This window comes from Aricia agestis, chromosome 17, assembly GCF_905147365.1.
Source record: "Aricia agestis chromosome 17, ilAriAges1.1, whole genome shotgun sequence".
Classification (NCBI taxonomy): Eukaryota; Metazoa; Arthropoda; class Insecta; order Lepidoptera; family Lycaenidae; genus Aricia; species Aricia agestis.
The window spans coordinates 11389534-11531400 of NC_056422.1; the positions used below are offsets into that span (position 1 = coordinate 11389534).

General features: G+C 36.6%; 6 protein-coding genes across 6 annotated transcripts; 2 read left to right on the plus strand and 4 right to left on the minus strand.

Moving 5' to 3' along the window:
* Nucleotides 1-13612: 13612 nt before the first annotated feature.
* On the minus strand, nt 13613-16218 carry LOC121735595 (zinc finger protein 277). Its single transcript, XM_042126454.1, has 2 exons — nt 15900-16218; nt 13613-14677 (listed from the first exon to the last, which is right to left on the minus strand). Exons 1-2 carry the CDS (start codon nt 16147-16149, stop codon nt 13647-13649), a joined length of 1281 nt encoding a protein of 426 aa, XP_041982388.1. The 5' UTR covers nt 16150-16218; the 3' UTR covers nt 13613-13646.
* A 7810-nt stretch (nt 16219-24028) lies between these two features.
* Nucleotides 24029-71190, minus strand: LOC121735333. Its single transcript, XM_042126123.1, has 13 exons — nt 71000-71190; nt 51601-51768; nt 50817-50929; nt 50235-50323; nt 49345-49463; nt 31128-31342; nt 28906-28997; nt 28034-28192; nt 27705-27810; nt 26835-27004; nt 25843-25991; nt 24807-24914; nt 24029-24223 (listed from the first exon to the last, which is right to left on the minus strand). Exons 1-13 carry the CDS (start codon nt 71002-71004, stop codon nt 24091-24093), a joined length of 1626 nt encoding a protein of 541 aa, XP_041982057.1. The 5' UTR covers nt 71005-71190; the 3' UTR covers nt 24029-24090.
* A 28358-nt stretch (nt 71191-99548) lies between these two features.
* On the plus strand, nt 99549-110149 carry LOC121735302 (trypsin-1-like). Its single transcript, XM_042126082.1, has 6 exons — nt 99549-99743; nt 101467-101644; nt 104508-104624; nt 107911-108077; nt 108407-108558; nt 109923-110149. Exons 1-6 carry the CDS (start codon nt 99674-99676, stop codon nt 110124-110126), a joined length of 888 nt encoding a protein of 295 aa, XP_041982016.1. The 5' UTR covers nt 99549-99673; the 3' UTR covers nt 110127-110149.
* Nucleotides 110150-110318: 169 nt separating this feature from the next.
* On the minus strand, nt 110319-118528 carry LOC121735594 (SET domain-containing protein SmydA-8). The gene is made up of 6 exons (XM_042126453.1): nt 118370-118528; nt 117825-117858; nt 117100-117284; nt 116409-116534; nt 112442-112564; nt 110319-111474 (listed from the first exon to the last, which is right to left on the minus strand). Exons 2-6 carry the CDS (start codon nt 117852-117854, stop codon nt 110373-110375), a joined length of 1566 nt encoding a protein of 521 aa, XP_041982387.1. The 5' UTR covers nt 117855-117858; nt 118370-118528; the 3' UTR covers nt 110319-110372.
* A 3095-nt stretch (nt 118529-121623) lies between these two features.
* Nucleotides 121624-124087, plus strand: LOC121735557 (SET domain-containing protein SmydA-8). The gene is made up of 3 exons (XM_042126407.1): nt 121624-123075; nt 123325-123509; nt 123856-124087. The coding sequence occupies exons 1-3, from the start codon at nt 121755-121757 to the stop codon at nt 124000-124002; spliced, it is 1653 nt and encodes a 550-aa protein (XP_041982341.1). The 5' UTR covers nt 121624-121754; the 3' UTR covers nt 124003-124087.
* A 1906-nt stretch (nt 124088-125993) lies between these two features.
* On the minus strand, nt 125994-129433 carry LOC121735400 (neuropeptide receptor 22). Its single transcript, XM_042126224.1, has 7 exons — nt 129262-129433; nt 128453-128756; nt 128035-128213; nt 127680-127802; nt 127073-127267; nt 126582-126755; nt 125994-126265 (listed from the first exon to the last, which is right to left on the minus strand). The coding sequence occupies exons 1-7, from the start codon at nt 129334-129336 to the stop codon at nt 126062-126064; spliced, it is 1254 nt and encodes a 417-aa protein (XP_041982158.1). The 5' UTR covers nt 129337-129433; the 3' UTR covers nt 125994-126061.
* Between the last annotated feature and the right edge of the window lie 12434 nt (nt 129434-141867).

The following is a 141867-nucleotide window of genomic DNA, read 5'->3' on the forward strand; positions in this document are numbered from 1 at the left end:
CATCGAAGGGATGTATACGATTCTTCAGAACACAAAATGAAATTTTATTTCAACGATTTCTCAATTGCTTTTCATGATCACAGAGATCCTAAAAACGGTCAAAGATAAGTTAAAAGGAAAACTTCGCGAGATATTTTTGCACTACAGTTAAACTTGCAAATGCCGGAATATGATGTTTTGCATATTTTGTTTACCTAAATTTTCTCGTAATTTACGTCATGTGTCAATACACGTGTTTTTATTTCTCAATCGCCTTTTCTTTAGATCAATACTGAACTGATGACGTCTTTTTCTACCGTTTAACGAGGAAGGCATAGAATATTCACTTGATGCCTCCACTGCCGAAGAAGTATCAATGGTGTTGTCTTTAGAAGATTCACAGTTTGAGAGGGATAATATACTCGATGGCTCGATATATGAGTTAATAAACTCAAGCAGGTCATAGATTATATGAGATCAAACTATCTGTTTATTAAAAAAGACATAATATTTTGATCTAATACTGATAATGGACGCGGCGGACTTGAAGTGATGAATTGTATTCTGAGGGCGTTGGCGTATTTAATAATTTGCTTAGATCGACATCCAAATTTTCAAAATCATTTTATATTTTAGACTGAGAGTGAACTGGTGTGACTGGCCCAGAGTATTCAGATCATGGGGACTTATCTTACGAAGTTAACTTATATTCATTTGTATTCATCGCTGATACATCAAGGTTTTCTATAGAAGTTCAATAATTCTTCATCGGGCAACACAGTATTTTGCTCGATAAATCTATCGTTTATGTTCTGGAAACTTTCAACTTCTTTAAAAAGTTGTTTTGGACTTTCTGAACATGAAACAACAGTAAAAAATAACAGAAAGAAATTAGAAGTCAATTAATATAATAACAATAAGAATTAACATAGAAAGGTACTCATAAACATAACAAACAATACTAATTTACAAAAGTAAATTGAGACATCTAAATCACAATCGCAACGTAGAAAAAGCTATATGGCAGATAGCCGCTTATGCCGCATAACATTAACCCCGCGCGTCCCGCGTATAGACGACCAGCGGTAGTTATCCGCATCTACGTCGTGCAATTTCACAAAACAGGAGTAGATGTCTTCTTTTACGTGACAAAAGTACCAGAAATAAGGTGATATTTGAATTTTTGTTTTTGTTATGTTGTAGAACATGATATTTTAAGCTAGTTTCTACAAAAAAACGAAAAACTCAAAATTGCAGATGACTTTTTTTACTTTGCACCCGTCGATCTGTAAAGCAAATTAACTCTATTATTTGAACTCCAAAAATATAACATCGCTATAATTTGATTAAACATTTGAAGTGAAATTATTTTTTTCTGCAGCCACAGCCCTAATTAAGCGCCATAACAATTTGATAAGTAATCTCGGAAGCAATTTATAACGGCTTGGAGTTGGCGGACAGTAGGAAGCATTATATGCTCGGATGGGGAACAAATGACTCGTGATACGACCAACAACTAGGGCTGCCACAAATACTACATAATGCTAAAAAAATATATAACCAAACTAGATGACCCGGTGAACTTCGTATCACTTTTTTTTTATGAAATAAGGGGGCAAACGAGCAAACGGGTCACCTGATGGAAAGCAACTTCCGCAGCCCAAAGACACTCGCAGCATCAGAAGAGCTGCAGGTGCGTTGCCGGCCTTTAAAAAGGGAATAGGGTAATAGGGGAGGGTAGGGATGGAAAGGGAAGGGAGTAGGGGAGGATAGGGAAGGGTATTGGGCCTCCGGTAAACTCACTCACTCGGCGAAACACAGCGCAAGCGCTGTTTCACGCCGGTTTTCTGTGAGAACGTGGTATTTCTCCGGTCGAGCCGGCCCATTCGTGCCGAAGCATGGCTCTCCCACGTAGAAAACTTTTCTTCTAATATAAATTTTCTTTGGACTTCCAGGAATATTTCAAGACTAAAATTTGCCAAATCGGTAGAGCTGTTCTCGAGTTTGTTTGATTGAAAATAAATTCCTATTTATATATGGATTGTAGCATTTCACACGCTAATCGTTACTTGGTGTCCATGCTTAAAGCATGCAGCAGGCATGAGGCATATAAAAGGTGTTCTGCGAAGTGCGAACAAAGTGCTTTTCTTCTTTCGCATTTCTTTCGTGGCCACCACAGACATAGATCAGAACCGCATGTCGCTCCATATTTTGTATCAAAACGAGCGTGCTACTTTTTTCCTACCTAATGTGACGTACCGATGATAAAAAACGTGTCCATTATCAAGGCCAACGTTTATATTTGAACGAGCTTTTGCCCGCGGCTTCGCTCGCGTTAAGAAGTATTATTATATACAAAATTTCATACCCTATTTGAACCCCTTGGGGTTGGAATTTTTCAAAATCCTTTCTTAGCGGATGCCTACGTCATAACATCTACCTGCATGCCAAATTTCATCCCGATCCGTCCAGTGGTTTGGGCTGTGCGTTGATAGATCACTATGTCAATCAGTCAGTCACCTTTGAGTTGTATATATATAGATTTCTACAGCTCAATATAGCACTTTTAGGCATTTAAGCATTTTTGAAATTCCGGTTGACGTCCTATTCTGATAGTAGACTACAAAACTGAAAGCAGACTTTCGAAAGACGAGCATTGCTCGTCGTTTGGCAACGCGATATGGCACGTTAAGTGCATACACACGCGGTATGTCTGTGATGGCCACCTATTATGTTAAAACGCAATAAAAACCCTATAAAGTACAATACTGTTTAAATCCTGTATAAAAGTAAGTTCTAATTAAGTTGTTATTGGCAGCCCTATTTGCCGATTTGAATATACTGCGGTGACCTGTCGTAAAAAGGTCAGTACATGGCCTGAGTGGAGCAAAATGTACTGAAATGGTGAATAACTTACAAATTGTACCAACCAAGCAGTGCTGCTACAACAGATATGCATTTTTTTAACTCTTTAACTGGCATCGTAAATTCAATATAAGCAAATGGTACTTATGTTAGGGCTCTATGGGCGTAAGTCAAATCGTAAGTAAGAGTCGTAGATCTACGATTCTATACGGGTTGGAACCATTATCTCCGCAGTCCGGCTGAAAGACTAATATTAATAAGCATAATCAGAGAAAAAATATAAAGAATCGTTCGTTTTGAACCAAAGTGTCATCAAACAAAACATAATATATTAGTGTTTTTGCATTCAATAACATGTCTTACGGTAGCACTCAGAGACATCTTTTAATGTTGATTAAAGAGTTGTGGTTCTTATGTAAAAATCTTCATTAAATTACAGTTATGTTATTAATATTAGTCTTTCAGCCGGACTGCGGAGATCCCATACAGAATTTCACAAAAAATAGTTTAGTTAAGCATGGAAAGAAAACTGACAGACAGACACAATATTAAGTACTGTATACTTTAAAAACCTATAAATACAAATCGTAGGTAATGCTAATGGTTCCTTAATAATTAAAAGAACCTCTGAGGTAGAAGCTTCGAAAAAACGACACGGAATCAGAATATTCATTTCCTTTCATTTCCTCTTCGTTTTCTTTGTTATTTTACTTTTTCTTTTTTTAGGCAATTTTAAGGACCTTTTGAACTTTTCGTATATTTTGTAAGTTTGCAACGGCGCGGGGGCTAAAATGGTCGCATTTAGCTATTCCTCTCAATCAATTCTACAAATGAATTGTCAAAACTGTCAAACTGACAAACATTTAATGTCAAATTAGTACGAATTACTACAGTGCGACAAGGCTAGGTATAAATGAACGTGGGCGGTGGCGCTGCTCGTAAAGGAGAACTGTCAAAAAATGACGTTTTTGTATGATGGCAGCGTTAGTTCCTTTTTTCGCCACGTTCATTTAAAGCTTTGTCGAGATGTGGATATGAATTGCAAGCAGACTTGCATTTTGCGATTTAAAAAAATTAATCATATTAGGATTCATAATGTCATTCTCCAAAACGACCATTTTAGCCCCGCGAGACAGCGACGCAACATTGCAATTTTTAATATGCGTTCATCTTAAGCCACTATCCACATTCCACTTACAAAATACAAAAAAAATACAAAATCTTAAGCGCCTGTTTCACCACATCCTGATAAAGTGCCGGATAGATTATCCACAACTTATTTGACAGATTCTCCATACTCTGTCAAGTTAATTTGTGGATAGCCTATCCGGCACATTATCAGGAAGTGGTGAAACAGACCCTTAGACCCAATTTCACCAACGACTGTTAAAGTTAACGCTCGAATTAGTATCACGTTACCTCTTTCATTTTTCTTATGAATGAAAGAGAAGACATGACATTTTAACAAGCTGTTAACACTAACATACGTTGGTGAAATTGGGGCTTAGTGTCATAACGTCATAAGTCATAAATAATGAGGGATGTTTGGCGCTATGTAGCCGTAGCGTCTATCGTGTCAATTGTCGTGTCAAAAAGCTGTCATATTACGTCAAGAAATAGCTTCCACAGTCATGTCACGATATAGCTGTCATATTATGTCTGTCTGACACGATATTTGACACGAAAGACCCTACGGCTGCATAGCGCGAAACATCCCTCATATAAGCTTCTCATAAGTCATAAGATAATACAATTTTTTTTTAAATGTAAATCCCTCAAACTACACTGTGCAGCCTGTGCTATGGTCACGTACAATTTAGACCCACATATTATTACGACACACGAGATTTTTAATACTTTTAAGTTAAAAGTATTAACCACCTACCAAAACCGCCAAGACCCCAAAACGGCATTTTTTTCGGCGAATTTTTTTAATAATAGTGGTTCAATTTGAACATTTACTTACAACAAACTCATGAAAAATATTTTCCAGTATAAACTCATACTATCAGCTGTAAATTAATTAAGCCGATCATAAAACACTTGTTTTCTCATGAACACGCCATAACATTTAAGTGGTTTAATTCTGTCTGCATAATATTTTCTTAATTTTTCAACGCAGACCTTGTGAAACTAGAAACGACCTGATATTATGAAAGAATAGATGACCCGGAGAACTTCGTATCACTATCCTAATTTGAACCTTCCCTGGAATTCCACGAATATTTCCAGACTAAAATCAGCCAAATCGATACAGCCATTCTCGAGTACTGAGTTTCGTTCTAGAGTAGGTAGGCCTTATACAGCATGACTGATGAGACATGATCAATAGTCAATACTTAAGAATACTCGATTCTCATTATAATTATGTAATAAAATTAGATACTTAATTTTTGACCAAATTTGCCTTTAAATGAATGAATCATGGACACTTAGTAAATTACTATGCGCCCGCGCCGCGCGCTACCCCTCCCGCGCGCGGTGTCCAAAATGTCGCGCGTTGGGTAAATAATGATTTAACTATACTTATTTAGTCACTTCAATAAATTAATATTATGGGCGAAATACTTGATTTATAATAAGGCAAAGCAACGTTTGCCGGGACAGCTAGTATTTAAATAAAATAAAAAATTAAGGGGGGCTTCCATACAAAAAACATGGGAATGTGTGGTGGGCCTTTCGCCCGTTTAAAAAAAAAGACGCAAGAGATTTTCAATTGTTATGCGACGGCCGCTCGGGGATTGATGGGGTTGTCATGGTAACATATTACCATGACAACGTCCATCGCTATCCCGTCACACAAACAATGGTCGCCGTCAGACTCGTGTTGTAATAATTTACTATTATTTATTCAACAAAATATGCACTTATCAATATAATAAGTACCCAGTAGCCGATTCTCAGACCCACTGAATATGCATATAAAATTTGGTTAAAATCAGTAAAGCCGTTTCGGAGGAATACGCGGCCTAACATTGTGACACGAGAATTTTATAATAATATGTAGGATTATTATTAAATATTAAAATACACATAATATAACTAAGGATTTTGTGAAAAATTCAAGTACCTACCTGTTGCTACTATTGATATACTTAGAGAAAAAAAGGCCAAAAAAATCACGTTTGTTGTATGGGAGCCCCCAATAATAATTTTATTTTGATTTTTGTATTTTTTGTTATAGCGGCAACAGATATACACAATCTGTGAAAATTTCAAATCTCTAGCTATATTACCGTTCTTGAGTTACAGCCTGGAGACAGACAGACAGACAGACAGACAGACAGACAGACAGACGGACGGACAGACGGACAGACAACGAAGTCTTAGTAATAGGGTCCCGTTTTTAATCCCGGGTACCAAAAAACTAAAAATTCTAGTCTTTCGAATTAAAAGTAACAAAAACTGTATCCACGTGGCAGGACGAATCACAGTCTCAGTAAGAAGAGTGGCTCTTAACTGTTTCGTTATTTACCATTAGCCGCTAAGTTTTCAGGTCACGTAGTCTACGTGAGTCGTGACGTCCTTGCATATTTACTGTGAGTTTTGTGAAGAAAGCTTTTACATGAATCGACTTTCAATATATTATGTGAATGTGTGAATGTACTTAATGAACATAAATGAACAAAATCATTTGATTTTTGAAGTGATGAAAACGATTTACGTAAAAGTTTTTGAAGTAAAACTTTAACAGCGCGGCGTTTACAGTTTTTCGGGATACGTAAATTTTTTTAACTCGGATCAAGACGTACATAGACAGCTAGACCGCTGGGCAGCCTAGGGCGGCTATGAGAGCTAATTAGTATCCCCTTTTCATTCTAAAATGCGGCGAAAATACCCGCCTTGCAGCTTCTTCGTTTTTGATCTTGTTACTTCTGTACCTACTTACCTATACACTACCGAAAAAACGCCTCCGTGGTCTAGTGGTATAGAGCGCGGCTCTTGACTCGGAGGTCGTGGGTTCGATTCCCGCGTTGGCAAACATGTTATTTCCAAGTTTGGTTAGGACAATGCAGGCTGATCACCTGATTGTCTGACAAGTAAGATGATCCATGCGTCGGATGGGCATGTAAAAAGTCGGTCCTGCGCCTGATCTCTCGCCAGTCGTGTCGGTCTTCCGTCCCACTGGGTTATGAGAGTAAAGGAATAGAGAGTGCTCTTGTGTACTGCGCACACACTTGGGCACTATCAAATTACTCCTGCGTAGCTGGCCTGGTTTCAATGAAACCGGCCACCGTCACCGAAACCGGTGTGGGAGCTCTTATTATTATAAGGAAGTGTACTTCCGAAGTGCAAATATTTTTTAGTTGTTCCTAAAACGTTTTTATTTGTAAATTCTTTAATTTTGAATTTTTTATTTTAAAGTACTTATCTACAATAATTTTAGTAAAATTTAACTTTCGCGCAAAGTGAAATCAAATTGCCCAAATATTAGGTTGGGGAAAAAGTTTCTTCACATTTTATATAAAAATTCAAAAGTTTAGACTTAAGTAAATAGGTGCTATTTTGTTCGATAACTTTTTGTCATCTTGTTGGTAGGGACATGATCCCATTGCTATAAAAATTTGGCAGTCCTCTTGTGATATCAACCTGACACTGTTTAGGAATTCTGCAGCGTCCGAAACAGGTGGAAATCGGAAGGTGCAAGGTCAGGACTATACGGCGGATGCATTAACACCTCCCAGTCAAACTCCCGTAATTTTTGCTGAGTCGCTAAAAATGTGTGAGGTCTAGCGTTATCATGGTGACAAACCACACCCCTTCTGTTAAATAATTCCGGCCGCTTTCTCTCAACTTCTTGCTTTAATCTCATCAGTTGTTCGTAGTATAGTTCAGAATCGATGGTCCTGCCTGCCAGTAACAGCTCATAATGAATAATGCCCTTCCAATCCCACCACACACACAGCATCACCTTGTTGCGTGTTAACCCGGGTTTTGCGACAGCCTGTGAAGCCTGACCGGCCTTTGACCACGATCTTTTTCGCACGCTCTTGTTGTAGGTACGTGATCCACTTTTCATCACCAGTTATCAGTTTCTTTAAAAATGGTTTCATTACGTCGTAATAAAGAATCACAAATGAGTACCTACACGGTTATTAGGTTTCTTTCAGTGAGCTCATGAGGCACCCAAATATCGAGCTTTTTTGTGTACCCACTACCCAGCTTTTTTCAAATGCGCCGAAATCGTTTTGTGGTCAATCCCCAGTTCTTCAGCTACATCGTAACTACTAATATCTTGCTCCACTTTTTAAAAAATGGCATCAGTTTTGTCAAATCCGGAAATACCAAAATTTCCGGATTGAAAACCCTTAAACCAAATTTGCGCTACTCTCACAGATATTGCATTAGGTCCATAAACATCACAAAATTTATTCGCGGCTTGTGTTGCATTTTTACCTTTTTCGTAATAACATTTTTACAATAAGAAAAAACAAATGAAAATCTCACTTTTACCTAATTTGAATTTGGAACTGTCTTCTGTAAAATTAACACTTTTTATTTTTTAATGATACCAAAATAGGCCAGATACAATTATTGTAGATAGCCCAAGAGATTTTATGACAAGTTCATACATACATTACAATCAAAGACTTCTATTTAAACTGATGATTACAACACGTTAAGAAAATGCATGAGATAGAAAGGTAAAAGTTAATATAAAATATATTTTATTTTATTTTTCAGTAACACTAGCCAATATGCCACATCTAGAAAGTTTATTTCGAGGGAATTTACAACTGGCCGTAAAATAAACTAACCATAAACTATAATTTATATTAACCTACCACATATTTCAATTACGCGCATGCCTTGGGAAAAGCTTGGGAAAACTGGAAAATAATTTAATTAGGGAAAATCAAGAAAATGTGTAACGTAACAACGTAGTAAAAATACGCACAGTAAAAATACTGTATAATTATGCACATTTTTACCCGATCCGCCGAAGCAATAAAGAAGGGTGATTTAGCCCGGCCGCTCATTGTCCGAAATTTCTGATCAGAAACAGTTGAACGTCCGCGCTGTCTCTTACATTTTGTACTGAGCCGAGTGAGCTCGAACTCGCCGGAAGGATATTTCGGATAGTGTGCGGGGTGGCGGTCCGGCGAAATTCAACTGCTTCTGATCAGAATTCGGACAATGTGCGGCCGGGCAACAGGCGGACCGCGGTCCGTATGCGGAGCACAAAAGGTCGAATCTCGGACCGCAAAATATTGAAAATAATGTATTTTATACCAAGTACCAATTAATACAAAGATAAGGTGTATTACCTTTATTATTTAAAATAATATTTTTAAGCCACATAGGACAAGCGTGTTTTTTGGACCTCGTAAAAAAACCCCACAGGATCCGGACGCCACGTAAATTACTAGCCGACCCCTGGTTTGGACAATACTTACGCCTGCAACTCCATTTGCGCAGGTTCATCGCGTGAGTCATTCATACCAAAAAGAAAAATCCATCTGCGATTTGGGCGTGAGGGGGTAACAGACAGACAGACGGAAAGACAGGCAGGCACACTTTAGCATTTTAAATAATATCAGTATGGATAATAATATTATGATAGTCCAATTTCAAAATATAACATTACGATTTGCGAGTAGTATAATACAAGGTGTAACAAAACTAAGTATAATTATACAGTTTGCTGTGAAAGTAGCAACGCTGAAAGAGCAACTTTTTTTTTCACCTTCGGAAAAATTCATGGGTTCGATCGCTTGCCCATACCTACAAATTACAAAAAAAGTTTGCTCTTTCACCGCTGCTACTTTCACAGTGAACTCTATACATACATAATATAAGGGGCACATACACAGCCTAAAGTCTTATCACTTAGTTTTGTAGCATCCTGTATATAAATATTTATATTATATTTTATAACAATTGATTAATGAACTACCCGACATATTTGACCAGCTGCATTGATTGAAAACTTTATAATCGCTTGATTTCGTATTCATTGGAAAGTTACAAAAGTTATAAAGTCTATCACCGAGTGTGGCGATTTTGAATTTGTCACCGACAAACCATTCATTAAGTACATTTTTAAAGTTAAAAGATTTAGATTTTGAAACAAAATAAGATTACTTAGATATTTTCTAGCTCGTTGTTTTTTGGAGTGGTTAATATACCTACATATTGGGTGATATATTATGTAGAAACTTAGATGACGCCCGCACGTCCGTAATTGCAACAAGTAACAACATTCGTTTAACGCGAAAGAATCGTAGATTTTTCAATTTTCGGCAACAAAACCTATCCATGTCCTTTCCCGGACACTAAGTATCTGCGTACCAAAGGGGTATGAAGATTTTTCTATGGAGCCTGACCGACCTACTGTCCGCAATTGTGTTTTTTCGCGTTCACGAATATTTTTTTCAAAAATGGATAGATAACATCAATACTTACAAACAAAAAATTATCTTGGACAAAACCGCGTAAAGTGTCACATTTCGAAGATTTGAGCTGCCAAAGTTGCAATAAGTATCTTAAATTGGTAAAACTAGCTAGGTCGGCCAAAATCTTCATACCCCTTTTAGCAAAATCGGTTTAGCTGTTTTAGCGTGAAGAGGTGACAGACAGACACACATTCGCATATTTAATATTATAACTTAGTATTAAAACCTTATCACTTACGGATTTTCTTTCTGGTCGTCAAGTAAAAATAAATAAAAAATAAAATATACTTATGTTTATTATTGCACTATAATATGCTTTACCTATACCTGCCTATACTTAGTAAAAAATACAAGGAATACAAAACTACCAATGTTTTCTAGTAGATTTTTCTATTTTGTTACGAAGAAAACTTGGGAGTGAAAAGAATATCATGGCTAACTTTATTTTTAAAACTTTCCTTGTCAGAATGTTTCTATTTTGTTCAGTTTGGTTGCAACACAATACAAATAACATACAGTAGAGCAACTCGCCGTGTCCTGGTCCTTGGAAGTTAATAGTAATTTTTAACGCTTATGTGCCACTCAAATCTATTATAGTTTGTGCGTTTTATGATGATATGCGTGACACATTATAATTGACAATAGTAGGGAAGTTACCGAACAAAAATTAATCGATAGTTTTAAAATATCGAATCACTTCGTAAAAGAATTGCAATCGAAATTATCGATTTCGTACTGACATTTCAGTGGTGCCGGCGATTTTACCGGAGGCCCAATCCCCTACCCTATTCTCTTCCCTACCCTCCCCTATTCCCTTCCCTACCCTCCCCTATTCCCTTCCCTTCCCTTCCCATCTCTACCCTCCCCTATTACCCTATTCCCTCTTAAAAGGCCGGCAACGCACCTGCAGCTCTTCTGATGCTGCGAGTGTCCATGGGCGACGGAAGTTGCTTTCCATCAGGTGACCCGTTTGCTCGCTGCCCCCTTATTTCATTTTAAAAAAAAATTAAGATGGCCGCCCTTTTTTTATCGATTTGATTTCGATTCAACAGAGTCAATCTCTATTGACATAAGTTCCGTTTCATGCATATGACATTTTTCAAATGTTTTCGTAACAATAATTTTATACTCCTATTTCACAGTTAATATTTATAATTTTTATTAATAAGTTAGCATTTAGCATCTTTTCATTTTTATTCATTTACAATTATTATGGGAAACATATTTTGTTTTTGTAGATGGAATAAGTATAATTTACTTATTACATTTTGATTTTTTTTGTTTTCTTGTAAAAAAAACCCATATCATCTTAGAACGCACAAACTATAAGTAAGTATAATACTTAACTAATAAGTAGGAAGGTACCTATATATTAAGTTCTAAAGGCCTTAAGAACTTAAAAGATACGTCTTAAATGTTGGTGAAATCTTAAAACGAATGTTTCTCCGGGTTTCTGACTGAAGTTTATCTTTTCACTAACACTTCTGATTGGTTAACGTCAAAATATTAACCAATCAACTTGTCAAAAAAGCTGGGCATTACAAACATGAAACATTACTGGCCTCTAGCAGTTTTAAAGTTCTAAGGGTACTGTCGGTCAAAGTGATCATGAATCTAAATTATGGGATAGGAATAATAAATTACAAATAACCTCATAATATGTATAATTTATTTAAGTTTTATATTACTTAATACATTTTCACTGTATAATATTATTGCTCCAATTCTTACCAAAGGTAAACTTTTTGTTTTATGAACAAAATAAAATAATATTTTTTTATTTACAAAATCATCAAGGCACCATAAAAGTATTTTATTGTTGCATACAGAAATAACCTTTAGATTCATTAGTTATTGCTAGCTGAATCTTAATTAGTTGCTTTAGAAAGCCTAAGCTTAACCCATATAATTATACAGTGTGTAACAAAAATAAGTGATAATACTTTAGGGTGTGTACGTGTTCCTTGTGGAGAGTTCACTGTGAAAGTAGCAGCGCTGAAAGACCAATTTTTTTTTACTTTTGTATGGGGAAACTCTTGACGCTCGGGCCCTCGCCTATTACAAAAGTGAAAAAAATATGTCTTTCAGCGCTGCAACTTTCACAGTGAACTCTCTATAAGGAAGACATACACACCCTAAAGTATTATCACTTACTTTTGTTACACACTGTATAAGAGCACTAGATACCTAATGATCGCAACTCCGTTGCGCCAAAATTCATTTATCGCGTAGGAACCGTACATTTTTCCGGGATAAAAAGTATCCTATGTCCTTTCTCGGGACTCAAAGTATCTCCATGCCAAATTTCAGCAAAATCAGTTTCAGTGATGCGTGAATAGGGGCCGCGCCACACCGGAATGGCAGCGGCGCGGCGAACACTTTCAGCGTCATATGATTTTTAACTTTATCTTCATTATTGTAATGTAATACAATATACTATCGCTTGAGAAATCGCCGCCGCCGGCGGCCGCCAGCGGCTACGAGCGGCCACGAGCGACCACGGGCGGCCGTAGACTTCTCAAGCGATACTATGTATTACAATAATGAAGATAAAGTTTAAAATGACGCTGAAAGTGCTCGCCTCGCCGCTGCCATTCCGGTGTAGCGCGGCCCTAGGTAACAGACAGACATACCTGTCTTATTCTATTCTTAAACAAACTATGTTCTGTGTGTATTACATCATACATGACATGTAACAAACGTCGGAGTAATCGTTGAACATACAAAAAAATATATATATCCACAGCCGAACATATTATAACCTCCTCCTTTTTGTAAGTCGCTTAAAAATGGAAGACATAATACTTAATATTATTATTTTAAACATAGTTTGTTTAAGAACAAATGCCCTATATGAATGCTTCTAGTGTGTCAATTATTATATTTTTAATATTAATCCATCAAGCCCCATACGCTCACTGGTGAACGAGACACAATAAAATATCTATTGTGACTCATTTTCCCACGATCAACAGGTTAATATTGCATTTTAACTATCATTTAAATTATAGTTAAAATGTAATTTGTGATTATAGTGCAATCATACTAGTAATACACTCTTCAGATTTTTTTAAATTTAATACTTCGATTGTGGAAAAACCAGACACAACAGTTTTTCTTTTGTTATCGCATTAAAGATTGGCTATAAAGCTTACAATTAAAAATATTCCAAAGTGGCAGTACCCACAATTCGCCTAACAATCCTGCATCGCGCTATCGAAGTTTTGGGGTAGGGCAAGATATACATTGTATATATAATTCAAATGTATATTGTATATATTATATACAATGCCTGAAATGACGTCAGTGGGCTTCGGCCTGACTGAGCACGCTATCTCGCTCAGTCGCAAGATCTTCCTTTTCATCCGCCACAAACATCGTTAAACCAATATTGTATCTATACATTCACTCACTTAATACAGATAACGCCATTTCTTTAGAAATATTATCTGACATACTATTCCGTCTGTCCACTTCTTGCTCATCGCTGGACCACCAGCTCTCATCATCGTCTTGGATAAAACACAGGAACAGATCATCTTCATACGTTGGAAAATAATACTCGGGTTGGTCCCATTTTTCCTTGGTCAATACCCAATGCTTCATTTCCTTGATGTGTTTCTCTAAATTTGTTGTTTCATCAAACTTAGTTTCACACGACAGACACTGTTTTAAATGTATTTGTCGTCTTATATAGTTTACCACCTTGACTTTTTGGTAAAAATCTAGGCCTTTTGTAGCTTTTGAAAATGAGAACTCGTGTTTTACCTTCATGTGGTTTAACATAACCTCATACTCTGATTCCGTATGATCACATAACAAGCATGTTATCATTCCACCATTCTCCTCCTTCCATTCCGACCATTCTGGGTCGCTATCTGGATTAGAGTCGTTCTCATCCCTATAACACAGTCTCGAATGCTTCTGATTATCTTTATGTGTTTGTTTTTCTCCAATATAATTCACTAGATAATACTTGTCGTATTCTTTGTTTGCAGGATTTATTCTTTTATGCCCCTTCTTCCTCATGTGTTCTTTTAATATATTTCTGTCTTTGAACAGTCCCTCGCAGTATATACACTGGAGTTTTTCAAGCTTTGACGCTAACAGGTCTATCAGTTCATCGACGAACACTAGATTGTCTGGTTTAGCAATATGAAAATTATGTTTCTCATACAAATGATTCAAATAACTCGCTCTAGTTGAATGAGATACAAATCTACAGAAAAGGCACTCCCTTGAGTAATTTTTATCTTCTCGCTCGAATGCATGCCTTTCTAGAAGCTTCTCTAGTTTTTCCTGTATGAGGTTCTGTCTGAGTTCTTTATCTTCTGGTAGAATGTCACTCAGTAAAAAGTATTCCTCATTTTTGGATTTTGTGCCATCCGGTTTGGAGTCTAATAGCATTGTGGTGCAGAAAAAGGGCAGGTTTTGATCTAGAACGAAAAATTACGCATTATTTCTGAAAAATTATCATGAATTTTCATTTAGCTTATCCTAGGGATGTAGTTATTTTATGCTAGTCATTGAGTAAACATTGTTAATTCGTAATGGTATCTAAATTGTACCTACAGTTTGTTGCCTGTTGCCTACTTTATTCTCAACTAGCGACCCGCCCTGGCTTCGCACGGGTATAAAATATATTGTAGCCTATGTCACTAAAAAATGATTAAAATCGATTCAGCAGTTTTGATTTTAAATAATTTTTCATTACTACCTGTGGCCCGCATTGGTCGGTACCTGCTGCCGCAAAAGCGTTCCGCAATTTTTACATCTCTTATAATATCTTCGAAAATATTCATTTAAGTATTTAAATCATAATATGCTGTAAAGAACCATAATCAATAATAATGTATTTAAAGTATTTAATTAAATAAGGACTATTGCCGTATTGGTTTATACGTGGGAGAGCCATGCTTCGTCACAAATGGGCCGGCTCGAGCGGAGAAATACCACGTTCTCACAGAAAACCGGCGTGAAACAGCGCTTGCGCTGTGTTTAGCTGAGTGAGTGAGTTTACCGAAGGCCCAATCCCCTACCCTAATCCCTTCCCTCCCCTCCCCTATTCCCTTCCCTTCCCATCCCTGCCCTCCCCTATTAACCTATTCCCTCTTAAAAGGCCGGCAACGCACCTGCAGCTCTTCTGATACTGCGAGTGTCCATGGGCGACGGAAGTTACTTTCCATCAGGTGACCCGTTTGCTCGTTTGCCCCCATAATTCATAAAAAAAAAATCAAGATTTTTAAATAAAAAAATTGTTGTTGCGCCTCACTTGACATAGATAGGTATAGTGTGTCGCGGACATTTTTGTAGATATTTATAAGATCTACATTTACATTTTACTTAGAACATTGTATAGTTCTATCTTTTATAGTTTAGGCAGCGTACGCAAAATAAGTAAATTTTCTGGTTGTTTCCGAAAAACTGAAATATCTTACGGAACCCTATATTTTCCGAAATAAAAAGTAGCCTATGTTACTCGTAAATAATGTAGCTTTCGAATGGTGAAAGAATTTTTAAAATCGGTCCAGTAGTTTTTGAGCCTATTCATTACAATTAAACAAACAAACAAACAAAGTTTACCTCTTTATAATATTAGTATAGATAATTTTTCAGTCACTTTAGACCTGTTTCTAATATAAAATATTGAAAAAGTACCTTTGAATCTAAGTCTCCAATATCTCATGTAAGCTTTTAGATCCGGTATTTGGTTTACATCTGCGATGACCAGACGATGTTTCATGAACAAATGTGTCAGCATTGGCTTCTCAGCAGCAGGTAAAGTGAAAATTTCTTCACAAAGGACACATGGACAATCAGAGGGTTCATCAGTCTTAAAAATTATTGCTTTTTCACATTTCTGATGCAAAGTTAAGGGTCCAAAAAACTGTTTATCGCTCTCTGCCATTATGTTATTAATATATAAAACAAAAACTTGATACAATTAGGAATGTATTATAGTTTTTTATTTAATTAAGATTTTTATCAAGATTTTCACACAGAGCCGGAGATCGGGCATGTTTTGAATTTTGACATTTATAGTTTGGCACTTGACAGTAGACACCTTTTTTTTTCTTATTATGGCACTTCGGCTATTTAACCTCGGCCAGTGTCGAGTATATTATTGCGGGAAAACAATGTTCTATAATTTTCAGCATCGTTTTTTCTATATTGTCAGGTCTAAAATCTAGTTAAAGTCTAAGTAAAAGTCAATACATTCAAGAAGTCAAGTCGGTCGATTCAGTGAAGTTGATGATATGAATTATGAACACACGTAGCACATAGCACGTTTTTTTTATATTATAGCCCGTCAAAAAAGTCACGACATTAATAGAGTCGCCACCTGTTTCCGGTGTGGCCTCTTATGGCCACACTGTACCAGTCACTATAAAAGATTTTGATACTTTATATTAAATACAGTTTAAAAACACGTTGTAAATATTATGATTTATATATATTATGTAGTTAAGAAAATTTTGAATAATTATGATGTAGTTATATTGTGTGTTTAATTTACGACATTACAAGAAACAATCTAATCTACGTAAAGTACCTATTACTTATAATCTTTGTATATGTCATAGTCTGTCTCTGTCAAGAAAGTGAAGAAATTAAAAAGTGGCAACATCGTAGTGTCATCCCTTTCAAATCAATCTAAGAAATAATCGGTCAAGTGCGAGTCGGACTTGCGCACGAAGGGTTCCGTACCGTTATAGAGCAAAAATCAGCCAAAATTGTGTTTTTGTATGGGAGTCCCCCTTAAATTTTTATTTTATTTAAATATTATTAATAATTATTAAATAACACATATAATTATGGCCTTTGTGAGAATTTCAAGTGCCTTCTTGTTGTCATCATTGTTACCGAGCAAAAAATGTTTGAAAAATTATGTTTGTTGTATCGGAGCCCGCCTTAAACATTTTATTTATTTTGTTTTTAATATTTGTTGGTATAGTGGCAACAGAAATACATAGTCTGTGAAAATTTCAACTCTCTAGCTATTACCGTTCTTGAGTTACAGCCTGGAGACAGACGGACAGACGGACAGAAATCGAAGTCTCAGTAATAGGGTTCCGTTTTTACCCTTTGGGTACGGAATTCTAAAAAGAAATGACACTACGATGTTGCCACTTTTTAATTTCTTCACTTTCTTGACGGACTATATAAAAAAATGCAATAACTCGATTAAACGGTTGAACTGATGTGGCTAATTTTAGTCTTTAAATATTCCTGGAAGTTCAGGGAAGGTTTATAAGTGACACGAAGTTCACCGGGACATCTAGTCACTAGTGCTACATATTATTATGAATTTATAACACCTGTTATTTAACTTTTAAGTACCCTCTCCCTGAGAGCTGCAGAGCTACTTTGATGACCAGTGAGAGCTGAGAGAAGCTCACTCCTTTTTTGTGTGTTTCAAAATGATAGCATAAATTCTCCCAGTCATTTCGGTTACTTTTTCTGCTACCTGTAAACATAAAACGTAATAATTATAATATTATATTACGCTGCATCAAAGTGTTAAAGGAGTTAAGCACATACACTGTGACACGAGAATTTTGTATACCTACGTATAAGATACATAATTACGCGAAGCACCTAAGTCAAAGTATCAATCATTGTTAGGCGCGTTATATGATAGATTTCTTTGACAGTTCATTGTTTACGTAAACATAAGGTTTAAGTAAAATTGTTGTTTTATTATACCACATAATACTTACTCAGGCTACTTAGAATTGCATTATACAATAAAATAAACAAATAAAATTGATAAAACAAACGCATAATTACCTGCTACTATGACGATTGTGCGATCAGAATCGGAAATGTGGATGCGAGAATTTCAGTGATATTTTCGCGTATTACTATTTTTTTTTCAATGAAAATCTTCAAATTTTCAGCAAGTGAAAGACGTGTCATACACGTCTTTCACTTTAATTATTAATATTAATCACAGTAACATGTAGTTTTCACATTGTAAAACTAAATTTAAGCAAATTGAAAATCTTTGTTTTGTAAATTTTATGTCATAGATTATTGATACAACAAAGGGACAAATGTCAAAAGAGTATTGCTATTGCTTAAAAAAAAAAGCAACTTCTGTCGCCCATGGACACTCGCAGCATCAGAAGAGTTGCAGGTGTCTTGTCGTGGGAGAGCCATGCTTCAGCACGAATGGACCGGCTCGACCGGAGAAATACCACGGGCTCACAGAAAACCGGCGTGAAACAGCGCTTGCGTTTTACCGGAGCAGTTTACCGGAGGTCCAGGCTTTTCTCTTCCCTACCCTCCCCTATTACCCTATTCCCTCTTAAAAGGCCGGCAACGCACCTGCAGCTCTTCTGATTCTGCGAGTGATCATGGGCGACGGAAGTTGCTTTCTATCAGGCGACCCGTTTGCTCGTTCGCCCCCTTTATTTCATAAAAAAAAGGTGCGTTGCCGGCCTTTTAAGAGGGAATAGGGTAATAGGGGAGGGTAGGGAAGGGAATGGAATAGGGTAGGGCAGGGAAGGGAATAGGGGAGGGTAGGGAAGGGAATAGGGGAGGGTAGGGAAGGGTTGGTAGGGAATAATTGGGCCCCCGGTAAACTCACTCACTCGGCAAAACACAGCGCAAGCGCTGTTTCACGCCGGTTTTCTGTTAGAACGTGGTATTTCTCCAGTCGAGCCGGCCCATTCGTGCCGAAGTATGGCTCTCCCACGTCTAAATATAGGTAAAATACGTTTCTTGATATTGCATCACTTTCCTACACGTCTTGTGCACGATAACGAATATCTAATGGTTAATATCCTACCAATATTATGCACATTAAGACGTACTAGAGATCGCCCAATGGTCGAAATTCGACCTTAGCATAACGACATTAGGACTAATACCTATATTTTGTAAAAAATATTTACTTTATCGTATTTTTTTCAACTCTTGTCTCTGGATGCTGAGCAGCTGATCTCAGGCTGGCCGTGTAAGCATTGTCTAATAGTATCTAAGATTCAATAAAAAAACTATAACCCATTTTCAATTTGTCACCTTGTTGTCAACAGACTTCAACCGTACCTAAATAAAAGAGTATAATTCGTATGTATAGGCTTGCCACTCAAAAATCTGTCATTTTTCCTAGTGTGTGTGTTATAGTGTGTGTAATGTTTAATTTGTTAAAAAAAATGTGTGATAAAAGCATAATTTCAAAATAATATTAGCTCGATGCACTCCTTCACCATATAATAAACTATAAATGTGCAAAATTTCATTCACCTACGTTTCCCAATTTTTCGTCAAAAGGGATACAAAGTTTTTGGCTCACATATTAATATATAGATAACCCAGATAACACAATAATTTTGAATAAAAATATGAAATAATAGATACCTACTTACTCGTAGTTGTTTAATTTCATAAAGTACCTAACAAAAGATAAAAGGTATGTAAATAAAAATTCCACGAAATGTAATAAAATATTTATAAAATACACTCTGTAAAAATAGTAGGAACATAATAGTTATTATTGTTATCTAAATGCCACAGATTAACTTAATTACTTAAGGTCAATGTGTCGAAGTCCGTCTGGGAGGTAAGTCCGTCTAGCGGCAATAACTTCCATATTTGAACGACTAGTTTCATATGGCTCAGTGGGTAAAACAATATTGCAAAGTTAGTTTGATCTAAGAAACAGACATGTCGCTACTAACTACCTGTTACGAAAAAAACGATCTCAATTTTTTTTCCGTTTTGTACTCGCATTGGGAGTGTAAGTCTCTGCCAAAAAAATTAAAAAAGTGGGAATACGAAGGAGTTTTTGGAGTTTCTTGAATTACATAAGTAATTTAGGGATCCTTTTACTTATTACTGGTGTTCGATTCGTTAATATCGCTTTAATTTCGTTATTATCACCTGCAACATGTGTCTAACCTAAAATTGCAATAATTGGGAAGTCCGTCTAGTTTTCATAAGGAAAGGCCGTCATATGCCGGTCTTGCCTCGAATCAGATATTGTCAACCTTTTCAAATATACATGTCTTTATTGTTAATTTGCATTTAAACTATGGACTACTAAATCATAGCATTGCCCAAATTTTACTGCACGAAAAAAGAAAACATACAAGAGGGGCTGATAAAAATTGCAAAAGTTATAAACTACTAAGTAAAAAAGTAAACACCGAACCAGCGAACCTTATTACCGAAACCTTAAACACATATTTGAATGGCCGTTTTGCGGCTTTGCTAGAAACTGTTGCCATGCATTTTACTTCACAAGTTATGGCTATACTGCTGCTAGACGGACTTACCTCAAACTGTAAGGGAAGTCCGTCTACACGCCGAGTTCTTAAAAAATACCACGTAAGTAAAAAAATACGGCAACTAAGATTATTTTTAGATCATTATAAGTCTAATTAATATATAGCCTTTAATTTCCAATGACACAAGTTACTTTAAAAAGCCAATCTCAAGTCAATTCATTATGTTAAACTTTAATTTTAGAAAAGTATGCCGGACTTCGACACATTGACCTTACTTATTATTTTAAATTTTTGTAACTGATGTTTGATGAGTTTTATCCTAAATTAGGACATATTAATATTAATTTTACTTATTATTTAAAACAAAACATAACTAAGTACTTATTTTTAAAGATATTGAGGACTTTCATACCTAATAAATAAATGTCTAGTACAGAAAACACTAGACTGTTAAAAAGTAACCCTACTGTTTTTAAAATACTCAGCCCCACACTAATAAAAAGATCAGCAGCTTAAAATATATTTTTAGTCTGTCAAACCACTTTTTAAGGAGTGAGCACACTGAGACGAGCCGTGCCGGGGCTCATCGCAAAAATCCGCCTCCATACAATTTGTATGGAAGCGGATGCGCGTATCGCACACTGTGTCGGGGCGCAGCAGATTTCCGCTTGTTTTTTAAATTGTATGGAGGCGGATTTTTGCCTAACGACTGTGTTTATAATTTCGGGTATGCCGTATGCAGTATGCAGGCAGCAGGATACAAAATATTATTGGCTATTATATTAACTTTCAAATACTTAATAATTATAAAAAACACACGTCTTGCGTCGTCGTCGTCGTCAATATTAGGTAATTATTAGTTATTCATTACAATTTAATAATAATATTATCTATGTACAAAAATTAAAGGCCGGCAACACACCTGCAGCTTTTCTAATGATGCGAGTGTCCATGGGCGACTATAAGAATATTATTATGCACTAGGCACTTCGCTTCGTTCTAAGGAAACACTATGAAAGCTGATGCCAAGCTAATTTTAAAAGATGATTTGATTCATTGACATGATTATCAATAGGTCCAGACATTTTTTTTATTTCGACCTGGGCCAGTTTTACCATTTACTGATAAGTGCCTGATTGGCTATCCACAACTTATCTGGCAGATAGTATATGGTCCATCTGTCAGATAAATTATGGATAGGCTCTCCGGCACTTATCAGTAGGTGGTGAGTGGTGACTGGTGAAACAGGCCCTGTCGCCCACGACTTTGTCCGCGTCAACACACAAGATTTTCCCCGTTTTGGTGGTTCGATAACGCCTAAAGCCTTTTTCGATAAATGGACTATCCAAGACAAAACTATTTAGTATTTTTACTACTTGAATTTATAGCTGTTTATGATTAGCACGCGCGCACGTACAAACAAACAAACTCTTCAGTTTTATAATAATATACAATGCGTCCCGACACTGGTGTCCGATCCTTTAATTCATGATCTATGGCATTTTTTATCGACAAATTGACTTTCAAATTTTTTCTCTCTCTCTCACGGTAGGTTGTAAGATGGCAGCCATTTTAATTTTTGTCAGGCTTTCACACAAATCTGACCAGTACTTCTCATGTTTATATCATATGAAGATAAAAAAGGTCTTATTTGATAGCTAAACCTGTGGACTACGCTTACACAGGCAATATGTTATAAATTTCGTAAAACCAAAGTTTAAGGACAAAATATTGTGTAAGAAGGTGTATCTTAAGAAATGGCTTTTTGTAAAAAATCTAGCTTATTAAACTGGTCCTTTTTAATTTTATTTAAAAAGATAGAAAAGGTTTTCATATTAAATACATTTCTTTGCTTTTATGCTCTAAGTCAGATAGTTTAGAAGTAATAACGATTTTCTTATGAAGTATTGGTCAGATTAGTATGAAGCCAGAGAAATTATATATTTTTTTCAAACGTTGGAGAAAGAAAATTTTGTAAAGCCAATCTGTCACTAAAATATGCCATACATCATGACATTAAAGGATCGGACAGCGGTGTCGGGAAACATTATATAATAATTATAGTATAGTTAGTATCGCGTCTATCTCTGATCCTCTGTGCTCCCCCCCCACCCCCCACCCCACACCCCCTCCCATTAAATTCCATTCCATAGTTATTATTATCAATTTGTAGCCGTTATTGGTTATCCGTAATTCAGCAAATTTTCAATAAAGGGTAGCGACTAGCGGAGTTACGATCCGCAATCAAATTAGCCACTGGCTTAACCACTTCAATCAAATGCGGCTAGCCGCACTGTTTACATGGGTGTGTTACAAGCTGTAGTGGTGTTGGTAGTTATTTCGTCGAAACTAGAATCTTATCCTCTTACTAAAAATATCTGTAGAGATGTAAGTACGTCTAATCTGTAGTGAGTGTAAACCTTAAATGTGTATTTTAGATTTACACTAAGGGACCTATCAGATAGAGAGCGGTCACGCGTTCAAGCGTTCTGCGTTCGAGCGGTCAGTTAAACAATAGGAATTCTGACGCGGTCAGAACGCCCCTGTGTGGGTATCTCTATATAGCATAATACAACACAAAGGACGCAAAACTGACCACTTGAACGCTTGACCGCGTGACCGCGTGACCGCTCTCTGTCTGGTGGGTCCCTAACTCCCTACTCCCTACTGCAGTAGGTAAATACTGAGTACCAGGGTCCGATCTAACTAGCCGCTCCGGGCAAAGATCATTTTCGTCGCCCATTAAATATTTCCACTATCCGGCCTGAAGAAGGTTGGAAGGTAAAATTTTCTGGTGGATGGTTGGTGGCTCGCTCTGAACTAAGTTGTGGGCAACATTCAGTACATACACCCAACTTACATAATGTCCCTTGGCATCAAAATATTTTAGAAATTAGACTTATTTATTGTGTTAAACTTAATTACGAATACTCATACGAAATTCTACACTTTCTAAGGTAAGTTTAAATTCATAATAACTAAAGTGTACTTTACAAACTTATTGATAATATTATTATGCTTTATTTACAACAAAATATTATATGGGTCTTATTCGAAATCGCCCTATCAAGGCTTAGACTGGGACTACACACACCATGATTACGGAATTCTGGGAAAATTTGCGATAAATAACCGAACACGATAGATAGATCTTAAAATTCATTCATAAAAAAAAAATCGTGTAGCGAATTATTTCCGAAATTGACATTCGACTCGGCAGTCAATTTCCAACTTTATTAGCGCAGAACTATAAGTAATTTTATTACTGAAAATTGTTCCGGATTTCCGGAATCCCAGTCTTTTATCGAAATTTTGTCTTTTAAAAAAACTTCTAGGAAATCTTTTGCAAAACACCGTTGTAAAACATATTCATGCATTTCTTTTATACCTATATAAATCTACTCTATCTCATCATATAAGCATTTAAAATTATAACATCGCTTTACAATCTGTAGGAATCACACTGCAATCCTTTAACTCCATTAAAGCCTTAGATCTGTTCTACTGTATACATTTATAATGTGGTATGTATTAAGGGTTTCGTACAGACCGAAAACTTGTAAAAATTCACACTGACAAAAGTTTAATACTGATTTTTCGCTTCACACTTCATTTCAGCAAGTAGTGTTTGTGTCCACGTATAGAATATTGTACGGAACCAAGCTCCCTTTGTTAGAAGCTGTGACTTGTACGGCATATTTCCTTCCAGCCTTCAGTCCCGCCACTTTCTGGATAATGACTCTGGTTCTGAAATAAAAAAAAGACTTATTAGGTAATCTACAGATTGTTATGAGATCTGAACGGCCTATCCCAGCTTTGTCTAATTAATTATTTAACTCAATGTATCCATATAAATAAGAAAGAAATTAAAATGATGTTATTCCCGCTAAAACTCAAGAAGGGCTGAACCAATTTAGGTAATTTTAGTCTTTAACATGGGGTTATCTAATTACATATTATTATATATTTCGAAGTTTGATACACTTTACGTGGATGCCAAGATATTTGGTATGTTCAGACTTACGACGAAGCAGCTAGGCGCGGTCGCAGAGTGAAATTTGGAGGGGGGGGGGGGTTCACTCACTAATCACTACACCAATATATTATTTTTATCTGCGCCCTCGGACGGTTCTGGGTTGACAGCTGTCTAAGGTCGGACGCAGTGGTGGTTAGGGGATAGGTAGAAATTTTCTTTTGTTATTTGGCAAGAATTTGAGATTTTCCAACTTAGATTTGGGGGGGGGGGGTTATGCCCCCTGTGACTCCCCCACTCCCCCCCTTCCGAAGCAGCTAGTCGACGCACAAATTCTAGTCTCTATAAAACACTCACGGAGGTCTCTGCATGTGGCTGATGCATTGTGCCTTAGTTGAAGACCTCTTGGATAGTGCACAGATGATGCCATCGTTGTCACTCATCTCTCGCGCCAAGATGCAATATCTGAGAGAAAAGAAGACGTTTAGATTAGGAAATATTACGCAAAGGATGAAGCAGAGTGCACTACTACGTTATCTTTTTTTTTATGAAACAAGGGGGCAAACGAGCAAACGGGTCACCTGATGGAAAACAACTTCCGTCGCCCATGGACACTCGCAGCATAAGAAGAGCTGCAGGTGCGTTACCAGCTTTTAAGTGGGAATAGGGTAATAGGGGAGGGTAGGGATGGGTAGGGAAGGGAATAGGGGAGGGTAGGGAAGGGAATTATAGGGTAGGGGATTGGGCCTCCGGTAAACCCACTCACTCGGCGAAACACAGCGCAAGCGCTGTTTCACGTTAGTTTTCTGTGAGAACGTGGTTCTCCGTTCCCAGCCGGCCCATTCGTACCGAATCATGGCTCTCCTACGTCTATCTAACGTCAGTAGGTATCTAATCGTCTATCTAACGTTTTCACTCCAGACACATTGTAATGCTGTCTAGAGTGAAAACGTTGTAGCATCCATTACTAATAGGATACATTACCCTATGTATTAGTCGTATTGTATGATTTTTATTGAATCACGATATCGCCATTTATCTCTTCAGTAACTTACCGTATAAACGCCTCCGTGGCCTAGTGGTATAGAGCGCGGCTCTTGACTCGGTGGTCGTGGGTTCGATTCCCGCGTTGGAAACATGTTATTTCCAAGTTGGGCTAGGACAATGCAGGCTGATCACCTGATTGTCTGACAAGTAAGATGATCCATGCGTCGGATGGGCATGTAAAAAGTCGGTCCTGCGCCTGATCTCTCGCCGGTCGTGTCGGTCAATTCTGTCCCACTGGGTTATGAGAGTAAAGGAATAGAGACTGCGCACACACTTAGGCACTATAAAATTACTCCTGCGGCCTGGTTTCAATGAAACCGGTGTGGGAGCTATTATTATAACTTACCGTATAACATCAGTAGCATTATGTGTGGCTGGTAAGAAGGCGACATCAACCGATTTGCAGGACCGCCGCGGTCGTAGCTCCCTCACAGTGGCTCCATCTTCCATCAGCTCTGGAGTGCTCATGCCCCATCGTGAGGTCGAGGCTGTTAGCTAAAAATTAACATTAAAATTATTTATTATGATTACGCAACAGCTTGATTTATGCATTATATAATAATACGAGCTTTTGCCCGCGGCTACGCTCGCGTTAAGAAGTATTATTATATACAAACTTTCATTCCCTATTTGAACCCTTTGGAGTTGGAATTTATCAAAATCCTTTCTTAGCGGATGCCTACGTCATAACATCTACCTGCATGCCAAATTTCAGCCCGATCCGTCCAGTGTTTTGGGCTGTGCGTTGATAGATCACTATGTCAATCAGTCAGTCACCTTTTAGTTATTTATATATATATATATATATATATATATATATATATATATATATATATATATATATATATATATATATATATATATATATATATAGATAGAATATAAATATATTTATAGATTTGTAACTAATAGGTCCAACCGGAGTTGAGAAGACGTAGGTATAACCGATCTTTAGAATAAGGACCTGTTTCACCACTTCCTGATAAGGCTATCCACCAATTAACTTGACAGATCAAGTATGGAGAATCTGTCAAAAAAGTTGTGAATAGCCTATTACTTATTAGGCACTTTATCAGAAAGTGGTGAACAGTCCCTTAGGATAATAAAAATATAAGTAGGTGTCAGTGTAAATTACGCTTTGAACTGACTTTTGGCGACCACTCATATGCGATAAAAATTACCTATAAATATTCCTACTCATAGTTTTTATCTTATGTATCTAATTAAATTAAAATCTGTTCAATAGTTTTGGGGCACCATATCATACAGATTAAATCTTCTCTTTTTACAGCTTATGTTAATATTATACTACTTGATATTAATAAGTATGATATTTACCTCGACCGTCACAGTTCCGTCTATATAGTATTTATTAGGTATAACTCGTATGACGTATCTTATCTTGGACTCTTCCGAGCTGGAGTCGAACTGGACTGAGCTTTCGTCGCTCGTCTCCTGCATAGAGGTCGTTGGTATAGGTGCTGGTACAAAGAACTTTGAATGGGGTTCTGAAAAAAATATTTTCGATTGATAAAAATCTTCTTAAGTTATCCAAGAAAAACAAAAGAGAAATTCAGAATACGAACTTTTCAAATTTATTAACATAGAACACAATAAGCTATGTAAAACATCAACAACATAACATTTACTTTAGCTATTTCAAGGGTCAAGCTGGAGGCCTTCATATAGGTCGTTCTTAAGGGGGCGACTAACCACCCTAAAGTGTCGATTTTATATTTCATTTTTATACTTATTTGAAAATAAGCCCTGAATTGTTTCATTTTCTAAAATTAGATACTACATTATATTTCCGAGAATTCGATCTGAGCAAAAACACGATATCTTAAAATTTTCTCGATAGAAAAAAATCACAAAGATGCATCTAATTTTCACGAATTTTTCATTTATTGCCGTAACCGTGCATTGAACTAAGTTAATATTTTAACACATTGCATAAAATTCTATCATTGAGAGATCGACCTAGCGGATTTTTAAAATGTTGTATGTTTATCGAGGTATTGAGAAAAAACTAATTTGGCGATGAATCCGCGTCGTTCTTTTTTAACTGGCATATGAAAGACAGGCGTGAGTGTGAAGAGAGAAGGACGATGTTTGATTTTTGGGGTTAGTCGCCCTCTTAAGGCTAAGTACCGTATATAATTCTAGGTATAATTATAAATTTCAAGATAATCTCAAATAGCACATTACCAATGTCTTTGATGATGTATAGCCTTTTACCCTTAGCGGAGACTTCCACATCGACTGAACCGCCACAAGTAGATACTGCCAGCCATATTCCATTGCTGAATAGTGACTGGAATTTTGAGAAGAGTTTTAAAAAAGAGTAAAAAATTCTAAAAGTCAATTACGGCAGTGCCTATTTAGTGCATTTTTTACTTTTTTAATTTAAATTCCGAAATAAATTGCTAATTGCAACATGCAAACGCACTTTGGATAAATAGATAATATTAAGCTGCCAAATCTTGTAAATCGCAATATTTATATCTAAGTCTGTATGAGTAATTTATAAAACCTACCTTGAAATAAAATACATTTTTCCCCTTAATGTCCGCCTTGAAGGCAGTGTTTTCTCTCAGTCTCCTGGCGGTGGACGTACGCGGGCGTACGGTTCCCGAGGTCAGGAAGTTCCCAGCACGACGGTCGCGAGCTATGCCGAACACGCTGATGAAGTATGTCTGTAAAGAATATGTAAATAATGAAAACCTAAGGAAAATTAGACTGTTGGAGCTAGGTCCAGGTAATATTATATAGGAACTATTTTTAAAGAAACTATCGTTAAAACTTCATGTCTAAGTCCGGGTCAGAATGCGCCGGAATTCTGGAATTGTTAGGCAATTTACAGTACCAAAATCGAGGTCCTGTGTAAATTTAATAGACTTGTGAATCGAACTTCGAGTCAAATTTTAGAACTTGGTTTCCTGTAGTACAACGTTCTAATTTCATCATTTCAGTAATTTTCCCGTAAGTTCGAAATTCTGGCGCGTGTAGTCTCGGCCTAATATGTAGGGTGATATTACGTTCGTTTACTTTGTCCACACTGTGCCTTTTTCTGTTCGTCAAGGGCATGCGTTATAGCGCAGTCAACAGCGAACTGCATGAGGCATGCCCGCGACGCATGCCCTCTGATAGTATCCAAAACTTCAAAAATGACAATATATTGCGGTCAAGGAACGGAAAGGCTAAGGAAGAAAGCAAAGGAAAAATTCAATTATTATACACCTACCAACCATACCAATTAGTATACACCATACACTTTGCATGTCGCTGTATTATGAATTTTCGCTGTCTATATATTTAAGCGTTCATTACACGCAAAAAAATATCTTTGTAGCTCTATAATTTCTTTCAACACAAAATATTAGGTAATGTACCTAAGCTATTTACTTACTCGACTAGTGTCCAGGTTTTCAATCAGATGGTGTGTCCTGTCTCCAACGCAGGCTACGACTGGATCCGCATCTGATACTCTCGTACTCCGACCTGGTGATACATATAATAATTATAAGAATTCACATCAAAAGAAATACCATACTGCGCTCATAAACGGGCATCAAGATTCAAAGACGTAGGTGTCAAGGCAGCCAAGCTGAAATGGGAGTGGGTGGGTCACGCCGCATGTATTCCGACCGCCCGGGCAAGGGCCTCAACAGAGTGGGCACCCGAAGACGGACGCCGCCGCCGTGGCCGGCCTAGAAAAAGGTAGCGTGATGAGCTGGAGGCATAACAGGCTGGCTATCGGTGGCGCAGTACCAAGAACAGTGGAAGATCCTGGGGGTGGCCATTGCCCAGCAGTGGGACACTATAGGCTTATAAAAAAGCTAAAGAAAGCCCCGTACGCTTTGGTAGAAAGAAGCCCGCGTCCTTGTCTAGTACTATAATACTTTTCTGTGCCTTTATTAAAATGGATCCTTAGATTAGAGTACTTTACAGTTTACATTATTATCATGATATTTTTAATAAGCTCTTAGCTTCTAAGCTATCTCAAGCCAGCAGCTCTTTACTTTCGTATTTTCTGTAAAATTTTTGGAATTAAATATCTTGTAAGTCGCAAAAGCCTGAATCAAAGAGAAAGCGTTTTCTTTACATCAAATGAAAAGTTATATTTTAAAACTTTTCATATTTTGATGAAATAAAAATTTTTTTTAAAGAAAAGATTCGTCTAAGAATTTTGCCGGTAAACATTTAACCTTCGCAGTCATTATACTATTATTGTTGCAACAATTAAATTATGCCCGCAACTCCATTGCGCCAAAATTCTTTTATCGTGCTGAAAGCTAAAACCGTACATTTTTACGGGATTAAAAGTATCCTACGTCCTTTTCCAAGAGTCGGGACTCAAATTATCTCCATAGTCCATACCAGCAAAATCAGTTCAGGGGTATGAGCGTGCAGAAAGACACACTTTCGCATTTATATTATAAAGTAAGCATGGATTTGGAGCAAGAAATGAAATCACAGTATCCAATTAATCCCAGTTGTATTATCATTAATATACCTTATCTTCAACCCCAAACTTGACAGCGGGCGTAAAGGCTGCGACGGAAACCATCAGTAAGCATAAACCACTCGCAATAATTAATAGTAGCAAGGAATAGGTATATTTTGGATGTTAGGTTTTGGTTTTGCTTAGAAATATATTACTCTAGATCGATAGCTTGACCGCAGTAATCCGGGAGTTGACAACTTTTTAAAATAGTTTTAAGCGCTTCAGTTGTTTACAATAATACAGTCTGTAAATTAATATTTTATTCATTATTATGCCCTAGAATGAGTAAAAAATGATTTTAAATACTGAATTCAAAATATGTTACAAAAACGCGGCATTATGGTCACGTCATCGTTCATGAAACAAAACAAGCGTAGACAGAGCAAAAGTGAGTTAAAATGTTTAGAACCTAACAACTGTCAATTTTGTTTGACACTGAACGATGACGTCACTGCTTCAGATTAGCGTTTCCAATCACGTGACTCACAGTTAATAAATCTTTTTTTTTTCAATGTAAAATAAAATAAATCAATAATTATTTTTTCGTTATTTGTATTGTTTTAGAGTTTTTATCAATAAATCTATAAAATTTAATAATTATTTTAAAATTTTAAACATACTGTCAACTCCCGGATTGAAAATCGAAATAATTTATTTATTAGAATTTGATCTTTAGAAGTCGTATTTTGGCTATAGGCTACTGTAATGCTAAGTACTCACATACGGTTTTGCTCGATAGTTTCACTCGAAATCGAGCAAAAACCGTGTGGACCGCTAAACTCACAGCTCGATGGCTCGCATCGAGCCAGTTTGAAGGCTCGAATCGAGCCGGCTTGACAAATTTTTGACACAGTTACTCTTCATTAGTTTTTATTAGTCATAGCTAATTTCCTTCGAAATGGAGTAAAACTATCGAGCAATACTGAATGTGTGAAGAAAGCCCGAGCCGTGATTTTTACTACGTGATTGCTCGATCGAGCAAAACCGTATGCAAGTACTTACACTAAAAGTAGTTTTTACTTTGTTCTGTAATAATATTTCTATGACGCCTCATAGAACCTCAACCACAGCCAAACTATTCCGATTATCATAACATATTTTTCAATAATTTACACTGAACTTACCAAACTTTTTCCGCCTGTAATTATTCTTCCTCCCGTCGAATATATCGTAGCTATCAATTTGGTTGTCGACATCCTCGTTGGATCTCTCGTTGGATCGGACCGATTTGTTATCGGACCGACTGATCTTTGCATCGTACTGGGCGGCGCAGAGCGACGTGTAGTTTTTACGATGCGATGCCACCACACAGTACGTCGTCTCTTGAGGGTCTATGGGGCTGGAAAAGAAGATCTTATGTTAGATACAGTTTAGTACTTAGGTCTTAGGGTATGGACTATGGAGCAGAAGCGTAGAGTACCTTGGCACCCCGTATAAACATTTGTTAGAGGGCCTTTAGGGAGGGTTCTCACAAAAGGAAAAAATGCATCATACGTTGTTCAGGGCGGTCTGAGGGGCTTTCAGCCTTGTATAATTATTATTGATACGGTAGATAAACTACGTCCCTATTATGAAGGCTTCCACAAATAATCCGACGAATTTAATTAATCTTAAAAACAAGTAAATCTTTCTGTTATTTTCCCAATGAACTCTTTGTTGTGACAAATGAGTTGACAATTTCATTAACTACAATATATTCACCGTTTGAATTTTTTTAGGTCAATTTTGAACTAAAAAATAGGATTTTGGTGCGATCTCTCATCTCGGCAACGCGGCAAATGTATGGTCAAGGTCGTTTGCTCAGCGTATGGCCTTAGCTCTTAAGTTATTATCATTTAAACTAGATAACCCGGTGAACTTCGTATCATTTTCGTCCTAATATAAACCTCTGAACTTCCACGAACATTTCCAGACTAACCAGCTGAAAGTACAGCCGGTATCAAGTTGTAGTGACACTAACAAAATTAAAATTATTTTTTATTTTTATATTTTTTACTATTTCCACAATAATAGAATTTCCACTTAAAGATATTTACTTCACAAGAAGCTAAAAAGTAATAGCAGTCATTAAAAGTCAACATCAATCGCGGCTTGGATTTCGAAAAATTCTATTCAATTACATGAAAGGTAAGATGGGTTTTACGTTTATAGAAGGAGTAAAAAGTGGTCCAGGGTAGGCACAGGTAGAAAGCAATCATAGAAAATAATTGACAGGTGTAAGAAACTGACGAGTTGTTGCGTTGGAAAGTATTAAAAATGGTACATAATTGGAGTCTGGGACCAGATACGAACAATATCAAGTATTAACTGGTACCAGGAACTAAAACGAAAGAAACGGCGAGAAATAATCAATATAAATATATCTGGTACCAACTACCAGGCACTGAAACTTAAGACACGGCGAGAAATAAAGGTAATCCCACCAAAAAAATTACTGTTACATTATAAAGGGGGCCAAGTTCCTATTGGCTAATTGTTAGCCAAAAAAAAGAGTTGAAATCCAATTCAATGCCAAGTTGCCAAGCCATCAACAGCCTGGTATAAGTACTTCTAATTTGAACTTGGTAGGGTAATAATTTAATTACAAGTTACATAGTATTATAATTATTATAATATCGAATTATGTAATTAATGAAGTTTTACGTAACTATAACACGAAAATTTGCCTGTTTAGTTAGATAGAATTAGATACTACATAATATTTCCAAGAATTCGATCTGAGCAAAAACACGATATCTTAAAATTTTCTCGATAGAAAAAAATCACAAAGATGCATCTAATCTATCTAAGCCGTGCATTGAACTAAGTTAATATTATAACACATTGTATAAAATTCTGTCATTAAGAAATCGATCTAGCGGATTTTTAAAATGTTCACTATTTATCGAGTTACTGAAAAAAATCTAATTTGGCGATGAATCCGCGTCGTCCTTTTTCACCTGTAGCGGTAGCACGGCGACCAGCGGAAATGCGAAAGTATGGACAAACTGTGGAAATAAACCTAAGGTGCCGTTCCGATCTTTTTTCGTTCCGAAAAATTCAATTAAAATGCCACTTTATGACAGACTATAGTATATGTCATAATGTAGGATATTATTTGAATTTTTAGAACTATAGTCTGTCATAAAGTGGCTTTTTAATTGAATTATTCGGAACTAAAAAAGATCGGAACGGCACCTTAAGTTTATCTTCACAGTTTGTGACTATAGTCTGTCATAAAGTGCATTTTAATTGAATTTTTCGGAACGAAAAAAGATCGGAACGGCACCTTAGGTTTATTTCCACAGTTTGTCCATACTTTCGCATTTCCGCTGGTCGCCGTGCTAGCACTACTGGCATATGAAAGATGGATTTTTTGGATTAGTCGCCCTCTTAATAATAATCTGAATAAAAGCATGAAGTAAGCTCCAAAACTTTGAGTAGGTACCGCTCAAAACTTCGAACGGTAAGCCTCAATCACAGCATGATTTTAAATTAAAGCAGTTAGTTTTATTCATTTCAATTTGGAACTTTACAAAATGGCGTCATTCTAATTACGACGCTAACCCTGTTGGATTGTTATATAATCTAGTGTCTTTGATAAATTATCACATGCGCCGGCGCATGCCCACAAGAAGTAAAGACACCGCTATTAGAGCAATTAAAGACGTGAGTGGAAGAAGCAGGTAAGTAACATTTAAAAAATTGTCGTTTTTTAGAATAAATGTAGGTTTTCGGGTCAGGAAAATGATTTGAAATCAAAAATGTGGTTTTTATGTGTAGGCAGATATATTAGCCAGATGATGAAGAAGATAAGTTAAAAGGTTTGTTTAAATTATAAGGTAAAAAATGAATAGAAAAGAATAGAATAAACGTTTATTTGCAGCTAAATAATTATAAGGTAAGTACATAATAATATTTGAAAAAAAACTTAAAATAGGAATATTACAAAATAGTGAATTAACATAATATAGCCGCAAATTGGACCAAGCTCGACAGTGTTGGCACACCCACACCCAGCTGCAGGCAACCAACGCCGGTCTTCCGCTTGACCCATTCCGTGACAGGTATAAAATGAGTACTTAATTGTCCTTATTTTATCTATACAGGGTGTAACAAAAACAAGTGATAATACTTTAGGGTGTGTACGTGTTCCTTGTAGAGAGTTCACTGTGAAAGTGGCAGCGCTGAAAGACCAAAATTTTTTTTCACTTTTGTATGGGGAAACTCGTGACGCACGGGCCCTTGCCCATACAAAAGTGAAAAAAAATGTTCGTCTTTCAGAGCTGCTACTTTCACAGTGAACTCTCTACAAGGAACATGTACACACCCTAAAGTATTATCACTAGTTTTTGTTACACACTGTATATTATATAAAACTTAAGGGTGACTGACTGATTGACATAGTGATCTATCAACGCATAGCTCAAACCACTAAACGGATCGGGCTGAAATTTGGCATGCAGGTAGATGTTATGACGTAGGCATCCGCTAAGAAAGGATTTTGATAAATTCGAACCCCAAGGGGCCAAATAGGGGATGAAAGTTTGTATATAATAATACTTCTTAACGCGAGCGAAGCCGCGGGCAAAAGCTCGTAAGTATATATAGTGGAAGAACCACATAAATATTAGTTAAGTATGTAGTTCTTCCACTAACGTCTTCAATTATCAGATGGAACTCATTACGACACATGGCGCGCCGCTAGCGCAGATTAGCGAGAAGATCCAAACGATGATTAAAAATCATTAATCGATGTTTGATTTCACCGAAGACTTAAATCGAAGTAGATAACAATAAAGCCCGTCACAGACTTAGCTATAATATACATATATTAATATTTTTATAGCTAGGCATATTACTATATATTTTCTATACTAATTTTTGCGTGACCGCACATTCAGCTATAATATATATTTCTGGTAGCTACTGTAATACATACTATAGTACGGTTTATTAATATATATTATAGCTAAGTCTGTGATGGGCTTTAATAGGATATTACTGCAATGTTTTAACGCTAGAGGCAGCACCAGCACAGACAGCAAACAAAAGGTTTCGTTCGACATTTGAGCAACGTTTCTATCAATATTCTGTTAAGGTGACGCCGTGACGAATATTCTGTAAAGCTAAGAAATTAAAGTTCATTGTCAGTATTCATCATGTCTTTGTCTTTGAATTACCTATAGCATAACACGATTGGTCAACTTTTATAACACAGAAGAATCAATCAAAAAGACCTCTGTAAAAAAAGGGATTCTAATTTTGCCAACAGAGGAGAGTGATATAAACTTCCAAAATTTGTACATAAATTGGTTCAAGCATACACTTTAATTTGTCCATAGCTTATTCGAAATATATATATATATATATATATATATATATATATATATATATATATATATATATATATATATATATATATATATATATATAAGGCGTAAGCAAGAAAATGTTTTTTGTCGCGTAATTTAAAAACCATTTTTTACTTTAACGCGGCGTCACCTTAAGACGCTCCCCCTACGGAGATGCCGTAATTTGCTATGCCTTGTTAGAGCCTTATCAACTCATAATTTGAAAGCTACAAAATTATAATAAAAATACAGCAATAATCTTCAGTATATGAATGTTCCTTTCTCCGATATTAATTTCCTATTTTATTTATTATACTCATGATATCAGCTTCCAAAGTAATACCAATTTATTTAAATTCAAGCATACATTTAGTATCTCCCTAGTACTTATTTACAAATTACGTTTATTTGAAACACACGCCAATTGATGGACAATTACTTAATTCATTACTAGATAATATTATAATATTTTGCCGTTTGAATTTTTTTTTTCATCAATTTCAACTAAGATGAGTAAAAAATAGGATTTTTGTGCGATCTCGGCAACGCGTCGAATGTAATTGTTCTTATAGAGAGAAAATAATATATTATTGTTAAAAAATTAATCACAAATCGACACAATTAAATTAAATTGAAATTGATACAGGTAGGTACTATATAATTATTGCGTCTTATTAGGTATCGAGAATGAAATGGTCAATATTTTCCACACGGAAAATAATACATAGCTTTGTAAGCAATATTGCTTTTAACCATTATCCCAATAAGAGCGCGAGGGAAAGGACCTTGTTTCAATTTTATTTCAATCGTTTATTTTTAGAATTGCGAAATAAGCAAAGTTGCGCAATTTAATAATCCAGATTTGAGTTCTTACATTAGTTGATTTGTATCCCAAAGCATTTTAAGCCTAGAAGTCAAGACATTAAAATATCTTATCCCATAACACTTCTCGCGCTAGAGTTCAAGGGTACTCGAGCAAATGAATTTAAGCTTTATGACGCCGTCGTAGGATATAAATTACAATTTAATAATGTTACATACAAAAAGTTGAAGGAATGAAGCTCGGCTCTTCTATTTATCGAGTGTTGATACCAGTAGCTCTGCAAATAGTCATGTTACGGTAGATTGGCTTATTAAATAATTATCATTATTACACCTAATGATTATAACGGATACTAGTATTGGTCAGTTTTTCTGACCAATACTAGTATCCGTCATAACTACTTGACAAGAAGAATAAGGCGATAATAACGGTCTTCCAATTATGAAGATGTTATAGGCGGTATAGAAAAGTCAAGTTTTTCAAGACGCGTTATAAAAAGAATAAAAATCCTTATCTATAAGAGGAGTCCACACCGCCCTTTTTTCCATACAAACGTTGTCCCCTGTTTCCTCCCTGGATAATGCTAGTAGAGTTATAATTTTTTTCCTGAATATCTACGACCACTAATACAATGTCCCTATGTTTTCTTTTTTTTCATAATTTAATTATTAAATAAGATATGAACGTTCAAAAACCCAAAAAAATGGCCAGATTTTCCGCTGTGTTCAAACGTCCAGAAAACAGATTTGGCTAGATTATACAAAAAAAGCAAAACATAGGAACACAGCTCAAGCCTTTTTAGGGTTCCGTACCTCAAAAGGAAAAAACGGAACCCTTATAGGATCACTTTGTTGTCCGTCTGTCCGTCTGTCAAGACCCTTTTTCTCAGGAACGCGTGGAGGTATGAAGCTGAAATTTATATCAATTACTCAGGTCTACTGTCCCTTGAAGCTGTGAAAAAATCAAACTTCTAAGCCAACGCAATCAAAAGATACAGCCGTTTATGCCGCAAATTTTCGACACTTGCAAGGGAATCAAAACCTACAGGGTGCTTCCCGTGAACTCAGAATCTTGAAATTTGGTACGAAGCAACGTCTTATAGCATAGATAAAGGAAAAATTACGAAAACCATAAATTTTTAGTTACATCACATAATATATTTTTTTTTAATAATTTTAAACTTACTACCCATTTCCTCATAAACGCGTAGAGGTATTAAATTGAAATTCATACCAAATACTCAGGTCTATAATACCTTTAAGCTGTCGGAACCCTCGGTGCGCGAGTCCGACTCGCACTTGGCCGGTTTTTTAATCTTTAATGAAAAAAGTACTTAGATCGGTTAAGTTTTGGAGAAGGAATCAGGGGACAACGAATCGTTGATTTTCTGGATTTTCTGCAGTTGTCTCTATCGCGTTCTGCGGTAGAGGCTCGAGGTAAGGGAGACAGCTATAGATATTACACGTACTTTTTTTTCATTTCTCTAGTCCCTGGTGTATCCTCTTAACTCTTAGAGCTGACTTTTAAATCGTGTATAAAAATTGCAATTTATAACTCTGAGGGCTGATTTTTGAATCGGCACATCTGGGGGCACAGCTGTGCCCCAGCAAAGCTTTTTAGCAAAGGCACGGCCGTACCATACTTTTCTCGAAGCGGTTCGCGGCTTTTTCACACCCCCTTTATCTTCGATGTTAACAAACCTAGCTATTATAAAATAAAGAAAACTATTGATAAATTCACTGAATGTTGATTTAAATTACAAAATAAGTTGAAGGCTTGGCTTGAATGTGATCTGAATTTTTTTACGATAGATATATTATTGCATAGCTATGCAATATTTTTCTTGGCTCCTTTTTACATTTAATGTTTTGGTAGAATAGATTTTACCTGAGAATTAAAGACTGAAAAAAAAGTTAAAAGGGTTAAATCAGCTCTAACTTAAAATTTGGTGAAAACTCTACCAGTAAAATATACGAAGGTTAACTCTGAAGTCTGAACATAATATTTTAAAGTAGGTTTCAACTTTTATTATTTGCGCCAGGAATTTTATGAACGAACTACAATGGAACTAAAATACACTAAGTACATAATTTAATTTCTTAATTATTTTGAAAATATTTACGAATATTTATAACATAATAATAATATAGTATTGCCACTTGAGATGTTGATTTAATATTAATTTAATTTTAGAGCAATGTCAAAATGTCTTAAGAGGAGTCCACACCGCCCATTTTTCCATACAAACGTTGTCCCCTGTTTCCTCCTTGGATAATGCTAGTAGAGTTATAATTTTTTTCCTGAATATCTACGGCCACTAATACAATGTCTTTATGTTTTCTTTTTTTTCATTATTTAATTATTAAATAAGATATGAACGTTCAAAAACCCAAAAAAATGGCCAGATTTTCCGCTGTGTTCAAACATCCAGAAAACAGATTTGGCTAGATTATACAAAAAAACTAAAACATAGGAACACAGCTCAGGCCTTTCCTTAATCTTTAATGAAAAAAGTACTTAAATCGGTTAAGTTTTGGAGAAGGATTAAGGGGACAACGGATCGTTGATTTTCTGCAATTGTCTGTATCGCATTCTGCGGTATAGGCTTGAGGTACGGGAGACAGCTATTACACGTACTTTTTTGTCATTTCTCTGGCCCCTGGTGTATCCTTAAGCCAATCAATAACGCTTTTGAAAAGAAAAACTTCTGTCAGAAAAGCTGGGCATGGTTGAACCTAATGCAAATTCCAACTGGCCAATTCGACAAGACCTGACTATCATCAGGAATGTAGAGGAGCAGGCAGTATTGATCCACGATCTTCCACAATTGAAACAGGAATCATACAATATGGATGTTTGTATTACGATAAATTACTGTCAAGGTCGAACAGGCCTTCAAGGATCTTTTGACGTTTGAACGACTAATACCGAGTTTCTTTATAATTTGACAAGAGTTTATCTCTGCAATAGCGTTGTTGATTGGTTAGTATTTTGACGTTAGCCAATCGAGAGCCCTAGTGAATAGATAAACTTCACTAAAAAAACCTCGAATTACCAACTACCAAAATGTGGATGATCGCTGGTAGAGTTGCAGTAAGTTCTATCGTACCTGCAAAAACTCGAGGGTCTTTCGAAAGTAAGGATGAGCCAAACCACATAAAACAACATAAAGGATTGAAAAGTCCTACTTATGAGTAAACGACATGACTAAGTGATTAGTCCAATCACTTAGAAGTTCAGACTCCCCATTTTGCCCATTTTGTATGTAGATGTTCATTGTTCAAATTAATAAATTATGTATTATTGAATCGATTGTGTACCGTATTAAGAGGGAACCGGGTGCAGAAGAATTTAAATGAAGAAACTATTGCCATCATGCTACACCCTGCGCCGGCACGTGTATTGTGATAGAGACAGATACAGTAAATCGAGGTAACATAGTCCTCTGATTCCTCCTTCAAAATAGAGCCTATCTAAGTTTTTTTAAATATCTTCAGGAAGAGTCAGTCTATGCCTCTACGTTTTTATTTTATCTTAAAGTTCATTCAAATTTGTTTTATGGTCTGTGGATTGGCGGTACGGGGCATTAATTTTTTGCGATTTTTGAAGGGTCACATTTTTTTATTTATTAGCAAATTTAGAAAAAATCGAACGTAGAGTACGTAGAGTAGTTTTAACAGATCCCAATATTGTGTAAAAAATCATTTGTCTAGACGCATTCTCTAGGGAGAAAGAGGAGCTCAAGGAGTGGAGCACCATAGGGTTCTAGTGGGTAGACTACTCAGGGAGCCAGGGAGCTACATACACTAGCCGATATCCGGAATTCGCCGGGGATGCGTACAACATTTCCCCATGTAAAAAGAAAAGCTGACGCCCGTAACTCCGTTGCACCAAGGTTGGTTTATCGCGTGGGAACCGTAATTTTTTTCGGGATAAAAAGTATGCTATGTCCTTCCTTGGAACTCAAAGTATCTCCATACTAAATTTCAACAAAATTGGTTCAGCGGTTTGGGCGTGAAGAAGTTACAGACAGACACACTTTCATATGTATAATATTAAAAGTATGGATCTGTGGCATTACCTATAACGCGCGGAGATACTTTGAGTTTCAAGGAAGGACATAGGATACTTTTTATCCTGGAAAAATGCACGGTTCCTACGCGATAAACTAATTTTGGCGCAACGGAGTTGCGGGCGTCATCTAGTAAATAAATAAAATAAAATTATGTAGATACATAATCCTTGCTCCTTTTTAACTCGGCGACTAACTCCTTTTATACCGTTCCGTTGCTTACAACAGCTTTACTAATTATTTGAACATCGAAAGCCTATATCATGTTAGCTGACCTGCTAGGCTGCTACTAACATTTGCTAGCAGACAAGACCGTGTACTAGCAATTATACCATACAGGGCCTATACAAGGGAGAAGTAAACGCATCGCGTGTTAGATAGGGGTATTTCATAATGCATAAAAAATACAGTTTTTTTGGGAATACACAAAAATCGAGGAATGATTGCACAATTTTTATGTGACGAATACAATATTACGAGTTAGTAATGTCAATATTCCTGCAAGCTTGTACATATAATTTTGTTTTACTCATATTGAGTGTCAGGCAAAAAATAATTGCAATTATAATTGTAATAATATTGTTTTACTCATATTGAGTGTCAGGCAAAAAATAATTGCAATTATAATTGTAATAATATTGTTTTACTCATATTGAGTGTCAGGCAAAAAATAATTGCAATTCCTTTTAATTTTCATTTTAATTTATATGCTTTTGTTTTTTAATTAATTTATATGTTTAATGTTTTTGATGAATTAACGGTAATAGATTGTTCGATCAAAATTGGATTAGGAAGTTACGTCGTGTAAGGCGCGAAATTCTTCTCAAGCCATTTCTATTTGCAGCTGTTGATGATAGATTGGTGACTCAATACTTTTTGTTTGTATTCCTGAAGCTAAATAACGGTCAAACAATTCCTTGAGCTCGTTTTACTCCTGAAAGACCTTAGCGAGTTATACCAATAACTTAATATTCATCATCATCATCAGCCTATTGCCGTCCTGATGAACGTAGGCCTCCCCCAAACATATAATATTTTTATCCATATAATATATTTTTAAATGGATAAAAATATTAAAATCGGCCAAGTGCGAGTCGGACTCACGCACAAAGAGTTCCGTACCGTTATAGAGCGAAAGTAGGCAAAAATGTTTTTTTTTATGGGAGCCCCCTAAAATATATATTTTATTTTAATATTATTATAAATTAGTAAAGTACAAATATAATTAACGATGCTGTGAATTTTCAAGTGATTAGCAGTTGCTATTATTGATTACGAGCAAAAAAAGGCCAAAAAATTGCGTTTGTTGTATGGGAGCCCGCCTTAAATATTTATTTTATTTTTAGTATTTGCTGTTATAGCGGCAATAGAAATACATAATCTATGAAAATTTTAGAAGTCTGGCTATAGCGGTTTTTGAGATAAAGCCTGGAGACATACAGACAGACAGACGGACAGACATCGAAGTCTCAGTAATAGGGTCCTGTTTTTACCCTTTGGGTACGAAACCCTAATAAGCTCATTCATGAGTCATATCTTAAGGTCTACCTTTCGTTTTTACTTATTAGTTTACCTTGAAGTAAAAAATGATTAAGTCCAAAGTGAAAAAATTGGACTTGTCATGCCTTACAGAATCAGAAATAGGTTATACGTCAATGCATAAAATCATAATTATCAACAAGACGTGTTGACACTATTTTGAACAAAATTCGAAATTGTAACAAGAATTTTTAAAATATATTATACACTTTCAAAATGATATTAATTTCTTATTATTAATGAAAATAAGATTAACATGCCGTATTAAAAAAAACATATTTAGGCAAATATTTAATAAAATAAAAAATACAAAATGCATAAAAAATAAAACAAAATATGTGCCCTGTGAACGCGTCCTTACGGAATCATATCTACAAACCATAAAGGGCGCATTATAAATTCATCTATACGGGTTCTTGTGACGAACGGACAATATTTATGGCTTGGGAGAATTATGGATAACGGGACTGCTTTTTATATTAAGACATTTTGTCAGACATTGACATACCGTGTGGAAGTCGCATTCTTATTATACAATGTATGCTACTTACACTTTTAGATGGGCCGGAGGCGAAAGTTTTTATACAGTGTGTTTGTTATTCGCGAAGAAGCTACATGGCGCTTCACATTTAGCACGGCCCAAGTGGGCCTTATGGGGATTAAAAGGATACACCAGCGTAGCTAGCACGGGGTTTCCCAGTCGATTCTTCGGAAGAAAGTAATGGCAGTTTCTTTCCCATGTCTACATATCTTATACTCGAGCATGGCACCACCCATCGACTTGAGTTTCAGTGGACAAATACAAGAAACTCTTTCCATAGCAACCATTAAAGCAACGGCAATTATTTTTTTTTGACATTTAGTTTCTTGGTTCTTTTTTTTTAATTATGGCACCTCGGCTATAAAACCATGGCCAGTGTCGAGTAAATGGCGGCAAATTCAAAAAATCGACGTGTAGCAACCTTGTCTATAGCCAGAATTATAGTTTTGATCTACGAAATACGAATAATAAAAACTAAGGAACTTTATTATTCGTAGTTTGTAGATCAAAACTATAATTCCGGCTATAGACAGGGTTGCTATACATCGATTTTTTGAATTTGCCGCCATTTACTCGACACTGGCCATGGTTTTATAGCCAAATGCCATAATAAAAATAAAAACAGAATCAAGAAACTAAATGTCAAAAGCGGATCGTCATGCTTGACTTATAGATTTTCAAAAGCGAAAGATATCGAGATACGAAAGAAACTTTTACTCCAATGTTTTTCCGGTAAAACTGTCAAAATTTAGTTTCTTTCGTTTGTCTACGTGCTTATGCTAACTATGCTGGGGTGAGAGAAATTGAAAATAGGTATTTGAAAATGTATTGCTGTCTCACCAATCTCAAGTCTTCCACCGCAGAGCGCAATAGAGACAACACGACAAAAGTTCTAATAAAAGAACAGAAAATCTTCGATTCGTTGTCCGCTGTTTCCTTCTCCAAAACTTAACCGATTTAAGTAATTTTTTCATTAAGAATTAAAGCAAGGCTTGATCTGTGTTCCTATGTTTTACTTTTTTTGTATATTTTAGCCAGTTTTATTTTCTGGGTGTTTGAACACGGAGGAAAATCTGGCCATTTTTTTAGGTTTTTCGACGTCCTTATCTTTTTTAATAATAAAATTATGAAAAAAAGAAAACATAGGGACATGCTACTAGTGGCCATAAATATTCAGGAAAAAAATCATAACTCTACCGGCATTATCCAGGGAGGAAACAGGGGACAACGTTTGTATGGAAAAACGGCGGTGTGGACTCCTCTTAAGGAGTTAACGGATTTTGATTTTTGGCATATTTTAGATTTTGGATTAACACAGTGAAACAAAGTTTCTTAGAAGTTGGATATAATTAAAAATGTGAAACTAAGACACAAGAGTGAAGTGTTTATTTAAGTTATAACTTATAACATAAATAATAAATTAATTACGTTAAGGAGTGACTAACTCTAAAGTGTCGATTTTATAATTCATTTTTATATTTGAAAATAAGCCCCGAATTATTTCATTTTCTAACATTAGATACTACATTATATTTCCGAGAATTCGATCTGAGTAAAAACACGATATCTTAAAATTTTCTCGATAGAAAAAAATCACGAAGATGCATCTAATTTTCACAAATTTTTCATTTATTGCTATAACCGTGCATTGAACTAAGTTAATATTTTAACACATTGTATAAAATTCTATCATTGAGAGATCGACCTAGTGGATTTTTAAAATGTTGTATATTTATCGAGTTATTGAGAAAAAACTAATTTGGCGATTAATCCGCGTCGTCATTTTTCATATGAAAGAAGGGCGTGAGTGTGAAGAGAGAAGGACGATGTTTGATTTTTGGGGTTAGTCGCCCTCTTAATAACAACACCTAGTATTAGATTTTAAATAAATAATTTAAAAGATTTTGCTAGCAATATCTCTAGGATTTATTTCAATGTTTGAGCCACACAGTAATAAAATTGACGTTTTTATGCTTCGATTATGCTATGACTCCTCTGTTAAGTGTAATCAGCGTTTATTCCTATCCAGGAACTACTATAAAACACAAAATGTTAGTAAAAATACAGCTTCAGTCTTCACTGAAGAAATATTATGATAAACTTAAAAAATTGCAGCAATATACCTACTGTAGTGAGTAAGCCGATCTTTACAAATTACAATATTGGGCACACACACACATATATTAAGCGTGCTGTCATATATTATAGGCTGTATACAGGGTGTAACAAAAACAAGTGATAATACTTTTGGGTGTGTACGTGTTCCTTGTAGAGAGTTCACTGTGAAAGTAGCAGCGCTTGAAAGACCAAAATTTTTTTTCACTTTTGTATGGGAAAACTCGTGACGCTCGGGCCCTTGCCCATACAAAAGTGAATAAAAATGTTTGTCTTTCAGAGCTGCTACTTTAACAGTGAACTCTCTACAAGGAACATGTACACACCCTAAAGTATTATCACTTGTTTTTGTTACACCCTGTATAGAGTCAGATTTGAGGTAGGGTAGCATTAGTTACAGGGAGGGCGGAAGTTAAAAAAAAATTGACATAATTGATTGATTTTGTAGGGTTTTGATGATTTTAAGGTAGGGCATTGCCCCCCCAATGCCCCCCAATGCCCCCAATATATCTGCACGGCAGTAGCTAGAGGGGGGCCTACTGCCGTGCAGATATTTTAAACTCGTAAGTAGCAATGCAGTAAGTATACGTAGTAGGTTAAGCTAGGTACCAGTAATCTGTATGGTACCATTATAATAATAATATGTCGCGTGCTTTAAAACTTATATCAAAGCGACTTCAAGAACTTTTGTCCAAGGTGTTGAGGTTTCTGTCATTTTTTAAAACGAGTTTATCTATACACTAGCGTTTGATTCCTTTGCGCCAAAACATTTAACAATCGAAATAAATAATTAATTATAATATAAACTTCCGTCAAAAAACCTTAGAAATCGGGCATTCGTCATGCTACTGTATGATATTTACACTATGCCAGTAGCAAGCCTTGCCGTGTAATATCAATTATCATTAAAAAAAAACTTGCCGCCGTGTAATATCATAAAAGACTTGGTGAAAACTTAATGTATATTTATGAAACATGTTGAACACGATAAATGTTCTGATTGAGATAACGAAGACTGATGGCGGTATGTAGGATCGACTACTGTAAAACATTGGGATTTCTTATGTACTACTAATATATATTCTGTGTTCATACTAATCTATACAGGGTGTAACAAAAATAAGTGATAATACTTTAGGGTGTCTACGTGTTCCTTGTAGAGAGTTCACTGTGAGAGTAGGAACGCTGAAAGAAGAAAATTTTTTTTCACTTTTGTATGGGCAAGGGCCCGAGCGTCACGAGTTTCCCCAAACAAAAGTGAAAAAAAAAAAATTGGTCTTTCAGCGCTGCTACTTTCACAGTGCACTCTCTACAAGGAACACGTACACACCCTAAAGTATTATCACTTATTTTTGTTACACCCTGTATATATAAAAATGGATTTTCAATTGTGTTAGTAACGCTAAAACTCGAAAACGGCTGAACCGATTGGGCTAATTTTCGTCTTAAAATATTCGTAGAAGTCCAGGGAAGGTTTTAAAGTGACACGAAGTTCACCGGGACAGCTAGTAATATTATAAATCCGAAAGTGTGTCTTTCTGTCTGTCTGTTACGTCTTCACATACAAAACACCGACTTTCTTGAAATTTGGTTTGCTATGATATGGTAAGCATCTCGCTTTGAGTTTAGTCTAGGGAAAGGACATAGGATACTTTTTATCTCGGAAAAATGTACGGTTCCCGCGCGATAACCAAATTTTGGCGCAAAGGAGTTGCGGGCGTTTAGGATGAAGACGAATGAGCGTAATTTGTGACTTGTGAGTCGCAGAATTTCGGCTAGCAGAAATTCTGCTGCATTCAGTTTCATACAAAAGTCCTGTTTGATGATTTGTATGAAAAAATATTTACGCGACGGAAATTCTGCGACTCACGACCTCGCTTGGTTTAACCCTTATGAACTAAAGCTATAGATATTGTGATGAATGAAGTGATTCAGAAGGAGTAAGGACTGAATAGAAGTTTTACAATATTAAACCTAAGTAGTAATATTACATAGATGCATTACCTGTATTTTACTAATGCGAATCCTTGAGGATAGACATATTTTTATTGAATACGGTTCATTTGGAGATCCGAATGTACTTGTTTATCTATAAATGCTATTAATGACTTCTCTTCCTCACAAATGATATAATAATAATAATAGCTCCCACACCGGTTTCGGTGACGGTGGCCAGTTTCATTGCAATGACCTGTTACGCGGATCCTTCCCGTTTCATACCACATATTTTTCATACCGCTAGCGCTGTTTCACGCCGGTTTTCTGTGAGAACGTGGTATTTCTCCGGTCGAGCCGGCCCATTCGTGCCGAAGCATGGCTCTCCCACGTATAATGGTTTATACAAATAATCTTCATAATCGATGTTGAGTTTTGACTCTTGACTCGACGTAAGTTTATTCTAATTTCACTGAATAATTCGAACAATTTTAATCATCATGTCATTAAGTCGTCACGGAGTATACGATTTCGATGTCAGGACTCAGGAGTATCGAGTTGCGATTGCAATTGTTTCGATTGAACTCAATTTATTTGGATGTTTGTTATTAAAAAAAGGTACACTTAAAAAAAAAAAACTAGAGTGGTGTCAAGGGACACCCGAATGGAACGAAGTTATTTCTTTTGTTCCAAAAACCTTTATATACATAATATACACACAAAAAAAATATTTAATAAAACGCCATATCTATTGACGTCCAGGAATACTAACAACGCGTCAATGTTTATTCTCAAAAAAACGCCATCTAGTTGACGCACAGGAACACTATCAACGCGCTCTGCCCCTACCATACAGATACTAATAAAAAAGTATCGAGGTCAAATATCGTTTTGTCTAGCCTTCTTCATGCCGAACCCGCGATAAGGAACTTCGTTCCAAAAACCTTCTTGTATTTGTATAATATTTAGGAACGTGTCAAAAAGGTATAACAAGAATCATTGAATATTCTAAAAGTCACATACAAGACACGCATGAGTTTTCAAACGAAATCGTTCAAATTACGTTCAAAGCTCTGAGTTTAAAAACTTTCAAACAAATCGAATTTATTTCGAAATAATATGAATACAAAATTTGCAGTTCATGTTCATAATCGATTCGAAATAAAAATGTAACTCTGTAGAGTTTTGTAATTCAATCTTAGATTTCGATTAGTGTACTAGTTTGAACATTATTATCTATTGAATTGACGTAATCTTATTGAAGTCTTTTCTCTACATTTTTTCAATTCCACTAAATTAAAGATTAAGGGCCTGTTTCACCGCTTCCTGATAAGGCTATCCACCACTTAATTTGACAGATGGAGTATGGAAAATCTGTCAAATAACCCTATCGGGCACCTTATCTGGAAGCGGTGAAACAGGCCATTAGTAGTTAAAATGTGACAAAATATTATAATTATTAATATTTTAACAGTAATAACTTTAATAATATTTTGAGAAATTAATATATTTCTTGTAAGTATTTTGTTTAAAAAAAATAACGCAATTATGCGTAGACCGGCCAGTGACAGGGCAAGACCTAAATTTGATGTGGGCAAGATATATCTTGCGAGGCCCCTTAAAATATAATTTGCGAGGCCCCCTGATGGATGACGCTAGAGGATTTGTTGAGGGAAATTTTGTTGTTGGAAACTGAAACTTTTACTTTAAAAACTTTTTATTTATGAATATTTGAGTATCAAAACTAGTAATCCTTTAAAAACTTCGTGGTCCAAAGGGCGTGTGACCCCTTAGACCGCGAGGTCTCTGCGTAGACCCAGCAATGACGAATTTTATTTAAAAATATATCTCAGTATTATGCGACTCTATAAATCCAGGATTGTAAAGGTACGCTCACATGGCACAGCGCAGTGGGAAGAGCGCATCCTCTATACCAAAATTGTGAGTAGTGAGCCACAGATAAAAATGTATGGTCGAAAAACCTCGCGCTCCGTCATGTCCGCGTACCTAAACTTCTGAAAAGTACGCTGGACTTATGATACCCTTTGAAATGACAGCTGTTTATTGTGCCTATTTGAAGTGTAGGTAATGAGCGCCCCCAATGCGGTGGAAGAGAACTAAATCTGACGTAACTTGCAAATGACCGCTCGTTATTGGTTGTAGAAAATAGTTTAACGTTGTTAGTGGCGGCCGAAAAGGAAGATCTTCCGACCGAGCGAGATGTTATGCTCGGTCAGGCCGAAGCCCACTGACGTCATTTCAGACGTTGTATATATCTTGCCGTTCTCCGAAACTTCGATAGCGCGATGCAGGAATGTTAGGCGAATTGTGGGTACCGCCACAATAGTATTAGTTCCAAGTACTCCCACTACTGCCATCAGCGCCAATATGGCGACTTTCAAACGTCATGGTTACGTCAGATTTAGTTCCCTTAAGTCTCCGCTTAATCGCTATTGGTTGTAGAAACTAGTATTAGTTCCAAGTACTCCCACTACTGCTATCAGCGCCAATATGGCGACTTTCAAACGTCATGGTTACGTCAGATTTAGTTCCCTTAAGTCTCCGCTTAATCGTTATTGGTTGTAGAAACTAGTATTAGTTCCAAGTACTCCCACTACTGCTATCAGCGCCAATATGGCGACTTTCAAACGTCATGGTTACGTCAGATTTAGTTCTCTTCCACCGCATCGGGGGCGCTGATTCCGCTTCAAATAGGCACAAGAAACAACTGGGTATCATATTATGTCCAGCGTACTTGTGTAATGGAGGTCAGTGATCAGAAGCCAATAAACATCATTATCTCACCTGGCATCCCAATTAGCGGCTAATAAAATAATAGAAGAAGCCAATAAACATCATTATCTCACCTGGCATCCCAATTAGCGGCTATTAAAATAATAAAAGAAGCCAATAAACATCATTATCTCACCTAGCATCCCAATTAGCGGCTAATAAAAGAAGCCAATAAACATCATTATCTCACCTGGCATCCCAATTAGCGGCCAGCCGTCTGCGCGAGCGCACGCGTAGTCGCGATCGCACCAGCCGCGGTGCCTCCCCTCGCACGCTCACCGCCACAGCGCCGCTCTTGCTGGCTGATAGCTGGTGGAAGGATGGTACAGTAATTAAAGAACAGAACATCTTCAGAAAACATTTGAATATTATTTGTTTTTAGTTTGAGACTATGGCTGATAGTTGGTGGAAGATGGATTAAGGGCAGAACATCTTCACACTTTGGCTAATAGCTGGTGGATGATACATCTTCAGACCATGGCTAACAAGTGGTAGTTGACAAGTGTAGCATCTCCAAACTTTTACTGACAGTGGATGATACACAATGTTTAATAGCAATATCCTCAAACAGAGGTTGTGTATGTGTTCGATTAGGCGTCTCTATGCACACAGGTACATACCTGTACAGCTCGACAAGGCTTTAAATGAACCTGGCGCTGTTGGTAAAGGAGAACTGTCAAAAAACGTAATTTTTGACAGTTCTCCTTTACCAGCAGCGCCCGCGCGAACTTTAATGGTAAGTACTTTTTTTTGCTGTAAGCTTCAGCTCTTACTCGCTCAGCCAAGGGGTGGATTTTTTTTTATTAGATTTATGAATAAAAACTGAAGGATAGTTCTAATAGTGTAGTAACCAAGGGGGACTTATTCTCATATTATTATCTTCGAGGCTCTTCATCGAAATAAGACCGGAGTGTACAAAATCAGGCACGAGATTTTACCATCATTATATTTTGTTTCAGCGAGTTGTGTGTTTGTATATTATAATATTATTATGTATAATATACCGCTGAACCGATTTTAATAAAATTTGCTATGGAGATACTTTGAGTCACTCTATTTAACTCTTAAGCTAATAAATACCTGTAAAACATATCTGTCTCGCTTGTACACCATAACTGCTACTGTTTGCATCTCACTCCCACCGTACTCGCGTACTAGATTTAACTGGGCTAGAATAAAAATTAAAAATATTATAGGCCTACTAATAAGGAAATAATTCGATAAAGAGTCAAAAGCAAACACTAATTTCTATTTTTCGTGAACATGGAAAAGGTTTCAAAATAAATAGGAATCTATTGAGATACTCAGCATCAAATATAAAGTCTGTCATGTCATCTCAGAGAATATCTGAATTGATACCACAATTTTATGGACTGGTAAAGTTACCCTGGAAGAATGGTCTTCCAAGATGATCTGAAATTCTAGAAACCAAACCTACTTGATAAATTATTATCATAAAACAAACTATAAAAGGTAAATTCCCTCAGATATTCATTAAAGACATCAACCACATTGTAAACAAAGCATATTATGTGTAATTATAATTGTGGTGGTAATTGGTTGTGGCACAGGAGCCAGACAAGTGGAAGACCCTGGAGGAGGCGTTTGCCCAGCAGTGGGATAGCATAGGCTAACAAAAAATGCCGAAGTGATGGTACTTACCATCATTTCGGCCCGGTGGTCCGTTGTACAGCGCCCAGTGGATGCTCCTGGAGCATGGACTGATGGTGATGTATACCACCTTCTGTGAGATCAACGACGTGTTTAACTCTAAACTGGAACAAAAAGTATTATTAGGTAACCTGATTCACAGACAGATCCTACGTCATTTAGTCGATATACCCGTCTACACTATCTACACTACCAACTGACCTCCATTATACAAGTACGCTGGACTTACGATACCGTACCCTTTGAAATGACTGCTGGTTTTTGTGCCTATTTGAAGTGGAATCAGCGCCCCCAATGCGGGGGAAGATAACTAAATCTGACGTAAAAATGACGTTTGAAAGTCGCCATATTGGCGCTGATAGCAGTAGTGGGAGTACTTGGAACTAATACTAGTTTCTACAACCAATACCGACTAAGCGGCCATTTGCAAGTTACATCAGATTTAGTTCTCTTCTCCGCTTCAAATAGGCACAAAAATCAGGTGGGTATCATATTATGCCCAGCGTACTTGAATAATGGAGGTCAGTGACACTACCCCATCTATAACACTAAAGTAAATACAGTATCCCATGTAGATAGTTTTTGGGATGAATGGTAATTTTAGACACTGTACCACAACATTACAAAGTTGATGAATGTTTTAAGTTGTAGAGTCACAAAAATCCATCCATTCACACTCCTACACTTTTATAAAATTATAAATGTGACGTTTAGTAAGGTAAGTGATAGTGAAATAAATGGCAAATCTGTAAAAGAAATTCATGTCACCACTTACTTCCTATACTCCCCATCCTCCAGCACATACAACGTCTGGTTGTCCATCGGCAGCCAGTCCACTGATAACCTGGAGAGTCTTGTCACCAGCACGCTGGGAGCAGCCAGCCCAGCACCAGCCGCGTGGAAGATGATCACCATGGCCAAACGAGACGCTATATGTAGGCTTCTGGAACAAATATAAATAATTTTTGAATAGGCCAAGGCTCGGTAGATTCCGAAGTTGAAGAAGAAATTGAAGAAATTGTAAGACTTTCATAATGGTACTGGGATGGGACTAGAAATATTCCCGATATGATAGTGGGAATTTGGTCCCAGGATCTATCGGCTGTAAAGTTCACAATAATTATAGCCAAGACGTTTTTACTAAACAATGTTTAGGGCCATACCTCACCGGGACGCCATTGGCGACGTGGTCAGGCGTCGCGAACTAGTTCTATTGAGATGTATGACGGGTAACTCACTTGGCGACCGACTGACGACGTTGTCTAGTAGCCAACGTAGCCAGAGTCAACCGCTCTGCATGAAGTGACTGTTGACGTTGCCAGTTGTTTGCACGTCTTTGTATACTCCGTCACTCAATCAGTCGCCTATTTTAGTGATGTCCTCAGATAATTGAACATTTTTGAAGGTATTTTCTTAAATCTTTATAGAATTTAAGAACACCGTTTTGCAGCGACGTAGAGACACCAGGGTCTGTAGACAAGTGGCAAAGCGCTAACGCTAACGCTAGCGCTACAAAATGTATGCGATTTGATATAAGTCATCACTTCGCTAGCGAATACGTCATCATGTCAAATCCATACATTTTGTAGTTTCAAGTTCAAGTTTCGTCACTTGTCTACGGGGGCAGACGTTGCTATTATACCGTCACTGGCCACGTCGCCATGGTATCACGGTGAGGTATGGCTCTTACGAGTACGCAATATTAAGATAGAAAATACTCTACGTGAATTAAGTTTAGAAAAATAATTGTAATGTATAAAGTTCAAAATCTTGAATTTTGCACAGTTTATTAAAAAAAGTCTTCATTAACTTAGTAACACCAATAATAATGATTTTACCTCTACATAATACATACGACTAAATAAATAAGACAGTTTTAAAAAAGGTAATTTTGATTATATAACTTTGATCAGACATTTCACGAATGGCCTCCTAGTCACATTAACACGTACAGAACAAATAAAAGCGAATGGAACTACGTTTTATGAGCCCTAATGATGGTTGAGGTTCGATAACGATGGGAACAATCATCAATGATTTCAGGCTCCATGAGTACTGTTATTTTCACTTATACCCAAGCAATGAGACATCGGATAACGTAGCGGACACCAGCAAGAAACCAGATCGAGTAAAAAGTCAGAAAATTGTTTTTAAGCAGTTGCGGATTCTATCGTGTATTCTCTAGGTAAATACTTGTGTTAGTAGGCTGTAAATCTGCCTAATATTACTTGTACTATTATCTATTCTGTGCAATATACAGTATGCTGGCATAGCGACGCCGGGACTACCTAAGCTGGGAAGGTTCTGATCCCTCTGGAGCCCTATTAAGAGGAGTCCACACCACCGTTTTTCCATACAAACGTTGTCCCCTGTTTCCTCCCTGGATAATGCTGGTAGAGTTATGATTTTTTTTTAAATATCTATGGCCACTATTAGCATGTCCCTATGTTTTCTTTTTTTTCATAATTTTATTATTAAAAAAGATAAGAACGTCCAAAAACCCAAAAAAATGGCCAGATTTTCCTCTGTGTTCAAACACCCAGAAAACAAAACTAGCTAAAATATACAAAAAAAGTAAAACATAGGAACACAGTTCAAGCCTTGCTTTAATTCTTAATGAAAAAAGTACTTAAATCGGTTAAGTTTTGGAGAAGGAATCAGCGGACAACGAATCGAAGATTTTCTGTTCTTTTATTACAACTTTTGTCGTATTGTCTCTATCGCGCTCTGCGGTGGGAGACTTGAGATTGGTGAGACAGCAATACATTTTCAAATACCTATTTTCAATTTCTCTCGCCCCTGGTGTATCCTCTTAAAGAAGCAGAAATGAGAGAGCAGAAAGTAGATCTGCCGGACATGCGACATTCTTTCCGTGAAAACCACTGGTGAGGAATAACCGAATGCATCCAAATCAAGAAATTTTACCCTCTTCAATCCTCACAATGCAGAAAAATGCAGCCGAGAGCTATTTTATTTTTGTTCGGTTGAATGAAGTATGACTATACCCATTATCTGGTTTTATAAATCAACGAATTAGCAAATATATATATTTTTTTATATATTATATTATGTTATGTTATGTCGCAGGCGGATTGTATAATCCGCCGTTTTACATTACGGCTAGCTGTTTTAAAAAACAGGGCCATTTTGTAATGCGGCGATTTATCGATTAGCCGGATCGAATGCGGCTGAATGAAGAATCGCCGGAATGTATTCGGCGCCATACGTTATTCAAAACGGCGGTTTTTAGTTCCGATTCTTAATACCTACTCTTGGCGCTGCCTGTGACATAACAACAACAACGGCGTTGGATACCGAAAGTGTTGCTAAATTGCGTAGTTTTGAGTGAATTAAACAAAGAAAACAGTAAATTTGAGAACAATTTTCAGGTGCAATTAAAGAATTTCTATTTTTCCGATGTAAAACAGTAAAAAAAAGTACCGGTACGATGAAAGTACGATGCAGCTAATCGTCGGCCGCCTTATTGAAGAACGTATCGCAATGACAACCCGGCTAATCGTGAAGCCGCCACATTACAAAACAGCTAGCCATAATCTAAAACAGCGGATTATACAATCCGCCTGCGACATATACACCAAAATCTCTCGAAACTATAATAAACTTTAGAATTTATTGTTTGTAGAAATGAAAAGTTGGAAAATGATGTTACAAATGAATCAGTGAATATTGGGTTGGCCTACACGTTTGCACTATTGTATATCCTGTGTCGCCAGGATCGATAGCTATATTCAACCACGAAAACGCTTTGATATCAAAACCCTTTGATTTCAGAGAGCCCGAGGGTAGTAGTGTTAAAACAAAGGAGTGTTATAGTTTGACGTATCCGTTTGTCTGTGGTTGTCTATCAGATACCTAGTGTGTGTGTGGGTGTCCGAGTCATCGTAGTATCCAAATGGATGGACCTATCTTACCAAATTTTTTGTTTAAAAGCTGACATGATCGAGAGCGTTATTAGCACAGACATAGATCAAGATAGATACCGCATGTGTATGTACTTCGCGTGCCATATCGCGCTCCCAAACGACGAGCAATGCTCGTCTTTCGAAAGTCTGTTTTTTAGTCTCCTATCAGAATCAGACGTCAATCGGAATTTTAAAAATGCCTAAATGCCTAAAAGTGCCGTATTGAGCTGTAGAAATTCAATTAGAAACGTTAGCCTAGATAATGGACACGATTCTTATCATCGGTACGTCATAGTAGGTAGGAAAAAAGTGACACGTTCGTTTTCATACAAATGGAGCGACATGCGGTATCTATCTTGATCTATGTCTGTGGTTCTTAGCGATAATTTATCATCATTGCTTGCTTATTGCTGGAAAATTTTGGGGGATTTTTCAATCCACAGCGTAGTTATGTCTATTGTGCCACAGCATTGATAAAAACAGACTGTCTGTCTGTTACCTGTTCACGCTCAAACCGCTGCACCGGGTTCGCTAAAATTTAGATGAAGACTTTAATTTAATTGCACGCCATTGTTATGGCAGAATGTTAGAACTATAATTTGTTAATAAGACCTTTACATCAACAACATTCTGGCAATAAAGACATTTGAATTTGAGTCCCGGTAAAGGACATAGGATACTTTTGATCCCGGAAGAACGTACGGTTTTTACGGTTAACGAATTTTAGTGCAACGGAGTTACGGGCGTCTAGTTTCTTAATTTATAGTTATTTTAAAACGTTATTTGCTATAATTGATACTAGTAGTTTCTCTCAGTGTCGTCATGCTATCAGTCCTAGTAGGCATCGAACTATTTATAGAGAGGGACACCTCAGGTAAAAGGGTATCGCTATAAATTATCGGTACATTCCTTTGTACTTAAATATGGTTTTATTTTAACCGGACCAGTTCTAGTGAGTCACTGGTCGGATTTTACTGAATATGTATATCAATTCGCAAGCCTCTTACATTCTTACATTTTTATGTTGCAGGCGCTAAAATGTAATTCAATTGCATTCATACGTAACTTATAGGATCTAAATCTGAGAAATTGTGATTTTTGTTACGTACTGTAAAAATAATATTCTGGTATGTGTATTTAGGTCTTATAGGTCTATAACTGATGGCAAAAAGTGAGAAAATAAATTGACTCTAGCAATACCGGGGTAATAGGAATTAAACATTTTGACGCATTTTTTTTCCTTTAGCGGCTTATTATGTGTGTGAAACATGCAAATATAAAAATTTGTCCAATGATCAAGGACATTTTTTGAAAATCTGCTGTCAAAAATTGCCATCAGATTCTGGTAGACCTAATACTTCGCAACAAAAACTGTTTAAAATTTAAGACACATTTTGCTTCAAATTTTTAGACCCATTGATCATTGAGAATTCAAAAATATCTTTATTCTATACCTATAGCTATATGGAAACCAAGGGTACATAGGGCGGCTCCGAAGCTAATACCGTGGTTTTCCAGAAAATTGTCATCATTAACACTATATTCAAGATTGTGAATAATTGTGATGTAAGTAATTTGGTATGGCAGCAGTTAAGGCTCTTTATACGTGGGAGAGCCATGCTTCGGCACGAATGGGCTGGCTCGACCGGATAAATACCACGTTCTCACAGAAAACCGGCGTGAAACAGCGCTTGCGCTGTGTTTCGCCGAGTGAGTGAGTTTACCGGAGGCCCAATCCCCTAACCCCTACCCTATTCCCTTCCCTACCCTCAACTATTCCCTTCCCTTCCTTTCCCTACCCTCCTCTATCCTATCCTATTCCCCCTTAAAAGGCCGGCAACGCACTTGCAGCTCTTCTGATGCTGCGAGTGTCCATGGGCGACGGAAGTTGTTTTCCATCAGGTGACCCGTCTGCTCATTTGCCCCCTTATTTCATAAAAAAAAAAAAACATAAATTCTTGATGAAATATAACGAAAATGAAAAAAAAGTAAAGAAGTAGATAAAAATAAAAAAAAATGAAAATGTTTTATTCAAATTTGGTATTGTTGAAATACTTTTTGGTTTGATTTAATGTGATTTGATGTGCTTTGGTGTTTTATTAATTACGCTCTGTCTCATTAACACCAAATATTACCCCAATTTGAACGCCTCCGTGTTCTAGTAGTATAGAGCGCGGCTTCGGCGTTCGATTCCCGCGTTGGAAACATGTTATTTCCAAGTTTGATTAGTATAATGTAGGCTGATCACCTGATTGTCTGACAAGTAAGATGATCCATGCGTCGGATAGGCATGTAAAAAGTCGGTCCTGCGCCTGATTTCTCGCCAGTCGTGTCAGTCTTCCGTCCCTGTTCCGTCCCACTGGGTTATGAGAGTAAAGGAATAGAGAGTGCTCTTGTGTACTGCGCATACACTTGGGCACTATAAAATTACTCCTGCGTAGCTGGCCTGGTTTCAATAACGCCACCGTCACTGAAACCGGTGTGGGAGCTATTATAATTATATTACCACGAGCTGTTGCCCGCGGCTTCGCTTGCGTTAAGAAGTATTGTTATATACAAACTTTCATCCCCTATTTGAACCCCTTGGGGTTGTAATTTATCAAAATCTTTTCTTAGCGGATGCCTACGTCATAAAATCTACCTGCATGCCAAATTTCAGCCCGATCCGTCCAGTGGTTTGGGCTGTGCATTGATAGATCACTATGTCAATCAGTCAGTCACCTTTGAGTTTTATATATATAGACTATATTAACATGGGATATACCTACGAATGGATATAATTAGTGTGTAACAAAAATAAGTGATAATACTTTAGGGTGTGAACGTGTTCCTTGTAGAGAGTTCACTGTGAAAGTAGCAGCGCTGAAAGACGAAAATTTTTTTTTCACTTTTGTATGGGCTACGGCCCGAGCGTCACGAGTTTCCCCATACAAAAGTGAAAAAAAAATTTGGTCTTTCAGCGCTGCTACTTTCACAGTGAACTCTCTACAAGGAACATGTACACCCTAAAGTATTATCACTTATTTTTGTTACACCCTGTATACGCAGGTAGAGTTACGAGCAAATGTTATTTCATAATTTAAGCCAGCTTAAAATTTTACTACCAGAGAAATGAAACAGTAGCCCCTAAATCAAAGTTATGAACTCACCAGTAATGAGCCAGTGGGTTCAAAAGCATAACCATAACTTAGCACAAGCTAATACAAGTTTTACTAATAAATGACATGCATTGTGAAGCGAAACTGGACCTTATTGAAGGAGAGTTAAAGCTTGTACGTTTAACTAAAATGTGAGTCATTTCATAATTCCAAGCTTTCAGAAGCAGACGTAGAAGCAATTTTCTGTTAAAAAAGCAAGAAGCTATTGTTATTGTTATATGGAATGAACCAGGTAAAGAGCAGACGGTCACCTGATGAAGCGATAGTTGTTGCCAATGGACATACTCAGACTACACGTATAGTTCTTCTATAAGGCTTTCCGATCTTTGCCCATTTTTTTTGAAAAATTCAAATAAAGTGCCAGTGGCGTTGTCGGTAGACGGTATGCAATTAAATCCTACAGCCTATATCATCACTGGCTATAGGTTACACCAGTAGTCCCCAACCTTTTTTCCATACGGGCCACAAACATGTTTCGATCTTGGTCGCGGGCCGCAACAATTTTTTTTTTAGGGTGAAAAATAACGTTCTTCAAAATAATTTCATGATTAAAATTTTAAAAATGAAAACCATGTTGACTTTCACCACGACTATACATAATTGTGTCGGTGGGCGTGAATTTGAAAATGGTTTAACGTCACGCGCGGGCCACAGATAAAGTCTCGGCGGGCCGCGGGTTTGGGTTAGTGGGGTTACATTGAAATTGGTCTAGCAACTCTTGCCGCCAATACTTTGTAGTTTGTGGTGCCGTAGAGCAAATTGAAACCTATTATATATCATAAAATGGTATTTTATTTAAACTTTTATCGGTCGCGGTCGGTGGCCGTTGATTGGAACGGTACCTTACGTTTGCGAGTTTTTACTTTTCTAATTATTCCCTATCCTCTCAGGCCTCTGGTATTAGAATTAAATGAAAAAAAATATCATGGTTATTTTCTCAAACTCAATATTATTTCGGTTCATAACATTTTTTGTATTCAAGCATAACAATCACCATAGCATAGCCTGCGCCTATAGTTTTTGAGTTTGAAATCCTTACAATTTTGATACCCTTACATGTAAATAAATAATAGTGTTTTTTGTACCAACTTAACCCTTTCAATGCAGTCAGATAAAAAAAGTCCCGTTTTTATAAAAGAGATATCAAAAAAACTAAATGCATCGAACGATAAGAAGTAACAATACATTATAAATCAAATGTTTTGTGAACTCATAAATTCTTAGATACGCTAAGTGCAGCGAAAATTCGATAAAACAGCGTGTCAATACGAAAACTGCACTAAATATATCAGGGAGTGACAAAAAAACTATAAATACACAGTCTGCCGCGCCGTCTGTCTGTCGCAGGGTTACCAGATAAGGGACAAAAGTTACTGCTAAAATATTGTGTTGAATTTGATGTTCATTTTGTAACATTTTAAAATTTTGGCACCTTTGTTTTAATTTTACGCAGGGGTTGAAATTACTTTATTTTGTGCCCATTTTTTGAGACAGGATATTTTTACGAGCTTTTTGATTGGCTCACGTCATACAGTAGACTCAGTAGAAGATGTTTTACTCTAATATGACGTAAGTTAATAACGCTATTGAAAAGATAAATTCCCGGCGAAAAAACCTCAAATATCCCGGACATAGGTGGATCATCGTTTTTAAGATCTTGCTCTTCTGAGCAAGAACTTAAATATGATGATCCACCTATGTCCGGGTTATTTGAAAAGATCTGAAAATCTTTTAAAATTTTGGCAATTTTATATTCTATAGCTTTTTTTGTCAGGTAAAAGTCATCACATTTTTATTTATTGTATTGCTCTCATATTTCATCTCTAATTCTAAGATATCCGACCACCCCCTCCATACCAATATTATAAACGAGAATGTGTCCGTCTCAGTCTGTCAGTGACCTCTACACGTCCAAACCGCTGAACTGATTTTGAGAAAACTAGGTATAGAGACACGTTGACTTCCGGAAAAGGGCATAGAATACATTTGTCCCGGAATAATGTGGCGATAAACGAATTCTGGCGCAACGGAGTTGCGAGCGTCATACTAAGTCAATAATAATCCTTTCAAATCCCTTCTGGCAACCCTAGCCGTCTGTCTGCCATACTGTTTGTATTTCTGTTCGTGTTTTGATGTATTTCCTTTATGTCCACAGATTTAGTGCGTCTGAGCGAATTATTAATAGCACCAAGGATTTCGAGCGTGTGCTTCTTAGAAAAACGGTCACAATTAAAAGGGGTAATGAAGACTTTATTGTGAATCATATTAATCATCATCATTTACGTCTAGTTTAGTGATTTAAAACACCAATTTCAGTAACGCAGTTATTACAGTAATTCCCGAGAGCTACATTTTTAGGATAAACGTAAATTAAAAGCCTAATATGAAATATTACAAAAAAGTCGGAGCAGAGGGCGCTAGATACAGTATCCGACCAAAATTGATTATCTTATCTTATAAAGAGGAGTCCACACCGCCCTTTTTTCCATACAAACGTTGTCCCCTGTTTCCTCTCTGGATAATGCTAGTAGAGTTATAATTTTTTTCCTGAATATCTACGGCCACTAATACAATGTCCCTATGTTTTCTTTTTTTTCATAATTTAATTATTAAATAAGATATGAACGTTCAAAAACCCAAAAAAATGGCCAGATTTTCCGCTGTGTTCAAACGTCCAGAAAACAGATTTGGCTAGATTATACAAAAAAAAGCAAAACATAGGAACACAGCTCAAGCCTTTTTTTAATCTTTAATGAAAAAAGTACTTAAATCGGTTAAGTTTTGGAGAAGGAATAAGGGGACAACGAATCGTTGATTTTCTGCAGTTGTCTCTATCGCGTTCTGCGGTATAGGCTTGAGGTAAGGGAGACAGCTATAGATATTACACGTACTTTTCTTTCATTTCTCTAGCCCCTGGTGTATCCTCTTAATTCTTGTATATAAATATATATACATTTCAATTTCATATATATATATATATATATATATTATATATATATATATATATATATATATATATATATATATATATATATATATATATATATATATATATATATATATATATATATATATATATATATATATATATATATATATATATATATATATATATATATATATATATATATAATTGGAATCTCGGAATCGGCTCCAACGATTTTAATGAAATTTAGTATATAGGGGGTTTCGGGGGCGATAAATCTAGCTAGGAATCATTTTCAGAAAATGTCTTTTTATTCGTGTTTTATCGAATACCGAGCAAAGCTCAGTCAAATAGCTAGTAATATTATTGACAGAAACGTTGTTAAACGCCGAAAAAAGGTCTTTGCTTATTTTCTAAGCTGGTGCTCTAAGGGTCAATTCAGACCGCAGCAACGCGACGAGGCGATGCGGGTGCGGCGCGGGCCGGCATAAAGTATGGATTTGACAGATTTCTATTGCGCGAGACGTCTTGCTAATCTGTCAAATCTATATAAATTTAGAAATGCATCTACGCGTCGCGTTGCGGTCTGAGTCAACCCTTAACTGTGAAAGCATTGCAGTTATATTATAGGATATAATATGATCCTTTTAGCACAAAATCCGTTCAGTACTTTTACATCTAGAAAAAGTTTTTAAAGTCATCTTGTGGAGTAGAATCCAATGTACCAGTACTCCATGGACTTTTGCACCTAAGAAGGTACAGTGTTTCAAGGTTTGAATGAAGATAAGAATTACAGATTTATCTTAGACTAGATTTCCCGTGCGGTTTCGCCCGCGTAAATTAGGAGAGAGAGGGAAACCATACGTTTTCCTACAAAAAATAGTTTATTAGTTTATATTTTATAGTTTAATATAAAATTGTCACGTGGTCTACTCTATATCTGTCCCAAATATTGCCATAAAAATTGCACCAGTAATTCGTGAGATAATCGGATCACCACTTTTATGAATATAATATCAAATTGGGATGATACCCTATAAACCAAAAGAGAAATTTTGAAAATCGGTAAACAAACGGCGCGGTAGAATAATCGTTGAACATAAAAAAAACCAACATAACACCTCCCCCATTTTGAAAATCGGTCAAAATTGTAGCCTATGTGTTATTCTGATGTAAAAGCTATATTACTGTAAAGTTTTATTAAAATCCGTTCAGCAGGTTTTGCGTGAAAGAGTAACAAACATCCCTAGTACATCCAAACAAACTTTCGCCTTTATAATATTAGTAGGAAGTAGGATAGGATGGTTGTGTAGGATGGAACATCGCTACGAAACTTGTCTAGAGTTTTAGACCTAGACCTAAACTTGTTAAAGGTTCTACAAGTTCAGAAGAAATTGTGTGGTCCAATTCCAAACTTCAAGGAAAGACACAATTTTGACATTTTAAAAGTTATAAAGCATACCATAAATGCTAGCAGTAGATAGTTGGTGATGACAGAGTTTAGACAGAGTAGACAGAATGATAGAGTATGCCGACTTAGAACTGAAGTTGAAATTTTTAAATTTGACGTATTATGACGAAAATCGTCGCCAGGGTTGTTAACTTGTCACCTACGAATTTAAAACTATGACATATTCGCTGGACGTGTTCCTCTTTGGTCGTATTGTTGTTTATGTTTTGGCACATGCGATTAAAATTGACAGAATCTAATTTTGAAATCTTTATTTTAAATATTTAAAAATAAATTATATCAGCCAGCGCGAGGCACATTCCGTTCATAATCCTAGTGAAACCCGACGAATTTGACAGATATTGAAACCTGTCCGTCTCTTTGCAGTCGAACTACTGGTCGTTATGTCTATTGTGGTTTAGAGAACGATTTCTATCACGTTATCATGAAAAATAACGTATAAAATATCAGACACAAAATACAATAAACACATACTTTACAGTTTTGTGTTCAATTGCGTTTTATTTATGTTTTTAAACATTAATATGACACAATTTACAATATGCCCTTTTCCAATATATTCAGTAATTGAATATAGTTTTCACTAAAATTGTATACGAATTTCCACCAAGAACCGACAGTGCAATCAATTACATTATACCCCTGTTTTGTTGAGAGGTAAAAGGACCGAATATAGTCAAAAATGCTTCGTCTGAAAAAAAAATCACGAAACTGTTTCAAGATTATCTTCAATTCGTCGAAAGCTCTACAGGATGCAATCCCTTTAATCATGTATGTTTGTTTTGTGTAGCAGAACTCGGAAACTTTGTATTACCGTATTGTTTTCGTTTGCTTGAAATTTGTTTGCGTAACTCGAGTTTGTACGTGACTTTTTTGATTTTGTGTGAAATTATTGTTTACTTATATTCCATTGGCTTGTACGAAATTAAAGCTACTTGAACCATGAAATCATATAATATTATTATTTCGAAGTTGAGATATCGGTATAAAAATTAAAATCTTTTTATCTAGATGAAATGAAAATTATAATATCACCAATAGCTCCTACACCATTTTCATTGTCGATGGTAGTTTTTACTGAAACTACACTATTAAAAATATTTTTATAGTGCTTTAGTATGTACGCAATACACTCAGATTCCTTTGCCCAGTAGGACTACACATGATTGCCGAGAAATCAAGCGCACGACTTTTTTACATGCCTATTCGATTCTTCGATTATCAGGTGATAACCCTGCATTGTACTAAATGTAAGTCTGGAGCTAGACCTAAGTCTAGAAAATGATGTTACTAATACTAACATCGTTTACCTTTAAATTAGTACATTATAATAGGATGTTTACAGAGCACTAACGTCGATAGAGAGCTATCCAGATCACGATAAAACAACATCAAACGAGCTATAAATAATGTTATGTCGTTGTCCTATAGTATAATTAACTAACCTTTTTGCATTAACCGAATATTGTAGATCGGATCAATTTTGTACAGGGGGTGAATTTTTTATTGAAACGAAGGTGAAATTTCTTTAATCAACGAATTTTAACTTTTAAATGTGGATTGTATAATATTTTAATTGAATAAATGAGAGGATGAAGTGGGAGTTGCCCAATTTGAAAATTATCGTTTTAGTAAATAAAATTTTAAGACCGGGAAATTATTTATATAAAAAATATAAATGTGGATTCTATAATAATTATATACCTATAGCTACTAATATTATCCAGATGACGAAGAAGGTAAGTTACAAGGTTTGTTCAAATTATTTAAAAAAAATAATCAATTGCTCGTTTTACGGTATCCACTTCATCCACTCTTGTCTTGGATAACAATTTTAAATTTAAATAATGCAAGTGGAATCAAAACTCAGTAATATACTTGTCTTGTTCCTATGTGATTACAATAAGGCTATCGGTTTGCTCCCTCGACTTCGCCATAAAAATTCCAACTGTATTTCAAAACATTCGTAATAAATTTGCTTATTATTATTTTAATGTAATCCATACATGAATTTCATCTATATGTAACACCGAAGGCAAGCATATACCGCAAGTACGTGGATGAGTGACGTCATACAACCGTGTTCTTTTTTTATTTTTTCACCCACTTATGAAAAATTTATAAAAATTCATTCCATCGTGATCTGTCATACATCCATTTTTCAAATTCTTTAGATTATTTTGGTAAGATGGCCCTCTTATAAAAAATATAAAAATTCAACCCTATGAATTCAAATCATTATTTCAATTATTTTATTCCGTAAATTAATTGTGTGAAAAAACATTCAACGTTAGAAACAAAATTCAATAACTTATAATAATAGCTAGTTGTCCCGGCAAATGTTGTTTTGCCATAAAATGATTTTCCCTGTTTTCCTGCTTTTCTTTTGAAGTTTTTTCTGATTTTTTTTCTATAGACCTCACGGAGCCCGAGACCTTTCCAACGAATACAAAACAATACAAAACGAAAAAAAACTCGGTTCGTGCGTCAGGAAGGAGAACCCGACTTATCTGTATATATAAAACTCAAAGGCGACTGATTGACATAGTGATCTATCAACGCACAGCCTAAACCACTGGACGGATCGGGGTGAAATTTGGCATGCAGGTAGATGTTATGACGGATGGCATCCGCTAAGAAAGGATTTTGATCAATTCGCCCTCAAGGGGTTCAAATAGGGGATGAAAGTTTGTATATAATAATACTTCTTAACGCGAGCGAAGCCGCGGGCAAAAGCTCGTTTTTATATATAAGTTAATAATAAATTGTGTTAAAACTAAATCATAAATTATTATCTCTAAACGTGCACACATACCTTTGGCGTGGAATATTAAAAGGGTTTGAGGAAATTTTAGCTTTTAAGACAAATTAAAATAATATAATAATTGATGTAGATGGCGTAATCTTCATTAATGATTATTATAGAATTATAACGAATTTTGGCGCTATTATATCATATAACTAGATGTTATACTTGATAGCCCTAAATTATTGATATCGAAAAGTATATTATATGTCCATCCAAACAGCAAAGTTCAGCGGTTTGGGCGTAAAGATGTAACAGACAGACACATTTTCGCATATTTTATAATAGTATGGATAGAGAACACATTTTACACATACGCATGTCAACTAATGCAATTTAATGGAGATTAATAGGCGATCATGTTTGTTAATTTAAGTATTGCATGTCAAATGAGAGTGGTATGGCTTCCGGATATGGTTACCGGGGGCTAAGTGATATCGAATGTTATCACACGAGTATAGCAAAGTGTATGTCATGGACACAGTATTTTTCTATCGGATTATTTAGAAAGTTGGTAGTTTTTCGTATTGAGAATCGAGGATGATAAAATGTACCTATAGGTCCAGATCTGCGGGGCTAAAATGGTCGCTTTGGAGAATCATAATATGAATCATTATATTTTTTGATCGCAAAATGCAATTCTGCTTGCAATTCATGTCTAGAATTGCAAGCAGAATTGCATTTTGCGATCAAAAAATATTGTCCAAAAAAAATCACATGTACTTTTTATATTTTTTTTTCGTTAAAATAGGGTATTTTAAGAATATAAATTAAATAATTTTGAAATTCATTGGCTAGTTTTTTCTCAATAAATTTTTAAAATTTCGCTCTGACGTCATCATCGGCGGCCAATAATTGACCTTGAGTATGTTTTAAATTTCCTATCAATCTTATTTATAATGGCTGGTTCGTCAAGCAAGTTCTCATTATGTGAAAGCTGATACGAGAAGCTTACCAAAAGTTCGAAACGTAATGTTGGTCGAATTTATTGCTAATTTAACGCCATTGAAGGTCAAACTAAGGTTAAACATATTTGTTCAAAAATATAAGTAACTAATGGGTATTTTTTTCGTTTATATACAGAAAAACTATCACTGACCTTATTCCTCGAAATGTTTTTGTAATGAGCAAAATTAAAAAAAAATAGACAATCCCCATTGGTACTAATTTGACATTTGTCAGTTTGACAGTTTGGACAATTCATTTGCTGAATTGATTGAGGGGAATTGCTAAATGTGACCATTTAACCTTGCCTGATGGCAAATTTGGAGGGCAGATTTTCAAAAAATATCCTTTTATCATTGGATAAATTTTTATACTTGCGTGTTTCACACACAGAAGCAGCTGCTATAAGGAAAAAGGATCAAAATGTTTTATTCCAATTACCCCGGTTTTTTTTTTATGAAATAAGGGGGCAAACGAGCAAACGGGTCACCTGATGGAAAGCAACTTCCGTCGCCCATGGACACTCGCAGCATCAGAAGAGCTGCATGTGCGTTGCCGGCCTTTTAAGAGGGAATAGGGTAATAGGGGAGGGTAGGGAAGGGAAGGGAATAGGGGAGGGTAGGAAAGGGAATAGGGTAGGGGATTGGGCCTCCGGTAAACTCACTCACTCGGCGAAACACAGCGCAAGCGCTGTTTCACGCCGGTTTTCTGTGAGAACGTGGTACTTATCCGGTCGAGCCGGCCCATTCGTGCCGAAGCATGGCTCTCCCTCGTATATTTCCTCACTTTTTGCCATCAGATTCTGGTAGAGCTATAGCTGTCATTATAAAACTTTGCACCCGCTATTCCGTTGCACCAAGATTCGTTCATTTTACGAAAATTTTGCGAAACTGAAACTTCCCCATGATCTTTCTCATTTCTGAAAGTATCTTCATAACAAACACCTTAATCGATTCCGCATGAAGGGGTAACAGACAGACAGACAGTAGCACATTCTCATTAACGGCATTAGTTAATGGTAAAGATGGTACTTAATATCAATGCTATTAAAACTAAGAAAGATCGTGGAAACTATAAAAGTATGTGACGTATAAAAGTTTTAATCTAATTACAGTTTTGAAACGAACTTTATACAAATGTTTTTTTAGACATAAACGTAAAACCCTTCATTAAATGAACTAATCATAATTTAGTACTTAATTTACTCAACTTTAAGTTTTTATTAAGATATCAGCAGTAAAATACTTTGTATCTTTAATACATGCGCCGAAGCAGTTTTATTTTGTCGATTATCGACAAGTAGTAAGTTAAGTAGTAAGAGACTTAATTTAATCAACTTTAAGTTTTTATTAAGATATCAGCAGTAAAATACTTTGTATCTTTAATACATGCGCCGAAGCAGTTTTATTTTGTCGATTATCGAAAAGTATGTGTCGTTTATAGCAATTTGCTCAACAGCCTATCTCAGTGGGCGGATTGGAATGTGCCTATAATAGCCTATGTATTAGCATTTAGTATCCCGCTTAACCCGCGATGGATGTCCCGTTATTGATTACAAATGAAACAGTTTTTATTAGTACGGGATAAAATTTACCCAGACTTCACTTGCAGGGTTAAAATGTAGTTGTGATAAAGTTAAGCGTGATTTTGAATATTTAACCCCCGACAAAAATCTGGGATAAGTTTGACATGTCTGTCATCGTAGCACACAAATGGGTGGACCGATTATGATATTGTTTTATTTATTTTATTCGAAGTGTCTAAACACACTAGGCAGAAAAAACGCGGCCGAAGTTCGGCATGATTACGCCTGTAATGTATTTTAAGTGTCTAAACACACCATGCCGAACTTCCGCGGTGGAAGTTCGGCATGATTACGGAGTCAGCCATATCAAACGGATATAATATAACACGACGTAATTTCGGCGTGTAATTTAAAATACATTGCAGGCGGAATCATGCGGAACTTCCGCCGCGGAACTTCGGCATGGTGTATTTAGACACTAAATTACCGATGACACATGATGACGAAATTACGTCGCGTTTTATTGTATGAGTTTGACATTGCTAACGTAATCATGCCGAACATCCGCCGCGTAACTTCGGCATGGTGTGCTTAGACCACGACATGGTCGAGAGTGTAGTTGCTAATACTTCACCATCATCAGTCCGCTCAGTTTTTTTTTTTTTTTTTTTTTTTTATGAGAGAAAAGCAAACGAGAAAACGGGTCACCTGATGAAAAGCATCTTCCGTCGCCCATGGACACTCGCAGCATCAGAAGAGCTGCAGGTGCATTGCCGGCCTTTTAAGAGGGAATAGGGTAATAGGGGAGGGTAGGGATGGGAAGGGAAGGGAATAGGGGAGGATAGAGAAGGGAATTGGACCTCCGGTAAACTCACTCACTCGGCGAAACACAGCGCAAGTGCTGTTTCACGCCGGTTTTCTGTGAGAACGTGGTATTTCTCCGGTCGAGCCGGCCCATTCGTGTCGAAGCATGACTCTCCCACGTATAAAAGTTCTGACAGTTCTGACAAAATTGGGTTTATTCAGGAAAAAGTGAAATGATCAGTTTGATATTTTGCATAGGATTTCTGACACTTAGGGCCTGTTTCACCGCTTTCTGATAAAGTGCCGAATAGGTTATTCACAACGTTTTTGACAGATTCTCCATACTTCATCTGTCAAGTTACGTTGTGGATACCCTATTCGGCACATATCAGGAAGTGGTGAAACAGGCCCTTATTAAAGTTTTCTATCGGGTGTTTTTTTTTTACTTTCTTCATTTTATATTACCTACTTTACCAATATCATACGAAAGTGTATCTGTCTGTCTGTTACCTCTTCACTCCTGAACCGCTAAACCGATTTTGCTTAAAGGTCCATATCTTATATACTTTGAGACTTGAGTCCCGAGAAAGGACATAGGATACTTTTTATCCCGGTAAAATGGATGGATCCCGCGCAGAGTAGACAGAATTATATCCCGCACAATGAACAAATTTGGTGGCAACGGAGTTCCGGGCGTCATTTAGTATAAAGTTATAGGTTATATTTTAAGTTTTTTGAGTGATATTATAATTGTATAAATTTTCGCGAAAAATACATAATATTTTAGGTGAGTATATCATATGGCAATAATATTTATGCATCTTATGAAATATAGTAGCTCAAGACCATATAGTTTTATATGTCAGCGTTGAATTATTTAACATAACTATGTCGGAGTCGTATCGTTGGCAGGTACATGTCATGTCAGTACAGAATTATTGCTAATTTTGTTTGTCTTTATAACTAGTTAGTAGCGTAGTTACTAATTAGGAATGTAGGTAGTAGATTCCACTACTACTAGCCCTGTAGTGCTCGCCTTGCACGAGGACTGCAGATTTTAATAATTAATAGCTTAGCTAAAAAATAGCATATAATATATGCTTATATGCATCTTTATGATATGTTATGTACGTCAGATTTCGAGATGCTATTGTCATTTAAATGTACTTATTGTTTGACGGAGTTAACATTTAGGCCAGAAAATTTGGGTATTTCAAATTATTGCAAGTCATAAGGGCCCGCCCATATTGAGTTGATCTGATTGAAAGGATAGATACCCTTGTTTTTGTCGGAGATCAGAATAGTAACATATACCCATCAAGCTTTGAAATGGGTTTGAAATAATCCATATTAAGTAGTTACATAAACCCAAATATGTCTGTTAGTTCTCCACGTATGTTGTTAAGAAAAATTGAGCCAGTTTTAACGCTGAAAATTTTTCGGGGACCTCTGATAAAAAAGTTAATACACGAACGATATCACAACTAATATCAAAAATTTAAAACTGACACAATATTTTTGATTTATCAAAAAAATGTCGGAAAAGAAAATTGGAAAATCGTAATAAATTGTTTTGAAAAACTGTGAAATGCATTGCAATTTTGAATATATAACTAATAAGTATACTATAATTAATTTTTATATTTACACTTTAAGGTGCATAATATAGATTAGGTACCTTGTGAATAATGTTACTTAGTTGTTACATCATTATTTCCACAAGGGGTCAAAGTGACACATGTTGTTTCTCACAGGTTGAGGTGAAGATGGGGTGAAATTTTAATCAAGCGGCTGCTCGGGGGCAAAATAGCCCAACGTTTTACGGTTAACCCTACACATTAAAAATTGATATTTTAAAAACTTCAACACTAATGCAAAATATCTTAAATATACATTTTTCTAAAGTACGTAAAATGAACTTAGAGTCATTAACTCATTATAGATGTAGAGTTTGAATTTTGATGAATCAAAAGCAATATATGAGTCAATACATAATTGTCAATTAAAAACGATATTATAATAACATTTTAAAAACGAAAGTCAGTGTGCTCTCAAGAACAAACAGCTTAATCGATTTTAATGAAATATGGTATGAAAATATACGTTCCCGGTAAATGTAATAGAAGTTTTTTTACCAATAAAAATATGCGATATCAGCACGATAATCGAAATTGTTGCAACAAAGTAGCGAGCTATAATATCTAGTTAATCTAAGTTTACTTAAAGTGTTTGGGAGTTTATTTGTCTATAAAAGTCTTGACTTACATTAATTACTGGCCAATTATTATTAATAGACTTAAAACTAATTATTGTAGACTAATTTGTTACTTATTTTCGTAAGACTAAACAAATTTTCATCAGCTTCTTAGATTCGTGGCTGTTATCTTCAAGTTGTCACTTTTAATTTTTACGATTAAATCAATCTAAAATATCTCTTTAATTTTGTGATATATTTTTTAATAATAATATTATTATTAAATAACCAAAAATTTGCCGTTAGCTTGTGTTTATTTATTTGAAAAAAAAAAAACAAAAATAACAGCGACTTATTATTTTGAAGTTTTTCTGGCGCGCTTTTTGTATATTTCTTTTTATTAGAAAAGAAAAAATACTTACCCCATTATGTGCACAAAATCTTCACGAAACCAAACGATCGGACACACAACGGGAAATAGACCGGAAAAAATAAATACACACCGCTTATATTCACAAATTTGAATTTCAATGGACTTTGAAAAATGACTTTGATTTGAAAATAAAATACAGCAAGTGGAAGGTTACATGCTGGGCCTAAATAAAAAAATATCGCGCGGATAGATTTTTTTTAGTTTTTTTTGTTTTTTTTTTTCTCGTAAATAAAGCTGCGTGCATACGGTGCGGTGTATTGCACTGCGCGAGCCGCACGCGCCGTACGGACTGCAAGCGCGATGCATCAAAAACAAAAAGCGCATGATCAATCTTAGCTCCGCGATTTCTTTCAATGGCACTCCTCCAATTTCTTTTTTTTAGCTGTTTAAGCTCGTGGCTCGGCCCTTTTATTTTTTTATGGTTTACTATTTATAGAGTTGTTATATTTAGTAAAATATTGTGATAGTTAGCCGTTTATGCTTCTATTTTATTCTAGTGTAATAATACGTGCTTCCCTGTTTATAGATTTACTATATTAAGTTTATAGATTAACGATTGTTTGTATTCTTTTCTCCGTTTCCATACATTAAAAAATATATTTTTTATTTAGTTTCAATTGGCCATATTTACAATTAATGCTGAGAAGTTGTATATTTTTATTTACTATATTGAATTTGAATATTTTGTATTTTATGTTGTTGCGGCTATGGACTATCTAATTTGTACTATATTTGACTATTTTATGGTAGATTTTATTTCTACTTCTTTAATTTTCTCATATTTCTTCTAGTTTTAAATAATGAAAGACACGAGTGGAAGAAAGGGATAAGTAACAGTTAAACAATTGTCGTTTTTCGCATAAATGGGGGCTTTAGGGCCGAGAAAATAATTAGAAATGAAAATAATGTGGATTTTATGCATAGCCAGATATATTATTAGCCAGATGTTGAAGTAGGTAACTTACATGGTTTGTTTAAATCATAAGGGAAAAAGTGAGTAATTGTCCTTATGATATTATAAAATTTTAGTTATCTGGTTCTTCTACTCAAGTCTATAATTTTTTTTTTATGTTCTACTTACAAATATTATGTTTTTATTGTCATCATGAGTTCCTCATTCAAATTTTATTGATTATGCAGGAAACTATCCATCAGTTCTAGAAGATTTGTCGAAGAAAGTGAGAAAATTGATCCAAATCTTTGAACCGGAAATCCTGGTGCCAAAACAGTAGTACCAACATTTTTTTTTGTTTGGCTCATAATCGAACTGAATAATAATTACTTATATTAGAAACCTATTTTTTGAAGTTATTTGTTTTAATTATTAAGTGGAAAATTTTGTTGATTTGGATCAAGTAAGCTCCAAAACGACTGAGCCGATTTTAATTAAATTGGGCGTACACACAGAGTACATCACGGGGATGGACAAAAAATACTCTTTAACGCAGAAAAATGTACCGTTACTACGGAATACTGTTTACTGTTTACACGCAAGTTTACACAAATAACTAATAAGTATTCTAGACTAAACGGGGATGAATTCCTTGCAAGGTCCACAGCCTTCTTATAAGTAAAACGAGTATAAATAGATGATCAAAAAAGTGAAGTGTCACATAATTAATACTTGTTTGATATCTTTATGAGTCGATGTCGAGCAAAAACAGAACAAAACGACGAACCAACAAAACGACAAAAAACAAAAAAAGCTAGCAAGAGCAGCAAAAAGTAATTTATGTACGATGATATTGAGACCGAAATGTGCAATAATTAACGCGTTAAATATAGACAATGGCTCAACGTCCTTCGCTGGCGAGAATTTAATATGGTCAACTTTTTAGCTACGACTATGATGACGCCTCCATGATCTAGTGGTTTAAGCGTGGCTCTTGACTGAGTAATGGGTTCGATTCCCGCGTTGGAAAGGTCTTATTTCCAAAGGTTAGGGCAATACAGGCTGATCACCAAATTGTCTAACAAGCTAAACAATCCATACGTCGGATGGGTATCTAAAACTTCGGTCCTGCGCCTGATCTCTCTCCAGTCGTGTCGGTTATCCATCCCACTGGGTTTTGAGAGTAAAAGAATAGAGTGCTCTTATGTACTGCGCACACACTTGGGCACTATAAAATTACTCCTGCGTAACAATACTAGTTTCAATGAAACCGGCCACCGTCATCGAAACCGGTGCGGGAGTTATTATGATGAGTCCTAAGTGAGATTATCCAAATTAAAACTTGAATTTCATGCGTAAGTAATCCATACTAATATTATAAATACGAAAGTGTGTCTGTCTGTTTGTTACCACTTCACGTCCTAACCGCTGAACCGATTTTACTGAAATTTGGCATGGAGATACTTTGGTTTCCGGGAAAGGATAAAGGATACTTTTTATCCCGGAAAAAGGTACGGTTCCCGAACGATAAACGAGTTTTGTCGCAACGGAGTTGCGGGTGTCATCTAATAAATAATAATTATTGGTCTTTTAAAGATTATTCATTGAAGTTTATCTTTTTATTAGCGCTTTAATTGGCTAACACGACATTAATTGATCAACAACGCTGTTGAACAGTTAAACTACTGTCAAACAACTTCAGAAACTGAACGTCAATGCGCGTTGTTTTTTAAGACCCTACTCTACCCCACTTAGGGTATGTTATTCGAATATTCGAATACTCGTTTTATTCGATTATTCGACGATTTTATTATTCGAATATTCGCCAAATTATTTTTCGAATAATTCGAATAGTAAAAATATTTTTTATTTTTGTTTAAAATGCTATCAAACATAAAATTAACATTGAATAAGAACATAATTAACTTTATTTTAGAAAAATAATATTATTTATGAATATTCTACATCTTTAATGATAATCTATACTTATAATATTTTTATAATATTACAATTGGGAAGAGTTTGTTTGTTTGTTTGTTTCAACGCGCTAATCTCAGGAACTACTGGTCCAATTTGAAAAATTCTTTCAGTGTTAGATAGCCCATTTATCGAGGAAGATTATAGGCTATATTTTATTATGCTAATATTAATAGGAGCGAAGAAATAGGGGAAAGTGTGGAGAAAACGGGGGGAAATTATTTGAAAGGGCTTATTTGAACGCGCTAATCTCAGGAACTACTGGTCCGATTTGAAAAATTGTTTCAGTGTTAGGTAGCCCATTTATCGAAAAAGACTAGGCTATATTTTATCATGCTAAGACTAATGGGAGCGATGAAATAGAGGAAAATGTGGAAAAAATGGGGGAAATTATTTGAAAGGGCTTATTTGAATGCGCTTATCTCAGGAACTAGTGGTCCGATTTAAAAAAAAATATTTTAGTGTTAGATAGCCCATTTATCAAGAAAGGCTATAGGCTATATTAAGAGCGAAGAAATATAATAAAATTTTGTTCAGAGGTTTCAGCATTTTTCAAAAATTTTGTATTATTCGAATAATATTCGAATTATTCGAAAACTTTTGTAAAATATTCGAATTATTCGAATGGTAAATTTGTCTAATAATAACATTCCTATTCCCACTACGTCAATGCGCATTTACGTTTTTAAGAGCCTACTCTATCCCCACTACGTCAAAGCGCGTTTATGTTTATTATGAGTCTACTCTATCCCACTACGTCAATGCGCGTTTATGTTTCTTAAGAGCCTACTGTATCCCACTACGTCAAAGCGCGTTTATGTTTATTATGAGTCTACTCTATCCCACTACGTCAATGAGCGTTTATGTTTCTTAAGAGCCTACTGTATCCCACTACGTCAATGCACGTTTATGTTTATTATGAGTCTACTCTATCCCACTACGTCAATGCGCGTTTATGTTTCTTAAGAGCCTACCCTATCCCACTACGTCAATGCACGTTTATGTTTCTTAAGAGCCTACTGTATCCCACTACGTCAATGCGCGTTTATGTTTCTTAAGAGCCTACTGTATCCCCCTACGTCAATGCGCGTTTATGTTTCTTAAGAGCCTACTGTATCCCACTACGTCAATGCACGTTTATGTTTATTATGAGTCTACTCTATCCCACTACGTCAATGCGCGTTTATGTTTCTTAAGAGCCTACTGTATCCCACTACGTCAATGCGCGTTTATGTTTCTTAAGAGCCTACTGTATCCCACTACGTCAATGCGCGTTTATGTTTATTATGAGTCTACTCTATCCCACTACGTCAATGCGCGTTTATGTTTATTATGAGTCTACTCTATCCCACTACGTCAATGCGCGTTTATGTTTCTTAAGAGCCTACTGTATCCCACTACGTCAATGCGCGTTTATGTTTCTTAAGAGCCTACTGTATCCCACTACGTCAAAGCGCGTTTATGTTTATTATGAGTCTACTCTATCCCACTACGTCAATGCGCGTTTATGTTTCTTAAGAGCCTACTGTATCCCACTACGTCAATGCGCGTTTATGTTTCTTAAGAGCCTACCCTATCCCACTACGTCAATGCGCGTTTATGTTTATTATGAGTCTACTCTATCCCACTACGTCAATGCGCGTTTATGTTTCTTAAGAGCCTACCCTATCCCACTACGTCAATGCGCGTTTATGTTTCTTAAGAGCCTACCCTATTCCACTACGTCAATGCGCGTTTATGTTTTTTTATGAGTCTACTCTATCCCAATACTGGGCTAAGGTCTCCAAGGCCCATTCGTCTCGTTCTAACGCCACCGCAGGCCAGCCAGCCAGCAGGCTTGTTTTGGTGATAAACATATTAATTATTTTGGAGCAGCATCTTATCGGATCGTAGCGCCTAAATGGATCCGATTTTAATAAACGATACATATTAGGCTTAACAGTTTTCATAGTTCAGATTAAGGGGTTAACTACATAGACACTTTCTGCTTCATTTAATTATTAAATTAACTATAAGTACGGAATCAATCAGTAATAATTAATTTTGATTCACGAAGCCAACTTACTGATTACGATTCCGGTAAACGTAAATGTAAATTGACATAATAGTAAATATGAAATGGCAGATATAATAAACAAACAAATGAGAAAAACGATAACCGACCTTAACACTTGAAGATTAAGTTGGAAATCCCTCGACGCGGCTCATCAGCGGTATAATGATGATAGTTAGGAAGATGAGGGAAGGGCGTGGCCACTTGACACATTGATTGCGACTTTCGGTAACCGAAACCGAAGCCTCCGGGGGCCTAATGAAATAACGAAGTAATTTAAGACTGTTTAAGATGTCAAATTTTAAATTGGATGTGCCAAAAAAGAAAGAAACTCGGCGTAAATAAATCGGTTCCTTGAAGAGCTGGTAATGGATTTTGAGTTAAGTAGGTGGTTAGGCCTTTGTTGGGCCGCTTCAATTAACATTTGTTCTTGTTTTGATCGGCGTATGCGGATGAAGACAAGTGCAGCATACGACTTGTAGCATACGATATGTCGTATGATTGTGAATTGTGATAGGTAGCTAGATTGCGAAGTGACTGTCTTATAACGATGACGCACGGACCTTATGACAAGTCTACACCAACAATTTTGATTTCTAAAACAGCCATCGAAATCAATGGGATATAATTATTACTATGCAATAGCTTTGTCCACATTGTGCCTTTTTTTTTATTCAACAAGGGCATGCGTTATAGCGCAGTCAACAGCGAAGGTGTGACATGCCCGTGACACACGCTCCTGCCCAGAGATGAGAACAATTCTCATCTCTGGGCAGGAGCGCCAACATACCAACTGCTCCCTTTATATCGTATCCAACGAAAGGCCGCTTGAATTGTTAACTGCCATAGTGTTTCAAACAGCCTGGACCCCTTGGAATTACGCCGAGATGTAGCTTCACTCTGCATCCTCTATCGGTTGTATCACGGGGAGTGCTCTGAGAAATTGTTTGGAATCATAAATTATCTCCTGCAACTTTTCGCCGTCACTCCATGCGAAAAATATACCATCCTCATCACCTTGATGTCTTTCACTGTGCGTTTTTCGCGTAACTTTCTGCCGCGCACTGTAAAACTCTGGAACGAACTGTCACCAGCAGTATTTCCAGACCTATTCAAGAAGAGAGCGTATTCCCTCTTAATAGGCCGGCAACGCATCTGCAGCTCTTCTGATGTTGCGAGTGTCCATGGGTGACGGTAGTTGCATTCCATCAGGTGACCCGTTTGCTCGTGTGCCCCCTTATTTCATTAAAAAAAACGGCAGATTTTGGTCGATTGTTTACTGTATGTGTTAGTAGCGCCCCCTGCTTCGACCTTTTCGTATTAATGCATCAAGTACCCTGACTCCTTAGATGCGTAGAATTACGATTTACGTTACGTACGGTAAGTATCTGTGATTAATATATTTGTATATTGGGGCCTCAAAATTTTATCATTGTAAATCTCATGATTTTACCAAGTAATTTTTTATTCCTACCTTCCACTATTTTCATAATCCATAAAACTTATAACCCAGAGGTTCCTAAACTTTGTTTCATAGACTATTTTCAAAATGCTATTAGATCCAGTGGACTCCCTGCATTACACCCAATTTCTGAATCTCGAAATAAAAATTAGGATTAGATGCATCTATGCAAACTTGCTTCTTCTTTTTTAACCAACTTCAAAATATCACGAGGAGGTTTCTCATTGTGAGCGTAATATATTGTTTTTTTTACAAATAAGTCATCGAACTTCTTAACATTCTGCCTATTTCGGAGAAGTTAAGCCAACATTTTAGTTTTTCACTGCAGAATCTAAATATTTTTTCCGCCCGCTTACAGTAATAATTGTAGAGCCCAATTGTCAGTCATGCCAAACATAGACCCCGTTGAGTCGCGACCTCTAGGGGTCCACCTAAATCACTTTGGGAATCACTGCCTTCAGCTATTCATTTCTCAGTAAATTAAAACCCATAAAGTTTGACCTACGAGTAAGTACAAGTCATATAATTACAATTAAAATAATGGTGTCCTGTGTTTATCTCCGAGTTTATGTTATAGTATTTACCTACCGGCGTTTGCTGAGATAGCTTTCTTGGATTTGGATATTAAATTTGAAATTTAAAAAGAGTAGCAAGAATCTTCGATTCAGTATTGGGATCGGGTCGTGTTAATCAGCAAAAATAGTAAGGTTAATCAGGGTAAAATCGGACACAGGGTTAGTCCGGATAATTCCACTTATCACTAAATTAGTTAGTGTTTTTAGGGTTCCGTACCCAAAGGGTAAAAACGGGACCCTATTACTAAGACTTCGATGTCTGTCCGTCTGTCCGTCTGTCTGTCTGTCGCCAGGCTGTATCTCAAGAACCACTACAGCTAGACTTCTGAAATTTTCACAGATTATGTATATCTGTTGCCGCTATAATAACAAATACTAAAAACAAAATAAATATAATATTTAAGGGGGGCTCCCATACAATAATCGTGATTTTTTTAGCCTTTTTTGCTCGTAATTAATAATGATAAGAGGCAGGCAATTGAAATTTTCACGAAAGCCTTAAATATATTATGTGTACTTTAATAATTAATAATAATATTTAAATAAAATAAATAATTAAGCGGGGCACGTATACAAAAAACACAATTTTTGGCTTATTTTTTCATATTTTTTCTCTATAACGGTACGGAACCCTTCGTGCGCGAGTCTGACTCGCATTTAGCCGATTATTTATATGCCATACTGTACTGCAACCGCAAACTGTAGTACCGTACCGTAACTGTAGTTTAATTTAGCGTTAACTTGAATTATCCGGACGTACCCTGTATCCGAACTTACCCTGATTAATTACTATACTCCACAGTGTCAAAAATTCATCAAAATATATTATTTAACTAATAAGACAGGACGTATCCTGACGGGACGGTCATTTGTAAGATTTCCTGACGTCATAAGGTTTTTTGGAAATACGCTTTTTCACGGGCAAAAGCTAGTATGTCATAATTTAAAAGTATTATGAGAATTTGTTTAAATAATAATGAAATAAATATTGTAATAAAATTACTAACTGTTAAATAAGTGCATAAGTTTACAAGTGTAAGTAACTCGACTATAATGATGACCAAGTGTGAGAGCAGTACAAAAGAGAGGGAGCTTCTATCACTCTAAGGGCCAACCCTCACGTGCCACAACCACACCACAACCACACCACAACCACACCACAACCACACCACAACCACACCACAACCACACCACAACCACACCACAACCACACCACAACCACACCACAACCACACCACAACCATACCACACCACACCACAACCACACCACAACCACACCACAACCACACCACAACCACACCACAACCACACCACAACCACACCACAACCACACCACAACCACACCACAACCACACCACAACCACACCACAACCACACCACAACCACACCACAACCACACCACAACCACACCACAACCACACCACAACCACACCACAACCACACCACAACCACACCACAACCACACCACAACCACACCACAACCACACCACAACCACACCACAACCACACCAAAACCACACCACAACCACACCACATGGTCGGGTGTATATTTCGTATTGTAAATGAACTCGTCCATTCACACGTACCACATTTTGCAGTCGTTGTCGACCACTTGTGTAATACCGACCACATCGCAACCACAACGTTGCGTCGATGCAAAGACCGTCCGCGCTCTTCCCCCCTCCGTTTCATTGACTTTCGCAACCACTGGCGACAACGCAACCACGTCGGCATTTTGTCGGTACCACAACGCGACAAAAAGCTACAGCGACACCATTCACACGTAACCAGTGCTCGACGACATTTTGTCGTTGCGATGTGGTGTGGTTGTGGTACGTGTGGGTTGGCCCTTAGAGTGATAGAAGCTCCCTCTCTTTTGTACTGCTCTCACACTTGGTCATCATTATAGTCGAGTTACTTACAGTTGGATGAGCGACGTCCCCACTTAAATATCTCACGTAATTTGTGAACGCCCCTTAAAAGCTCGCCGAACTTCCGAATGCGAGTCGAACCCTGTTACCACAATAGACATAACTACCAGTAGTTCGACTGCAAAGAAACGGACAGGTTTCAATATCTGTCAAATTCGTCGGGTTTCACTAGGATTATGAACGGAATGTGCCTCGCGCTGGCTGATATAATTTATTTTTAAATATTTAAAATAAAGATTTCAAAATTGGTTTCTGACAATTTTAATCATATGTGCCAAAACACAAACAACAATACGACCAAAGAGGAACACGTCCAGCGAATATGTCATAGTTTTAAATTCGTAGGTAACAAGTTACCAACCCTAGCGACGATTTTCGTCATAATACGTCAAAATTAAAAATTTCAACATCAGTTCTAAGTCGGCATACTCTATAATTCTGTCTACTCTGCTGTTACACTGCTTGTGGACAGCCTGGGAAAATTTATAGACATTTCGAAAAAACTGACACTTTAATAAAGAAAGTTTTACGACAGTGTTTTCTATTTTCCAAAGTGAAATTGTGAAGTGAAGTGAACTCAGGCATTCGTAAAAGTATCCATCACAATTATTATTCTGTGTAAGCAAAGCTCACAAGAAAAGTATCGGCTTCAGATCTGATGTCGTTAAATTTTACGATCTATTAGACCGCAGTTAGCACTTAACAGGTATTATCAGTTAAGGCGAAGCATGCTGAATCGAACGGCTTTCTCGCTCTTCACTACTTACTACTCTTTGGGCTCTAACACATTATGTACCTGCGAACTCGCATCGCATCTCATATTTTGCGGCAGAACTTATAATTAAATTAACATTGCGATGCGATGCGAATTCGCAATTGTGGGGGGAAGCCTATAGGGTGACATTTCAAGTGACTTCCAAAAAGGAGGAGATTGTCGTGTTTCGTACATCATCCATTTTCATCTCTCTATATTGTACTTTCTGAAGTTTAATATGGCTTGCTTGACATATATTTCAACAATAATTGAAATTAATTATATTATCGGATGCACATTGCACGTGCAAGGCTCTCGCACGCATACGTGGGAGCCATGCTTTAGCACGAATGGGCCGGCTCGACCGGAGAAATACCAGGGGCTCGCAGAAAATCGGTGTGAAACAGCGCTTGCGCTGTGTTTCGCCGAGTGAGGTAAACTCATTACCGGAGGCCCAATCCCAGACCCTTTTCCCTTCCCTATCCTCTCCTATCTCCTTCCCTACTCTCCCCTATTCCCTTCCCTACCCTCCCCTATTACCCTATTCCCTCTTAAAACGCCGGCAACGCACCTGCAGCTCTTATCTGATGCTGCGAGTGTCCATGGGCGACGGAAGTTGCTTTCCATCAGGTAACCCGTTTGCTCGTTTGCCCCCTTATTTCATAAAATAATAATAATAATCACACATTATAAAATTGACTATATAATACGACGATGACAATTGAAATGACAGATGTAAATGAATGCATGGCCCGTCAGTGCACAGTTAAAAATTACTGCTTTAATCTAAACCTAATTAATTATTCTGTTATCAATGAAAATGTTTCGGAAAGTTGTTTGAGAATTTCCATCGCCGCCGTAGCCTTCAGCGAGGTTTGTTTTCATTGAGAATCACGTATGGAAACGTTTGAGCTTATCTGCATAATTAATGGCATCAATAAAATGAATTTTACGAAGTCTGTACCTAATCAGTTGGAGTATCATTAATTTATTTACATTTCAGTTTCAGTTTTTTCAGTTTTCCAATCCATTGAAATTAAAAGTATATATTTTAACAAATAAAATTGAGGACTATTTTCGGAGGAAATATAAAAAATGTTCATAGTTAAATTTAATAATATTTTTTGTATTAAGAAATAATTTGGGTTTCTTGTTCGAGTTGTTTTTAGGGTTCCGTAGCCAAATGGCAAAAAACGGAACCCTTATAGATTCGTCATGTCTGTCTGTCTGTCTGTCTGTCCGTCCGTATGTCACAGCCACTTTTCTTTGAAACTATAAGAGCTATACTATTGAAACTTGTTAAGTAGATGTAGTCTGTAAACCGCTTTTAGATTTTGATATATGAACGGAAAATTTATTAATATGGGGTTCCCATAGACACAACTGAAACAAAAAAATTTTTTTCATCTAACCTATGGGTATCTATGGATAGGTCTTTAAAAATCATAAATTATATTGAGGTTTCTAACATCATTTTTTTCTAACCTAAATAATTTGCGAGAGAGACTCTTCCAAATTGGTAAAATATGTCCCCCCCCCTCTAACTTCTAAAGTAGGGGCATGATAAGTCTAAAAAAAATATATGATGTACATTACTACAAAAACTGCCAACGAAAATTGGTTCGAACGAGATCTAGCCAGTAGTTTTTTTTTATACGTCATAAATTGTAAACCTTAATTTAACTTTCATGAAATAAACTGAAATATAAAAATTAATCAAAAACCTTTAATTTCATAAAAATAAACCTTATTGCTGCTGCGGAACCCTTCATGGGTGAGTCCAACTCGCACTTGGCCGGTTTTTTTAGGGTTCCGTACCTCAAAAGGAAAAAAACGGAACCCTTATAGGATCACTTTGTTGTCCGTCTGTCCGTCTGTCAAGACCCTTTTTCTCAGGAACGCGTGGAGGTATGAAGCTGAAATTTATATCAATTACTCAGGTCTACTGTCCCTTGAAGCTGTGAAAAAATCAAACTTCTAAGCCAACGCAATCAAAAGATACAGCCGTTTATGCCGCAAATTTTCGACACTTGCAAGGGAATCAAAACCTACAGGGTGCTTCCCGTGAACTCAGAATCTTGAAATTTGGTACGAAGCAACGTCTTATAGCATAGATAAAGGAAAAATTACGAAAACCATAAATTTTTAGTTACATCACATTAATATATTTTTTTTTAATAATTTTAAACTTACTACCCATTTCCTCATAAACGCGTAGAGGTATTAAATTGAAATTCATACCAAATACTCAGGTCTATAATACCTTTAAGCTGTCGGAACCCTCGGTGCGCGAGTCCGACTCGCACTTGGCCGGTTTTTTTTAAGTTCGTTTTATGTACCACACTAATAATATTACATTGAGTCATTATCTCAACTGGCTTCGCCTTAACAGCCTGAACGTGAGCTAATGTCAAGCTATCGTCTCCTCCGCAATATTTCTGTCAACAGCTTTTATTTCTTCATTCAGAACGATATTTATCTGAATTTTTTAACCACAAATCGGTTGCCAATAAAATAGGAAATTTAGGGCTTCGTATGGTGACTACAAGGAACTTTTCTACATACAGTAAAGTAAGGAACCAGTTATCGTAGAGTTATTTAAAATCACGTTAATAGTGTCCGTGCGAGAGATCTAGTTTCATAATGTAGATTATTAAATTGAAAACTTTTTAGCGGCATTGTGCGCTAGTTACCTACCCGGTAACTAAAAATATAAGTAATTAACAAATTTTTTTTATGAAATAATAGGGCACACGAGCAAACGGGTCACCTGATGGAAAGCAACTTCCGTCGTCCGGACACTCGCAGCATCAGAAGAGCTGCAGGTGCGTTGCTGGTTTTTGAAGAGGGAATAGGGTAATAGGGGAGAATAGGGATGGGAAGGGAAGGGAACAGGGGAGGGTAGGGAAGGGAATAGTGTAGGGGATTGGGCCTCCGGTTAACTCACTCACTCGGCGAAACACAGCGCAAGCGCTGTTTCACGCCGGTTTTCTGTGACAACGTGGTATTTCTCCGGTCGAGCCGGCCAATTCGTGCCGAAGCATGGCTCTCCCACGTCTATTTTCTAAATCTAAATTAATATTAATAACCTCACAGAACACGTGACTTGATCAAAACTTCATTCTTTCATTCCATAAAGTTAATAATATACCTAGCGGAAGGGGCAGACAGGGGCAGACAGACTGTCAAACAGATGAAAAAAGAGCTATACCACCTTAAATCACGCTTCTCTTTTTACCACGCAGTGTTGCTGATAGTGACATCTCGTTTGCTCAGGCCTTTGTTTCTCTATTCCGCTAGGTATATTAACTTTATGCTTTCGTTCAAGACGAAGAGAGAGTATCTAGATGCAACGTATTAGACGAAGTAATATGGAGGTCGCAGACGTCGTGGACTACATCAGTAAGAAGACATCCCTCCACTTGAGGTTCGAGCGTCTGCAGTCTCGCCACGAGGTCAACTTCAGTTCCTTTTTGGTGAGAGTACCGACGCATCTTCTCCCGACCATTGAAGCGGAGGAATTCTGGCCGACTGATGTGGTTTACCGAAAGTTCCGGGGGAGACTCCGGAATGAAGCGCGCGTCACGTCGCCGTTAATTCGTGATAATGTGTAGTTGTTAAGTTTATATAATTTTTATGTATGTTAGTCATTAAGGTATATATTGTATGGGCCTACGTAGCCTGATTTAAATAAATAAATATTTCCCCATTCTTTGAAGGTGAAAATCTATGCCAGCTGCTGTTTCGTTTTTTTTTTAGGGTTCCGTAGTTTATTGGTAGGTTTTAAGGAATCTATGAAATAATAAGTAAGTATGTGATGGATAAAACACATTTTTGTTACCGATTCATTCCAGGATTCACAGAATCCAAGATGTCGGATGTAATTGCTTGACATAAATATTAATTATTTTTCCTTGAACATCTTATTGCCACCCACGGTGTAGAAAACGACTAGCTATGCAACATTGCATGTAGTAGAACATATTTTCTGGAATCATTATTTTACCCTTACTAATAAAACTGTTTTCGCAATGGAAAATATGCATAATGCACGTTTTTTTTATTTACTAAATGTAAATAAATTTTATTTTTTTATTAACCATGTTATCATATTTTGTTTTTCAAATTGTCCCGCCACTTTATCAGTGTGTCTGTCTGTCTGTTATAGTGCGTCAAGAAAGTCATGACAGGCGGGAAAATTTTCTAAACGTAATCACGCTTAAAAGGTGTATTTTTTCTTTGTATTTTCACAGAGAACGCTTATTATATTTTAAATACTGTCACCTTGCACATTTTTATCTCGAATTAATAAAGTTCTCATATTTTTTATTTCATTTAAAAAAATTCCCGCCTGTCATGACTTTCTTGACAGACTATACCTCTTCACGCCCAAGCGAACCGATTTTGCTAAAATTTTATATGGAAATTCTTTGAGTCTCGAGAAAGGACATTGGATACTTTTTATCCCAGAAAAATGTTCGGTTCCCGCGCGCTAATCAGAGTTGCGACTTGCGGGCGTTATCTAGTTTTTGACAAAATTAAAAATAAGTTATAAGCTGGTGCAACCGTGCCAAATCTCTGGACGTGTAGCGAAGAAACAATATCTATTCAAAGTAGGTAAAACCGCAAGAAAATGTTACTTATTAATTTATTATAAAAGCGCGTCCACACTAATTTTTATTCCGCTTAATGCGATTTGACACGACTATTTGGAGACATTAAACTTTAACGAGTGTGATATGTCAGCTGACGATGAGGGGTGATTAAAAAGTGATCACAGCGGACGGTCGAACTAATTGCGAACTGATGGGAAAAAATATATAGTGTGTTGATAAAACTATCGATTAATTGATAAAACCTCCTTACTATAATAATGATATATTATAAACTAAAAATAATTTTTAAAGGTCTGCTTGTCTTTGCCTGGCATAATAGAAAGGACAAAGATAATTATAATACGTTAAAGTGAAGAATTCACAAAAGAAATTCATAAAATTACAGTTGAATAATAATAATTAAATAATATCTCTCAGTCGATATTTTAACGAAAAATTTTCTGATAAAGTGCATCAAAATAGTGAAAGCACATATTCAGATGATCGTATTTAATATAATTTGAGTTCAAGAATGCAAACTAATATTCAATAAAATAGAGATATTGGCTTCTATTTCTGAATACAATAATAATTATGTGTAAACAAAATATTCCTACTAATATTACTTGCTAAAAGCTGAGCTTTGTCAGAGCTCGCGTCGTCACACCTTGGCTGACATAAGAAAACACAACATAATATATAAAACCTTGACTGACTGATGATAACATATAAATAAAAATTACTATGTTAAAGCACAAATCAATAGGCGTGATAGTTTTTCAGTAAATTGTACTATAAAATGTTACGCTTGTGGGACATAGTAGGGCTCGCTTCGCTCGCCCTGATTAATCTAGAAAGCATCATATTATTGATTTATATCTCAGACTATAATAAACTCACCATAATATATGCTGCTCACGAAAACCTTCCAATCTGTTATTATCGATACAAAAAGTGTAAAAAAGTGGAATAACAATTTGCAATTATATTGTATATTATCAATTTTACTATCCTTGAACAAGTTAACTAAAAAGGGCCTCTGTTTAAAATAGATCGATAAATATATGCGTGGTAGAACCATTTTTTAATACTCTACTTTTATACTCGTCTATTGTTTTATCCTTTTTTGTTTCTTTTGTAAAACAATTGTTAGTATTAAGGAATATAATAATAATTAGATATTATCATCTAGTTTTAGCCCATCACGTCTTGGGCATCTGATGACTACGGCTTATCGACAATTTTTTATCGATTCCGTCCCAACACTATTGTTTACTTTGTAGCGGAGTAAAAAGGTGGGCATGCAGTTGGCTTGAATAAAATTTTATCGTAGAAGTAAAAATTGACGTGCCTCCGTCTCGTTGAGCCACCCGCAGTCGTGACGACTTTGTAATTAAATGTTAATGTCGATACTATATCATATTTTATTTGTAAAGGGCCCCATATACGAGGAGGTCGATTGATCCGATCAGACTGATCGATCCGTCCGATCGGATCAATCGACCTTCAGAAATGTATAAAGCTATTGCATAGCTTTTATCGCGGGTTTCGAGTGCAGCTTCCGAGTCAAGAGATTCCGTAACGAAAAAACCTAACACACCCCATTCCGACGGCAACGCCGCGCGCCCTACCGCTATGCCATATCGTACCGGCACAGTATTTGTGTGCGTGCGACTAGACTAGTTGATAAAAAATGCTATGCAGCTTTACCGCGGCATTCCCCGGGTGCCACACGTATTTTGTAATACGCCTATGGTGTGTAACCGCGTTTATACTTATTTATGGTAATAAAGCCCTTAAGAGGAAACACCAGGGGCGAGAGAAATTGAAAATAGGTATTTAAAAATGTATTGCTGTCTCACCAATCTCAAGTCTCCCACCGCAGAGCGCGATAGAGGCAACACGACAAAAGTTCTAATAAAAGAACAGAAAATCTTCGATTCGTTGTCCGCTGATTCCTTCTCCAAAACTTAACTGATTTAAGTACTTTTTTCATAAAGACTTAAAGCAAGGATTGAGCTGTGTTCCTATGTTTTATTTTTTTTTGTATATTTTAGCCAGTTTTGTTTTCTGGGTGTTTGAACACAGAGGAAAATCTTGCCATTTTTTTGGGTTTTTGGACGTTCTTATCTTTTTTATTAATAAAATTATGAAAAAAAAGAAAACATAGGGACATGCTAATAGTGGCCATAGATATTCAGGAAAAAAATCATAACTCTACTGGCATTATCCAGGGAGGAAACAGGGGACAGCGTTTGTATGGAAAAACGGCGGTGTGGAGTGTGGACTCCTCTTAAAAATTCGCTATATATCTGCTTCATACTGTATCAATTCGTGTAATATATTTTAAGTGTACTTCCTGTATCTTATCCACTAGACTAGATTAGGAATAACACACAGGTACCAAGTACATAGGGCATTTTCTAGATAAACTTGTGGTCTTAAATCTAGATATACCTATTGCAACCAGTAATCTATACATATAAATAAAATTGGAGTGTCTGTTTGTAATAATAAAATAACCGTTTTTTACTACATGCATATGAATATTTAGACGGTACTTACACCAAAATAACAATTTTTAGAATTTTTGTCTGTCTGTATGTCTGTCTGTTTGTTCCGGCTAATCTCCGAAATGGCTGGACCGATTTTGACGGGACTTTTATTGGCAGATAGCTGATGTAATAAGGAGTAAATTAGGCTACTTTTTAACCGACTTCCAAAAAGGAGGAGGATATTTTTTACTTTTTCATTTTTACCTATGTATATTTTGTATATATACCATATATTATATACCATTTTGTTGACGCGGACGAAGTCGCGGGTAAAAGCTAGTTTATATAATATGGTTTGTGTCTAAAATTTTCATAACCGGCCAAGTGCGAGTTGGACTCGCCCATGAAGGGTTCCGCAGCAGCAATAAGGTTTATTTCTATGAAATTAAAGGGTTTCTGATTTTTTTTTGTTTCAGTTTCGATTTAATGAAAGTTAAATTAAGGTTTACCATTTATGACGTATAAAAGAACTATTTGCTAGATCTCGTTCAAACCAATTTTCGTTGGTAGTTTTTTTAGTAATGTACATCATATATTTTTTTTAGAATTATCATGATCATCATCCTACTTTAGAAATTAGAGGGGGGGGACACACATTTTACCACTTTGGAAGAGTCTGTCTCGCAAACTTTTCAGGTTAGAAAAAAATGATATTAGAAACCTCAATATGATTTTTGAAGACCTATCCATAGATACCTCACACGCATAGGTTAGATGAAAAAAAATATTTTTTGTTTCAGTTGTACCTATGGGGACCCCTAAAATTTTTAATAATTTTTCCATTTTTGTATCAAAATCCTAATGCGGTTTACAGACTACATCTACTTACTAAGTTTCAATAGTATAGCTCTTATAGTTTCGGAGAAAAGTGGCTGTGACATACGGACGGACAGACAGACAGACAGACAGACAGACAGACAGACAGACAGACAGACAGACAGACAGGCAGACAGACAGACAGACATGACGAATCTATAAGGGTTCCGTTTTTTGCCATTCGGCTACTGAACCCTAAAAATGTCGTATTTAAACACCTCTTTCTCTATCTGTCTGTCACTTACCTCTTCACGCCCAAACCGCTGAACCGATTGTGCTTAAATTTGGTACGGAGATACTTTGATTCCTCGGAAAGGACATAGGATAATTTTTATCCCGAAAAAAAGAGCGGTTCCCGCGCGATAATTTCGAAAGAGTTGCGGGTATCAACTAGTTCTAAATAAAGAATAGTGTATGGCGTAAGAAATTAATACTCCCAAAGTGATAATGAGCAAAGAAATTTTCGTAATTTTTCGGCAACTTTCGTATTTCCCGAGCGTCGGAAGACGTCGCTGCAACGCGCTGCTTTTAAACCTTAGGGTTGTCTTTTTATGAAGCTTGCCACAGCGTCTCCATCAGTGTCAGTGTAATAGACACAGGTGTTAGTGTGCCGGGATATAGCTACAACTGCATGAGGAACGCTGTCATGGATTGCCAGCTTTCGGGACTTGGTCATGGCGTGATGGACCACAATTAATTAAAATTCATAATATTATTTCAATTATCCTTGGTGCGAAAAATCTAAATAATAAAATAACAAAAAAAGGATATGGACGAACAGTCTATAGACGGCCCCAATTTTATAATAAAAAAAAAAAAAAAAAAAAAAAAAACCTTAGGGTTGATTCAGACCGCAACGCGACGCGTAGATGCATTTCTAAATTTGTATTGATTTGACAGATTTCAATTGCGTCAGACGTCACGCTTTGCAGCGACGCCTTTGACGCTCGGGAAATACGACCGTTGCCGAAAAATTACGAAAATTTAGACGAGAGGCGCCCTGTGGAGGCGCCAGACGTTGCTTGGACGTTACCATGGTAACGTCACTGGCCACGTCGCGGTGGCTTCCCGGTGAGCTATAACTCACTCTATCACTCACTCACTCACTCAACTCACTTATTGACGGACCGGCGACAGCGGACAGCCACCGGCTATATGATATTTACTTCTATTTCCTTTGAACAAGTTACAAAATGCAAGTGCATTGTTTAGGGCTCTTACGTTTCATAGATTCGGGTGTTTTCGCGATTACGACAGTTAGCGAAGATTTGCAATGCGCATTATTAATTTGGGAGTATAATGTGCATGGCTAACCTTTACCTTTGTCGACCGATTCGTGCCGAAGCACTCCGCTTTTCTTACGTTATAAACTCACACGGCATACAAATCAGAGATTTGGGCAATAAATTCGCCCCGCTGGACCACAAATCAACGCGGACCGACATTTTTGAAAAATGGCCGCTAACGAGGTCAAGTCTGAATATAGTTCGATAGTTCGGCCGTTATACTCTATGGTGAGGTAAAAGGTTCGAATCCTATGGATTTTCATAGTTGTTTAAAATCAATTCCCACCAGTGTGGCTTGCCGCATGCCAGTCAGAGATGACTCGAAATTTTTAAGAGAAAAATAATAAAATCGCGAGAAAGTCCTTTTCTTCAAATACTGTCCCCAGTTTATATTTTGCTAAGAAATTAAACGGAATTATTTACACTGCATAGTATGAAAAACATTGTATTAAAATCTTAAAAACTTTTAAGCCATGAAGCGACAATATGCAATGGTGTAAAAACTCTGCATAGTGACTTTGAAAAATTCAGTTTACGTATGTATAAAAAGCTAGATTCTCACACATACAAACTTACCTATGACATCAATCGGTACTATTAATGTAAATAGATGTATGAGAATGTATGTATGTAGATTTAAGCCGCGTTCTCACTGACGACATACAAAGACCATTGAAAATATTATAAGCAAAATATTATTACATATGCAATAATATTACATGCAACTTTGTTGTACCTGTTATTCGTACAGCACGCGGGAAACATACATTTTGCCAGAGTGAGAACTACCCTATAACCCTATCATATGCCTATGACCATAAATGAAAAAATACCGGCATGCAAATTTTCATTTAAGGCATCTAATGCTGAAAAGACTATCAGACTGACTAACCTTAGCATTTTTAATATTAGTACAGACTATAGATATAGAATACAGAGAAATGCTGATATCTATGAAACTTTAATGTGAAAACTTTGCATAATTTCCAAAACTGTATTAAAACATTTTAGTAGTTAAAAAGATATAAACATTAAAAGAAGTGATTTCACTTGAATGGTATGAAGTTTATAGTGGCATAGTTATAATATAGTTGTAAGATGTAGTTAAAAAAAGACGTAGTCAGGTACATAATTTTAAAGATGTTGTCAAGAAAACACCATCCGGAATTCAAAGTATCATCAATTTCAATTTAAACAATTTATACATGGGAGAGCCATGCTTCGGCACAAATGGGCCGGCTCGACCGGAGAAATACCACGTTCTCACAGAAAACCGGCTTAAAACAGCGCTTGCTCTGTGTTTCGCCGAGTGAGTGAGTTTACCGGAGGGCCAATCACCTTTTTTTTTATGAAATAAGGGGGCAAACGAGCAAATGGGTCACCTGATGGAAAGCAACTTCCGTCGCCCATGGACACTCGCAGCATCAGAAGAGCTGCAAGTGCGTTGCCGACCTTTTAAGAGGGAATAGGGTACTACCCTATTCCCTTCCCTACCCTCCTCTATTCCCTTCCCTTCCTTTCCATTACCCTCCCCTATTACCCTATTCCCTCTTAAAAGGCCGGCAACGTACCTGCAGCTCTTCTGATGCTGCGAGTGTCCATGGGTGACGGAAGTTGCTTTCCATCAGGTGACCCGTTTGCTCGTTTGCCCTCCTTTTTCATAAAAATAAACGATACAGACAGAATCACACTTTTGCAATAGTTATAAATTATACTTAATATTACTCATCGTAGACTTTTCAACTATCATGTCCTGTCTTCAATTTCCTGTCCAAAATACTAGTTATATAAAACCAAATCCCTCTCGGTCCTCTGACGACAGCAAAACATAAATAACAAAGAAAAATAGGCTCTTGAGGCATCAGATTATCATTAGTGTTACATACTCATACATGTTTGTGACGCCACCAAAAAATAGCCCGCTACATCCTAATGTATTACAATGTTGTGGTGAATGTTCACCTGCTTGTATTGATTAAAACATTACTGGCATAAGAACAGGCTATGTTAAGGACCAAAGTGTCTCCAAAGTAATTGCTCTATAGGGCCAAATGCTATTTATACAACCGGCAGTACTTAGTAGGTCGATACTGCTAAAATATAGCAGTCTATCGATTTTTTTAATCTTTCCATGTAGTATGACTGTCCCTTATCCCCTCCCCCCCCCGCCCCAATCCAGAGACCATAAAACAAATTTGAAAGATCTTTAAGATAAAATAAAAACGTGGAGGCATAGACTCACTCTTCCTGAAGATATTTAAAAATAATACTTAGATAGGCTCTATTTTCAAGGAGGAATCAGACGACTACGCTATCTCGATTTACTGTATGTGTCTCTATCACAATACACGTGCCGGCGCAGGGTGTAGCGTGATGGCAATAGTTTCTTCATTCATATTCTTCTGCACTCGGTTACCTCTTAGTACGGTACACAAGCGATTCAATAATACATAATTTATTTATTTGAACAATGAACATCTACATACAAAATGGGCAAAATGGGGACTCTGAACTTCTAAGTGATTGGACTAATCACTTAGTCATGTCGTTTACTTATAAGTATAAAGGACTTTTCAATCCTTTATGTTGTTTTATGTGGTTTGGCTCATCCTTACTTTCGAAAGACCCTCGAGTTTTTGCTCCACAGTTCATAGAAACCAAACAATTTCGACCGTTGTGGAGAGCGCTTTATTTTGATACTTGCGCATTTGTGATACGGTGGCATATTGGAGGCAGGGCTGATCGATGTCTCTTTACCCGGCCTCCGAATATACAAGTTGGTTTATAATTTCAAATGAGGCTGTTGTTGTTCGCATAAAAAGAATCTACCTGTTGCATTGCGGATTCACTAGATATGATAATTCTTTTTTGTTGCGTTTAAGTTCGTACATGATAGGGCCTTTGATGCACCGACGATTCGGGCTCCCGAGATTTGAGCGATATTAATTGTGAGAAGCGCTGGCGCATTTTTTGTGGTCACTTCATACATAGAGATGATCTGATCGAAATCTGAGAACTTACTCTGTTTTTGTTTCGTGTACTTTTACACCTGCGTCTCGAAGAATCCTTACCTTTTGACGACCTCTGTGGCTCAGTTGGTGGGCTGTTGGTAGCTCAAGCCGGAGGTCGCGGGTTCGAATCCCGGTGACGTAATAAAAAGTTTTCAAAGTTCCTGGGTCATGGATGTTTAAATATGTGTATGATATAATAAAAATCTTAAATATATGTATAGTATAAAAGTATTCATTATAATATTTCCGTTGTCTGGTACCCATAACACAAGTTATTCAGGTACTTAGCACGGGGCCAGACTGACGTGGTGTGAAGCGTCCATAGATAGATATTATTTATATTTTATAGATATTACTAGCTGTTGCCCGCGACTTCGTCCGCGTTAACATAGTTATACTTAATAACAAAGATGGATAGTTTTCCCCTTTTTGTGGTTCCTTATACAAAGGGTAAAAACGGGACCCCGGGAATTTAAACAAACGTCAAACGCAAACGTCAATAAACTTTCATGTTTCTAATTTAAGAAATGACGGAATTTCCACCCCTTGGGGGTATAAGTACCAGAAACGCATAAATACGTATCCATTCATTTTTAAGCAGTAGCACAAAAATAAAGTTTCATGTTTCTAACTCAAGAAATGACGGACTTTCATTCAAAGTTTCAACCCCAATTTCACCCCCTTGGGGGTAGAATTTCCAAAAACGCTTAAATACGTATCCATTAATTTTTAATCAGTAGTAACTCAAAAATAAACTTTCATGTTTCTAACTTAAGAAATGACGGACTTTCATTCAAACTTTCAACCCCTATTTCACCCCCTTCGGGGTAAAATTTTCACAATTCCTTCCTTAGTGGGTGTCTACTTAATAAAACAACCCTACTCACCAAATTTCGTGGCTGTAACTTTAACAGTTTTTGCTCAGCGATGATTAATCAGTCAGTCAGTGAGTCAGGACATGTAATTTTATAAGTATAGATTTTTTAATAAGTATAGACTATAGATTTTTTAATAAGTATAGACTAATAAGTATAGATTTTTTAATAAGTATACTCGGTAGGAGTAACTAGGCCATAGGTACATGTGACCCGACTAAAAATTCGTAGGACGGAGGAAGAATAGACCTCGCGGCGTAGGAGAATAAAATATATCCCCCTTTCATTATACCGCGCGGCCAAAATATCTGCCTGCTTTTTCCTTTCCACTTCTGCCATCACTCTTTGAGTGCAATATCAACATCTCATCATCATCATCACCATCATCATCGTCATCATCATCCTCATCATCATCACGACAAGTAACAAGGAACAGCAGGTACAATCACGTAGCGACATTGTCCCCAATCCCCGCCCTTTGCCGTGAATTCATCATCAGTATGCGGCGCCCGTCTGACCGTCATGTTATGTCACCACGTGTTTGACATCCAAGATGTTTTCCTATTTATGTAATGTGTATCATCGCCTCCGTGGTCCAGTGGTTTAGAGATCTTGGCTCCGAGACCGTGAGTTCGAATATTACTCGATCGTTTAGTCGTGTTTGTAATTCGATCCACTGCGTTATGGGAGAAAGGGAGAGAGTGCTCCTGTGTACTGTGCACACACTCGGGCACTATAACTTCTGCGTAGCTGGCTTAAATTGAATTATTATGACCCTTTTTTTCTACCCTTCATATACCGTAAAAAAGCTAAGCTAAATTCATGAAACGTAGTTAACAACTATATTATATACTTACTAAATACTAAATGAAGCCCTATTGACCAAACTTTGAGCTAAACCCTAATTTTAGCGAACTTAATCCACGTGGAAAATAACTACAACTTGGTTAAAACTTAGTCAAAGCTAAGTTTTCAAGGTAGCCAATATTGTTGTACCAGCTTTTAAGAGGATACACCAGGGGCGAGAGAAATTGAAAATAGGTATTTGAAAATGTATTGCTGTCTCACCATTCTCAAGTCTCCCACCGCAGAGCGCGATAGAGACAACACGACAAAAGTTGTAATAAAAGAACAGAAAATCTTCGATTCGTTGTCCGCTGATTTCTTCTCCAAAACTTAACCGATTTAAGTACTTTTTTCATTAAGAATTAAAGGAAGGCTTGAGCTGTGTTCCTATGTTTTATTTTTTTGGTATATTCTAGCCAGTTTTGTTTTATACGTGTTTGAACACAGAGAAAAATCTGGCCATTTTTTTGGGTTTTTGAACGTTCATATCTTTTTTAATAATTAAATTATGAAAAAAAAGAAAACATAGGGACATTGTATTAGTGACCATAGATATTCAGGAAAAAAATCGTAACTCTACCGGTACTATCCAGGGAGGAAACAGCGGACAGCGTTTGTATGGAAAAACGGCGGTGTGGATCTCTCTTAAAGCCGCTCCTTTAAGAACGGGAAATATTGTTTTGGTTATTATTAGTACTGGATCTAATACTGGATACACGTTGACTTGCAAGTGACAATGTATAATAATTTATAAAAAAACTCAATAAGTAATTAGATGACATTAAAATTATTATTCGAGTTAGATTTTAGCTCAACCACGGCATAATGCCTAAAAGTAAGTAATGAAAACAATTCAATGCGATAAAATTAATTAATAAGGTAAGGCCTTACTCAAATAATTTTAATGTCATCTAATTACTTATTAAGTTTTTTTGTAAATTATTATACATTGTCACTTTCAACTCAACGTGTGTCCATTCAATCAAGAATGCTTTTAGATATTTCTTATCTATATCTCACCTAAGATAAGATGGAGAAGAGTAAAAGCGAACCTCAAGCTATCTTACCATAGGGGGGATTATAAAATAATAATCAAAAACGCCTCGCGTAATTTATGAACGGCCCCCAACTGCTACAAAACTTCCTATCAATTGAAGATTGTCTAGACAAAATCCGCGATAAGGAGTCGTTGGCACATGCGGGCCTGGCCGACCTTCCCCCGACCTTGGATTATCACATCCGTTTCCGCACACCAAATCCGAGGGTAATATCTGATTAGTTTTCCTAATAGGAAAATTGATAAAAAATGTTCCTTGTTTGGTAGCTAGGTGCGATAAGTAATGTTTTAGTGAAATAATTTTTATAGTGCCCGAGTGTGCGCAGTATATTTCACTCTTAATAGACCCCATGGTTTCATCAACTCAAGCGATCACAGGCGAAGAACTTCTGTCAATGATTGACATTTGCCCAATCTCGACGTCTTTTGAATAATGTATTTAAATTTTATTATAAAGCCCGTCACAGACTTAAGCTATAATATACAGGATGTAACAAAAATAAGTGATAATACTTTAGGGTATGTACGTGTTTCTTGTAAAGAGTTCACTGTGAAAGTAGCAGTGCTGAAAGACCAAATTTTTTTTTTTCACTTTTGTATGGGGAAACTCGTGACGCTCGGGCCCTTGCCCATACAAAAGTGAAAAAAAAAATCGTCTTTCAGCGCTGCCACTTTCACAATGAACTCTCTACAAGGAACACGTACACACTCTAAAGTATTATCACTTATTTTTGTTACACCCTGTATATTAATATATTTATAGACATATTTTCTATACTAAATCCACATGCCACAGAAATATATATTATAGGTGAGTGTGTGGTCGCGCGAAATTAGTATAGAAAATATATAATATTAATATGCCGAGCTATAAATATATTAATATATATTATAGCTAAGTCTGTGACGGGCTTAATTATATAATATTATTTTTAGCCTGGGAAAATTAAGGAATTCTGACCAAATAATTCATGTAGTTTTGAAAGTTGGCACAGTTGTTCCTAAAGGTGTCCAGATGAATATACTAAAAGTCCCCGAGGGAGGGACACGAGCCGGCGGTGGAGGAATGGGGAAAGGTCTCTTTTTTAAGGTTCTTGCTTTTGACTCGAAAATTATTTATAATATCCCTTTAGTTTTTTTTTAATGAAATAAAAGCAAAAGCAAACGAGCAAACGGGTCACCTGATGGAAAGCAACTTCCGTCGCCCATGGACACTCGCAGCATCAGAAGAGCTGCAGGTGCGTTGCCGGCCTTTTAAGAGGGAATAGGACGATTGGGGAGGGGAGGGTAGGGATGGGAAGGAAAGGGAATAGGGGAGGGTACGAAAGGGAATAGGGTATGGGATTGGGCCTCCGGTAAACTCACTCACTCGGCGAAACACAGCGCAAGCGCTGTTTCACGCCGGTTTTCTGTGAGAACGTGGTATTTCTCCGGTCGAGCCCGCCCATTCGTGCCGAAGCATGGCTCTCCCACGTAATGCATGGCTCTCCCACGTAAGTGACTTCTACATTAATTATCTACATTAATTACCTATAAATTACGTCTAAACATTTTTACTGTACGATCATTAGGTACTTTAGGAAGAACAGAGTATTAAAGGCTCGTGTCCCTCCCTCGGGGACTTTTAGTATATTCATCTGGACACCTTTAGGAATAACGTTACCAACTTCCAAAACTACATTAATTATTATCTGGTCTGATCGACGAAGAGAGACGATAATATAGACAGTTTCGCTATCTTGGCAAACAATCATGGTCACAAAATATGTCCATCAAAGCCCAAATGCTTGTATAGGTCCTTAAGGGCCAACGTGTCGAGGCACCTTTACGACAATAATTAGTCAAATCGCGTAAACAATGTCATTCGTTTGAATGTCATGTCATGTGCGATAGCCTTTAGATGCAGCGATTATTGAAATCTGTTAACTAGGCCAAGAAGCGTGCGTCTCCCTACTACTGCACTTGGCCGACTAATGATAGAACGGTACGGTGACTATGATTGTTGTATTTTACGAGAATCATGACATGTAGGATATAAAAAAATAAAAATACAAAAAAATGTAAGTAATTTCAGACTTACGCAATGTGACGTGAAATGTGATGAATTATATAGTGAATTATTTTCTTTATTTAATAATACATAATATTAATAAGTTTAATTGATTTTCATTTCCTTAACACGTTTAAATGTTAAAACTTTTTATCGTAATATTTAAATGAAAAGTTGAATATTATCAAGTCATGTTGTACTATAAATATAAATAAACTAATTCAATTACTTACTTATGAACGTAACGATAAACATGACACAGTTTTTTGATCAAAAATGTAAAAAAAGTGCAATATTGTGGGAAATAATTTCCGTCGCATGTTTTATTTTACACAAAAACATGCAGCTATTAAAATGACATTGTTTGATAAGCTATTATTCAAAGTACCTATTCAGATATAATAATAAATGAACCACTACTACAGATAATAACATATCAACTAGGTTAATAGGTAAAATAATAACTGTAATGTTGAAGTACTTTTAAATGAATAATTTTACACATGACGTGTTTCAAGTTCTTAAATGTAAAAAAAATGTGTAATTTATGTTCTAATTTTATCAATTTTGTAATGGGGTAAATTCATGATTTTTTATCCGATCGCTCAAAAAAAATGTGTAGCATTTTTCTAAATAAGGACTAACAAAAATAAAATATATTAGAAGTTATGGTCACTCTAATAACCTTCATCTCACACAAACAATAGGCTATATAGGAAATGCAACACAAATTAAATAATGGTTTATAAAATGTAAGAATAGCATTTTGTTTCGTATAATTTTTTTCAATGACACAAAATAATAATATAAAAAATATGTAACTATAGTTCTACCAGGATCTGATGGCAAGTTTTAATGGCAGATTTTCAAAATAATAATATATTCTTGATCATTGGATAAATTTTTATATTCGCATGTTTCACACACAGAATGTTATCACCCCAATTAGCTAACAATCGTCAATAAAATTTCACTAATTAATTTATTTAAAATTATTAATGCCCCCAACTTTTCAATGACTGCATCATTTTTTTATGTTACTCAAGTGCACAAGTCATTGGTTGCGGCTAATGACAGTTCCGCGTTATCTCGTTATCACACGAGGCTGCGCGCCGAACCTGACAATGAATTATAATTAGTGATGTGCTTGTTTACATTGCAACTGTCGATATATCGATATGTTTTTAATATATTATTTTTATTATTATTATTATAGTTAATCAGGCGAGCAGTTGATAGAACTGATGTTGCCTCTATCAGATTGTTCTCTGTGCATTTTATTAGTGATAAAATTATATTTTAATATAAAATATAATTTGTGTAAGGCAAAAAGGTTTGGTACCTTTTTGCCTTACACAAATTATATTTCACTACCATGCCACTACCACGTGATTTAACAAATCAGAAAAAAATTGTCAGTGTAATATGTTGCTATAACTTAAAATTAATGTATTGATTATATTCTTAAAACAAGAGAGTTATTAAATTTTAAAATTGTAGATATTCTTCAGTATCTATGATTTAGGTACAAGTTGTCATATTTTTGTCAGCTACAAAAATTTAATTGGGCAATTTTTATGAATATATATATTTTTAATATAATGTATTTGCGATGCACCGCTTACTTATTACTTATTAGTTACTATCCGTAGTGGAAATTATGGTCATCAGACGTATTATTACAAGACCAGGTGTCTCTTCTGATTGTTGCAGAAATATTATTTCTGTATTATCGATACCTAGTTTCGCATCACTTCGGAAGCGAAGCTATAGGGGTAAGGCCTTCAAGCATCAAATCATAGAATCCTTTAAAATAACAGCACTAAATCTTACCGGTATAGTAAGGATACACTTTGACACGAGTGCATACGTCTATCGAGTCAATAATTATAAAAATTATAATAATTATAAATTATAATAGACTAGTGATGTATAACATGAGGCTCTTGTGTGTGATGATGTTTATATTCTTGGATTGTGTTCTATGCTACGTCAATTGTGAGTATTTTTGACAGCTGTCATTTTATTTCCAAATTGGGAATTGATTTTTTTTTGTTTTGGGTTTGTGTTCCACGAATTTTGTATACAAAGCCAACAATTATAATTGAATTATTGACTAAACATTAATTGATTCCTAAATTAACATCATAGAGTACTTCAAAGAATTAAAGGCTTTCATATAATATTTTGTGAATGACTTTCAACTCGAACTAGGGTAAAGCCAAAGTCGAAAACAATCGTACTCTACAAAGTTCAATTAGACGCCAATTGAATTATAATACGGGCCAAATTATTCGCCATTTTCCATTTAGAATGAATAAAAATCTTGTCATCTAAGAATATCAACTAAAATTATATTGCCCATAAAATATCAAAAATAAAAAAGAATTTGTTAATTCCATTTTTAAATATTTGGATAAGTTTGTATCTTAGGAAAATTACTTTTCCACGCTTGTAAAACCGCGGGCAAAAGCTAATATTAAAAATGTAGCTATTGGCCTGTAAAATATGTTTTTAATTTCCATACAAAATGCTACTATATTTGACGTAACGGTGTTTACATCCACAATCTTTAGGCAAAGGTTCTATTTACAATTTCAGCTACCAAATATTAATTTTCATTAATCTGAGCTAACTATGATAAGAGGCTTAATATAACTGGAACATTAAGACGGTCTTAGACCACGATTCATAATCAATAACCATGATTGTCATAATTTGCGAATCTGTCTACAGTATGATCATCGATCATGGGCCTATCTACAGTATGGGCAGTATGATACTTCATGTTTGTAATAGCTTGTGTCCATCATTGACCAACGTGTAGAGGCCACTTTAGGAATTCTACTAATTATCGTTTAGACAAATTATTGTAATTTGATGTTATTCTTTTTTAATTTTATTCAATTTTAATTTGTTAAAATGTAATATTTCTCAAGTTTAAATGAATAGTTGTAAGATAAGTAAAAGATTTATAAACTGGCAACATCAACGTCATTCTTCGTAGTGTAATTAATTTTAAATCTACCCACGTTTTTGACTTTGCCTAATCGTCGTAATATAATTTTTAAACTAGAGCGCTTAAAGCGGTTTACGTATTAATTTCGTCAAAAATAAAAAAAAGCAATGAAATATTTTACTTGTCTTCGATCTTAGTAATATCACACTTAATTTGGTGATTACTGCAGCCCTATTCACGAAACTGATATCAAACCACAGATTTTAGAAGTAATATCAAACTGATATCAGATTTTTGACACTTTAGACCAGGGGTCGGCAAGTAATTTTAGTTGGGGTCCGGATACTGTTGGAAAATTTTAACGAGGTCCAGAAAAAAACACACTTGTCCTTTGTAGCTCATCTATGTATAATAGATACTTGGTATAAAATACATTATAATATTTCGCGGTCCGAGATTCGACCCTTCGCGGTCCGCAAACGGACCGCGGTCCACCTGTTGCCTACCAGTGCTTTAGACATCTAAAATATGAAGACATAGAATGTCTAAAGTGTAAAAAATCTGATACGAGTATCAGATTGATATCAGTTTCGGGAATAAGGCCGCTGATTACTAAGTGGGTACAATAGTAATATCATCAAAATTAATTCTATCAATATCAATGCAAACTCCACATAATTTAAAAAGTTCTCTTAAGAAACCCAAATCATTAAGTCATCCAAATTTTGAAATCGTGGAAAATTAAAATTTCTTTTTTTTCAGTGGCGGATATAGAATGCGGCAAAGTGATCTCGCGGAGGGGCCGCATCGTGGGGGGCACCAACAGTCTACCTGCAGAGTTCCCGTGGGCGGCCAGCGTGTGGAGACAGGGGACCCACCAGTGTGGGGCCACTGTCATCAATGACAGGTGGCTACTGACGGCTGGACACTGTATCTGCAGGTTCTCTTTTTGATTTTATGTATAAAATATAGAGTTGGCAACCACAAATTAAAAAAAAACTAGGTTTAAAGTTGCAAAACCCAGGAAAAGGGGTATGAAGATTTTTATATGGAGCCTGGCCGACCTACTGTCCGCCATTGTGCTTTTCCGCGTTCACGAATATTTTTTCAAAAATGGATAGCTAACATCTTGTGTATATAAGATAAATTTGTGATACAAACAAATTTATCTTGGAAAAAAACCGCGTGAAGTGTCACATTTCGAAGATTTGAGCTGCCAAAGTTGCAATATCTCAAATTGGTAAAACTTTGGCAGCTTCGAAATGTGACACTTTACGCGGTTTTCTCCAGTAGGTCGGCCAAAATCTTCCCTTTCGTCCAAAAACAGGACACATAGAAGCAATATCAAAATTAATATCTAGAAAAAAAGCTACAATTTAAGTTGTCAATAAAATAATATAGTTAAAACTAGTTGTCATAAAGAAAAGCAAACACGTTTGTTTGTAACAAAGTTTTCAACTTAGGACGATGCTAAACTATCCAAGACGTCCCAAGACACTACGAAAACTAGGACATGTCCTGGGAAAACATAACGGTTGGCAACCCTATTATAATACATCAGGGTCAGAGTAGACAGAATGATAGAGTATGCCGACTTAGAACTGACGTTGAAATTTTTAAATTTGACGTATTATGACGAAAATCGTCGCTAGGGTTGTTAACTTGTTACCTACGAATTTAAAACTATGACATATTCGCTGGACGTGTTCCTCTTTGGTCGTATTGTTGTTTGTGTTTTGACACATGCGATTAAAATTGTCAGAATCCAATTTTGAAATCTTTATTTTAAATATTTAAAAATAAATTATATCAGCCAGCGCGAGGCACATTCCGTTCATAATCCTAGTGAAACCCGACGAATTTGACAGATATTGAAACCTGTCCGTCTCTTTGCAGTCGAACTACTGGTCGTTATGTCTATTGTGTCAGGGTGTAGTGTGGGGTGTAGCTTGCGACAGCACATCAGTAGGAAATAAACAGCAGATTGTACAATCACCTGTAGCATTACTGTCTCAAAATACAAACCCTGCTGTACTACGATATCCGGCCGAAAACTACAGGACTGAAAATATTTGTGCCTATTATTATATGGCTACTATAGTAACGCTTGCCTTTCTTAGGACTTTAAGGTCCGTTTATATAGTCAGTACTTAAGACCCGGTCTCAAGACGCGATTCGGTTCTGTGATTGGTCCAAATTTTGACAGCCAACCAATCACAGAGCGTGAACCGTGTCTTGAGACCGAGATGCATCTTGAATACTGACTATTTATACCGGCCTAATGCCTGGTTTCACCAACGGTCTCCTAACGCTAAGTGTTTCTTAGTGATTTTTGCGGGTCAAATATCTCTTAAAACAAACACATTTAAAAAAAAGTAATGTTTTGCAAAAGTTCTTACGCCCTAAGGACGAACGTGACACACAAAATTCGTGAAATCTTGAAGGATATATTGTACCCTTAATGGCCGATAGGGGACCACTTAGCGTTAGGAGGCGGTTGGTGAAAACAGGCATAAGTATACGTCAAAGAGGAAATAATTATAGACAGACACTTTGGCAATACAGGGTGTAACAAAAATAAGTGATAATAATTTAGTATGTGTATGGGAACCCCATGTATATGCACTACCCTGTGAAAATAGCAGCGCTGAAATATAAACCTTTTTTTTTAACTTTTGATGGCAAAACTCCTGACGGTCAGTTTCAGTGCTACTACTTTTACAGTGAGTACTGCGCAGGGGACACAACACTAAAGTATTAAGTATTATCACTTTTTTTTGGTCGAACTCTGTATATTAGTACGGACAGGATCCTAGTTTTAGCGCTATGAATTTTTATAGCCTGAAGATTTCAGATAATCCAGGCCCAATGCTGACAAACATTTGAGGTTTAACTTACATAGAAATCAAACGTTTTATTTCATTTCTTAATTATTTATTATGCTGTGTTGTTTACTATATTAAATAGTTTTTTGAACATAATAAATAAAGCAAATCATGTGCACCTGTATGATGATGCATTAAATACGGAAATAACTGAGAGTTATTATTAATTATCTATAGTTCTATTACAATAATAATCATTGTTAACTGCACTATCGGGTATAGAAAACTAACTGTTTCCCGCGACTCCGTCCGCGTGGATTTCAGTTTATAGCGCGCATTGAATATATAAGGTGACGCCTTGATAATTTGGCTGCAGCGATATCGATTTTTCTCAACAATGACTAAAGCTAAAAAATTAAAGTTCCTTCTCAGTATTCATCATGTCTTTATCTTTGACCTCTATAAAAACAGGGATTCTAATTTTGTCAGCAGAGGAGAGTGATTTAAGCTTCCAAAATTTGTAAAATAAATTAGTTCAAGCATACACTATAATTTGCCCATAGCTTATATGAAACATATTTATCGTTTTTAAATTACGCGACAAAAACCATTTTGTCGCTTACGCCCTTTCCATTTCTAGCTGTTCCATTTCTTGTTTTTTATGAGAAGCCGGGCGGCTTCTCATAAAAAACAAGCAATCTAAAACATATCCAACACGGTTTTTTACTTTAACGCGGCGTCACTTTAACTGCACTATAGGGTATAGAAAACTAACTGTTGCCCGCGACTCCGTCCGCGTGGATTTCAGTTTATAGCGCGCAGTGAATATTTCAAAACCGTAGCCCATAATATAGACTGTAATTTTAAATATAAACTTTTAAATATAAAACCCCCATACTTAATATTAATTTAAATCTTTAAAGATCAACAAAGTTATCTACCAAAGTAGAGAAAGACTAACCCACACCTATGTTTTAGTGTCTTTGATGAGTTTTACAAGACCAAGCAGCTGTCGGTCGTGGTCGGACACACAGACATAACCGCTACAGACCAGAACGAAGCCCTGTCCAAAATTATACCACACCCGGAATACAGGTAAGACTAAGTTTCAAACTATGAGCCTGTTTCACCACTTCCTGATAGGTGCCGGATACGCTATCCGTAACTTATTTCACAGATACTCCATACTCCGTCAGATAAGTTGTGGATAGCCTATTCGGCACTTATCAGGAAGTGGTGAAACAGCCCCTAAGATCAACGAAGGAAGTTACGTCGTACTCAGAGACATTTTATTTTTATTTTACGAGAGACATGACGATTAAAGAATTTAATGAAGAGTTTGACAGATAATAATTTACGGGGCTTATGTCAAAATATTTATTTAATTAAAGTAATTAATTAATTTTCGTCTCTGACCGCCGTACTTAGAGACCCCGATTAAATACATAAATATAATTACCTCGATCGCAGATTCTTGGAAATCAATTATTGTTATCGCTGTCGCACGCGACCGCTTGGGAACGAAAATTTTGACATAAGTCCTATACATTACCTGTCAAACTCTTCATTAAATTTAAGGTTAATCATTATTAAACGTCTCTGAGTGCGGCAGTTCGTATTAACTTTAATTTCATGAAGAGGTTGACAGCAAATATTTGGTGCTTATATCAAAGTGTTCATTAAATTCATATTAATAATCATTAAAAGTATATAAATGCGGCAGTGTGTATAATTAAGAGTATTAATAAAAAAAAAATCTCGTCACGTTGGGCTATGATGGATTAACATGATTGCCACTCATAGCATGCACAATCGACGCCGATCGTCTATTATTGCCCATGAATCATGATTCATGGGCAATAATAAACGAATATGCTAAACGTTCGTTATAATAGGCTTGTATTGGTCCAACATCAGCCAACGTGTAAGCTAATAGCTTTCGATTTGTTGTTATAAGTCTCCTTCGAACTGATCAAAATATGAACCTAGTAATATAATATAGGTGACGACCTCTGTGGCTCAGTTGGTGGGCTGTTGGTAGCTCAAGCCGGGGGTCGCGGGTTCGAATCCCGCCGACGGAACAAAAAGTTTTCCAAGTTCCTGGGTCATGGATGTGTATTAAATAATATGTGTATCATATAATAAAAATCTTAAATATGTGTATAGTATGAAAGTATTAAATATATTTCCGTTGTCTGGTACCCGTAACACAAGTCCTTCAGGTACTTAACACGGGGCCAGACTGACGTGGTGTGAAGCGTCCATAGATATTATTATTATTATTATTATAATATATGCGGTTACAAAAATGATAAAAACCTCGACCCCATGTGCACCAAGCAAAAGGCCTAGCCAAGTTTTATATTTCACTTTTGTCAGCACAGTAATAGTCAGGAACAAACAGGAAATATTTGAAAGACCTTTGTAAACGAAGGTCTCAAAATATTGTCTAATTGATACGCTGTGTAACAATGAACTGTGAAGTGTGAAATGAAGAACATTTTGTATGTCGTTCTTTTGTTTACATTTTTCCATAAACAAAATCTGTGTCAAGTGTAACCCCGAATAGGACAGGTTAGGTTTATATTATGACTAGTTTTGTCTAAGCCAAAGTAAATCCCGCAGTAACTCTCAATTCAGTCTGTGACAAATTTCATAAAAATTGTTTCAGTAGATCAAAGCCTACTTGGTACAAACGAAAAAACCTTTCTTCTTTATCAGTAATTAAGTCCTTTTCCAGTATGCTCAGACCTCAGTGTAATCTTCTTCTTATATCTCCGAAACGGCATTACTGATTTTTACCAAATTTTATATGCATATTCAGTAGATCTAAGAATCGGCTACTGGCTACTTTTTATGTTGATAAGTGCATCTGTTGAATAAATAATAGTACTTGAGACAGACGGCAGCCATTGTTTGTGGGACGGGATAGCGATGGACGTTGCCATAGTGCCATACTTATTTAGTCACTTCAATAAAATAATATGGGTGAAATACTTTACATGGCAAAACAACGTTTGCCGGGACAGCTAGTTATTCATAATATTTAATTATAATATTATACACATGAAAAAAACAGTTTGAGCAATCATGATCGAAAGCAATTAATAGTTGTTATCTAAATAATCCCAATGGGAACAACCCATATCAAATGGAGGTTTTGTTAATTGGCCAAAGGATAACTGACAGGCAATCTAGCATCTAGGTCTAGATATTTAAAGTTTTCAAGGTCTGTTCCTTATTAGGCCACGTGCAAAATTTAATAATTTTCGATGCCTCGTGCCCGAATTTTTTGTAAATAGTCTATCTTACGAATAAAGGTAACGCAGTGTACAACTGGTCTACCAGAATCTGATGGCTAAAAGTGAGAAAATAAATTGATTCAAGCAATACCGGGGTAATTGGAATAAAACACACGTGGGAGAGCCATGCTTCGGCATGAATGGGCCGGCTCGACCGGAGAAATACCACTTTCTCACAGAAAACCGGCGTGAAACAGTGTTTGCGCTGTGTTTCGCCGAGTGAGTGAGTTTACCGGAGGCCCAATTCCCTACCTATTCCCTTCCCTACCCTCCCCTATTCCCTTTCCTTCCTATCCCTACCCTCCCCTATTGCCCTATTCCCTCTTAAAAGGCCGGCAACGCACCTGCAGCTCTTCTGATGCTGCGAGTGTCCATGGGCGACGGAAGTTGCTTTCCATCAGGTGACCCGTTTGCTCGTTTGCCCCCTTATTTCATAAAAAAAAACAATATTTTGGTCCTTTTTTCTCCATTAAGCAACTTATTCTGTGTGTGAAACAAGCAAATATAAAAATTTATCCAATGATCAAGGATATTTTTTGATAATCTTCCATCAAAATTTGCAATCAGATTCTGGTAGATCTATAATTATTACTGGTATTATTCATGGTCCGCTGTCTTTGTTTGTCATATCATATTATTGGTCCAGAGAAATATAAGCAGATCTTCTATAGGTATTCCCTGTGAAGGTAAATGTTTTTATTGGTAAGAAGGCCTATTTCGGCCAACTTCTTTCGAATTTATAAATTTGTTTACCTTTTTTTAAATAATTTACTATATTTGTCACAAAAACCTGTATCTGTTCCTTCCTAGAACTAAATTTACCTCATCTAAATTGGTTTAAGCCTGACATATAAAACATATTATTATTATTATTATTATTAATGGTTTCGTTCGCACGGGAACAATTTATTTTGACTACTTTGTTATTTTATTTTTGTGAAAGTAATGAACAAATTAATGAAAACGATTTCTTTATAGATCCGGGACTCGCTGCATGATCTCTAACCAAAGCCAAGTCAGTAAGCGGCAAATCTGGGATCAGGACTAGTGCTCGTCTGTAGTTTTTATTACATTTTCAGGTGCAAAAGGAAGCCAAATGATGTGGCTCTACTGAAGACGTTGAGACAACTGACATGGAGCAACGAGCTCCGACCAGCCTGTCTGCCGCAACCGTTGGCTTCGGATTTTAGTGGCACTATGGCGACAGTTGCTGGGTGGGGGTTCACTAATGAAGATAGGGGTGTAGGTAAGATCATTTTGATAGTGCTAAAATATATGTATTGTTTGAAATCTAGCTCTGTTTTACTGAAGAACAACGTTGATCAATCAAAATTACTCACTAGCCATAGAAAAGTAGAACACTAGATTTAATGCAAAAAAACTTTTATAGATGCTATTCTATTAAACGAAAACCTACTCTTAGTCCATTCTAGGATAACATAACTAATCTACCAAACATCAAAATTGATTCAACTATTTAAGCATGAACAGATAACAAACATACTTTCACAAACATTAGCATGGATAGCATGACACATCGTCACACATGTATTATTCATGCCAATCATATTCCAGGGGCAAGGCCGAACATCCTACAGAAGGCCGAGGTGTTGGTTGTGGCCAACGACGAGTGCAACACCTGGTACGAGTCCAAGGGCAGCAAGGTCAAAGTCATTGCCACGCAGATGTGTGCGGGCCATGAGGAAGGGGGACGAGACTCTTGCTGGGTGAGTGAGAAAGAAATAGTAATATGAAAGATAAAGAACAATGTGTCCCGTAGAAAAAGTAAGGTATACAAAATAAACGATTTAGGAGAGGATTAGATAAAAAATAATAATATTGACCTTCTATGATAAGAGTTAAAAACAGCGAGAAAGACGCAGATTTAAGAAAATTATTAAAGGATAAAAAATAGTTTATATTAATCAGGAAATAGAATTGAGTCAATAGATTTTACAATAAGAAGAAGCTAAGAAAATGAATATTTTTTTACCACCGAAAGTAAACGCTTAACTTAACCTTGACCGTGGCAAAGTAAGACTAACATAACTGACAAAGCTGCATTACTATCTGATGAGCAAGTTGTCAGGGCATACAAATAGTAGAACGCATACCCGCATAATGTTCTGCTCAATGAAATTGTTAGGAATTATGAGGGAATTTCTGCATATTTTATTGATGAATATCGAAGGATCCCTCTGCAGTATTCTTCCTATGAATTAGATAAACAAGGAGATGTCATTATATTGTAATTAAATACGGGCAATGGCCTACACATTTCCAACACTGAAACTCCTGTATGACAGACAGGATTCTCAACTTAAAGTAAACCAATCAATTCAAAAATTTTAATAAAATCGGAAATAGCATTCTTGATGTTGATCGTCACAATTTTAATAATTCCTATGTAGAGTAAATAGACTTAATTCTAAGTAGGTCATTATTTTTATTTAAAATAATGACTAACTTTGTTATTTTGAAGCTAAGCTTTATCACTAGAACTTGAAAATTATAAGATATGAAATCCATTCACGTTGATTATGGAACATTAGATAAGATTAAACAATTATGGTTGATGTCGGTTTCCGGCTTTTGTGTTTTATCATTAACCTTCAATTAACTACTTCAAGTGTTACTTTAAATTTATTATTAAACAACTTTTGTACCCTAAGTGCATATTGTGGGGAAAATATATTTACATACTTAATTGAAATATCCGACTATTGTTAATTATTATCACATTTGTAAAGATTAATCAGACAATTAGTCTGATGGTATTGTGGCGCTAATAGTGTCTAAGTAATGACTAGACATAATTATGTCTGTCTGGATAAGTCAATCTTACAGATATCAATTACTTAATAAAAGCTTATTTAGTCCTATCCAATATATCAAGTGCTGAGACACACCTCTCTAAGAATTCCTATAAATAACCTAACAATCCCCTGGCGGCAGTTGGCACCCGGGTACCTCATAACAATTGAAAATGTATTGTGTCTGCGATTCCCACGATCGAGATAATAATTCTAGTTTTAATCATTCATCAGCTACTTTCTAGTCTAAAGAAGCTAACAATACTTTTTATTTTCAGGCTGACAGCGGTGGTCCTCTCATGATTAAGGAAGATGAAGGCCGATCCATGGTGGTGGGAGTGGTGTCAACTGGCAGTGGGTGTGCACGAGCGAAGATGCCTGGTATCTACACCAGGGTCTCCAGATTCACAGAGTGGATCGTGTCCAGTGTGAACGCTGATAAGTCCAGAGCTAGTCTAAGTTGGTTCCCAGGAAGAAAATAGAATATAATAAATTAGGTAGGAATATAAAAAATTAGAAGAATTATTGTTACTAATTTTTAAGATATATCATGCTTTGCCGCCTGTTTTTGTTTTGAAAACAATTTACACGTTTTTTTAAATAACTAGCCAAAATAAAACTATACTTATTTTGTTATAAAAATGTAACATGTTACCTAGGTTAATAGAGGTGATTGACTGTGATAATAATTTTAAGTAATTTATTAGTAGCAAAAATAAAGTTATTGTTTAATCAAAAGTTATTTTCTTCTCCGTGCAGTATCTGTCGAAGCTCCTCTTACTATCTTCTATAACACCGTACAATTTCTGTCCAGAGGTTTCATCTTTATCGTCAACAAGGGCTGCAAGAGCTGCTTTGATTGCTTCATTTGCTTTCTCTGCTAAAGGCTTAATATCTTCTAATGATTTAGGAAGTCCCTCCTTGTTAGCCTTTTTTGCTTTCAAAACTAAAGCTGAATGTAGTTCATGATGAAGTACAGCACTATACAAGCTAAGTCTGGCATTGCCTGGATCTAAAGTATTAGTTATATTTATCAGATCTTCGCACATTTTGATTTTCTTGTCCAAAGTTTCGTCAGACATATAGCTGGGTTGCCTCCCGTAAAGTTGTACCAGCGAATGTTTGATTGAGTACAAGTGATAATGGTTCGGATGTAGAAAAGTGGAAAGACGGCACATAAGATTCTCTAGTATAGTAACTGAGTTACCCATCATCTGTACATTATCTACTTCGTCCTGCATCTGAGATATCAGCATACTGACTTGAGAGTTACCGACTTTAATGGGACACATGCTACATGCCCAATCGGTTTCATCGTCCAGTGGATCTTCTGGCAGATGGATCCCAGCGCAAGGTCCGTTTTCATCACCGATGCATCTCATAGCACTCAAGTACGTCCCCAATTCTGTCGGGTCGCTGCATCTTTCACATTTACACGAGAAATATTTCGTGTCTTTCAAATGCTGCCTCCTAGCTAGTGTACCCCATAAGGCATGACTGTACATAGTCTTTATATGCTGTCCACTTTGGATAGGCAGAACAGCTTTAACTGTTATATTGTAGAGTTCATTTTTATTCTTTGTGGACACGTTGAACGTATGCTTAGTATTTGGCACACAGCTATGTTCTAGCAAACTCGTCTCAGAAAATAAAGAGTTAAGTTCTGATCCAGAGGGTAGGCGTATTTCTAGTGCATTGGTGTCCATGATACCACATATTTTATGTAGAATGCCCTTAGAAGTGTCTGTGAAGTATTTGTTTCTTGTTTCTTGGCTGAGTTTTTCAATGAAGTTGTTGATTAAGTACTCCACTATAAATTCATTAGCCTCACTGGAACAAAGAAAAGAGAGTTAATTATGTAATTGTTGAGTAAGCAAATTCTTACTTTGATGAACTTTGCCGGCTCATCTTCAAGTTATTTTAGGCTCGAAACTCTTTAATTTCATGATACTAACTCCTGGAACTTTCTAAATAAATTAAAATACAGGTAATTTGCAGAAATTCACAGTTACTTCGAATTTTGTCGTTTAATCTAGAAGCTTTCAAACGGAAAATACTTTATATTTGAATATAATTTCTAATAAAGCCTTTAAATCGATTGAATAAATGCACCATTATACGGTATACTAATACTTCTGTTATGAACAATAATTAACTGAAAATGAATTAATTGCGTACCGTTGTGGGAACCGTACATTATTATCTTCCGTATGACCTTTTCTGGGACTAAATCGCTATACCAAACTTCTAAATTGGCTCATCTGTTTAAGGTGACGCCGCGTTAAAGTAAAAAACCGTGTTGGATATGTTTTAGATTGCTTGTTTTCTATGAGAGGCGGTCCCGGCCCCTCATAGAAAACAAGAAATGGAACAGCAAGAAATGGAAAGGGCGTAGCGACAAAATGGTTTTTGTCGCGTAATTTAAAAACCATAAATATATTTCATATAAGCTATGGGCAAATTAAAGTTTATGCTTAAAACAATTGTTTATTTACAGATTGTGGAAGCTTAAATCACTCTCCTCTGTTGGCAAAATAGGAATCCCTTTTTTATAGAGGTCTTTTTGATTGACTATTCTGTGTTATAAAAGTTGACCAATCGTGTTATGCTATGGGTAATTCAAGGACAAAGACATGATGAATACTGACAATGAACTTTAATTTCTAAGCTTTAGTCATTGCTGGGAAAAATCGAAATCGTTACAGCCAAATTATCAAGGCGTCGCCTTAAGCCTCAGAAGCACAGATAGACTCGGACTAACATTATTAGTATGGAATTGTTATAACAAAGCACATACTCATATGCTTCAGTGCCCGGTAGTCTGCACTCCATGTGCGACTGCAGCTCCATCAGCTTCTGCCACTTCTCCGGCTCCGACTTCTGCAGCAGCAGGCACCGAAGTGGAAGCAGGGCATCGTGCCTGAAAGTTTCAATAAGAACAGTTCAGGCAACGTGCCGCGTCGTAAATCGCGATGCATTTCTTAAAAGAGCCATTCAAAACCATAAAGTTAATATACCTAGCGGAATAGAGAAAAAAAAGCCTGAGCAAGAGAGATGTCACTATCAGTAACACTGCGTGGTAAAAAGAGACATGTGATACATGACAGCAGCACTCTTTTTTTGACGTCCAGTCGGCACGTGCCACACGTTGACAATCACGTTCAATCATGCTAGTGTAAGTGTGTACGTACACATATTTTTCCGCACATATGAAACCAATTTCGGGTTCGTTTGACAGCTCGAGATTTTTTTTTTATGAAATAAGGGGGCAAACGAGCAAACGGGTCACCTGATGGAAAGCAACTTCCGTCGCCCATGGACACTCGCAGCATCATAAGAGCTGCAAGTGCGTTGCCGGCCTTTTAAGAGGGAATAGGTTAATATAGTAAGGAAGGGAAGGGAATAGGGGAGGGAAGAGAGGGGAATTGGGCCTCCGGTAAACTCACTCACTCGACGAAACACAGCGCAAGTGCTGTTTCACGCCGGTTTTCTGTGAGAACGTGGTATTTGTCCGGTCGAGCCGGCCCACTCGTGCCGAAGCATGGCTCTCCCACGTAAAAGATTGTTGCTCTATTCCGCTAGGTATATTTACTTTATGTTCAAAACTTAACTACACAAGAAGATACAAATTGACAGATTTGCCGCTGTAAGCAGCGCGTTCAAAATTTGAACGCATCATTATAAAGCATCGCAACACCTCAACTCACAACAACGCGACGTTGCAATTTGCAAAGTAAATTAATATTTTATTTTACAGCTGGTATATTTTGTGTAAAATTTTAAATTTCAAAACTTTTTCCTTGATCATTATGTTAACAAAATTCAACCCTCAGGCGCAAATGCATTATCATAATAATTATGTTATCCTAATTAAGATTTTGCTGGTCTACTGAAAAAGGGCAAAGTTTTTGAGGGAACAATTTCCTATTTTCCAGAAAAAAAAAACAATTTAAAATATTTGTTAAGTCATAATTCACATCCAAATTCCGGAATCACAGGTTAAGCACGGTCTGTCGAAGTGGGAGGGTCGTTGAATTTATAACGGGGTAACAGTTACAACTTCCTAATAATTCATTTAATATCCCTTCCGAGACAAAGCTTTTGTAGGGGTCCACGAATTACGCAAGGTGTCTAGAGGGAGGGGTCAGCCAAAACTCACCGAATCTCATCTAGTGAAAACTCGAGTATTTTGTTCGAGCTATGGTGAAGTGACTCTCTAAAACAAGAACTATAATATTTAGATAACAATTTAATCCGTCAAAAATGTGAAGAAATAACAATTTAATCCGTCAAAAATGTGAAGAAATTAAAAAGTGGCAACATCGTATTGCAAGTGTCATCCCTTTCAAATCAACCAAAAAAAAAAGGGAAAACATTACGATGTTGCCACTTTTTAATTTCTTCACTTTTTTGACAGACTATATATTTCTTTACTAAATCTTACGTGAAAATGAGTGAAGAATGGGAATGAGTGAAGAGACGAGACAAATCTCAGGATATGTTATCGTAAAGTTCTCATGTAATTTATGGAATTTCCTTAAAGAAACTTTTAGAAGAGAATACTTTCATTTCCTACCACTTTTTATTGATCATTCAGCAAACCTGTGAAGGTGTGGTGAAATAATGAAGGCAAAATTAGTGCAGAATAGTTTCAATAGCTACTTAATACTGTTGCTAAAGTTTTAAACACTACCTGAAACTTTTGCTTATAAATTACAATAGACTTATAAAGTTAAGACCGGCCAAAGGATATTATATAAGTACTTTGACGATATGAAACCTTTTTCATGTTTGTACGTTATGACTTGTGAATAAAAAAGTTTACCAAATCACAAAAATAAATTATCTGCTCTAATCTACGAATAATCAAAACTATATTCGTAGTCTGTAATATCGAATAATATGGTCGAACATTGTTATGTATTATAATAGACTACTAACTATTATTCAAAGTATCGTTTAATCTTATTTTATTTAGGAAAATTATCTTCAGATGTTTCTATGACACAAGCAGGATGCAGAGGCCGCTCTACTCGCACATTCAGTAAATGATCCGACCAAAATCCGACATGTTGCACTTGTCATATCAGAATATTGACAGAAACGTGGTCAAATGTCGCACAAAACTTGTTGTTTACTATCTGAGGATCTAGACAAGTGGCAAAACGCTATCGCTAGCGCTAACGCTGACGTTACAAAATGTATGGATTGGACATTAGTATTCGCTAGCGAAGCGATGACTTATGTCAGATCGCATACATTTTGTAGCGTTAGCGCTAGCGTTAGCGTTAGCGTTTTGCCACTTGTCTAGGGGGCTGAGGACCTAGACAAGCGGCAAGCGATTATCGTAAACGCCAACGCCAACGCCACAAAATGTATAGGATTTGACATTAGTATTCGCTAGCGAAGCGATGACTTTTGTCAAATCGCATTCATTTTGTTAGCGTTTACGATAAACGCTTGCCACTTGTCTACTAGGGCCGGTGCTGCCACTAGCGTGAAAACATAATATTTATTTATTATAATATCATCCTATTTCGAAATTATATTCATGGACCTTATTGTTAGGTCCATGATCCTATTCTATATTTTTCTAGCTCTGCTCTTCGTTGTTCACTAGCATGCATCTCTCTCGAGACTTCCCTAACTTTACCGGAATTATGTAAAATGCTATGATATTGTATATTCGGTGGTATTATTACACTATCTGTAGCATATTATGTTGTTCTCCCGGTGTACATTCTACGGAAATAGATATTATTGGACAATTACTTAACAAAATTTTCCTGTGTGAGCGTTCCCGTTTCATGTTTTAGTTTGAAAAAGTAAGAAAAGTCCATTTTACATCTAAATTCTCTTCGCTGAATTATGAGAAATTCGTCTGTTGACCCATAATCATTTGTTAATTTTACACGCGTAAGAATAATTAATAAATAAATAAAAACTGTTTTACGCCTTGTTTTACATTTTTCATTAAAAAAAATCTGAAAGTTACAGATTTTAATTGAATGTGATTTTTGTGACTGTATACTCTTTACTAACTTCTGAATTCTCACGTATTATAGTAGTTACTCACGTAGGATGGCTTCGCGGACCACTTGGAATGCCTTCAGGAACCACCAGTGGTCCGCGGACCACCGGATAAGAACCACTGGTGTAAACAGACAGTTTTATTGTCAGACAGCACCGTCTCGCCCTTATACTTAAGAGGATACAACAGGGGCTAGAGAAATGAAAAAAAAGTACGTGTAATATCTACAGCTGTCTCCCTTACCTCAAGCCTCTACCGCAGAACGCGATAGAGACAACTGCAGAAAATCCAGAAAATCAACGATTCGTTGTCCCCTGATTCCTTCTCCAAAACTTAACCGATCTAAGTACTTTTTTCATTAAAGATTTAAAAAAAGGCTTAAGCTGTGTTCCTATGTTTTGCTTTTTTGTATAATCTAGCCAAATCTGTTTTCTGGACGTTTGAACACAGCGGAAAATCTGGCCATTTTTTTGGGTTTTTGAACGTTCATATCTTATTTAATAATTAAATTATGAAAAAAAAAGAAAACATAGAGACATTGTATTAGTGGCCGTAGATATTCAGGAAAAAAATTATAACTCTACTAGCATTATCCAGGGAGGAAACAGGGGACAACGTTTGTACGGAAAAACGGCGGTGTGGACTCTTCTTAATCTGTGGTCTCGCCACTGTTATACTCGGTAGATGTAAGCTCAATTACGTAATGATAGCCACTGTATTGGCATGAAGATACCTGTAGTAGTCGGCCATATTGTCGAGCACGCAGTCAGGGCGCGCGCTCAACACGTCGCACTCTCGAGCGTGGTGTAGCGGGTCTTTGAGTCCGGCGCAGCTGCCGGAGCAGATTGGCCAACCGCATCTGGAATAAACAGCAAATTAAAAAGAACTGTAGTGTATTGATAAATAAAGTCAGACACGCCCTCTAGCTGCAGTGGTGGGGTTGACATATAAAGAGATGTCGCTCGACATTCTCTTCTTCTATCAGCTACGAGCCCGAGTGGTAGTGTTGAGTGATATAACAGTGTTTAATTTACTCTTCCTACAAGATTGTACAAGTTGTACAAGAACTATAGCCCAGGAAACGTGAGCAACGGCGGTACTGCAGCAAACTGATGTCACCCAATAAAAACTTGTACTAAAACTGCCACATATTATTATAGTTCCTGTACGTTCTCTTATACTTGATGAAGGTGCTGCCTACGGTTCGGACGTAGGGTGAACCTGCTTATAATGTTCATATAAGATCCAATAGAATCGCTGCGATCAACGAGATCACAAAATTAATAAATCAATACTTTTGGATCAACACAGAACCTGTGGAAACGCTCTAAGGATAAGCTCTCAAGGATGATTTTTTCGAGAATTCCCGGTCCCTTTTTTCTATATCCTGAAATGCCGAATCCTCGTTTTAAAAATCAGGGTACCTGGCACATCTCTCTCCCACGTCCGTGAACACAGGCTTGTAGCATCCCACACAGGGCATGGACGCCTCCGGATCCGGCATGCCTTTGGGCCCGAAGACCAGCGGGCTCTCAGTCAGGACCACATCTCCAGGATTCAGGTCCCTGGCCGCTGATAAGTAGCGGCCGAAGTCGTCGGAGTGTTCTACCTGTAAATGGGTTAATGATATAACATTTTGTCGGCATTAATAATATGTGCATTCATGCCGAATTACAGCTTTGTAGGTCCTACAGTCTCTGAGCAAAACCACGGGCAGACAGACGGACGGACGGACAGACCAAAACTACGGTCTGTCCGTCCATCCCTTAACCCTAAAAAAACCCAACGAATTAGGAATTATCAGAGAAGTTGATTCAGCTTCTCTCTTCTCCCTACCAAATAACGTAGGTCCATAATTATTATGAACCTACGTTATTTGGTCGCGTTATGTCAATATCTCAAACCCAGCCGACGAATAAATCAATTTCTTTGATGGTACATTCCTAAAAACCGCCATCTTTCGATGAATAGGAAAAATTGTTCCAGGCTGTAGGCTTTCAAGTTGTGTATCATGCTCACTGCCTGCCATTTTAGTTCAGACGTAATTTTACAGATGGCGCTTATACAATTTTCTTGTTGCGTCTTAAAAATATTTTTATATAAATCGTTATTTGGCTATGATAAATATTATTATAAAAAACATTCGTACCTTGTATGGCAAATTAGTAACTGGGCCCATTCTACTGAAACAGAAAATGAAATTAATATTATGTACGAAGTATAATATTATAAAATATTAGATATTATGCTAAATATAATTCTACAAATATTCTACAAACATACACTCATAATAATTATAATAATTCTATACAATAAGCATTTTGTTCTTACAACTTGAGTCACCTTTAGTGCATAGGTATTATAGGTACCTATAGGTAAGTACTAAATATAATGGTAGAATATAGCACACACTAAACAAACCATCTTAATTTTGTTGACATAAAATGTGAGGTTTAAAATAAAGGTATTAGGCATTATGCATCATAAATCATAATACCAACGTGCAATTCTTCATAACAATTCAAAGAAATCAAAAAAAAATATTCAAATTAAAATAATTTTCTAGTTAATCTCACTGAGGTAGTAAGTACTACGTACGTTAATCTAGTGAAATTCGATCAGCCCTTCAAATACGTCTTATAATTTCCAAATTCCAAATTAAAATAGATAAAAAAAATCTTCAAAATAACTCACCTAAGGCCTGCTTTCAGTTTTCACCAAAAAATCTTATTTCAATTTTCAACTCATTTAATACTCATGACGCCACTTTTACAATAATTGTGATTTTCCTTCCAACTCAACAAAAACATGTGCGCGGGAGCATGGTTATTTCAGACTGCCGGCATTCTGACTTACGTAACTCTTGCAGATGTAAAAATAAACTCAAATTCTACTGATGAAAGTTGCACTAAATTCTAATTTGGGTTCCATATTAAAATTACGAAAGGTAAAGTAAACGTGTGATGGGAGTTAGAAAAATAATTAATTTATTGATCAGCGTGCTGTTTAAAAATGTTTCAAATGATACACACAATATGAGAAAAACAGCAACAAACAAAGTACCTAGCAAAGTACTTATCTTATATCTTTAAACGAGCAATTCTTGTATAATATAATACTAGCTATTTGACCGAGCTTTGCTCGGTATTCGATAAAACACGAATAAAATGATATTTTCTAAAAATGATTCCTAGCTAGATCGATTTATCGCCCCCGAAACCCCCTATATACTAAACTAGCTGTTGCCCGCGACTTCGTCCGCGTTAGCATAGTAGATCGCATCCCAAGTATTTATTGTATTTTTGTACAATAAATACATATAACAAGTAGTTATATGTATTTATTGTACAAAAATATTCAATATACAGAATTGACTTTCCTATGATTTTATTATATTATATATAGATATTCCGCGCGGCTTCGCTTGCGTAATTTAGGACTTTCACGCAACCGTACATTTTGCAGCAAAAAATAGCCTATGTCCCTTCATGTGGTCTATTCTTCATGTTTGCCAAATAACATAAAAATTGCTCCAGTAGTTCATAAGATAATAAGCAATTACATATAATTTCCCTCGTTTTTTCCACATTTTCATCTATTTCTTCGCTCTTATTAGTCTTAGCGTGATAAAATATAGCCTATAGCCTTCCTCGATAAATGGGCTATCTAACACTGAAATATTTTTTTAAATCGGACCAGTAGTTCCTGAGATTAGCGCGTTCAAACAAACAAACAAACAAACAAACTCTTCCCAATTATAATATTAGTATAGATTACATATTTTTCAACGAAAAGATTTTGGCTCATCCCCCTGGGTGAGCCAAAATCTTTTCGTTTTCGCTTCGTTATAGAATCGCCGATGAAAATGTATGGAATTGACATAAGCGTTCGTTAATATGACGTTGACGTTCGACTTGTCTCATGTCAATTCCATACATTTCGATTGGCGATTCTATAACGAAGCGAAAACGAAAAAGTTTCGGCTAAATGGCCTGTAGTTCCTGAGGTTAGCGCGTTCAAATAAGCCCTTTCATATAATTTCCCCCGTTTTTTATACATTTTTCTCTATTTCTTAGTTTCTATTAGTCTGAGCGTGATAAAATATAGCTTATAGCCTATCTCGATGAATGGACTATCTAACAATGAAAGAATTTTTCAAATCGGATAAGTAGTTCCTGAGATTAGCGCGTTCAGATAAGCCCTCTCATATAATTTGCCCCGTTTTTTCCACACTTTTCTCTATTTCTTTGTTCCTATTAGTCTTAGCGTTATAAAATATAGCCTACAACCTACCTCGATGAATGGACTATGTAACATTGAAAGAATTTTTCAAATCGGATAAGTAGTTCCTGAGATTAGCGCCTTCAAATAGGCCCTTTCATATAATTTTCCCCGTTTTTTCCACATTTTCCTCTATTTCTTCACTTGTATTAGTCTTAGACCCAATTTCACCAATCTCTGTTTGCTAAATCCTAACAAGGCATTACTTAACGGACCTTGGAAAATTAAGCAGACTGTTAAAATACTTACGTCCCACAGCAAAAATGTAACAGCGGATTAGTACTTAAATGCAATGTTAAGTGAACAACGAGTGAACAACTATCAATTCGTTCTTTCTTGTTATAAGGCGACGAAATTGCAATGTACAAGGTTAATACGACATGTTTGCTGCAATGTGTCACTTTCTTCCATAGTAGTATAATAGTAGATAATGCGACCAAATTAAAATATCACTGATCGCATACATTTGTTACGCTATAATAGTTCTTCTTAATTTACCAGATTAATAATTATTCTCTGTCAAAGCTGAAAACATGAATCATAATACAAACTTTTATTTACATATTTCGGTTTGGTAATTTTGATACAAGTTAGTATATTTGCAATGTCAAGGAAAATCCGAAGGCTGAATTTTTGGCAAAGTGAAAATAAATAATGATTCATAACTATGAAAATAATTAATAATAAGGACGTAGTGGAAACATGGCGGAAAGACTCAAAAGTCAAAACAGATTCTTTTATTGATATTGCATATTATTGTCTTTGAAAGTTGTTATTTTGACTCATATAACAGCCTGTTAAATATTTAACGGACCTCCATAGCAGGAATTAAATTTAACGCCGTATTAGGTGATTTAACCTGACATTAGGGCATGGTGGAACGCTCGATAGCTCTACCAGGCCATTAACTGATTTAACAAGCCATTATTTATTTAACATTGCTTGATGAAACTGGGTCTTAGCGTAATAAAATATAGGTTATAACCTTCCTCGATCAATGGGCTATCTAACACTGAAAGAATTTTTCAAATCGGACCAGTAGTTCCTGAGATTAGCGCGTTAAAATAAGCCCTTTCAAATAATTTCCCCCCGTTTTTTCCACATTTTCCCCTATTTCTTCGCTCCTATTATACTAAGCGTGATAAAATATAGCCTATAGCCTTCCTAGATAAATGGGCTATCCAACAGTAAAAGAATTTTTCAAATCGGACCAGTATAGGGGTTTCGGGGGCGATAAATCGATCTAGCTAGGAATCACTTTTTTTTAAAAAGGTCATTTTCGTGTTTTATCAAATATCGAGCAAAGCTCGGTCTAATAGCTGGTTATAATTATAATAGATAATAATATGATTATAATAAAATTTTCTTTTTCTTAGGTATGTACAAAGTTTACCTACATAATTTTATCTACATAAATACAAACAATTTTAAAATAAAAATTATTATTAGATGATACAAAAATTATTGAGGCTTGAGCACGAATAAGTCAGGGCCTAACAAAAATCAGCTTAATACGAGATAACGCAGCATTTAGGGAGCTTACGTGGTTTTCCAGACCACCTGTCTGAATTTTTCATTTCATTAATAAAATGCAACCTAAGTAAAATCGTTATATTAATCGTCCGCCTGTCTACTATCACTGATTTATTAGCGACTAGTACTGTTGTAATTTTTCATTTCTTTGGCACAGGTTCAAAACCTTTCATGCCTCCATGCCATGCCATGCATGTGTCTATTTCAAACGAGTTTTGTATTGGTTCGGACACGGTACACACGTATTTTATGATCGGTGGTAACCATGGAGTTTTATCCGAAACGAGAGATTCCTGTATGTGACGTTTGTCAGGAGCCAGCCAACCAGACTTGTGGAGGATGTAAGCTGGTGTATTACTGCTCCAAAGCTCACCAGAAGATCGGCTGGCGGGAAGGCCACAAGTTCAACTGCCGAGCCTTCAAAGTGCAGTATTCGGATAGCTTCGGAAGACACATGGTAGCGACTAGAGACATCAAGCAAGGAGAGATCATCCTGAAGGAGAAACCGGCAGTGATTGGACCGAAGATCTCTTGCACACCGCAGTGTCTGACGTGTGGTAAGAAGCTAAGTCCTATGCAAGTCGGAAACACGCTAGACTTTTACAAATGTTCCTTGTGTAATTGGCCCATGTGTGACTCCGTTTGCGAACAATCAGAGGTCCACAGCGAGCAGGAGTGCAAGATAATGACGAAAAGAAAATATAAATGTGACATAAAATACGAGAGACCAGACAAACTGGAGGCAGCATACTGTGTTATAGCACCGCTTCGAGTGATGCTACTGAAAGAAACGAATCCAAAACAGTTTGAAAATGTCATGAACCTGGAAACGCATTTGGAGGACAGAATAAACACCCCTCTTTATTTGGTTTTAAAGGCTAATCTCGTTACGTTTATAGTTCAAGTACTCGAATTGCCGTTTACAGAAGAAACTATTCTGAAAGTTGCATCTATATTCGATACGAATTCGTTCGATGTACGATCGCACGATGGATGCAAAAGGTTGCGTGCTATTTATGTCACTGCATCAATGATGAACCATAACTGTAGGCCCAATACGAGACATATTTATCTGGGTGATGATCACATATTGGCTTTGATAGCGACCGTGCCGATTGCCAAAGGTGAAATGATTACAGCGACTTACACGAATTCCTTGTGGGGGACTCTCGATAGGCGAAGACATTTGAGGACAATGAAATGCTTCGACTGTGAATGTAAGAGATGCGCCGATCCTACAGAATTTGGAACATACTTAGGAAATATATTCTGTTCATTGTGTAATAGTCCGTACAAAGTTGACACTACAACTCGAGGTGCGATGTTGGTATCCACAAATCCATTCGACGAATCTGCTCCGTGGAAATGTGAAAAGTGTAGCCATATTATTCAAGGCCGCCAAATGGTTTGGGGTAACAATGCTCTCAAAGATGAACTCAATAAATTAAATAAGACTGGACCCACACATCTCGAAGAGTTTTTGGACAAGTACAAAGAGACGCTACATCCAACTAACCATTTGGTGGTTCAAGCTAAGATGGGCTTGATGCAGATTTATGGAAATTACAAAGGATACACCTTAGCAGGTAAAACAGTTTTTTTAGCATACAATAAAATACTACAATAAGAAGGTTGTGTGTAGTACAGACGATAAAGTTGTTCAAACTTTTTAAATGTTTTATTCTTGTCTAATACGTTTATATCTTCGCAAGCAATATTTAATATTGTTTGTATACTTAGAAAATTAAGTTATAGTTATCTATCACATAGCTTTTGATTAGTGAAACGGTAAGTATACATAATTAATCGCCAATAAAAAATATAATCTTTTTCAGAAATGTCAGATCTTCTAATAAAGCGTAAGATTGACCTATGCCATGAACTTTTGGAGGTGGCAGATAAAATAGAGCCAGGCTGGTCCAGGTTCCGAGGCACGATACTTCTGGAACTGCAATCAGCATTAGTTGTTCAAACTAAGAGAGAATATGAAGCTGGAATATTAACAAAGGCGGGAGCACAAGTAAGTACTACTAAAACTTGTAAAGAAAATCTATGAATCTACGTACTAAGAAAAAAAAAGTTTTGTGTGCATTGAGTAAGCTCTGAAACTCTAGTAGTTTCAGAGCTTACTCAATGGCCGAGGTCTATTTTGATGAAATTACTATGAAACACAGTATACTTTTTATCGCGGAAAAATGTACTATTTCCGTGGGATTGTATATGTGGGATTCTATTTTGTTTTATAAAAAAAAATAGAATTCGGTGATGGAACTGATGTGCAGTGGGTGATTACGCCTTTTTATTTTAAAATCACTATGATAAACCTAAAAATATAATTAAAATATCTGAATATTTCTGAATTTCAGGATCAACTTATGCAAAGCATGGACCTGCTGCAGGAAGCAGTTAACATTCTTAGACAAGAGCCACACATGAAAGACACCCTACAAATTAAAGTTAAAGAACTAACTACATTACTGGATAGTACTAGCGAATCAACTGTAGATTTGTGAATCTATAGTAGATTCGCTATATAAATGAAAGTAAAATTCCTGTAAACACTTTGTATTTCGCATCTACTTATTAATAAAGTATTTACTATAAGACTTAATGAATAATATTTTGTATTGTTATTATTAAGATTATATTTTAGGCTAAGTTGCCAAGTTAACTAAAAAGTCAGAACTAGTACTAGCACAACACGCTAATACTGAAGTCTGAAACTATACTAGTTTCAGTAGCTGTCTTTTTTATATTTTTCATGTAGTGTTACTATAGGTCGCCCCGCACCTCCCCCGCGGGCGAAAACAAATGGGGAGAATGTGAGCCGTAAGGCTCTGGAGAGTCGCAAGATTAAGGAGAGCCGCTGCAAGGCTACGAAGAGCCGTAAGGTGGAGTCTTCTTGACCTGGCAAGGACGAGAGCAGGGGGTGCGATGAGGAGGGCTTCACACTGGTGGAGAGAAGGAAGAAGAAGCCCGCCGCCCGCAACCATCGCGGCACCGCGCCATATGTACCTGAGCTGCGTCTGCGGAGCGAGGTCCCCGCGACGCCCCTGTACATATCCCGCCTGCACTGGTCCATAGAGGTCGAAGACGTCGTGGACTACATCCAGAAGAAGACGACACTGCGCTTGAGGGTCGAGCGTCTGCAGTCTCGCCACAAAATTAACTTTAGTTCCTTTGTGGTGAGAGTACCGACGAATCTTATTTCGACCTTTGAGGCGCCGGAGTTCTGGCCGATGGATGTGGTCTACCAGAGGTTCCGGGGGAGACTCCGGAATGAAGCGCGTCACGTAGCCGTCAACACGTGACAAAGTGTAGTTTTTTAAGTGTATAATAATAATATGTATGTAGGTCGTTAAGGTATATTATATTATAATATGAATATGTATGTTAGTCTGTAAGGTATTTGTATTATGGGCCTAGATGCCTGAAATAAATGGTAAAATAAAATAAATAAATATAATACTTTTATTTTTGTATTTAATTTGATTAGTACTTACAACACTTTGACCGTTTTCACCAACATCACCTCTAAAATTCAGGTGTCCCTTAAGCCAATATAAGGGGCACCTAACGGCAGTTTTGTTTTCACCGACGTTTAAGGTGACTTACACTTAGGTGACGTATGTGGCAACGACGACGACGTTAGATGACGGTTGCCTTGAGAATGAATCTGTTATCGAATGGCCGTCTGATATTGTACTTGTAAAATAGCGAACTCCCATAAATATCTTCATATTTATGGGAGTTCGCTATTTTACAAGGGGCACCTAACGTCAGTTTTGTTTCAATAATTTAGGGGATGAATTGACAACCCTGTAACTCTTAGGTGACGTATATCACTACATAGTATAAAACAAAGTCGCTTTTTCTTTCCACATGTCCCTTTGTTCCCTTTAACTGCGGTTTTCTTTAATAAATAGAGTGATTAAAGAGGAAGGTTTGTGATAAATATGAAGATATTTATGGGAGTTCGCTATTTTACAAGTACAATATCAGACGGCCATCCGATAACAGATTCATTGTCAAGACAACCGTCATCTAACGTCGTCGTCGTTGCCACATACGTCACCTAAGTGTTACGGGGTCGTCAATTCATCCCCTAAATTATAAGTGTCACCTAATGGTTTGACGGATGAATCGCATAATAGGTTGTTTTAATCAAAATATACGTCACCTAAGTTTTACGGGCTTGTCAATTCATCCCTTAAATTATAATGGTTTAGGTGTCACTTAAACGTTGATGAAAACAAAACTTGCGTTAGGTGCCCCTTATATTGGCTTAAGGGACACCTACATTTTAGGTGTCGTTGGTGAAAACGGGCATTAGTGTCACTCAAACGTCGGTGAAAACAAAACTGACGTTAGGTGCCCCTTATATTGGCTTAAGGGATACCTAAATTTTAGGTGATGTTGGTGGAAACGGGCAGTACCCTAAAGTTAAGATTAATGTTTTAATAACTTATTTTCATAACTAAGATAGTATTAGTAGTAATTTTACCATATATCAGCTGTTAAACAATATAGATTAGCTTTAAAGTAATTTACTTTCGGCATCATCCCAAAATATTATATTTGTTCCATTTTAAGAGGAGTCAATTTTGTAGGCTTAGTTAACTCATCCTTAGGAACACTAAGCTCTACCGTCTGTTTGTTTATTTGTAGAATATTCTTCAGCGCCCGAGAGATCTTGCGATTTGCTTTGAGGTTTGTGTCTATTACAAATACTCTTTCTTCGTTGTTCTGATCAGCCGTATTATGTTTCTTTTGGATCTGGAATGGAAAACTTGTCACGTTTAATTTTATAAAAAAAAAATTATACTAGTTTCTCATACCCTCAAATAAATCAATGTTATATTTTATACCATCACACTTTAACAGGAGAAGCATAAGATGCAAATATTTAATATAGCCAACCTTTACAATGCAATCTAATCATAAATAATATTAATATTAGTCTCATATAGGTTACATTTCAATTATTCAATTAATTCTACAGTAAGCAAGTTTTTATGATTATATTAAGTTAATGGTTCCCGAACAAAACTACAAAGAAAGTTAGGAATAAGATGAACAGCCAGAATATTACCGTAGCGCAAATGCAGCACCAGGAACCGAAACTAAAGCACCTGATGCCAGGAGTCCTGTCCATGGCACGCCTGAAGCGGACGTTGGTGAAGCCGTAGATGAGAGGGTTGATGGCGCTGTTCACGTACATGAGGTAGTTTGCCGTGAACCACATGATCTCATATCCACCTTCCACCTGAAAATGCGGTAAAGTTATAATATTTTGATATTAGAATAATACTAAGATAAAGTAGAAGTAACTGACATTTCGGATGCTACGATGCCACAGTCAGATATTACACTCACACAAAACAGGCACATCAAACTTATAACACCTGTCCTTTTGGTCAGAACTCGGAGGGTAAAAATGTGAGGCAGTGAAAAGTGGAACAGCTGAGGAAATTATAATTTTTAATTTAATAAAATTTCAAGACAACAAGCAATATCTTGATTAAAACAATGTTACATTCTATATAAACGATTAAATATTAGAATATGACACAAAAACAATACCGCGTTAATCTCATTGTTCAAGTTGTTTCTCCAGTACAGCATGATGGTGTACGGGATGCGGCAGACGGCGGTGGTGATGAGCACGCAGGCTGTGATGCGGAGAGCCTTGGTTCTGGCTCTGGAGACCGTCTGACCTCCGCCACGGGACGCTAGCTCCCTAGCGCTCCATTCGAGGCGCCACATTATTGTTCCATACTGGAATATGATAATAAACTGTATAAATATCACGGGAAAAAACATAAGTTATTATTTGTCGTGGAAAAAGTCTTACCTTGTCCTTAGAATCATATTTATAGTACCATATTTTAGCAAATTCTTGCCTTTTTTGCGCTGGAAATTACATCTTATCTTATATCTTTAAACGAGAAATTCTTGTATATATATAATTGGAATCTCGGAATCGGCTCAAATGATTTTCATGAAATTTAGTTTATAGGGGGTTTCGGGAGCGATAAATTGAACTAGCTAGGAATCATTTTTAGAACATATCATTTTATTCGTGTTTTATCGAATACCGAGCAAAGCTCAGTTAAATAGCTAGTCTTGTTAAAATATGAAGTTACTTAATCTGAATAATTTAAAAAGCTAGATAACATACTAAACATACCGTAACCACCATCACACCTAGAGGTATCCAAACCAAAAGAAGCAAGATGAAATGCCAATAAATGCCAAGAACTTTCAGATCTTCAACACAGAACGACTCCAGAAAATCCAGCCATTGTCGTTCCTGGAACAAGATGACAATAACGTACTATTGTGGTACTATTGTTTAAAGCAGTTAAATGAGTTTAAAATTACTTAATTCTGCTCGTAAAAGTATGGCATAATAATATTATGACAACACAAACCAAACGGGCTCAAATCGTCCTCGTTTCTATGATGAAATAATCAGTGATAATAATGAAATCTGTACCAACTACTCGTAATATCCATTAAAGTCATAATAGGTTTAAGGTTACCATGTATTCTCGTTTTATCATCCAAGGCAGTGACAATCCAAAGGGAATGATCCATGCAGCTATGATCAGCTTTGGAGCAACAGCCTTTGTGATCCTCGCTTCAGAAGTAAGTGCTGCCGCCGCCAGTCGATCGTAGGACACCATCATGACAGCTATCACACTGGCTAGGAGGAGTGTTGCTAAAAGAAATGGTTCTAGATTAGTTGCATAGATATATTTTTGGAAGGATTCTATTGGTTGCATCTTTGCATATAAATAATGTTTTTGTAGGTAGTAATATTGTTCTGAATAAAATAAAAACACAATACGACCAAATAATAGTGCAATAAATAATAGATACTTACTTACTCGTAATGTTTTGTATAAGTCAATAGCCAATAGGGTCTCAAGTCATGCATGACCTTGTTTTTTCCCTCACCTTGTAAAAATCCCTCAAAACGACATCCAAAGTTCTTCAAAACGTAGTTCTGGTAGAAATCCCTGACCAACATGAACCAGGGGCATATCAGCAGATTCAGCAGGTCTGCCAACGCCAGGTTGCCAATCAGGTAGTTGCTGGCCGTCCACAACCACTTGTTCTTGATGAGGATGATCAGGATAATGGTGTTGAGGAAGATTCCGAAGACACCAACCACGACCATGGCGGTGGACTTCAGCGCTACCTCCTTCACCGGTTTCACATGCCATAGCGTATTTGGGAATGGATATTCGGAAGTGTCAAGCTGGAAAATTTTGATTATCATTAATAAGCACATTCTTAAAATATAGTATAGTAGACTAAATAAGGCATTTATAGCAGGTAATGTTTAATTCCATTCATTGCTGTATTTATTTATAATTTTGTGATTGATCCTTTGCCAAAATTTATTTTTGGATACTGTAATTAGGTACTTATTAAGATTTAAACCTATATCCATGTATTTTATAGTCCGATATAAAACTCAAAACTAAGTCTATCCAACTGTCTGTTCACCTTTTTACCGCTATACGCCAGTGCAACGATTTTTAGGAATACATTTTTCGTTCAGGATATGAGATAGTTTTACTCGCCGAGATATGTAGGCACGGTATTGTTCACGGAGCGTATTAGCTCCGTGGTATTGTTGCACAACAATTATGATAATTATTATAATGTCTTAAAAAATTTCAGAACCAAATTTGGCAGGGGGAAACCAAACAGAGTTTGGTTTTTATAAAGCAAAACACTTAAAAATCCAAAAAACTCACATCGTTCAAATAATCCGTGGTCCAGTTTGTGAAATATTTTGGTAAATCGTCGAAGTCGTCGAAGAAAGGCCTCATGTTGTCGCGCCATGGGCACACAGTAGTCCATTACTATGAAAGGTTTTTTATCAGCCATGATTGATAGTGCTGGATTATGTTCGGTCAATCAAGGTTGTTAACTGATACCAGCTTTTGTGTTGATAGTTTTGTTTTAGCTTTTTATTCGAATGCAATTTTTAATGCTTTTTTTCATCTAGGTACCTACGCTTGCTAGTAGCAGAGTAGACAGAATATAATTGTGCAAGTAACTACGAGGCGATGCGTGCGGCGAGGCGATGCGGATAATCTTTAAGAGGGAACACCAACACTGATTTTCCATACAAGACAAATGATTTTTTAAATATAATATTGGGATCTGTTAAAGCTATGCCTGTACGTTAGTTTTTTTCTAAATTTACTAATAAATAAAAAATATGACCCTTCAAAAATCACATAAAATGACTGCCCCGTACCCCGCCAATCCACCGACCATAAAACAAATTTGAAAACTGATCTTTAGGATAAAATAAAAACGTAGGAAGACTCACTCTTTCTGAAGATATATAAAAAAAAATTAGGGGGTCCGCAGTATGCACCACCATTTTAAAAGTGGGCCATGAAACAAAAGAATTTGGGAACCCCTGATTTAAATTAAAGTGCACCGCAAATATCTGCGACATAATAAAATGACATTACGATGGGATCAACAAAGAAATATTATAACGTTACCGTTATAATATTTCTTTGTTGATCCCATCGTAATGTCATTTTATTATTTTATTATTTAAATAATTATTATAATACGAAAGCACAATATTTACCCTAACGAAAGTATGATAGAACTGTGAATATTAGGGACTAATAATATTATACTTAATTAATGTGAAAGTGTGTGTCTGTTTGTCCGCTGCACTAATTTTGCCAAAAATTGCTTTTTATCTCGGAAAAATGTACGGTTCCGGAGCGATAAACGCAGTTGTGAGCGTCATCTATTAAAAATTAATTTCAGTCTCGACATATTGATGAACTTGTAGTAACAAAAATTGACACTTTTCTCATTGATACAAATAAACTTGTAATTTCCGTACTTACATAATATTTTGTTTAATAAATATTTTTTTTATGTGTGGACCGCGAAGGTCATTTTAATTCTTAAAGCGGACCCCGAGCGAAACTAATTGGTGACCACTGACCCCTGTTTAAATGATTTTTTTCCTTTGAAAAACTTTTGCAGTTTTTTTAAAAGCGCCATCTATAAAAACATTGTGATAACATAACAGCGGATATTGAGATGAGTTTTGTAAACTCTTTGTGATGCCGGCATCTTAGTTATAGGTTGTAAGCAGAGATGGCGCTCCTATTCTTATTTTCTTCTTCGCGGTAATTTAAGTTTACAAGAGATACGGTACGATAAAAATTGTTATTAAAGAAGAACATGCTTGGTCCGCAATCCGCACACAATGTGTCGGCGGTCCGGATGCGCACCGCGGTCCACCATTTGGTGACCCCAGATTTAAGAAATACTGTCAGGATTTTTCATGAGACTATAGCTGAATACTATCTAATAAATTACATTAGCTGTACAATTTTCAGATTACTATAAGTTTAACTCTTGACACTAGAATTTATAACAAAGAATAAATAAATATTTATACCATAATATTATTAAGTATATTAATATTATATTAATATAATAATTTTAAACACAATACACTCCTTCTGCACTGTGCAGTTGAGTAAAATGTATATACATTTTACTCAACTGCACAGTGCATATATTATGTTACGTGTGTGTTTATCACGACAGCGATCAAAACATCCGGTACTTATTCCTATCAGCCGACTAATGCTCGTTTAATTTCGTGTGTTCCACCAAAATTCAAATGCGTCTCCCCATTGTTTGGAATGGGAAATAAAATTATCATACGTGATGAAACTAGAAAAGTTATATATTAAAGCACATACAGCACAGCACATACAGCTTCAGCACGAATGGGCTAGCTCATACGCATGAATATCAGGGTCTTACAGAAAATGGCGTGAAACTGCGTGAAACCATGTTTTTTTAAATGAAATAAGGGGGGCAAACGAGCAAACGGGTCACCTGATGGAAAGCAACTTCCGTCGCCATGGACACACGCAACATAAAAAGAGCTGCAGGTGCGTTGCCGGCCTCTTAAGTGGGAATAGGATTACAGGGTAGGGGAGGTAAGGAAGGGAGAAAGGAAAGGGTAGGGAATTAGGCCTCCGGTAATCTCACTCACTCGGCGAAACACAGCGCAAGCGCTGTTTCACACCGGTTGTGAGCCCGTGGTATTTCTCCGGTCGAGCCAGCCCATTCGTGCCGAGGCATGGCTCTACCAAGCATGTAAATATTTTCGCAGAGTCAACACCGATTCCACAGTTTTCCTGCCAAGAGTTCTTGTATATTGTCTTCATTAGCACTTTTAAACCTGGTTAATCACTCGTCGAAATGTCATCCAACGTTTTTGAATAATAAAATTTCTGCCAGAAAAGCTCAGAAACCAGCCCTAAGGAGCCAGCCCCGTAACCATCATCCCTCTAGAATCTAGACTCTAGAAAGTAGCCGGAAAGTTAATCAAAAGTCAAAACTACAGTAAGATAGCAGTCTAATCCCCTATCCTATTCCATTTCCTACCCTATTAACCTATTCCCTCTTAAAAGGCCGGCAACGCACCTGCAGCTCTTCTGATGCTGCGAGTGTCCATGGGCGACGGAAGTTGTTCTCCATCAGGTGACCCGCTTGCTCGTTTGGCCCCTTGTTTTATATAAAAAATCCGCCAAGTACGAGTTGAACTCGCGCACGAAGGGTTCCGTACCACAATGGAGCAAAAAAAGACTGAAAATTGTGTTATAGGAGACACGCACAGACGGACAGACATTGAAGTCTTAGTAATAGTGTCCCGTTTTTACCCTTTGGGTACGGAACCCTAAAAAAGACAGTAAATTATAAATCCGTACTAATATTATAATTGAGCGACAGTGTGTGACCTGTTGGACTACCTGACTGTTACCTATGGCTCTTAACGACCCAAGAAGCTGAACCGATTTTGTTGAAATTTGGTATGCAGACATTTGAGACCAGAGGAAAGACATAGGATTGGTTTTGTTGCGGAAAATGTACGGTAAATAGTTTTAGGCGCAACGTTAGCCAGTTATAAATATAACATAAAATCATGATCGTTTTACAAAAGACAGTCACAACAACAGCAGACGAAACTCAATCTGTCGGCTAAACCGTAATTGGTGATAATTTGACACATCGCCGTGAACACAGCGGATAAAGAAGCGTCAACCTCCGCCATTAGCGTCTACATGGATGGTGATAATCTAGAACAGACAGAATCAGTATAAATAAAAATTAATAAAAAAATTTGTCTCGCTATAACTCGAGAACGGCTAAACCGATTTGGCTTATAAAATTAACTATTAAAATGTCTTGATATGGAAGTGTTATGACTTATGAAGTTTACCGGGGCATCTAGTTATAGGTACATGATTTCTACATGATTTTAATACAATTTTATGCCACTCAAATTATCTCCATACACTAGATGGGTATTGGGTAGCTCCGTGGTATTGGGTATTGATATTTTTAGAGGTAACATTGTCTCAAACCGCAGAATCGTTTTTGATGGGTAAGGAGATACTTTGAGTCTCAGCGGGAAAGAACATAATAAATATTAGGAAATTCCGGAAAAAATATCAATACTAATATTATAAATGCAAAAGTGTGTCTGCCTGTCTGTCTGTTACCTCTTTGGCATTCAGAAGTTACTTTGACTTGTTCCTAAAAAAAGGAACGGTTCCCACGCGACAAACGAGATTTGGCGCAACGGAGTTACGGGCGTTATCTAGTTATAAAATATGTGAACGTGTATCTGTCTGTCTGTTATCTCTTCACGCCCAAACCGCTGACCCTATTTTGCTTTAGGTATGGAGATATTTTGAGTCCCGGGAAAGGGCATAGGATAATTTTAATCATGAAAAAATGCACGGTTCCCGCGCGATAAACTAGTTTAAGCGTAACGGCACAGAATATATATTAGTAGTACCAAGTAACGGAGTTGCAGGCGTCATCTATACTGCTTAAGAGGAGTCCACACCGCCGTTTTTCCATACAAACGTTGTACCCTGTTTCCTCCCTGGATAATGCCAGTAGAGTTATGATTTTTTTCCTGAATATCTATGGCCACTATTAGCATGTCCCTATGTTTTATTTTTTTTTTTCATAATTTTATTATTAAAAAAGATAAGAACGTCCAAAAACCCAAAAAAATGGCCAGATTTTCCTCTGTGTTCAAACACCCAGAAAACAAAACTGGCTTAAATGTACAAAAAAAATAAAACATAGGAGCACAGCTCAAGCCTTGCTTAAATTTTTAATGAAAAAAGTACTTAAATCGGTTAAGTTTTGGAGAAGGAATCAGCGGACAATGAATCGAAGAAATTCTGTTCTTTTATTAGAACTTTTGTCGTGTTGTCTCTATCGCGCTCTGCGGTGGGAGACTTGAGATTGGTGAGACAGCAATACATTTTCAAATACCTATTATCAATTTCTCTCGCCCCTGGTGTATCCTCTTAATATGGGCCATAGAGTGGTAATAGACAGACTGACAAATACACTCTATATTATCAGTATGGAAGTATGGATTGTTGGCCTGTCTAGTAACTCTTCATACATCAATGTGTAAGTTAATTTGCGCGCCATATAATCTCACACGGCTTCGTCTACTCCACTAATAAGACACGCGGTGAATTATGAACACTTTTTCTGTTAATAACCGACATTGTGGTTACTTTTAATGTTCATGTCTAGCCCATTAGTGTTAAAATAATATTTTCGTTGTGTATTGGATAAAATAGATATATGTATGTAAAGTTATAACTTATATCCCTATCAGAACTTATCAGATACATAATAAAACTAAGTTAAAAAAAATTGACAAAGCAACCAGCAATCTCGTTAAAACGCGAGAAAGCATCAGAAGAGCTGCAGGTGCGTTGCCGGCTTTTTAAGAGGAAATAGGGTAATAGGGGAGGTTAGGGAAGGGAATTGGGCCTCCGGTAAACTCACTCACTCGGCGAAACACAGTGCAAGCGCTGTTTCACGCCGATTTTCTGTGAGACCGTGGTATTTCTCCGGTCGAGCCGGCCCATTTGTGCCGAAGCATGGCTCTCCCATTTTAAAAGTTAGTCCCACGCTAAGTTTACTGGGTCATCTAGTAACGAACAAATCTCTTGTCTGTGTACATGTCATTTTATTACTAAAGGTTCTATTATTATTTTATTTGTAAAAAATAAAATTCCGTGTTATAATATTTAATATCAACTAGAGATCGCCCAATGGTCGACATTCGACCTTAGTTTCAACAACATTAGGAATACTACCTATATTTTGTAAAAAAATATTGACTTTATCATATTTTTTTTCAACTCTTGTCTCTAGGACTCAGCTGATCTCAGACTGGCCGTGTAAGCATTGTCTAATAGTATTTAAGATTCAATAAAAAACTATAATCCATTTTCAATTTGTCAACTTGTTGTCAACAGACTTCAACCATAAATAAAAGAGTATAATTCGTATGTTATAGGCTTGTCACTCAAAAATCTGTCATCTTTTTTAGTAGTAGTGTCGTAGTGTGTGTAACGTTTTATTTGTTAAAAATATATATGATAAAAGCATAATTTTAAAATAATATTAGCTCGATGCACTCCTTCACCATATAAACTATAACTGTGCGAAATTTCATGCACCTACGTTTCCGCATTTTTCGTAAAAAGGGTTACAAAGTTTTTCTCTCACGTATTTATATTTAGAGATATACAGGCCGAGCGCCGGCTTCTAAAATTAAGATGTCTGCTGGTGAAAACGCCATCTGCTGGTGAGTAGGAGAAAAACGTTTCAAATGTTTTTAATTTGATTACCCGAGACATATCGAGGGGATATTTAAAGGCAAAATAGAGGAAGAAGAAATTCTAAAAACTTTTCATCTACTCTTCTATACTATATTCAAGTATCATTACAATATCCTTGCAGGTCTGTTCAATTAGGTATATCAAGTGCCATTAGATCCTTGCAGGTCTGTAAGTCGCCTCGAAAACCAGTAGCTCCCACATGTCACAATAATCCCAACAATTACCTTAAATTGTAAGACATTACATACTCACGTTTTCCATTACACACTTACAAGGACATGAATGTCGTTTGCTTCTCCATATTACCTGTACTTAAGGTTGAAAGTCGCACGATTTGATAGAATGTAAGTCTTTTGCCATAGCAGCTGCGGTTTTAAATTCTAGAATGTACCAGACACGTGGTGTAAGTTTTTATGAAATGTTTTGTTAACAGTGAAACTCAGTTTTTTTGAGTTAGTAAATAAAATGCTTTTTTTCATTGGATCATGATTGTTGACCATGATTGCCAATTGTGTACCGTGCACAATCGACGGCGACCATGAGCAATCATATTATAATATGAATGTGCCTACACGGTCTTGAGCTACAATATTATAAACTTGTGTTGGCACTCTTGGACCAACTCGTAAAGACCACATAAGAGTCTTATAATAGGTTCAATAAAATGATGTTATGGACCAATTTATAAACTTAAACGATACTAATCACTAGGTAAGTAGGTACTTTTAACTTTTTCGAAAGTTTTGCTTACCACAGAATTCGGCATACCCCTTGGGCGATCTAGAGATGTTATCAACGGGTTTTTAGTGGCTGTTTACTGCTGTCGATCCTGGCTTACAGAAGTACTATTGTAGGAGCAGTGCTTAAAATGTGTGGTAAGTTAAGTCCGCTTAAAAAAAACAACTCAAAAAGAAGTAACAAATCAGCGCTTTTCGCTCAGGAAAAAACCTTTTACAACAGATTTGCCACAACGGAAATTATAGACATGTAAAGCGGTTTTATGAAAATTAGAAATTTACATACATTCGAGTCTGGAGGAAGTCAGACTGAATGAAATCTAATAATCCCGTCTGTCTCCGGAGAAAAATCCGAGACATACGCCACGAGGAATTAAACATAATGGGAGGGATGCGTCTGAAGTCTCTGAACAGATGGAAATCGATTTGGATTCACTTGAATCGCTTTGATTGTGTAAATGCATCATATAAAATTCTCGTGTCTGTTGTGAAATCAAAACGGAGCGATTTTGGTTTAATGTTGTTGTTGCTTATAAGGTAGGTCTGAGAATTAGCTAGCATGTATTTATGAAAGTGGTCTGGAGTGGACAATTTTATTTCACATTTACGTTAAAATAATTATTAATTATTACTTTCGTATAGAATAATTATTAATTATTCTGACGTGGGAGAGCCATACTTCGGCACGAATGGGCCGGCTCGACCGGAGAAATACCACGTCCTCACAGAAAACCGGCGTGAAACAGCACTTCCGCTGTGTTTCGCCGAGTGAGTGAGTTTACCGGAGGCCCAATCCCCTACCCTTTTTCTTTCCCTACCCTCCCCTATTACCCCTTAAAAGGCTGGCAACGCACCTGCAGCTCTTCTGATGCTGCGAGTGTCCATGGGCGACGGAAGTTGCTTTCCATCAGGTGACCCGTTCGCTCGTTTGCCCCCTTATTTCATAAAAAAAAAAAAAAAATCATAACATTACCATAAATTAAATTAGAATGTCAATCTCTATGTTACCCTGCCTTTGTTACTCTTGAAGTCTTGACGCTTAAAGTACTGAATTTATTTTGATGACATTCGGTATGAAGATACTTTGAGTCTCGGGATATGACATACGATAGTTTTTATTACAGGTACCTACGGTTACACAGATTAACATACAGAACATTGAATCGGTTGAAACACAAAAAGTCGATTTTTTACGCCATGTAGCCGTCTTTATCAGGTTCTCTTGAGTCTTCCTGAAAACGAATCAACATTCGATGCTCGAGAATCGGGCCCCTGGTACCACAATCTGGTACCAAACGTACGCTACCGTAATAAATACAAATCTGGTACCATTAGAATCGATTAGGGACACGGGTAGTGCGACCTTTGCCGGCTCCAACCTGCACGGTTCAATGGGGCTTAATGTGTGCTTATCTACATGCGGGTACCGACAGCAGACAAAAGAGAGGTAAACATTTTTTGAAGTGAAAACTTCTTTTATTTTTAATTAATTAAAAAATCGATTTTTAAAAATCGATTTTCATAAAAAATGGGTTAAAAAAATTGTAAGGGTTTCGATTAATTAAAAAAATCGATTTTTTAACAATACATTTTCATAAAAAATGGGTTCAAAAATAATGTACAACGTTAATAATCAAGTTTTCACTTCTGCCGGCACTCCCGAAGTGCAATCCGTCTTTTTTATATTACATACGAGCTTTTGCCCGCGGCTTCGCTCGCGTTAAGAAGTATTAAGTATTATATACAAAACTTCATCCCCTATTTGAACCCCTTGGGGTTGGAATTTATCAAAATCCTTTCTTAGCGGATGCCTACGTCATAACATCTACCTGCGTACCAAATTTCAGCCCGATCGGTCCAGTGGTTTGGGCTGTGCGTTGATAGATCACTATGTCAATCAGTCAGTCAGTCACCTTTGAGTTTTATATATATAGATTAGTATTTATTAGACTATTCGAGGGCATTTGAAACAATTAATATTCCCCTTCTTATTAGCAAGCTTAAATATTATGGTTTTGAACCTTCTGTAATACAGTGGCTTTCTAGCTACCTGAAACATAGATTACAGAAGGTGGAAATCATAAATCGTAATGGCAGTAAATCCTACTCTTCGGATGCTAGTGTGGATCAAGGCGTTCCTCAGGGATCAATCCTTGGCCCCCTACTGTACATCCTATTTAGTGCGGATATTTGTCAACATATAATTCACAGCAGGTACCACATGTACGCAGATGACACCCAGGTCTACCTAAGTTTTTGCCCTAAAGATTTCGATGAGGCTGTTTCTAAAATAAATGGAGACCTTCTACGAATAGCTGACTGGTCCAACTCTTGTGGTCTAGTTCTGAATGCCAGCAAAACAAAATACATTGTACTGGGCTCCAGAAAACAAGTTGTTGATATTATTGAAAAAAAACCAAAGATCATGATATCAGGACAAGAGATTGAGCAAGTAAATATCGCACGTAACTTAGGTGTTCTTTTTGACTCTAACTTAAAGTTTGAACAACACATGCTCGAGGTAGTAAGAAGCTGTTTTTATCGACTAAAAACTCTTTACAATTATCGCACCTACCTGAGCGAGGATATTAGAATCAGGGTCTGTGATACTCTCATACTCTCGAAATTGAACTACGCCGACACAGTTATTGGTCATGCTATACTTGCCAGAACAGAGAGGCTTGTACAGAGGGTCCAGAATGCCTGTATGCGTTTTTGTTATACTATCCCCCCACGAACACATGTCACACCATTTATTAACAAGGCCAACATACTTAAGATGAAAGAACGTAGAAAGCTCCACTTTGCTGCTCTTCTATTTGATTTAATCCTCACACAATGTCCATCCTACTTATATGAGAAGCTGGCCTGGGCAAGTGATATCAACAACCGTACTCGTGCCTCCCAATACCGGATCCTGACACCAGTTCATAAGACTGTAGCTTTTCGTGGATCATTCAGGTACGCTGCTTCCCGATGTTGGAACAACCTTCCACCTCCCCTCAGGATGCTGAAAACAAAAAAAACATTTAGCAAACATTATAAAACACATTTGCTTCAGTTACAACATCTTTTTGCGTAATATGTACCTTTCGATGGATGCACCTCTGGCTGCGGTGTAGGGTTGGTCCATGGTCGGAATGCGGGACAGCCATGAGCAATCTTAGCCTATTTGTTCCACGATCTCCGTACTCTGGAGGTGTATAGTTGTAGCATAGTACGCCTGTTCTCACTCCACAGGTTTAAATTTTATTGTTATAACATTAAGCGGTAACATCATATTTGAATAGGTTATGCCACGTATGAAACCACGTTACAGTTTTATTTTTACAGAATAAGGTAGGTATGCATAAAAATCTTGTTTTTAACCCATCATTGTTCCAGACGTCAAATGTCATAGACAAATGAAAATTGACAGCTTTTTCTTTTCTTTTTTTTTTCTCCCAATGTTAGGCACGTCATGTTATAATAATTTTTATCTTGTAGCTCTTATTTTCTTTATTAATTTATTTAGTATTTAAGTATTTTTAATTTAATATTAAATATGTTCTTAGTTCCTAATGATATTGTCCACACTTTATTATTGTGAGGTCACTCATTGGTCCCAGCAGAAAATCAGTGCAGCAACTTGCTGCTTATGCTGAGCTGGGGTCCATTTTTGTGAGATCACACAATATAATGTAAATTAAGTACTGTACTGTGTCCTGGTTTTCTCGTCCTTTGTAAATGTTGTGTTGTGTGATGTACAAAATAAACTTTTCTTATTCTTATTCTTATTCTTATTTTGCTAAATTCCTCTGACTCCTTCTGAATTCTGACTGTTGAAATTTTGTGAGCTTGACACAAGAACAATTTCAACACAATCGGTCCAGCCGGTAGAAAAATAGGATATGTCGGTCGATGCTGAAACCGTTTGAGGCGTTTGAGCATGGGAACTCTATTTTTTTCATATTATCATAGTAACGTCTTAGCATACTTCACAGCGCACAGTCCTAAATCGCACTATCGCAGTTTTTATTAAACTTGGAGGTCCTAAAATTGAAATGACGACCCGCTCTGTCAGAACTCAGAAGATCTTCTTTTGAGTCTATCCCCAATCCCCTAACCCTATTCCCTTCCCTACCCTCAACTATTCCCTTCCCTTCCCTTCCCTACCCTCCCCTATTACCCTATTCCCTCTTAAAAGGCCGGCAACGCACTTGCAGCTCTTCTGATGCTGCGAGTGTCCATGGGCGACGGAAGTTGCTTTCCATCAGATGACCCGTTTGCTCGTTTGCCCCCTTATTTCATAAAAAAAAAAAAAGTCTCCCAAGCAATTTCTCCACAACATATTATAAGGTCAATTGATGGGTCAGCATTCAGCATCCATACTTATATTATAAATGCGAAAGTGTGTCTGTCTGTCTGTTACCTCTTCACGCACAAACCGCTGAACCGATGTTGCTGAAATTTGGTATGGAGATACTTTGAGTCCCGGGAAAGAACATAGGATACTTTTTATCCCGGGATAATGTACGGTTCCCGCGCGATAAACGAGTTTTGGCGCAACGGAGTTGCGGGCGTCATCTAGTCGTTAATAAAATCGTTATATCTTGCCATTTTATTTGCTGTCGGTACGGTAAGTAAATTCGTCTCGCTATCGTCGATCGCACGTTTGAAATATTCATACAAAACATTAACTCGCCGCGACTCGTTATCACTGTATTATTTAACTATCGATTCTCTGTTATTGTTTCTGCAGACTGCAGTAGACTGTAAATGCTGTTTTTGGTATAAGCTATAGGCTTATATACCTGAAGCTGTCACAAAACTCTGTGATAATGCTTTAGGGTGTGTACGGGTACTACATAATATAGAGTTTACTGTGAAAGTTGCAACGCTGACAGAAGAACGTTTTTTTTTTAATTTTGTGTGAAGAAATTCATGACGCTCTCTCGGGCGGTTGGCCATACAAATCAGTTTTTTTAAAATGAAATAAGGGGGCAAACGAGCAAACGGGTCACCTGATGGAAGGCAACTTCCGTTGCCCATGGACACACGCAGCATCAGAAGAGCTGCAGGTGCGTTGCCGGCCATTTAAGATGGAATAGGGTAGGGAGGGGAAGAAGGGAATAGGGGAGGGTAGGGAAGGGAATAGGGTAGGGGATTGGGCCTCCGGTAAACTCACTCACTCGGCGAAACATAGCGCAAGCGCTGTTTCACGCTGTTTTTCTGTGAGCCCGTGGTATTTCTTCGGTTGATCCGGCCCATTCGTGCCGAAGCATGGCTCTTCCACGTTACTTTCAGCAAAATAGGTTCAGTGGTTTCAACTCACTCACTTGGTGAAACACAGCGCAAGCGCTGTTTCACGCCGGTTTCTGTGAGAACGTGGTATTTCTCCGGTCGAGCTGGCCCATTCATGCCAAAGCATGCCTCTCCCATGTGTTAAATGTTGGCTTTCATAGCATTGCAGCTACTTTCACAGTAAACTCTACATATTAAGGAACTTTTTAGAGTCACAGATGAGCACACTTTCAACCATAAAGTTAATAATATATTATGTACCTAGCGGAATAGAGAAACAAAGGCTCAGGAGCAAGAGTGATGTCACTATCAGTAACACTGCGTGGCAAAAAGAGACGTGTGATACATGACAGCAGCACTCTTTTTTTGACGTCCAGTCGGCACGTGCCGCCCGTTGACAATTTAATCTCATAGAAATCATGTTCAATCATGCGTGTTTAAGTGTATACGTACGCATATTTTTACGCACAGATGAAACCAATTTCGGTTACGTTTGACAGCTCGAGATTGTTGCTCTATTCCGCTAGGTATAATATTAACTTTATGCTTTCAACACAATCTGCCAGCCGCTAAGGAGTCTCAGCAAGAAACAGCGCCACACGAAAAATTT

Coding starts and splice junctions, on each gene's coding strand:
- LOC121735594 (XM_042126453.1), bottom strand. CDS start 117,854: ATGGGCCCAGTTACTAATTTGCCATACAAG. Junction 116,535..117,099: donor GTGGGAGAGAGATGTGCCAG/GTACCCTGATTT, acceptor TGTTTATTCCAG/ATGCGGTTGGCCAATCTGCT. Junction 112,565..116,408: donor AATATGGCCGACTACTACAG/GTATCTTCATGC, acceptor TGAAACTTTCAG/GCACGATGCCCTGCTTCCAC.
- LOC121735333 (XM_042126123.1), bottom strand. Junction 49,464..50,234: donor GAGACAGATATGTTTTACAG/GTATTTATTAGC, acceptor TCCTTCCACCAG/CTATCAGCCAGCAAGAGCGG. Junction 31,343..49,344: donor GCCGCTAATTGGGATGCCAG/GTGAGATAATGA, acceptor CTTCTTTTCCAG/CCCCATAGACCCTCAAGAGA.
- LOC121735400 (XM_042126224.1), bottom strand. CDS start 129,336: ATGAGGCCTTTCTTCGACGACTTCGACGATTTACCAAAATATTTCACA. Junction 128,757..129,261: donor CCACGGATTATTTGAACGAT/GTGAGTTTTTTG, acceptor AAAATTTTCCAG/CTTGACACTTCCGAATATCC. Junction 126,266..126,581: donor GGTGCTGCATTTGCGCTACG/GTAATATTCTGG, acceptor TTTCCATTCCAG/ATCCAAAAGAAACATAATAC.
- LOC121735557 (XM_042126407.1), top strand. CDS start 121,755: ATGGAGTTTTATCCGAAACGAGAGATTCCTGTATGTGACGTTTGTCAG. Junction 123,076..123,324: donor CAAAGGATACACCTTAGCAG/GTAAAACAGTTT, acceptor AATCTTTTTCAG/AAATGTCAGATCTTCTAATA. Junction 123,510..123,855: donor TAACAAAGGCGGGAGCACAA/GTAAGTACTACT, acceptor TCTGAATTTCAG/GATCAACTTATGCAAAGCAT.
- LOC121735302 (XM_042126082.1), top strand. CDS start 99,674: ATGTATAACATGAGGCTCTTGTGTGTGATGATGTTTATATTCTTGGAT. Junction 99,744..101,466: donor TGTTCTATGCTACGTCAATT/GTGAGTATTTTT, acceptor CTTTTTTTTCAG/TGGCGGATATAGAATGCGGC. Junction 108,078..108,406: donor TAATGAAGATAGGGGTGTAG/GTAAGATCATTT, acceptor ATCATATTCCAG/GGGCAAGGCCGAACATCCTA.
- LOC121735595 (XM_042126454.1), bottom strand. CDS start 16,149: ATGGCAGAGAGCGATAAACAGTTTTTTGGACCCTTAACTTTGCATCAG. Junction 14,678..15,899: donor TTGGAGACTTAGATTCAAAG/GTACTTTTTCAA, acceptor TTTTCGTTCTAG/ATCAAAACCTGCCCTTTTTC.